Source organism: Prionailurus viverrinus, chromosome A3, assembly GCF_022837055.1.
Source record: "Prionailurus viverrinus isolate Anna chromosome A3, UM_Priviv_1.0, whole genome shotgun sequence".
NCBI lineage: Eukaryota > Metazoa > Chordata > Mammalia > Carnivora > Felidae > Prionailurus > Prionailurus viverrinus.
The window spans coordinates 101596808-101740986 of NC_062563.1; the positions used below are offsets into that span (position 1 = coordinate 101596808).

At 38.4% G+C, this 144179-nt stretch overlaps 1 protein-coding gene across 3 annotated transcripts; it reads right to left on the reverse strand.

The window, feature by feature from the left end:
- Window positions 1-10061: 10061 nt before the first annotated feature.
- On the reverse strand, window positions 10062-121057 carry LOC125161835 (E3 ubiquitin-protein ligase RNF103). 3 transcript variants are annotated; one of them, XM_047852012.1, is made up of 7 exons: window positions 119856-121044; window positions 117508-117647; window positions 43378-43438; window positions 25561-25740; window positions 15268-15389; window positions 12026-12140; window positions 10062-10652 (listed from the first exon to the last, which is right to left on the reverse strand). In XM_047852012.1, exons 1-7 carry the CDS (start codon window positions 120079-120081, stop codon window positions 10510-10512), a joined length of 987 nt encoding a protein of 328 aa, XP_047707968.1. In that variant the 5' UTR covers window positions 120082-121044; the 3' UTR covers window positions 10062-10509. The 3 variants fall into 3 exon arrangements, with proteins under 3 accessions (XP_047707968.1, XP_047707967.1, XP_047707966.1); XM_047852011.1 differs by lacking the exons at window positions 117508-117647; window positions 119856-121044 and adding an exon at window positions 67403-67580; XM_047852010.1 differs by lacking the exons at window positions 10062-10652; window positions 12026-12140; window positions 15268-15389; window positions 25561-25740; window positions 43378-43438 and adding exons at window positions 95918-99924; window positions 107181-107296 and having other exon boundaries at window positions 119856-121057.
- Window positions 121058-144179: the final 23122 nt, after the last annotated feature.

Consider the following 144179-nt stretch of genomic DNA (forward strand, 5'->3'; position numbering starts at 1 on the left):
TGATATATAGTGTCCATGTCCTCTATTTACATATTGATTGTATGCTTGGCTGCTTTCTTTATTACTGAAAGTTCTATTATTATAGAACTATTTCTTCAATTCTGGCAACCTTTACTTCATATATCTTGGGGCTCTATTGTTAGGTGCACATATAATTGTTATATCCTTTTTTTTTTTTTTAATGTTTATTTTTGAGAGAGAGAGAGATAGAGCATGAGCAGGAGAGGGGCAGAGAGGGAGACACAGAATCTGAAGCAGGCCCCAGCCTCTGAGCTGTCAGCACAGACCCTGATGTGGGGCTCGAACTCACAAACTGTGAGATCATGGCCTGAGCTGAAGTCGGACATTTAACTGACTGAGCTACCCAGGCGCCCCCTATAATGTTATATCTTCTTGATGGCTGACCCTTTTTCTTCAATATTTCATGTCCTTTATCTCTTATAATCTATTTTGACTTAAAATCTTTGATATACTCATTTTTCAAACTCTTCATCACCTGTTAGTATTTTTTTTATTGTTGTTATTGGATTTTTCTTCTGTAAGATCTATACCCAATGTGGGTCTCAAACTCACAACCCCAAGATAGAGTCACATGCTCCACTGACTGAGCCAGCTAGGCACCCCAACTTAAAATCTGTTTTAGTCTCATAATAATATAGGTGCCCCATATGTGTGTAACATATGAGTACTATTCATATGCATTATCTTTTTCCATTTTTTTTTTCCATTTGTACTATTTAAGTCACTGAGTTTTGGTTTTTTTTTTTTTTAATTCCACTCTAGTTAACATACAGTATTATATTAATTTCAGGTGTACATTATAGTGGCTCAGTAATTGCATCCATCACCCAGTGCTCATCATGACAAGTGCAGTTCTTAATCCTCATCACCTCTTTCATCCATCCCCAACCCACTCCCCTCTGGTAACCATCAGTTCTCAATAGCTAAGAATCTGATTCTTGGTTTGTCTCTTTTTTCCTTTGTACACTTTTTTGTTCTTAAATTCCACATCCGGGTGAAATCATATAGTATTTGTCTTCCTCTGACTTATTTCACTTAGCATTATACTCTCTAGCTCCACCCATGTTGGTACCAATGCCAAGATTTCATTCTTTTTGATAGTGAATAATATTCCAATGTATATGTATACCACATCTTCTTTATCCATTCATCTATCTCGATGGACACTTGGGCTGCTTCCATAATTTGGCTATTGTAAATAATGCTGCTATACACATAGGGGTGCATGTATCCTTTTGAATTCATGTTTTTGTATTTTGGGGGTAAATACCTAGTAGTGCAACTAACTACTGGATAAAGTAGTCCTATTTTTAACTTTCTGAGGAAAGTCCATGCTGTTTTCCAGAATGGCTGCATTGGTTTGCATTGCCACCAACAGTGCAAGAGGGGTCTTTTTCTCCATATCTTCATCAACACTTGTTGTCTCTCATGTTCTTTTTTATTTTAGCCATTGTGACAGGTATGAGTGATAACTCATAGTTTTGATTTGCATTTCCCTGATGATAAGTGATGTTGAGCATCTTTTCATGTTTTGCTTGGCCATCTGCATGGTTGTCTTCTTTGGAGAAATGTCTGTTCATGTCTTCCCATTCTTTAATTGGATTGTTTTTTGAGTATTGAGTTGCATAAGCTCTTTATATATTTTGGATACTAACCCTTTATTACATATGTCATTTGCAAATATCTTCTCCCATTCAGTAGGTTGCTTTTGGTTCTGTTGATTTGTTTCCTTCACTATGCAGAAGCTTTTTATCTTGATATTATCCCAACAGTTTATTTTTTGCTTTTATTTCCCTTCCCTCAGGAGATACATCTAGAAAAATGTTATGTCTGATGTCAGAGAAATTACTGCCTATACTCTCTTCTAGGATTTTTATGGTTTCACATTTAGTTCTTTAATCAATTTTGAGTTTATTTTTGTGTATAATAAAAGAAAGTGATCCAGTTTCATTGTTTTGCATGTAGCTGTCCAGTTTTCCCAAAACCATTTGTTGAAGAGATTGTCTTTTCCCCATTGGATATTCTTTCCTCCTTTGTTGAAGACTGATCATATAATTGTGGGTTTATTTCTGGGTTTTCTATTCAGTTCCATTGATCTCTGTGTCTGTTTTTGTGCCCGCACCATACTGTTCTGATTACTACAGCTTTGTAATATAACTTGAAGTCTGGAATTGTGATACCTCCAGCTTTGCTTTGGCTATTTATGGTCTTTTGTTGTTCCATGTAAATTTTAGGATTTTTTGTTATGGTTCTCTGAAAAATACTGGTAGTATTTCTATCTTACTTTTAGAGAGAAAGAGAGAGAGGGAGGGGTGGGGAAGAGGACTGGAGGGAGAGAATCTTAAGCAGTCTCCATGCTCAGCACAGAGCCTGATGCAAAATCAAATCCCATGACCCTGAGATCATGACCTGAGTCAAGAGTCAGATGCATAGGGGCGCCTGAGTGGCGCAGTCGGTTAAGCGTCCGACTTCAGCCAGGTCACGATCTTGCGGTCTGTGAGTTCGAGCCCCGCGTCAGGCTCTGGGCTGATGGCTCAGAGCCTGGAGCCTGTTTCCGATTCTGTGTCTCCCTCTCTCTCTGCCCTTCCCCCGTTCATGTTCTGTCTCTCTCTGTCCCAAAAATAAATAAACGTTGAAAAAAAAAAAAAAAGAGTCAGATGCACAACTGACTGAGCCACCCAGTGTCCCACTGTTGGTATTTTGATAGGATTGCATTAAATCTGTAGATTGCTTTCAGTAGTATAGACATTTTAACAATATTTGTTCTTCCAATTCCATAAGCATGGACTGTCTTTCTATTTCTTTGTGTCATCTTCAGTTTCTTTCATCAGTGTTTTATCATTTTCAGAGTACAAGTCTTTCACCCATTTGGTGCAATTATAAATGGGATTGTTTTCTCAATTTCTTTTTCTGCTGCCTCATTGTTATAGAAATGCAACAGACTTCTGCACATTAATTTTATATTCTGTGACTTTACTAAATTCATTTATCAGTTCTAGTAGTTTTTTTTGTGGAGCCTTTAGGTTTTACTATATATAGTATCATGTCATTTGCAAATAGTGGAAATTTTACTTTTTCCTTACCACTTAGACACCTTTTACTGCTTTTTGTTGTCTAATTGCTGTGGCTTGGACTTCCAGCACTATCTTCAGTAAAAGTGGTGAGGGTGGACATTCTTGTCTTGTACCTGACCTTAGGGGGAAAGCTCTGTTTGTCCCCATTGAGTATGATGTTTGCTGTGGGTTTTTCATACCCCACTGTGTTGAGGGCTTTTATCATGAATGGATGTTATACTTTGTCAAATTGTTTTTCTCCAACTATTGAAATGATCATATGGTTTTTATCCTCTTAATGACATCATGTATCACATTGATTTGCAAATATTGAACCATTCTTGCATCCTGAGAATAAATCCCACTTGATGGTGGTGAAATGTTTTGCTGGATTTGGTTTGCTAGCATTTTACAGAGAATTTTCACATTCGTGTTCATAAGGGTTATTGGCCTGTAGTTCTCCTTTTCTGTGGGGTCTTCATCTGGTTTTAGTATCAGGGCAATACTTGCCTCATAGAGTGAGGCAATTTTGGGGAATAGTTTGAGTAGAATAGGTATTAATTCTTCTTTAAATGTTTGGTACTATTTGCCTATGAAGCTGTCTGGTCCTGGCTTTGTTTGTTGGGAGTTTTTTGATTACTGAATCAACTTCATTGTTTGTAACTGATCTGTTTGAATCGTCTATTTCTTCCTGTTTCTGTTTTGGGAGGTTTTATGTTTGTAGAAATTTATCCATTCCTTCAAGGTTGTCTAATTTGTTGGCATATAGGTTTTCATAATATTCTTTTACAATTGTTTGTATTTCTGTAGTGTTGGTTGTTATTTCTCCTCTTTCATTGGTGATTTTGTTCATTCGAGTCTCCTTTCTTTTTGTTTGGATGAATCTGGCTTCAGGTTTATCATTTTTTGTTGATCTTTTCAAATAACCAGCTCCTGGTTTCATTGATCTTGTCTTTTTAGTTTCTGTATCACTTATTTCTGCTCTAATCTTTATTATTTCCTTCTTTCTGCTGATTTGGGGTTTTGTTTATTCTTTGTTCTTGTTTATTCTTTGTTTATTCTTTTCTAGCTCCTTTGGGTGCAAGGTAAGGTTGTTTACTTGAGCTTTGTTCCTGCTTTTGAGGTAGTCCTGTATTACTATAAACTTCCCTCTAAAACCACTTTTGCAGCATCCCAAAGGTTTTGGACCATTGTATTTTCACTTTTGTTTCCATGTACTTTCTGATTTCTTCTTCAATTTCTCAGGTGATCCAGTCATTGTTTAGTAGCATGTTATTCAATATCCATGTATTTGTGGTTTTTCTAGATTCTTTCTTGTGGTGATTTCTAATTTCATAGCATTGTGGTCAGAAAAGATGCATGGTATGACTCCTTGCTGAGCATGGAGCCTGATGTGGGGCTTGATCCCACAACTGTGAGATCATGACCTGAGCCAAAATCTAGAGTCATACACTTAATACACTTAACCAAATGAGTCACCAGGTGCCTTTCATCTTTTTAAAGTCTATTTTGTCAAATATAACACACTCCAAAATCAATATAAAAGAGCTCACTCTTCATTGTGTAACCTATTGCTTCTCTGTTGCCTCTTGTCAGGCTGTTCTGTCTTTAAGGGCTGGTACCCAACTATTATTTGCTCTCCCAGCTTGCCCCAGGCTGAGTTGGCTGACTTTTAAAGTTCCAAGTCACACTCCAAACGCATGGAATTCAGTCCCTCTGGTTTTCAAGGCCGGATGTTATGGGGATTTGTTTTCCTTGTGTGGGCTCACTGGTGCTTTCTCCTCTCCATGACTATAGTTTCCTCTGCACTGGCGGCAACTCCCAACCATTTCTGCCCTCCCTAGCCTAATGCAGCTTCTTCTCTACATTTAGTTATGGAGTTTGTTCTGCCACTCTTCGAATTGCTGTCTGGTTTACTGACTTGGATAGGTTGCACTTAGAATCCTCCATCTTCTTGGCACCTCCTCCATTTCTTACTTCCAACATTTTGTGCCTTTGTATCTAAAACGAGTCAGCATACAGGTGATGTTTTTTATCTGTCCTCCCAATCTCTGCCTTTTAGTTGGAGAATTTACATTTAATTACTCATAATGGACTTCTCCTGTTTATATGTTTTCTATATATGTAGTTCAATTCCTTTTTTCATAACTGAAATTTTGTACTGTACGATTTTTATTTCCTTTATATTTTTCTGTATTAGGTATATTCTTAGTAGTTATTTTTGCAATCACAGTATAACAATTGTGATTAAAACTAGATTGAAAAACTAGATTATAACAATCTAGCTTGAATAATACCTATTACATTTCAATAGTATACAAAAACTGCACTTCTGAATAATTTGTCCCTGTTTATATTGTTATTGTCACAGCTTACATCTCTATACATTGTGTGCCCATTAATATGGATTTATAATTACTTTGTACGTATTTGCCTTTAACTCATGCAAAAAAAGAAGAGTTACAAACCAAAAGTATAATGCTGGCTTTTATTTTGAATGTGGTTACCTTTACTGGTGTTCTTTATTCATATGGCTTTAAGTTATTGTCTATTGTCCTTTCATTTCAGCCTGAAGGACTCCCATTATCAGGGAATACCTTACTTTCTCTTTCATTCTCAAGGGATAGTTTTGCTGGATATATAATTCTTCATTGAGTTTTTTCTTTCAGTACCTTAAATAGGTCATCCCACTGCCTCTCACTTCCATGGTCTGTGATGAGAAATTAGCTGTTAATTTTATTGAAGCGCCCCTTTTACATGAGGAGTTGCTTCTTTTCTGCTTTCATTATTATTGTCTCTACTGTTAAACAACTTGACTATGTGTCTCAGTGTGAATCCCTTTATTGTGTTTGGAATTTGTTGAGCTTCTTGGATGTGTAGATTCATATATTTCAGATATGGAAGGAGTTTAGCCATTATTCCTTAAATATCAATTCTGTTCCTTTCTTTTTCTCTTCTTCTGGAACTCCCATAATCCATATGTTGGTGAGCTTGATGGTCTCACAAGTCATTTAGGCTGTTCACTTTTCTTTCTGCTCTTCAAACTAGATTTCAACTATTCTATCTTCAAGTTCACCTTTTTTTCCCCCTGCCTACTCAAATCTGTTGAATCCCTCTGGTGTATTTTTGCACTTCAGTTACTATAATCTTCAGCTCCAGAATTTTTATGTGGTTCCTTTTTAATAATATCTTCTGATATTTTTGTTTTATTCATTGTCTTACTGGTTTGCTTTACCTCGAGTATATTTAAGGCAGCTGGTTTAGAGTCTCTAAGAAGTGCAGTGTCTGGACTTTCTTGGGATGGTTTCTATAAATTTAACTTTCTTTTGAATGGGCCATACTTTGCACTTTCTTTGTATGCTTTGTGATTTTTGTTGTTGAAAACTAAGCATTTGAATATTCCAGCATAAATCTGGAAATCAGAATCTCCCTCTTCCCCAAGGTTTGTACTTCTTAATTATTGAAGACTTAGCTGTTTTCAGCCACTATTTTAACAAAGATTTCTTTGAATGCCAGGATCTTTAAAAAACAAACAAAAAACACCTGTCCCAGTCTTTACAGACTGGCTCTGTGCTGGGACACTCTTAACACTTAGACTATTGACAATTCTGTCTCAGCCTTCACTTCCTGCTTGCACCCAAGTCTACAGATCAGCGAGTGGCGAAAGTGTGGGGTCTTCTCAGATCTTTTCTGATATTTCCTGTGCATGCATGTAGCTTTCCACATGCTTTTGAATGCCCTAATATCCCAAAGAAACCCTCTCCCTCACTTTTCTTCCCAGGTTTTAAGCGATCTATTGTAGGTCTCAAGTGTAATCTGTTGCCCCAGGTGGTCTCACTTTTTAAAAATTATTTCCTTAACATGTTTTCAAGCAATGCCTGCTGCTTCTCCACCCTAAGTTACAAAATAGGCAAACCAGAGATAAGCACCTTACATTAGTCCTTCAGGATGGCCCACAGACAGGTAAGGGCAGACAGACAAACAGATAATTTGTGACTAAGTCTACTCTGTTCTCCCCCTGGAACTAGGGACCAGGGTCACACACAGAATGTGAGTTCCTGTCTTTAAGACTGCTACCAAGTTAGGAGAAGGATTTGGCAAGGGCAAGTAAAATGCCACAATGCTTTCTTACTGTTTTTACATTTCTTTTTTCTTAATACAGTGTTCACTTGGTTGCTGTAAACTCTCGTTTCCCAGTTCTGACAAAGTTAGTTCTGACAGTTTCTGGTACTTCTGAAAATCTGGAGGTGTGAGTGTATGGAGCTGTCTACTCCACCATTTTCCTGATGTCACTCTACATTTTTTAAAACTATCATTAATTATATGTAGAAGAGGAATTCCTTAGCTTTAAAAAAGGCATTTCCATGCTGTGATTTAGACCTGCATTTCTGAAAAGATTTCAGTGATAAGGAAATGTTAATTCTGGCATCTCAAAAGAAAACTGTCTTGGTCAAATAAATTTGGGAAAAGTATATGAAAAGCTCTGAAAAGTTGGAAAAGACCTTGCTTTTTATTTGAACCAAATATTTCCAGTTTTACTTAAGAGCCTTTCTTACTGATACTACAGATTAGCATTTGAAGAGCAGCTGTGTCACTATGGTAGGACAAGAAAAGTGGTCATACTTCTTCAACTAGGTGTTGGGTGTCAGGAAGAGGTGCAGAGAAAGGCATGACTAGTACTCTTTGGGAACAAATATGAGTCAAAACCCCTTCTCTCCAGGAGTCCTGAGATAGATGAGGAAATACACGACAAGGAGGCCCCAGGTGATGTGAGCTGTATGAGTGGTAAGTGCTCAGGAAGGCATGAAAGGCAACATGGGGAGTGTGGGGAGGGACAGAGTAAATGAGGTTACAACCTGTCTAGAGTGAAATGCTGGGTGATCACCACAAGCTGGATGGTGGTTTTTAGTGTGAGCTATATTTCCAAACAAAACAAATGGGTCAGTGTTGTGGGATGCTACTCTTGACTTTGTTTGTTTGTTTGTTTGTTTGTTTAGGGCACCAAGTAGATTCAGTCTATGGTTGGGGTGGAGAATGTGAGCTGGTGCTGCTAGTGCTGGACCTAAGCTGACAAGCTGAGGAAAGAGGAAAACTTTTATTGCAGGTATTTACACCATCATTTCCCTTCCCAGATTGTGGACCCTTACAGAGCCAGTGTAGTAACTGACTCTCCTTATTTCCAATGATGCCCAGAAGAATACTGAGGGAAAATGGACTATATAACATGATAAGACAACAATGATATTTCCTTAACCTGAAAACAGGAATGGAGAAAAGAGGACCTCTTCAAACAATGAAAACAAACCAACCCTACATTTACATCATTTTATTTGAATGGCTGGAAGAGTGGTTGTAATTATTCTGTCCATCCATCCACCTGGATAAACTCTGATTATCCATATAAGACAAAAATGCTCAGGGATTCTGAGCATCCCTTAATTCCATTATCATTCTGTGAATAAACTAGCCAGATAAATGCAATCATGAAAATATATCCTGTTAATGTCAGTTCTTCTCAAGTTAATTTATAGATTCAAAGTAATCCCAATCAAAATCACAGCTAGTTTGTAGATATTGACAAATGAGTTCTAAAGTTTATGTGGAGAGGCAAAAGGCCCAGAATAGCCAACACAACAGTGAAGAACAAAGCTTGATGGTATTATCTGACTTCAAGACTTACTATAAAGGTACAGCAATAAGACAGGGTGGTAACTAGTGAAGGAAAAGGCAAATACATCAATATAACATCAGTGAAACAGAACCGAGGGCCTGAAACAGACCCACACAAAAATGGCCAACTGATCTTTGAAAATGGAGTAAGGACAATATAATGCAGCAGAAATTGTCTTTTCAGCAAATCGTGCCAAAACTGGACATCAACATGCAAAAAAATAAATCTAGACACAAACCTTACACACGTCGCAAAAATTAAATCAAAATGGATCAAAACCTAAATGTAAAACATTAAATTCCTGGAAGAATTTTGGAGAAAATCTAGGTGATCATGGGTATGATCATGACTTAAAATCTAACACCAAAGGCATGATCATGAAAGAAATCATTGGAAAGCTGGACTTAAGACTGAAAACCACTCCGTGAAAGACAATGTGAAGGAGTGAGAAGACCAGCCTTAGACTGGGAGAAAATATCTATAAAAGACATATCTGAGATAGGACTGTTATGCAAAGAACTCTTCAAACTCAACAATGACAACCCAATTGAAAATGAGCAAAGACCTAAACACCTCACCCAAAAAGATATACAAATGGCAGAAAAGCACATGGAAAAATGTTTAACATCATAAATCACTAGGGAATTGCAAATTAAAACAACAGTGAGATAATACTACATACCTGATAGAATGGTCAAAATCCAAAACACTGACAACATCAACTACTCACGAGGATGTGGAGCACTAGGAGCTCTCAGTCATGGCTGGTGGGAATGCAAAATGGTACAGCCAACTTTGGAAGACAGTTTGGCAGTTTCTTACAAAACCAGATATGGTCTTACCAGTGATCCAGCAATTGTGTTCCTTGGTATTTACCCAAATGAGTTGAACAACAAACAGCAGCAGCAGCAGCAGCAGCAGCAGAGAAAAGCAGCAGAGAAAAGCAGCTGGATGGTGAAAGTCCTAATCTCACAGCTGTCTGCTCTGGGTCCAACGTGCATTGGGAAGGAAGGGAAGCAAACTACATATGCACACCTGTCAGGACATAATACAGCCATCCGGCCAACAGGACAAGGAGTCACAATTCTTGAGGATCCTTTTGGTTAAACAGATGACAAAGCAGAAACGTCGCTCCCACACCACATCTGTGAAAGCTGGGGAACAGCATCCACGGAGCAGAAGCCTCTTCTGCTGGGCTTCCAAGTCCCATATGACTGGCTATAGCACCTTCTCTCTTTCCAAGGCCAACATATAATCTGAGACCGCAAACACCTTGAAAATTCACTGCACATGACAATCTACAATGAGACCAAGTGTTAAAGCAAAAATTTATTAAAATCCATTTTATATAGTGTTTTAGAGACAAAAAAATGGAGAGTCCTCAACATTCAGGCCAACTCTATCCTCAGAAGTGCTTCGGGAGAAGACAGATTCCTTTGCCCTTCCCTCCAAAAGATACTTCTGTTTATGCTCCTGAAAATGATGCATCGCATGAAGTCAGATTCCTTTGCCCTCCCCCCCAAAGGATGCTTCTATTTATACCCCTGTAAATGATGCATTTATAACCCCAACTCTCAAGGACAATCCCATTGAGATCCCCAAACCTCTGCAAAGTGAAGAGATATGAGCAGAGAACCTTCTCAGAATAAAAGTGCCTCAGAGGCGTAGTGCAAGAGATACATAACATGGTGACTGCTTCAGAGGAGTGTGCCCACTCCCAGTAGGTGGGCTGTGAAAGAGCCTGAGGGCCCAGCTGGGCAGCCACTAGCTGCGGAGTGTGGCCAGACGGGACTGCATGGCCTCCAGGGCCTCTTCTTCCTCCTCATCTTCTGATGCGGCCATGGCTCCTGAAGGTTCAGGCTCCGGAAGGGCGTCGGTCACTTTACTAGGTGCTTTGCCCAAGGCCCCTGAAAAGAAACAGCAAACAAATGAACAAATTATCATTTTAAAGAAGTGGTCCCCTATCCTCTCTGCCTTTCGTACCTGAAGAGCCTAACAAGAAACAGAAAAGGGGCAATAAAACAAGCTGTTCGAGGGCGGATTTGCTCACTGTGACAAAAGTGCAAACGCCAACTTGTGATGATACCAAGGTCATAATAACGGAGGATTCGGGTTTTAAGAAATTTGGTACTGCCACTCTTGTTCTAAATTCCTAAACACTATTGAATACTTAAGTTTCAAGATTCATGAAGATGTTACACGTCTCTCAGTAAAACTAAACGGTTTTTAAACTTCCACAAAAGGTTTTCCTGGAGGAACTAGTCTTTCCCAACAATTTAAAAACAAATAATTAAACAAATAATTTTAAAACAGATAAAAATTAAATCTCACGAATTTTTTTGTTAAACATAAAACCCAAACTCCAGAAGTAAAAATAAAGCTTAAAACTTCATTAACCATTTTTCAGAGAGGACTGTTTTTGTTCATCCTCTTTCCAGTCTTTTCTTATAGACATGTTTTTTACACACGAGCATGTATTTCAATAACAAGGCTCTTCTCACACATTATATTGTGAATGTCTTTCCATGTCAATGAACGTATTTCCACACAATCACAGCTATAAAGTATTCCATTAAAACAGATATAATTCAACCAGTATTCTATTAGTATCCATTTAGGTTATTTCAAACTTTTCAATGTGATAAATAATGCTACAACAGACTTCCTTGAGTTAAATCTTTCAGCACATCCTTAATTACTAGTTTAAAATAAATTCCCAGAAATCAGTCTGACAGGTTGATGGCTTTTGACAGCTACTGCCTAATTGCTTTCAAGAAAGTCTATAGAAATTTAAGCTCCCCTGAGGCGCCTGGGTGGCTTAGTCGGTTGAGCGTCCGACTTCGGCTCAGGTCATGATCTCGCGGTCTGTGAGTTCGAGCCCCGCATCGGGCTCTGTGTTAATGGCTCAGAGCCTGGAGCCTGCTTCGGATTCTGTGTCTCCCTCTCTCTCTGCCCTTCCCCCGCTCATGCTCTGTCTCTCTCTCTGTCAAAAATAAATAAAACATTTAAAAAAAATTTAAAAAAAAAAAAAAAAATTTAAGCTCACAACAGCAGTGTTGTGAGAGCAGTTTCTCCTCACCATTCTGAAAACTTTAGGAATTTTTAAAACTCTTTGCATTTTTAAAAGATCTTGAAAAATAACACAATATATAGCTAACTTGCATAAAGAGTCACTGCATTGCATTTACAGTCATAAAGAAAAAGGTACTAGGTAATTTAGTGAATGCAAGAAGAATGACCATAAACGGAGGAGAGAAAGTTGAAGAGTCTCAGGACATACCTGCTGTGATTTCAAACAGAATTTTGTCAATTTCCATTTCTGCTGCTTCTTCCATTTCTTCCTGATCATCCATGCTTTCAAAAGTATCCTCTAACATTTCTTCTATGATGCCAGCCTAAACACAGAAAAAATCACGTCACGTCCCTCAACTGGTAAAAATGTTCCTCACAGAAACATCTGTGGGTCCAGTTCCACCTGAGCTCTAGTGTCTGTAAGTCCAGACCACCCTTTTGACGGTGAACACTCAAGACAGATGGTCATGAGAAACGAGGATGCTGTCTGTCCTCTCTGAAGAAAGGCAACGGCCATAGGGAAACTTCCCAGACTCAGCACCAAGGTTGGACGGGGGCCTCTGTCAATGGAGCCTCTCACAGTAACCCAGACAGTAATGATGGCACTTGGGGAACAACTTGTTGAAAGTGAGTGTGCCCTGAGCTGTCTTGGGAAGCATGAGCCCTAACGTTGCAAGCAGAGTCCGTGAGCACCGGACTTGAAACACAGTGTGAAAGCTGAGTGGAGTCTTAGTGGGCACTATGATAATAAGTACCAAGAGCAGAGTGGGGCTCCACGGAACCCTAAAAAGGCCTGAAGAGTACTTCAGCACGTCCAGGTCACAGCTGCTGGTGTAGGGCCAGTCCAGGGGGTCTGGCAAGGATCAATCAATTCACCAGAGCCTCATCCTCCATTCCTGACAGAATTGATCAGACAGCATTTCTGGACCCAACAAGGTAATGCCCAGACTCTACTGGAAGCCTTGTGCCTGGAAGCCTGAAGCCAGCCACTCAGCCTCCTTTCTCCTCGAGGTAGCAGGGCTCCAGTATGGCACACAAGAAAACTGTTCTCAGGGCGCCCGGCTGGCTTAGTTGGAAGAGCGTGCGACCCTTGATCTCTGGGTCATGAGTTCTAGCCCCACACTTACATAGATAAAACATTAAAAAAAAAAAAAGGAAACTGTTCTTGAACACTTGCCAACACAGGCCAGACCCGCAGTCTTCCTTGCCAAGCACTGTCCTCAGCTCCCAACTAGGACCCTACTGACTGTTTTTTGTTTGGTTTTGAAGTAAAAGGTCAGAACAGCATCCTCCAATGTCAGAAAGAGGCCCCCTGGGGAGAAGAGGTGGGAAGGGACGGAGAGGCAGAAAGAAAGCAAGGGTTCGGGCTTCTGAGAAGCTGCCAATAGCGAAAAATCCTCACTGCTTTGCCACTTGCAACAGCTGAGCCCCTTGCTTTGTACCTAATCCAGTGATTCAAGGAGCAGGTCACCTGTGACAGCTCCAGCCCTGGTTCCCTGCACTCGGCAGAGCATGACTCTCACTACCTACGCTGATGCTATCAGATGTAAAAGCAAGCCCTCTCTCCTGCCCGCCTTTGTGCTGCCAGAACACTCAAGTGACTCCTAATAACATGAATCAGAATAACCATATTCTACCCATTCTCAGATCCTTTCCTCTCAACCAAAATGAATAAACAGATTCAATTCAGATTCAATTCAATGGCCTGAATGAATGGATGTCATCTCAGTGCTAGAGGCTACTGAAAAGAGGTGCAGTACATGCTGGTTAACTAGTTACGCCAGCCTCCTGGAATCCTGGCTGTAACAGCCTTCCACATCCTGGAGGCAGAAACTGTTATTCATTCATTTATCCACCTATTCAATCAGCAACTATTCATCAAATGCCTACTCTGTGCCACACAAAGGACAGGGGGTGGGACAAATGGAATGACTAATATCATGTCCCTGCCCTCGAGGAGCTGGGCCCCTACCACAGGCTTCAGTTTGTACTTGGGGATGTATATCCTGGAGTGACCTCAGTAACTATTATCTACTACATGCAGGCCTTCCTCCAAATCTATACTCCTTTCACTATTCAGAAACCACTGTGGCAAAGACCCCAGGTTCTTAAAGGGGCTTCCCCTCAGATCCTAGTGGTCACAAATTTAGAATTTAGCGGGCCTAAAGTCATTCCAAGAATTACCCTGTTATCCTGTTCTACATGGACAGTCATCACAACTTGGGAGAAAAGATCCACGTACCACTTTTAAAGGACACACACTCCTGACCCTGGTCCCTCCTTCCTACTACTGCCCAAGGATTTCTCATCCCAAAGACCTAGGTTCTGAGCTTTATATGTTGCTACTGGTTTTCTCCAGTTCTTCTCCCCCATGCCTCACAGTCCCGCATATAATTCAAGTTCATAAATGAAATTCCCTAGGAAGAAGAAACACAATTTCTATGCACAAGCTGAAGTATACAATGTTGGCTCTTAGGTCACAAGTCAAAAGTGTGAAACACACCTGTCTGAGATACTTCCTACCACCATTTCTGAGGCAGCTCAAGCAATAAGGTCAGACATCTGTGCTCCAAGCCCAGATCTGTCACGACCAAGGCCACTTAGGTAAATTACCTGGCAACTTGAAGACTCAATTTCCTCCTGTGTAAAATGGGGTAAAAAAAATATCTCCCCCACAGGGTCACTGGGAGGACTCTATAGGACAGCACGTGTGACGTACCACTGGCTGGCAGGGAACTCAGTAACCGTGCTCTTCTGAGCCTTGTCCCTCCCTGTCTGAAGGCCACCGGTATAGGTCCTCTCCAGGCCCTGATCCTGGGGGTGGCAGGTACTTACTGCTTTCGGTTCTCAGTCTCTCCTCTTCTGGCCTAAAATAGGGGACATTAAACTCCACAGAGTGTGGGCCAAATCCAGTCCACTGCCTGTTTTTGTAAAGTTTTACTTTGATACAGTCATGCTCATTTGTTTATATTATCTATGGCTGCTTTTGTGCTACAAAGCAGAGTTGAGTAGTTACAACAGAAATGTATGGCCCATAAAATATAAAATACATTTTATTATCTAGCCCTTTACAGAAAAGGTTTGCCAATTCCTGGTCTGGAACGACTTCCCTCCCCAGCGTCACTAATACTCCCCTGAGGAAGACCCTGGTTTCTTTCTGTCTCCCTGCTCATGTTGGAGCCTGGAAACTCTAGCTCCCTGAATCTTCCACCTCCCCTTGAGCCTTGGGTATACTTTCACTTCTTCTAAGGAACACTGGCAATCTGACCCATCCTCTGCCATGCTCAGTTCAGACAGTTTCAACCAGTGCTAACAGCTGCTCCTCGGTCTTCAAAATCATCTCTGTCTGGCACCAGTGGTCCGTCCATTCCCACCCAGCCCCAGCCCCCTGCTCTGCTGGAAGTGACTGCTAACTGTTTGGAATAGGATGCAGAGTTGGCCCCAGGTCACCTTCATCATCTCTTTGGATAGTTCCCTCATGGTGGCCTGGATTTCTGGGATCTTCACAAGGCTCTGCATGGCCTTCATCACTTCTGTGCTCTTCTGTAGGGAACCGGCCACTCGCAAAACCGCTGAAAAGGAAAAGGAACAGGATCGTTCAAGAGAATGTGACACAGGATTGGGAATAAAGCATGACAGTCAGGTGCGCCTAGGTAGCTCAGGTGGTTAAACATCTGAGTCTTGATCTCAGCTCAGGTCTTGATCTCAGGGTCATGAGTTCAAGCCTTGCCCTGCGCTCTGTGGCAGTTGTGAAGCCTAATTAACAACAACAAAGAAAGAGTGATAGTCAAATTATAAGCTATTCTAATAAAAGAGAACAGTAGTAGGTAGACTCCCAAAACTATCTGTGAACCTACATTACTATGCAAGTTGACCAAGAGACTGACTTTTCTAAACCGTACACTTTAGCTACAACAGGTACAAACTCTGAGCATGCACACCATCCGGCTGATGTGGAAAGCAGCCTGAAGGCGTGCATCTGAGCTTTAGGGAAGGAAGCCCGCTAGGAATGACTGTGATACCAGGACAAGTCACACGGGAGGAACAGCTCTAGATCTTGCCAGGGCCACACTGGAAAATACAACACTTTAGGCTATACACAACTAGTGTTCCCCATACACCAGCCTATGGATGGCTGCTGCTCTCTGCGGGTCCTGTCACTAGTCCTCAGGAAAATGAGATAAATCAGGATGAGATATATAGTGAGTCTACGTGTTGTTGTATGGCAGTTACAGTTCCTTGCTACGGAAACATTTTCTGTAGTTCGATCATATACACACTTCTATATAAGAAATCACGGTAATAGCAAATGATCATCCCTCTGCCCTGCACCCTACCCACCACCACACACACATCTTTAACATGTCAAAGATATGGCAGCCTTCCAAATCTGTTTTGCAATATCATAAGACTTAAAGTTCTGAGCTGTCCAACAAAACTGGCACAGAGACTGCCTGAACACTGCAGTGCCTGGCTAAGCTACGAGTTACTAAAAATTTACCCATCTGAATCCAGACTCTAGGCAGCTCTCACATGTAAGGGAAAACAAGAGGCAAGGAAACAAGAGTGACCAGGGAAATATCTGGGTGACATACACACCATTTTGCGATTTTTCTAAAGGAGTAAGGAAGTTTGTTAGTTGCAGAGAATTCTTCATTTCTCCTTAACATGGGAATGGGGAAGTGAAATACTGATCTATTAAGATTAAGATTAGTATATATTACAGCAGAAATATCAAGAATCTGTATGGCTGAAATAACAAATTATATATGCCATTATAATGATACAAAAAAGTTTTAAAATATTAAAGTTACTATTGGTTATTGTAAAAAGGTAAGTGAGGGAAAGAAGGGCAAAAATAAAGTTTATTCCATATATTTCTTTTTGAACTATAAAGTTTGATGTCTACACAGGCCCATGATTTATCCTAATTTACATGCTGAGTTTCCCACAGAGAGTGCTTGAACATGACATGTGTTCAATAAACTTTTTTGAGTTGAATTAGTAAAAAAATAAAAATAAAAAGATGGGAGCTAAAGAAAAAAACTGGTGTGATAAGTATTAAATACTAAAACATTTGTACTTTGAAAAGGGTATGAGTTTCTGATAAAAGAAACAAGAGAGGTGCCTGGGTGGCTCAGTTGGTTGGGCATCTTGACTCTTGATTTTGGCTTAGGTCATTATCTAATGGTTTGGGAGTTTGAGCCCTGCGTCTCCCTCTCTCTCTGCCCCTCTCCTGCTCTCTCTCTCTCTCTCTCTCTCTCAAAATAAACAAAAAAAAAAAAAAAAAAGAAGAAGAAGAAGAAGAAGAAAAGGAAGAGTACAGTGGGAAAAGAAGAAACAAAAATAAACTCAGAAATAAAACTAATCCCAAAAGACTTTACTTTGATTGCCAATCAGGATTGGGGGAAGCAGATTTTTAAAAGGCCAATGCTACAATGGAAACTCAAAACAAAGAAAGATGAATATACAAAGAAAAATAAAAGACTAAAAACTAAAATGTACTTTCTATGTTCCACAAGGAAAGAAGCATGTGAGGAAGATAAAAACTGTTTTATAATAATAAGTCACCCCTACAGCAGAATGAGAAGTAGGCCATAAGCTGGAAGAAAATATTTGCAAAAAACAAATGAGAAAGGAATGTTTATCCAACGTATGCAAAGAACTCTTAAAACTCAGTAAGAAAATGAACAATCCAATTAAAAATGGGCAAAGACCTAAACAGATACCTCACCAAAAAAGATGGCAAAAACCCCGCAAACCCCACACGAAAAGATGATCAACATATCATTAGGGAATTGCAAACTAAAACAAGGAGATACCACTACACATCTATTAAAATGTCAAAATCCAAAACACTGACAACACCCAATGCTGGTGAGGATGTGGAGCAACAGCAACTGCTGGTGGGAATGCAAAATGGTACAGCCACTTTGGAAGACAATTTGGCAGTTTCTTACAAAATTAAACCTACTCTTATATATGAGCTCCTTGGTATTTACCCAAATGAGCTGAAACGTACGTCTACACAAAAACCTGCAGATTGACAGCTTTCTTCATTATTGCCCAAACTTAGAAGCAACCAAGATGTTGCTTGCAAAAGAACAACAATAATGGAGCAGATAAAGCGTGGTATATACAAGGGAATATTCAATGTTAAAAAAAGCTCTCAAGCCATTAAAAAAATGGAGGTAACTGGGGCACCTGCGTGCTTCAGTCAGTTGGGCATCCGACTTTGGCTCAGGTCATGATCTCACAGTTTTTGAGTTTGAGCCCTGCATGGGGCTCTGTGCTGACAGCTCGAAGCCTAGAGCCTGCTTTGGATTCTGCGTCTCCCTCTTTCTCTGCCTCTCCCCCACCGTGCTCTCTCTCTCTCTCTCTCTCAAATAAGTAAACCTTAAAAAAAAATGAAGGAAATTTACTTACATGCATATTACTAAATGAAAGAAACAAATCTAAAAGGCTTACTTAACACATTGTATCAGTCCAACTATATGACATTCTGGAAAAGGCAAACACTATGGAGACAGTAAAAAGATCAATGGTTGCTTGGGGTGGGAGGGAGGAGTGAACAGGCAGAGCACAGAAGATTTTTTAGCTATACATATTTCACAATAAAAAAAGAATCTCCAAAAAGGTTAGAATGATACAGAAAACAAGAGGTTAGCATTATAAAAACTACCTGACATTTAAAATTAGAAAGAGCAAAGTCACACGGGAAGGGATCATGACATGAGCCTCATTGCCTGGTTATAGCTCTTTCTGCTAGTCCCTCCCCAGCCCACTGCCAGATCTTCCTGCTGTTTTTCCAGCATTCCAGGCTCCTCCAAGTGCAAGGTCTCTGTATGCTCCTCCCTCAATATGCAGGGCAGGGCCCCACTAACAGCTCTAGAGAGTGGAGACCTAATGGATGGATTTCTTTTTTTAACAGTATGCTTCATGAATTTGCATACCATCCTTCTGCACAGACCATCTTCTCATTAAAGTCACCATTCTGGTAATATGTGCTGCCCAAGTCATTTAATGAATCTTCTCATTAAAGTCACCATTCTGGTAATATGTGCTGCCCAAGAGAGGACAAGATATCTTTTTTATTTGGAGGTGGACTCATGATTTTATTTCCAGTGCCTTCCATTGTGCCTGACACAGCTGACTCTCAAATGTTGAATAAACCAATGAATGCATTTAGAAGACAACAAGCAAAACTATGATATTCAAACTGGATTTTAAAAAATGTTAAACATATTCACGTCTTAACAGCAAGCAACACTGAGGTGGTTAATAAAGACTCAAATGCCTCTACATATAATGACATATTTAGATCAGAAATGTGTTATTCCTTTCTTGTACTGACCATAAAAATTCCAGAGCGTTTCTTTATGGAAATAAATAAAATCAACAAATTTCATATGGCAAAAAGAAGGGGAGGGACTTTAACAAATAGAAACTAGTTCTCCCCAAATTTTCAATTACATAGAATGATGGCACCTGGGGAACAACTTGTTGAAACTCTCAACTTCTCACTTCCCCTCCTTCCAACTCCTGGCAACCACCAATGTACTTTCTGTGTCCGTGGATCTGACTATTCTAGGCACCTCATGTAAGTGGAATCATAGTTATCTGTCCTTCTGGGACAGGCCTGTTTCACTTAGCATAATGCCTTCAAGGTTTATCCACATTGTAACAAAGTGTCAGCATTTCCTTCCTTCCTTCCTTTTTTTTTTTTTTTTTTTTTAAAGTTTGAGAGTGAGAGAGTGCGAGCAGGGGAGGAGCAAAGAGAGGGGGAGAGAGAATCCCAAGCTGGCTCTGCATTAACAGCACAGAGCCTGACTTAGGGCTCGATCCCACGAACCATGAGTTCATGACCTGATCAAAAATCAAGAGTTGCACACTCAACCAACTCAGCCACCCAGGCGCCCCATTATTTTTTTCCTTTTAAGGCTGAATAATATTGTGTGTATATATACCACATTTTGTTTATCTATTCATCCTTCAATGGATACTTGGGTTACCTTTACCTTTTGTCTATTGTCAATAATGTGACTATGAACATGGATGTACAAATATCTGTTTGAGTCCCTATTTTCAATTATTTTGGGTATATACCCAGAGACATTATTTCTGAATCATATGGTAATTCTATTTCCTGTCTCACCTTTGAAACTTTCTCTTAACTTACTCCCCCTTTTAAAGCATACTCATCATCTGTCTTATTCTGCAAGAAGCTGCTGTCAGAAAGCTATCACTTGGAAAGCATCTAATAATAATGTATTAATAGCTGACAAGGCTTAACATGTTACCCTTCCCAGGGATATCTGCATTTTAGCTGAAGATCTTGAGGAAAGTGACTTCATCAAATGGTGGCTTTTCAAAGCAACAACAGGCTAGGATAGAAGGGGGGCAGACATTGAGGGCAAGACCCTAATCTTAGGAACTCTCATTATAGTATTTCTAGTTTTCTCTTCTCTCATTCCAAAATATAGACTCCTCCCTCCTGCTCTGTCCTCGGTGCCACCCTTCTCTGCTGTATTTAATTTGCCAGCAGGAACATCCTACTATAAGGCCTCTCAACAACCTCCCCAGGGCTTCCTCCCACCAGCCTGGTGCTTAAGTACTTAGAAGCAGGGTGATGATCCTCCTGGAGTCAGTCTGGACAGCCCCAAATAGAAGCTCTGTTCTCTCTTTAGGGCCGCTTCCCTTCTCTCAGTTTCCAGTGTCTTTTAATGGCCCTGCATTCTTTTCAGGTTCAAGGTCTTAAAGCATTTCCAGCTTATTTGTACCCTGACTACATCCATTTACTCTGCATCCAGACTAAAACTTCCCAGTGTCCTCTCTTCCGTGCATCTCATTTGACTAAGCTACTCAGGTCCTGCCCATGGCCACTCAGGTCCCCCGCCTGCCATCCTGCTGTGCCAGTCCCTTGCTGCACCTACAGTCTGTGCTCACAATGTGCACGGCACTCTACTGCCTACAAAATGGAATGATAAGTCCTTGCTTAACTTACAAAACTGACTCCAAATTACCTTTGGAGCTCTACCTCCCACTGCCCCACTTAATGTGCTCTTGTCAAACTGAAACACGTACTGTTTGCTGAACACAGCCTGAAGTATTTCATCTGTGCCTTTGTGCACCCTAATCCATGAACTGAGATGCCTCTGATTCGCCTCAGAATACTTTTCCTCTGAACTCGTCCTGCAGTTTATCTGTGCCACCCCTACAGCGATCTCAATCTGAGCTTGTCTCTGAAAACCCTTGCTCTCCTGACGGCTGTAAAAACTGTCTTCCTCACCTCCCTGCTCAGCCTCTCCGGCCATCCCTCCTCCATGTTCTCCTGTACCCCAACCTCCCGGAACTTCCTAAATGTGCAGTTTTTCTTGGCCCCAGGGCTCTCCTATGAGCTGCCTGGCACTCAGGTTGGAGTACCCATGTCGTCCTTCAGTATTGTTGGTCCCTGAAAGGAGCCATTCTCCACTCCGGTTCCCTTTTCCAGTCTCCTGGTGCTTATCACAGTTTGCAAGAGAAGTACCACTTATTTGACTATTAAATTTATTATTTTTTAGGTATTTTTATTAAATTTACAGATTAGCTGCTTTCATCCCATACTTAGAGGGCAATGACTGTGCCTATAATGTTGACTATCCCTGGTGCCCAGCAATACATCTGCCACATAATAGGGGCTAAAAAATGGATTTATTAAAGAATTATCATTTCACTCTTGGTAGCTTTGTCTGCCTGAGAAGACTGGGGAAGTTTCTCATGCTGCCTACACTTAATCCAGCCTCCCCACCATCCCCACCCTCTCCTTTTCTTTCTTAAAAAAGAAGAGAGATAGAGAAAAAGAGGGTGGTGAGAAGGAGCTCTGACAAACAGTTCAAGGAACACTAGAACATTTCAGAAAGAAGTGTTCATGAAATAAGAACAGGATGATTTCAAAAAAAATCAGAGAACTCTTCTGTAAATTAAAATTCAGATAGCCAAAATGAAGAATTTGAGAGAAGAAATGGGAAATAAAGTTAAGGAAATTTCTCAGAAAGTGAAACCCAACAACAAAATTGGTGACAGTGATCATATTTTGAGCTATATATAGAGCAATCACCACACACCAGGCGTTGGTTGATAAGCCTCACAACTACTCTATGAGGAAGGTGCTATTATTATTTTCAAAATGGAAAACAGGAAAGGTAAGAAAATTAAAGGATCAGTCTGGGAAGTCTAACAAAATCTTCTGCTTCCAGAAAGAAAGGGAAAATACAGTGGAAAGGAAATGATCTCATGAACACATCCAAGAACTAAAAGACCAGGGAACTGAAGGGACAGCACCCTTGTCTTTTAGGAATCCATGTGGAAATATTTACAGATGAAACTGTGTGGGGTCTTAGGTTCCCCAGGGGGAAATACAAGGGAGTAGATGCAGATACAGATGAAGTAGGACCAGATAAGATTTCTGTGCAGGTGTAGTAATTCTGACATAACCATTAAGACATAAGTGGAGATAACCACTTAACATAACCATTAGGATATAAGTGGAGTCACCACACCCTAGGTGACAAAGTCAGGCGTGAAGATAAAAATGTGGAAAGCAGTATTTTGAGGCACGACATTAGATAAGGCCACCTGGGGGAAGAGAGTGAATATGGAAAACAGCGGAGGATCTAGAACGGAGTCTTAGGGCACTCTGACTCATTTAAAGGCCAAACAGGGAGCCTGGCTAGCGTGGTTGGTTGAGCATCCAACTCTTGATTTCAGCTCAGATCATGATCCTGGGGTCATGGGACAGAGCTCCAAGTTGGGCTGTGCATGGAATGCAGAGCTTGCTAGGATTCTCTCTACCTCTGCCCCTCTCCCCACTTGTGCACGTGTGCTCTAATTTAAAAAAAAAAAAAAAAAAAAAAAACAACCAGCAAATATTTTACTTTCCAGTTGTGAGAAAACCACAAATAATATGTATCTGAAACAAACAATAAAATATATTGTTATGGGTGTATATTTAAAGGATAACAAGCTCTGACTTCTGTGCAGTACATTCAAGAGCTTCTGTTTACTACTGAAAGTACATGCTACAGGAGAAGAGATTTTTCATGTGGATGATTACCTATGAGCTCTACCTGCTTGAAAAGGTCTTTAGGAATCAGTACACCAGAAAGAAAAGCTAAACAGAAGACAGTGATCAAGTACACGAGTTCCCAGAGAAATGTTATCTGCTGTAATAAGGTAACATTTCTCAAAAATTACGAAGTCTGACAAGGGTTGGTGAAAAGGTATGGAAAAAGGAACTCTCATCCACTGCTTGTGGGAATGTAAATTAGTAAAGCCTCTTTGGAGAACAATTTTGCAATTGTAGCAAATTTCAGCCCACTTATTTTTAACCCAGCAATTCTACTTCTGAGTATAAAATTGTTCTAGAGAAACCTTTACACATGGGCAAAAGAGAAAAGACATTCACAGCAGCACTGTAATAGCAAAATATTGAAAAGAGCCTAAATGTCCATCAGTGGAGGAAAAGTAAAATGTGATACATCCATCTGATGAAACAACATCCACTAGTTAAAAAAAATATGTCATTATGGGTATGCTTCAAAAACACAATGATAAATGAAAAACAACAAGGCAGAATGGTATATACAGAATACCATTTCTACCAACATCAAGATTCATAACAGTGATTACTTATGGGGTGGTTGAGAGAGAAGGGAACTGGGAAGACATATTAAAGGAGCTTCAACTTTAGTAGTACTGTTTCTTCTAGAATATAAAACTGAAGCAAATACAACAAAATGTCAAATTGTATTCATTCCAGGTGACAGGTACTCAAACATCTACTATATTATCCTGCGTACTTTCATCTCTGCAACTGGGGAAACAAAAATGGCTGTGCATACAGAGCTTTATGGGGGGGTGTGGGGAGAATAAGCCAGATGTTTTCTAAATTTTTTTTTCAACGTTTACTTATTTTGGGGACAGAGAGAGACAGAGCATGAACGGGGGCGGGGAGGGGGGGCAGAGAGAGAGGGAGACACAGAATCGGAAACAGGCTCCAGGCTCTGAGCCATCAGCCCAGAGCCTGACGCGGGGCTCAAACTCACGGACCGCGAGATCGTGACCTGGCTGAAGTCGGACGCTTAACCGACTGCACCACCCAGGCGCCCCTGCCAGATGTTTTCTAATGTTCACTCAGAAGAGGAAATACCAAAAAAATTTTAAATAAACTCATCAGGGTCACAGCACAGAGCCCGACGCGGGCCTCGAACCCACAAACCGTGAGATCATGACCTGAGCCGAAGTCGATCACTTAACTGACTGAGCCACCCAGGCGCCCCTGAAAATGTTCGTTAGTGTAAAATTTCTCTGTAATTTCTGAGTCCACACTCAAGTCTAAATATCTAACAGTCATTTGGTGCCATTCTCAAGGAACTATAATTCTGAGTTAGGACTTCTTAATTTAACAGAAATTAAGTTAAAAAACAGAAACTAGGGGTACTTGAGTGGCTCAGATGGTTAAGCGTCTGACTTTGGCCCAAGTGATGATCTTGTGGTCCATGAGTTTGAGCCCAGAATAGAGCTCTGTGCTTGACAGTTTGGAGCCTGGAGCCTGCTTCAGATTCTGTGTCTCCCTCTCTCCCCCTCCCTCACTCACACTGACTCTGTCTCCCTCAAAAATGAATAAACATAAAAAAAATTTAAAAAACAAACAGAAAACAACTGGATGTAAATTTAACCTATGACTCAAGCTGTCACTGGCCTAGAGACAGATGCATGTGAAAGATCACAACAGTATTACACTGGACAATAAAAGAAAACTAAATTATGTTTATTTTTATTTTAAATATTATAATACATTTTTAGAAATTAAACTGATAGCTCACATGTGTGAATACCCATTACAAGTTTGCAGATTCCTAAGATGTAAGGAAGCATTAGGTAGAGAGCCAGAGACAAGACAGAAAAGGAGGTGGGGTTAAAGCCAAAGATAAACTTGGATTGAGTGATTATCTATCTATCTATCTATCTATCTATCTATCTATCTATCTATCTATTTAAAGTAGGCTTCATACCCAGTGCAGGGCTTGAACTCACGACCCTGAGATCAAGAACTGAGCTGGGATCAAGAATTAGATGCTTAGGGGTGCCTGGGTGGCTCAGTCAGTTATTAAGCATCTGACTCTTGATCTCAGCTCAGGTCATGATCTCATGGTTTATGAGTTCGAGCCCTGGAATTCTGTTTCTCCCTCTCTCTGATCCTCCCCTACTCATGCTTTCCCTCTCTCTGTCTCAAAATAAACAAATAAACTTGAAAAAAAAAAAGAACTGAATACTTAACTAACTGAGCCACTCAGGAGCCCCAGACCTGGACTATTTTAGCATTCTGCCTTGGGTGACTCTGCTCTCGGAACAGAGGAAATTCTCTTCTTATTCCTCCAATGCACAGGCTCACTTCTTACTCCTCTGACTCAACTCTCAGGTCACTTTATAACACTGTTCACATGAGGCAGAATATTCTAAGCAAAGCAGATTTATATGCTTATTTTGCCATTATTGCAACAACACTGCAAAAGAAAATGAATCATAAAATAATGATAGTAATAATTATATTTTGCATTTGTGTAACACTCCAACCAAGACAATATAAAGAATAAAAACCAGAGTGGAGTCTGTTCTTCCCATTCAAGAAATCCAGCCAGGACTAATAAAAGTAGCAAGAGCCATCAGCATTAATGAGGAGGCTGCAGATAATGGCCATCTTACCCAGCTGGTTCTTCATCCCCATGAGCACAGAGTTCATGTGAGCTTTGGAAGCATAGAGCTTGCTCACAGCCTTCCTTGACCTGATCATCTCCTTGGCCAAAACTACACAGACGTCTTTCTGGCCCTTCTTGGCAGCATCTTTCACTGACCGTTTTACTTTTTCTTCTTCTCTTTGGATATCTAAATTTAGAACATAAGACAAAACACCAAAAAATTAAGGGTAAACCAGATTTATTGGCATTCAAATCCATTCTTATGGTGATCTAAATGGGTCTATTAAAAGGAAAACAGAAGGGCGCCTGGGTGGCGCAGTCGGTTAAGCATCCGACTTCAGCCAGGTCACGATCTCGCGGTCCGTGAGTTCGAGCCCCGCGTCAGGCTCTGGGCTGACGGCTCAGAGCCTGGAGCCTGTTTCCGATTCTGTGTCTCCCTCTCTCTCTGCCCCTCCCCCGTTCATGCTCTGTCTCTCTCTGTCCCAAAAATAAATAAACGTTGAAAAAAAAAATTAAAAAAAAAAAAAAAAAAGGAAAACAGAGGCGCCTGGGTAGCTCAGTCAGTGGAGGGTACAACTCTCAATTTTGAGGTTTTGAGTTCAAGCCCCATGTTGGGTGTAGAGATTACTTAAAAATAAACATTAAAAAAAATTTTTTTTTGAGAGAGAGACAGAGCACGAGTGGGGGAGGAGTAGACAGAGGAGACACAGAATCCGAAGCAGGCTCCAGGCTCTGGGCTGTCAGCACAGAGCCCAACATGGGCTTGAATACATTTACTATGAGATCATGACCTAAGCCAAAGTCAGACACTTAACTGAGTCAACCAGGTGCCCCTTAAAAATAAAATCTTAAAAAAAAACTAAAAAGAAAAACAGAGAGGATGATTTAAACAAAATTAAAATAATTAATGTGATAGGTTTTCATTATTTCCAGAAACAACATTAAAGTAACTTAGGAGTAAACAGGTAAGTAAATCCTATTACATTAGGCAAAATTTCAAAACTGCCTTTCCAAGGCCATTCTAACATTCATTGGTACTGTACTAAGGAACTTTAACCATACTATAAATGAGCTTTCTCTAATAATCAATAATGTTTCTGCAATTATGGGAGTATAATCTCTGTACATTTATTAATGATTTATAAAAACCTGCAACTTGAGGAAAACCCAAACATATTAAAGTATCAAAACATCATCAACCAGAGGTAAGATACATCTGTATTATATGCTTTATGAACAGCAGAAATACTTTTATTGTGGTAAAACACACATAACATAAATTTGCCATCTTAACCATTATTTTAAGTGTACAGCTAAGTGGTATTAAGCACATTCATTTTGGGTTTTTTTTTTGGTTTTTTTTTTAATTTTTTTTTCAACGTTTATTTATTTTTGGGACAGAGAGAGACAGAGCATGAACGGGGGAGGGGCAGAGAGAGAGGGAGACACAGAATCGGAAGCAGGCTCCAGGCTCTGAGCCATCAGCCCAGAGCCCGACGCGGGGCTCGAACTCACGGACCGCGAGATCGTGACCTGGCCGAAGTCAGACGCTTAACCGACTGCACCACCCAGGCGCCCCAAGCACATTCATTTTGTTGTTAACCATCACCACCATCCATCTCCAAAATTCTTTACAACTTTCAAAACTGAAACTCAGGCTGTGTGCCTGAGTCATGGGGATCTGTCTCTTGCTTTAACAATGTATGTAGACAGAAAGGCCCCATACCATTTTTCTAGTTGCAATTGTTGGAATCATCTTCTCTGCCACCCTCCACCTGTGGGATCAGCCAACACCACATTTCCAGCTTAACTCCTTACTGCTACTAAACACAAGTGCCCAGATTCATCTGAAGTATTTCACTGAGGTTCTGAGATTCCTAAGAATTATTCCACCTTCAACTTCCTGGTCAACATTTACCTGTGTACTTCCTATACCTGCCTCTCCTGGGCTTCTATTTCAACTGTTAGAATGTGACTCAGCAGGGCCTGGGCCACTTCCTTCATAAGTGGGCACCTCGCATCTCTTGAAGATGAAAAATCAGCTCCCTCTTCCAGGAGGTGCAGAAGCCGCCTCAAGATCAGTGGGGCAAAAACTCCAGGGTTCTAGACAAGAACCTGAAGCAGGCCCCTTGGGATCTGAAAGCCAGGGGTTCTGCCCACACAGACCCCCCCATGTCTGAGACTTTTTGAGGAACCATTTCCTGGATGAGGAGGGGAAACTCAGGAGGATGGTGACCACCTGGCTTGCCTGGGCAGGCTGGCCAGCCACTAGGCTGGGCAAAGATCTCTTCGAAAGGCTCACTCCCCAAGCAAGACGGAGTCTGCATAGCCCGGCAGCCTCTGAAGGGATCCCTCTGGCACCCCCTTGGTGTCTGGGCTTCTGCCTGAGCCTCCCCGTGCAGCCACGAGGCAGCTTTCAACCACCCAGGAGCCCCACCCTGACCATGTACCAAATGGAAACAATAATGTTTTTTGCAGCAAAAACAACAAAAAACCTCAAACTCAAACCCATTAAACAATGACATCCCATTCCCTCCTCCCATCACCCCCCCAGTAACCATCATTCAACTTTCTGCCTTTACGAATTTGACTACTCTAAGCACCTTATATAAATGGAATCATAGAGTATTTGTCTTTTTGTGGACTAGCTTATTTCACTTAGCATAACATCCTTAAAGTTCATCTGTGTTGTAGCATGTATCAGAATTTCTTTTTAAGGCTTTCCACTGCATGTATATGCCAATTTTGTTCATTCATGTATCAACAGGCATCTGGGTTGCTTTTAACTCTTAGCTATTGTGAATAATGACACTATGAACATATCTCTACAAGACCCGTTTCAAATTTTTTGTGTATATACCTATATTACCATAGACTGGGTGGCTTAAAAATCATAGGTTTATTTCTCACAATTCTGGATGCTGGAAAGTCCAAGATCAAGGTGCCAACAACCAATTTGGTTCCTGCTGAGAGCCTACTTCCTGGTTTGCAGACAGTTAGCTTTTTGCTGTATCCTGACATGGCTAAGAGACACAAAAATTCAGTCCACAGCATTCTGCTCTGCCCCCACCCCCCGCCCCAAATTTATGTCCTTCTCACATGCAAAATGCACTCATTCCATCCCAACCACCTCAAGTGTCTTAACTTGTTCCAGCATCAACTTTAACTTCTCAAGTCCAAAGTCTCATCTAATGCCTGAAACTAATGTAACATGTGAGCCAACTATATTAAAAAATAAATTATATATAAAATATACAATCTAAATTTTTTTTAACGTTTATTCATCTTTGAGAGAGAGACAAACAGAGCATGAGCAGGGAGGGGCAGACAGAGAGGAAGACACAAAATTCAAAGCAGGCTCCAGACTCTGAGCTGTCAGCACAGAGCCTGATGCGGGACTCGAATTCATGAACCATGAGATCGCATGACCTGAGCCAAAGCCGGATGTCACCCAAGTGCCATATATATACGTAATCTAAATCAGATATGGGTGAGACTCAAGGTATGATTGATCCTGAGGCAAAATTATTCTCCAGTTATGAACATGCAACAGGCATTCCAAAAGGGAGAAATAGGGAAGGAAGGGGTGACAGTCCCAAGCAATTCCAAAACCTAGCAAGGCAAACTCTAGAAGACCTTAAAAGTCAAGAATAATCTTCTTTGACTGAGTGCTCTGACTTCCAGACCCACTGAGGTGGCAATATCACCCTCATACTTTAGTGGGGTACCACCATGCTGTGACTTTCTGTAAAGGCTCCATCCAACCTAAGGCTCTGCTGGGTGCGGGGGGGGGAGGGGGGGGGAGGCATACCACCAGGGGTCTACTAGAAGTCCTTCCCTACAGCTTTGATTAAAAGCAGTGTGGGTTCCTAGAACCAAGATGGTAGCTCTGATGATCTCTGAATCAGCTTTTGAGACATTCTTTCCTTGAAGAACAGTGCAAGTTTGAAGCCTAATGGTCTGTTTTATTGTCCTGTCCTGCAGAATCTAAGTCTGACAGCCTTCGTTCATTCTGACCTGTATCCATCTCCTTCAGTCCAAATTGGCAGTAATCTTGCTGGGGTCACTGAAGAAGTCCATGGTTAACACACATTCTAATCTCTTTATCAAATGGTTGGTCAGTCATACCCTTGTGTCTTCTTCTAAACATACTTTCTCATTTTTTACAATATGTACAGATTGAGACTATTCTAAAACTTTAAGTTCTGTTTCCTTTTTGTTTAACGATTCCTTCTTTGAAATAATAAGTGAAGTCAGCAAGGTTGCCTGATAAAATACACAGAAATCAGCTACATTTATATACATTGATAACGAAGTGGCAGAAAGATGAATTAGGGAAACAATTCCATTTACAACTGCACCAAAAAGAATAAAACTCCTAGGAATGAACTTAACCCAGGAAGTGGAAGACCTGTACTCTGAAAACTATTAAAACAATGATAAAAACAATGAAGATGATACAAACAAATGAAAATATATTCATTCCATGCTTGTGGACTGGAAGAATATTAAAATGTCTATACCATACAAAGCAATCTGCAGATTCAATGCAATCCTTATTAAAGTACCAACAGCATTTTTCACAAAACTAGAACACATAATACTAAAATTTGTATGCAACCACATAAGACCCTAAAAAGCCAAAGCAACCCTGAGAAAAAAGAATAAAGCTGGAAGTATCATAATCCCAGGTTTCAAGATATATTACAAAGCTATAGTAATCAAAACCCTATGCTACTGGCATGCGCACACACACACACACACACACACACACACACACACACACGACATATAAACAAATGGAACAGAATACAGAGCTGAGAAATAAACCCAAACTTATATGGTCAATATATGACAAAGGAGGCAAGAATATACAATGGGGAAAAGACACTGTTTTTAGTAAATGGTGCTGGGAAAATTGGACAGCTACTTGCAAAAAAATGAGACGATACCACTTTCTAACATCATACACAAAAATAAAGTGGACTAAAGAACTAAACATGAGACCTGAAACCATAAAATTCCTAGAAGAAAACATAGATAGTAATTTTTTTTACCATGGCCTTAGCAATATTTTTCTAGATAAGACTACTCAGGCAAGGGAAACAAAAGCAAAAATAAATTATTAAGGCTACGTCAAAATGAGAGCTTTTGCAAAGGAAGGAAATTGTCAACAAAAAGGCAACCTGCTAAATGGGAGAAGATCTTTGCAAATAATATATCTGATAGGGGTGAATATCCAAAGTATATAAAGAACTTAAACAACATATCAACACTAAAAACACCCCAAAAAACAAAAAACCCACCCCAAACAAATCAATTAAAAAATGGGCAGTAGACCTGAATAGACATTTCTCTGAAGATCACCAACAAACACACAAAAAGATGCTCAACATTACTAATCATCAGGGAAATGCCAACCAAAACCACAATGAGATATCACCTTACACCTGTCAGAATGGCTAGAATCAAAACAACAAGAAATAACAAGTGTTGAAGAGGATGTGGAGAAAAGAGAACCTTCATGCACTGTTAGTGGCAATGTAAATTGGTGCAGCCACTGTGGAAAAGAGTATGGTGGTTCCTCAAAAAATTAAAAACAGAAATACTATTTGATCTAGTAATTCCACTACTGGGTATTTACCCAAAAACAACAAAAATACTAATGTGAAAAGACATATGCACCCCTCTGTTTATTGCAGCATTTACACTAGCCAAGATAAAGACAGAATAGAAAGATGTAGATAATAGGAAGATAAAGATAATAGAAAGAGATCTCTTCTGATAAAGACACTAAATCCCATTCATAAAGGATCCACCTTCATGGCCTAATTACTTCCCAAAGCCCCACTTCCTCCAAATACTATCACACTGGGGATGAGGGCTTGAACATATGAATTTTGGGAGCAAAACAAACATTGAGTCCATAGTAATACTCAAAAGCAGAATTGTGGAATCACATGGTAATTCTATTTTTAACTTTTTTAGGAATAGTCATACTGTTTTCCACAGCTGTTGTGCCATTTTACATTCCCACCAAGAGTGACCACTGGCTTAAATTTCTCTACATCGTTGCCAACACTTGTTTTCCATTTTGTTTTAATTGATAGCAGCCATCCTAATGGATGTGAGGTGTTATCTCTTTGCGGTTTTGATGTGCATTTCCCTAATGATCTGTGATTTTGAACATTTTTTCATGTGCTTATTGACCACTTGTATACTTTCTTTGGAGAAATATTCTAAAAGCCTGAAAGTCTATTCAAAACCTTTACAAATTTTTGGATAGGGCTATTTTTTAGTTGTTGAGTTTTAAGGGCTTTATATATATATTCTGGATATTAATCCCTTATCAGATACATGATTTATAAATATTTTCTACCATTTGGTGGGTTACCTTTTTACTGTTACTGTTTCTACTATGTATTTTGAGTCACAAAAATCTTTGATCTCCATAAAGTCCAGTTTGTTATATTTTTTTTGTTGCCTGTAGTTTTGGGGTCAAATCCAAAAAATCACTGCCAAATCCAGTATCGTGACGCTTTTGCCCTATGTTTTCTTCTAGGGATTTCAGTTTTAGCTTTTACATTTAGGTCTTAATTTTGAGTTAATTTTTGTATATGGTATTAAGTAGGGGTCCAACTTCATTATTTTGCATGTGGATGTCTAGTTCTCCCAGCCCCATCTGCTGAAAAGACTCTTTTCCCCAGTGAATGGTCTTGGCACCCTTGTCAAAAATCATTTGGCCATATATGGAAGGATTTATTTCTGGGCTTTCAATTCTATTTCGTTGGTCTTTATGACTGTCTTCATGCAGGTACTACACTGTTTATTTATAATTTTGTAGTAAGTTTTGAAATGAGAGAGTGTGAGTCCTCCAAATTTGTTCTTTTTCAAGACTGTTTTAGCTCTTCCCTGGGATTCTATATGAATTTTAAAGTGGATTTTTCTATTTCCGAAAAAATGTCTTTGGGATTTTGAAAGGGTTTACATTGAATCTGTAGATCACATTGGGTGCTATTGATATCTTAACAATGCTAAGTATTCCAGTCCATGGACACAGAATGTCTTTCCATTTACTCAGATATTTAATTTCTTTCAGTAATGTTTTTATAGTTTTCTTTGTACAAGTTTTCCACCTCCTTGGCTAATTCCTAAGTATTTCACTCTTTTTGTTGCTACTGTAAACAGGACTGGTTAAAAAAAAATTTTTTTTTAATGTTTATTTATTTTTGAGACAGAGAGAGACAGAGCATGAACGGGGGAAGGTCAGAGAGAGAGGGAGACACAGAATCTGAAGCAGGCTCCAGGCTTTGAGCTGTCAGCACAGAGCCCGACGCGGGGCTTGAACTCACGGACTGTGAGATCATGACCTGAGATGAAGTCGGACGCTTAACCAACTGAGCCACCCAGGCACCCCAATAGGACTGTTTTCTTAATTTCTTTTTCAGACTATTCACTGTTAGTGTATAGAAATGCAGTTAATTTTTGTATGTTTTATATCCTAATTTGCTGAATTAACTTATTAGTTCTAACAGTTTTGTTGTAGAATCTTTATACACATTATGTTTTATACACATTAAGATTGTATTATCTGAAAAGAGATAATTTTACTTCTTCCTTTTCAATTTGGATGCCTTTTCTTTCTTTTACTTAATTGCTCTGTTTAGAGATTCCAGTACTCTGTTGAGGAGAGGTAGCAAAGTCAGGCAATTGTTGTGGTGTTTCTAATGGTACAGAAAAAGCTTTCTTTCACCACTGAGTGTAATGTTTGCTGTGGATTTTTCACATATGGCTTTTATTATGTTGAGGTAATTTCCTTCTATTCCTATCAATGTTACCATAAAAGGGTGTCAAATTCTGTCAAATGTTTTTTCCATCAACTGAGATGATCATGTATTTTTTCCTTTATTTTATTGATGTGCTATATTACATTGGTTGATTTACATATATTAAACTATCCTTGCATTCCAGGAATCCAATTTTGCCATGGTGAATAATCCTCTTGAATTTTGTCTGCTAGTTTGTTTTTTTTCTTTTCTTTTTTGGTTATTTCTGCATCAGTGTCCATAAGAGATATTGGTCTGTAGTTTTCTTTTCCTGTAGTGTCATCTGGCTTTGGTATCAGGGAAATGATGGCCTTATAAAAGAACTTAAGTGTTTTCTTCTCAATGTTTTGGAAAAGTTTGATAAGAGCTGGGGTTAGTTCTTACAATGTTTGGTAGAAATCACCAGGGAATATATCAGATCTAGGACTTTTCTTTCTCAGGAGATTTTTGCTTACAGATTCAATCTCCTTACTAGTTACACCTGTTCAGATTTTCTCTTCATGTTTCAGTCTTGGTAGGTTTTGTGATTCTAGGAATTTGTCCATTTCATCTATATTATCCAATTCATTGGTATACAACTGTTCATAGTACCCCTATAATATATATTGTCAATTTTTTTAGAATCGTAGTAGCACTCCCACTTTCATTTCCAATTTTAGGCATTTGAGTCTTCTTTCTTTCTCTTTTGTCCTTTTAGTCAGTGTAGCCAAAGATTTGTCAATTTTATTGGTGTTTTCGAAGAACTCACTTTTGATTTCTTATTCTCTATTGTTTTTCTATTCTCCATTTTATTTATCTCTGCTCTAATCCTATTACTTCTTTCATTCTGCTAGTTTTAGGTTAAGTTTCTTCTTTTTCTAATTCTGCAAGATGTAAAGTTAGGTTGTTGATTTGAGTTCTCCTTTTTTAATGTAAGCATTTTTACAGCTATAATTTCCCTCTGAGTACTGCTTTTGCTACATACCATAAGTTTTGATATACTGTATTGTGATTTTCACTGATCTATAAATACTTTCTAGTTTCCTTTATGGTGTGTATCTATCTATCTATCTATCTATCTATCTATCTATCTATCTATGATATCTATCTATCTATCTATCTATCTATCTATCTATCTATCTATGATACAGATATAGATGTACATATCGCATATATACATATAGGCCCATATACTGTTTTGAGTGTGTTGGGGTACCTGGGTGACTCGGTCAGTTAAGCATCTGACTTTGGCTCAAGTCATGATCTCACTGTTTGTGAGTTCAAGCCCCACATCAGGCTCTGTGCTGACAGCTCAGAGCCTGGAGCCAGCTTCAGATTGTGTGTCTCCCTCTCTCTCTGCCCCTCCCTCATTCACACTCTCTCTCTCTCTCAAAAATAAACATTAAAAAAAGAGTGTGTTAATTTCCCAATATTTGTGAATTTTCCAGTGTTCCATCTTCTGACTTCTAATCAACCTTGTGATCAGAGAAGACACATTATATAACTATATTTTAAATTGATTGAGACTTGATTTTTGAACTAACATATAGTCTATTCTGAATGTCCCATGAGCACTTGAGAAAAATATGTATCCTGTTGTTGGGTATTCTATATAGGTCTATTAGATCTAGTTGATTTATTATGTTATTCAAGTATTCTTATTTCTTTATTATTTTTTTAAGTTTATTTATTTATTTTGAGAGAGACAGAGACAGCACAAGCAGGGGAGGAGCAGAGAGAGGGGGAGACAGAGAATCCCAAGCAGGCTCCACACTGCCAGCATAGAGCCCAACATGGGGCTCAAACTCACGAAACTACAAGATCATGACCTGAGCAGAAACCAAGAGTCAGATGCTCAACTGACTGAGCCACCCAGGCACCCCCCTTATTTACCTTATCTGGTTGTTCTATTCACTTTTGAGAGTAGGTTATTAAAGTCTCCAACTATTATTGTAGAATTACTTCCCCTTTTAGTTTTGTCAATTTTTGCTTCATATATTTTGACAATCTTTTCAGGGGCATAGATGTGTATAATTAATTGTTATATCCTCTTATTCTACTGAAACTGTTAATAACATATAATGTCCTTGTTTGACTCTTCTAATCTTTTTGATTTAAAGTTTGTTTTGTGTAAATATAGCAACCTCCACTCTCTTTTGGTTACCGTTTCCATGGATTATCTTTTTTTGTCCTTTCACTTTCAACCTATTTGTACTTTTGGATCTAAAGTGATTAAGTCTCAGGGTCACCTAAGTGGCTCACTCAGTTAAGCATCTCTTGATTTTGGCTCAGGTCATGATTCCAGGTTCATGGGCTCCAGTCCCCTGTTGGGTTCCATATTGAGTGTGGAGCCTGCTTAAAATTCTGTCTCTCCCTCTGCCCCTCTCCCCTATTTGCACTCTCTCTCTAAAGTAAAAGAAAATAAAATAAGTCTTTTGCAGACAGCATAGAGTAGAATCATTTTTTAAAAAATCCATTCTGCCAGGGTGCCTGGGTGGCTCAGTCAGTTAAGTGTCCGACTTCAGCTCAGGTCATGATCTCGCAGCCCATGAGTTCAAGCCCCGCGTCTGGCTCTGTGCTGACAGCTCAGAACCTGGAGCCTGATTTGGATTCTGAGTCTCCCTCTCTTTCTGTCCCTTCCCTCCTCTTGCTCTCTCTCTCAAAAATAAAAATAAATAAACATTAAAAAAAAATACATTCTGCCAAGCTCTGTCTTTCAACTAAAGAATTTAATCCATTTACATTTAACTACTGATATGAAGAGGGGCCTACTTTTGCCATTTGTTGTATTTTTCTGTAGGCCTTACAGCCTTTTCTTTCATTTCCTGCATTAATGTCTTCTTTTGTGTTTACTCATTTCTTTTTTCATAATGGAACTTTTCAAATCCCTTTTCGTTGGCTTTTTGGTATAATGTATAGCTATTTTCTTTGTGATTACCATGGATATTACACTTAATATCCTAAAGTTATAACACTAACTTGAATTCATATGAGCTTAACTTCAATAGTACACAAAAACATTACTTGTATACAGCTCTGTCCCTACGCCCATTCAGTTACTGATGTCACTGAAGTACTTTTTCTGTACTGTGAGTTCAAACACATGTTTTTTTTTAATGCTCAAGTCTCCTAAATCATGTAGAAAACAAAAACGGATATACAACCAAAGTTACAAAAATGCTAGCTTTTATAATTGTCCATGTATTTACCTTTAACAGAAATATCTATTTTTTGGGGGCGCCTGGGTGGCTCAGTCGGTTGAGTGGCCGACTTCGGCTCAGGTCACAATCTCGCGGTCCATGAGTTCGAGCCCCGCATCGGGCTCTGTGCTGACAGCTCGGAGCCTGGAGCCTGTTTTGGATTCTGTGTCTCCCTCTCTCTGACCCTCCCCCGTTCATGCTCTGTCTCTCTCTGTCTCAAAAATAAATAAACGTTAAAAAAAAAAATTAAAAAAAAAAAATCTATTTTTTCACATGGCTTCAAGTTACTGTCCTATTTTAATTTCAACCGAAAGGACACCCTATAGCACTTACTGCTAGGCAGTAACTAACACTAGGCTGGTCTAGTGGTTAACAAATTCCCTCAGTTTTTGTTTATCTACGAATATCTTGATTTCTCCCTCATTTTGCTGGATATAGGATTCTTGGCTGATAGTTCTTTCAGCATTTGAATATATCGACCCACTGCCTTCTGGGCCTCAACACTTCTGGTGAGAAATCTGCTGAAAATCTCACTGAGGATCCCTTCTATATGGTGAGTCATTTCTCCCTACTTTAAACACTATCTTTCTAAAATTTGATTATAATGTGCTTTGGCATGAGTCTGTTTGAATATACATCATTTGGAGTATGTGGCACTTATTGGATTATATTCATGTCTTTCATAAAATTGGGGAAGTTTTTGTCAATATTTCTTTAAATCATCTCCCTGCCCCTTTTCTCTACTTTGCTTCTGGGACTCCCACAGGGTGTATGCTGGCCTACTTCATGGTGTCCTACAGATCCCTTGGGCTCAGTTTACTTCAATTTTTTTTCCCTTCTTCTCAGACTTGATAATTCCAACTATACTATTTTCAAGTTCACTGATTCTTCTGCCTGCTCATATCTGCTTTCAAATAATGCTGGCAAATTTTTCATTTCAGTTATTGTACTTTTCAGCAGAATTTCTTGTTTTTCATGCTTTCTCTTTACTGATGTTTCCATTTTGTTCATGAACATTGGTTCATGTTTCTGTCATTTTCTTGACCTTGTCCACATCTTACCTTAGCTCTCTGCACACCTTTAAAACAACTGTTTGAAAATATTTGTTGAGTAAATCAGTCATCTGGTCTTTCTCAGGGACATTTTTTGTTCATTTCTTTTCTTTTGGATGGACCATATTTTCCTGTTTGTACATCTTGTGATTTTTTTGTTATTGTTGAAAATGAATCTTTGAATCTTATAACTCTGGTATTCAGACTCTCCCACTTCCCCAGGGTTTGCTGTTTTTTATTGATGTAGGGTATTTCTGTGCTGGGCACCAACCTGCTGCACTATAAAGTTAAAAGTCTTCTCAGATCTTTTCAGAGCTGCATTCTCCCCTCAGTGTGCATGATGACCTTTTATATTCCCTCATATATATGGTTGTTTTTGGATGTCTTAGCTGTTGATATTAGGAATATAAAATAGTGGAGTGCTTTGGAAAGCACTATGGTGTTTCCTCAAAAATTAAATATAGAATTACCATTTGATCCAGCAATTCTACTATAGGGTATATACATACCAAAAAAAAAAAAAAATGACATCAGGACTTTGATGAGATATTTGTACACTCATGTTCATAACAGCATGATTCACAATAGCCCAAAGGTGGAAACAACCCAAATGTCTATCACAAGATGAATATAATGAAGTACCACTCAGTCTTAAAAAGGAAGTTAAATCGGTAGGGTTAGGAAAAGGAAAAAAAAAAAAAAGGAAGCTAATTCTGATTCATGCTATATAACATGGATGAATGTTGAAAACATTATTATGATAAGTAAAATAAGTCGGGCAAAAAGGGACAGATATTGTTTGATTCCACTTATATGAGGTACCTAGAATAGTCAAATTATACATAGAAACAGAAAGTAGAACAATGGTTACTAGGGAATTTGGTATCCATTGTGGGGGAAAGAAAGTTATTGTTTAATGTGTACAGAGTTTCAGTATGGGATAAAGGAAACGTTCTGAAAATGGATAGTGGTAATGGTTACACAGCAGTGTGAAAGTACTTAATGTCACTGAACGGTATACTTAAAACTAGTTTTGTATTAGGTATACTTGACTTTATAAGAAATAAATCAAAACATCAACAGGAAAAGTATGATCCATTCATAAATATTTTTGTACAAATACAAGTACAGATATAAGTTTGAGATATATCTGAAAGGATGATCACCAAAATATTTGTGGTATTATGTGTGGGTGGTAGAATTTCAGGGTGATTTTAACTTTCCTATTTATACTTTTCTGCATCGATATGTATATTATTACTTTTATACTCATGGGGAGAGATATAGAAACCAAACTATTTTCATTTGAGAAGGGGGCAATGTATATGGTCTAAATTCATTCTAGTATTGTCTATGATGAGTACTCTAAGTGTATTACACATCTAACTGAAAGCTAAAACTCTGGACTACATGAGTTCTCCATAAGAAGATGAGAATTACTTGTACTTATACTTTGCTTTATTGAGGTTACTATTGTTTTTCTCTTTAAACTTTTTTTTCAAGTAGATCATACACACAGAAAAGCATACATTACTGTAGAGATATACAAATTTTCACAAATTAAACACACCCATGTAACCACCATATCAAGAAATAAAGTATTACAAAAGTCTCTCTATGTCTGCCTTAATGCACCATGCCCCCCCAAGGGTAACCAGTACTCTGACTTCAAGATCATAGGTTAATTTTGCAGATTCTAGGTTTTGCACTGGTATTTTTTACAAAATCTATTCACCTTGACTGCTAATATAAAACCAAATGAAAGACAAGTCTTTCTATGATAAATTTTTATAAGCAAGTAACATTTATTTTATTAATGTTTATTTTGAGGGGTGCGGGTGGAGAGAATCCCAAGCAGGCTCCTGGCTCAGTGCAGAGCCTGACTTGGGGCTTGATCTCCATCCCATGAACTCTGAGATCATGACCTGAGGCCAAAATCAAGAGTTAAGCATAACAAACTGAGCCATTCAGGCACGAAAATTCAGTAATTTTTAAAAGAAATTTTAAAAAGAAAAAACTTATATTTACTTACATATTTAATATTTCCAGCATGCTTCATGCCTCTGGGTAGATCCCAGTTTGTATCTGGTATAATTTTCCTTCAGCTCACAATTTCCTTTAACATTGCTTGTACTGTAGATTTCCTGGCAGCAAATTCTCTTGGCTTTTGTATAAAAATAGCTTTGTTTCACCTCCACTTCAGAATGCTATTTTCACTGGATATAGAATTCTAGGATAATGTTGAGTTCTTTTCTTTCTTTCAGCACATTAAAGATGTTTTGGTTTGAGGTGCCTGGGTACCTCAGTTGGTTGAGCATCTGACTCCTGATTTCATTTCAGTTCAGGTCACGATCCCAGAGCCTGGGATTGAGCCCTGAGTTGGGCTCCAAACTCAGTGTGGGGCCTGCTTAAGAATTTCTCCCTCTCTCTGCCCCTCTCCCCTGCTCGTTCTCTGTTTCTAAAAATAATTAAAATAATTTAAGAAACAGGAAAAAAAGATGTTTTGGTTTGCACTGCTTCTGAAAGAAAATTTTAATCATCCTTATCGTTTTGTTTTTTAATGTGATTTTTTTCTCGGACTGTCTTCTCTCTTGATTGTTAACTTTCAGTAATTTGAATGACATGCTGTGGTATGTTTTTGTTTGTATTATCCTTGACACATGACACCACTTGATATTGTTCCACAGGTCACTGATGCTGTGTTCACACATATTTTCCTTTACTTTTTTTCCCTCTGTATTATAGTTTAGATAGTTTGCACTACTTTCACTGATCTTATTTTTTATACTGTCTTATGTGCTTCTTTAACTCATGCAGTGAAGTTTTCATTTTATTTCAATTTATTTCTAAATCCTAGAAGTTCCATTTTATTCTTTTCTGTATCTTCTATTTATCCCATTATATCCATGTTTTCCTTTAAATTCCTTAACATATTTATAATAGCTGTTTAAATGCTTGTCTGCTTTTTCAACCACCCCTTTTTTTCTGGGTCTATTTGTATCACCTGATTTTTTTTCCTGATTCTGAATCACACTTTACTGCTTCTTTCTAGTCATTTTTCATGGGATGTTGGGCACTCTAAATGTTTCATTTTAAGTGTCTGAATTTTTTGGTCTTTCTTTAAAGAGCATTCACCTTTATTGGCATTTAAGCTGTCTGCAGATCAGCTTTCAAGAACTTTTTTTCTGGCTTACTTTTGAGAGAAAGAGAGAGCGAGAGAGAGAGCAAGCGCACACATGAGTGGGGGAGGGCCCCAGAGAGAGGGAGACAGAGAATCCAAAACAGGCACTGCGCCATCAGCGCAAAACCTGACATAGGGGATGAACCCATGAACCAAGAGTTCATGAGATCATGCCCTGAGCCAAAGTCGGATGCTCAACCAACTGAGCCACTCAGGTTTAGGCCCCAAGAGCTGTTTTTAAGCTTTGCTGGTGAGGGCTTATAGTTGCCTTTAATCTAGGCCTGCCTTAGCCTTAATATTAAGACGTGATCTTTCTGGGTTCTCTACTGAATGTCCAAGATGTTCAACAAAGTCTCTTTCCTGTGTCTTATCAGAACTCTACCATCTCTCAATTTTGTTAGCTCTAACAATTGTTTAGCTTATAGTGTATTTGTTTTGTCCCCAGTAATTGTTCTTTGCCTAGCCTCTTGAAATCTCATTCTAAGTATGCAGAGCTTAGAATTCAGCCAAAGACTCCATGGTACACTGTGTAGGCATTTAGAGCTTTCTCTGGGTACTGCCCCTCTCTCTGATATTTTGCCCCACAAATTCCAGTCACTACAGCCTCCCTGAACCCTGACCTCTGCCTCCTCAACCCCAAGACCACCATGCTCTGCTTAGAATTTCCTCCCATATGCTACAATCAGAAAGTTTCTCCAGGCTGAAAATCAGGACCATATTAAGACTCTCTTTGTGGGGCACCTGGGTGGCTCAGTCAGTTGAGCATCTGACTCTTGATTTCAACTCAAGTTATGATCTCATGGTTCGTGCTATTGAGCCCCATGTTGGACTCTATGCTGACAGCATGGAGCCTACTTAGGATTTTCTCTCTCCCTCTGTCTCTCCCCCCCGACCCAACTCTCTCTCAAAATAAATAAACAAACTTAAAAAAAAAAAAAAAAAGACTCTCTTTGTTTCCCTCTTCCTGGAAAAAAAAAAAAAAATCCTTTGCTGTCAGTTGTCCAAGGTTTGAAAACCGAAGTTTCACAGAATTTGTCCAGTTTTTTTCTTTATTTACGATGGAAGTGCAAATCTAAAATCATTACTCCATCATGCCTGGGAATAGAATTTCCTGTTCCAATTCCTTTCTTGAGGGAGTGATACTGGAATACACTGCTGGTATTTTCTCTAATTATGAAAGTGTTAAATATCATAAAAGTTTTAAACATTACTATCTCTTTGTAAGTCACTTTAATTTTAAGCTGTACTTTACAACAACATTTAGAAATATACTTTCCTTGCGGGGCACCTGGGTGGCTTAGTAGGTTAAGTGTCTAACTTGGGCTCAGGTCACGATCTTGTGGTTCAGGAATTCAAGCCCCACATCAGGCTCTCTGCTGTCAGCACAGAGCCTGCTTCAGATCCTCTGTCCCCCTCTAACTCTCCCCTGCTGGTTCTCTCTCTCTCTTTCAAAATAAATAAGTACACTTAAAAAATATATTTAAAAAAAGAAAGAAATATATTTTCCTCGGGGTGCCCAAGCCTGGGTTGTTTGGTCAGGTGAGCATCTGACTCTTGATTTTGGCTCAGGTCAAACTCACAGTTTGTGAGTTCGAGCCCCACATCTGGCTCTCTGGTGTCAGCACAGAGCCTGCTTCAGATACTGTCTCCTGCTCTCTCTGCCCCTCCACTCCCACCCTGCCCCCTCAAAAATAAACAAACATTAAAAAAACTTTTTTTAATGTATTTTCCTCAATTTATAGCTATGCTGAGATAAACAAAAGAGTGATGAAAATGGAATTGCACTGCATTCCTTACCCAAAATTTAACATGAATTTCATAAGATCATTTCTTCATAGGTAAGATGAAGTTTCTTTACTTCCTTTTTACAATGGCTTAAAACACAACTGTTTCTTTTACAATTCTAGTGGCCAAAATTCTAAAATTAAAGTGTTGGAAGGACTGTGTTCTTCTGGAAGCTTCAAGGAATAATCAATTTCCTTGCCTTCTCTAGCTTCTAGAGGACAACTGCATGGCTCATGACCTCCTTCTCCATCTTCAAAGGACATTACCTTAACATCTGGTTCCATGGCCACATCTCCTTTTTTCTCACTTTTTCTCAACATCATATTTCCTTTTTGTAAGGCTCCTTGTGATTACACTGGACCCACCCAGACACCCAGGATAATCTCTCCACCTGGTGATCCCTAATTTGATCACATCTGCAAAGTCCCTTTTGTCACATAAGTGACATATTTACAGATTCTTGAGATTCGAAAGTGGACATCTTTGGAAGGTCATTATTCTATCCATCACAGTATGTGAGCACCAGCTTTATTTCCAACACTAACCTAATCTCTAGGAAGTCAGAGATAATGAACATAGCCCCTTGAATAGCTGAATTGAAGGCCAGAGGAAAGACTTAGCTCTTATAAAATGTATATGCTTTTCTTACAATGATTAGAAAGCAAAATGATTAGGACAGCTATAAACAATTCATATAAGAATAAACTATGTCTTACAATAGGTAGATGCAGTTTATTTTTATGAACTAATACAAAATACACCAAAAGGGTAAGGAATAGGAGACATAAAATTATAATTTACCTCGTATTTGCCTGTCAACAACTCTCATTTCCTTTCTTATCTTCAATGACCATTCATTGACCTGGGAAAAATTTTAGAAAAGGAATTAAAACAAAAGCCAAAACTCCTAATTCACCAAATTTTAAAGAATTTTGTGTTAACTCTACATTTATTCCAGACACAAAATCAGTAAATCCGTTTTCAAACAAAAGCTTTAGGGCCAAATTCTATTTTTCTTCCATGTTTTTATTCACAGTACATAGAAGTCACAAGCTATTTAAAGATTCTTATCTGAATGCAGGCAGTAAGAAGCACTTTACAGAAGACCTCAGAGAGAGTTCAACACCCTGCAGGTACATCAACATTTTTCAGGAGGTGCACAGGCATAAATAGATAGGTTTTAAGGGCATCAGATTTTCAACATCTAAACGTAACTATTTCAAAACTTGCTCTGCCTGTGTCACCTTTTCCTTCCCCTTTTTAACAATGTTTTTTTTCATTTTACAAACAACAGAAATTCCTCTGACCTATGTCTCTTATTACCATGATATATTTCCCTCAGAGGCAAAAACCTCTAAAGCACTAAACATAGGGCCAGCTGGAAATACTAGTGTAGGTATTGAGGAAACACTAAACTACTCTAATGACTATCAAATTCTTAAGCAACTGAAGTGTTTTCTAATTCTTCAGTTGCAAAAAAAATACGAAGGAAAGTCTGAGTTGTCAGCTGATGAACCATTAAAACTAAATTTACATTACATCACTTTACGCTCTTTGGCATACGATAATTTCAAAGAACTCGGGAACAATGAAATAATAAAACTTCCATTACCATCTATTTATATTAACAATGTTTCTCAACATTAGAGTCTAATGAAACATAAAATAGGGCTTTCTTCCGGTTGTGGCACCTTGTGATGAGGCTCTCTTGTCCATACCCCTAGCCAGTGCCGTCCAAAGGCTCTCTGCAGTTGGCACAGGTCTTTGGAGGCAGGAGGATGGTCACAGGTGTGGCACACTGCAATTGGGGCACCAGCCTCATTAGGTGAATGGGCGATCCCTGGAGATGGTCCAACTAGGCATGCTGCAACACAAGCTACTGAAACCTGCCCTGCTTCTGGGCAAGGAGCAACTCGCTGGCATGCACCTCTGTGTCTGTACAGAGGGTGGTGGTCACATGGCACAGATTCACACGTTCGGTCCACCTCCAAGCTATGGTGGCCTAGTACTAAAAATAGGTGATTAGGCTTCCAAGGAAAGACATCCTCATCTGGTGTGACTGGCCCCTACTGGTAGCTGACCTCCATCTCTGCCAATCCAAAATGTTTACCTGTGATCACTACCAGAAATCCAACCAATAAGCCCATGATAAGCATCAGGGTTCACCTTTATAATAAACAATGGCTGTGGGATTTTAAATTAAAAATAATAAATAAAATGGGAATAGAAATGATGCTGAACCTTGCAGTATTCATCCATGGGCACATGAACTAAATGGCATTAAAAAAATCTATACAATTAAAAGAAGATGTAGTTCCAATAAATTTCACTTTTTAATGATTTCATGAAAATCATTATTTAACAAAATATGTACAAAATTTATTTTGCAACAACTATAATAACTCCAACCAAGAAGAAGAAAGTAAACAGTAAAGGACTTAAAACCATATGGATATAAACTTTTAAAAATTTTAACAGGTTTATAGGCATTTTTTAGGTAAAATTCACATTACAATTAGTCATTTCAAAATACACAATTCAGGGACACTTAGTGCCTTCACAATGTTTTGCAATCAACTCTCTCCAGTTTCAAAACTTTTTTAACATGTCAGAAGAATACACCATACCCTTTAAATGATCTCTCCCTATGTCCTCCTTCCCCATTCCCTGGCAACCACTAATTTGCTCTCTTTTGATCTGCTTATTTTTACTATTTCATATAAAAGGGATCACACAATATGTAGTCCTTTGTGCCTGGCTTCTTTCATTTAGTACAGTGTTTGGGGGTTTGAAGTATCAATACTTCAGTACTTTTCATGGCTGAGTAATATTCATCGTATGTATACACCACAACTTGTTCACTCATACATCCTTTGATGGATATCTGGGTTGTTTCTGTCTTTTAGTTACTGTGCTGCCATGAACATTCGTATACAAGTATTTATTAGAATTCCTATTTTCAGTTCTTTGGAATATAGATCTAGGAGTAGAATTGCTGCATCATATGGTGATTCTATGTTTATCGTTTTTAGAAACTCCCCAACTATTTTAGAAAGAAGCTTCACCATTTTACATTCACTCCAGCAATGTTCAAGGGTTATTTCTCCACGTCCTTACCAACACTTGTTACCCTCCATTTTTTTTTTATTACCACCAATCTGTTGGACCTGCAGAAACAGTATCTCATTGTGGTTTTGATTTGCATTTCCTTAATGACCAGTGAAGTTAAATATCTTTTCATGTGCTTGTTGGCCATTGGCGTATCTTCTTTGGAGAAACACCTATTCATGTCTTCTTTCCATTTTTTTAAGTTTAGCTGTCTTGTTGTTGCTGGTTGTATGAGTTCTTTTACATTCTGACAGTAGAACCTTATCAGATATGTCATTTACAAATATATTCTCCCATCCTATAGCTTACCTTTTCACTTTCTTGATAATGTCCTTTGATGCATGAAAGCTTTTAATTTTGATGAATTTCAATTTGTCTATTTTTGCTTTTGGTGCTTGTGCTTCTGGTGTCATAGCTGAAAATCCATTGCCAGATATAAGGTCATGAAGATTTATCCCTATGTTTTTATCTAAGAATTTTATGGTTTTCTAAGAGCTTTAACTTAATTTCTGTATACGGAATGATGTATGAGTCCAGCTTCATTTCTCTACTTGTGAATATCCATTTGTCCCAGCACCATTTGTTGAAAAGACTACCCACTATTAAATGGTCTTAGCACCCTTGCAGAAAATCAACTGGCCATACATGTATGGGCCTATGTGTCTATCCTTATACCAATACCACCCTGTTTACATTACTATAGCTTCATAGTAACTTCTGAAATCAGAAACTGTGAATTCTCCAAATTTGTTTTTCTTTTTCAGTATTGTTTTGGCTATTCAGGGCCTGTTATATTACATATGAAATTTGAGAATCAACTTTTCCTTTTGAAATTTTGATAGGCATTGTATTGAATCTGCAGATTGCTTTGGGTGGTACCGCCATCTTAACAGCATTAAGTCTTGCAATCCATGATTCTGAAATTTCTTCCAGCAATATTGCAATATTTTATAGTTCTCAGTGTATAAATATTTTGCTTCATTGGTTAAACTTATTCCTCAATATTTTGTTCTTTTAGATACCTTTGTAAACAAATGTTTTTCTGTATTTCCTTTTAAGAGTTTTCATTGCAGGTGTAAAAACTACAACTAATTATTTTATAACTGTCTTGAAACCTGAAAATTTGCTGAATTCACTTAATAAGTATCTTGTACATGAGGATTCTTTGGGAGTTTTCTATGTATGGAACCATGCCATCTGCAAATATAGTTTTATTTCTTCCTTTTCAATGTGGATAGCTTTTATTTATTTTTCTTGCCTAAGTACTCTAGCTAAAATTTCTAGTACAATATTGAACAGTAGTGGCAAAAGCAGGTATCTTTGTCTTGCTCCTAATCTTAGAAAAAAAGCTTTCAGTCTTTCACAATACTACATAGTTAGCTGTAGTTTTCCATAAATGCCCTTTATTTATCATGTTAAGAGAGCTCTCTTCTATTCCTAGTTTGCTGAGCATTTTTCTCATAAGAGGTATGTATGTATTTTGTTACAAGTATAATAGGATGACTGTTAAATTATTTCAAGCATAGAAGTATCACATTAGGAGAAATTCATGTGGTAAAAGTAGAATGGAAACAAATGGCAATTCTCTTTTGAAGAAGAAAGAGAATAATGAAAAAATGCCTGACTATAAATAAGAATGTGTGCATGTATGTTTCAAATGAATACTGATGGGGATCAAATTGCCGTGATGCTTTTAAAAGAGTGATGTAACAATTTTACGGTATTTCAATATGCCAAAAATTACATCCTGTGCAACTTTACTTAAAATTGTAACAAATATTAAATATTGATTTATAACTGTCCAAAAGGGTACACAAGTTGTCAAAATTATTTTAAGAGATATAGGAAGAAATTTGAAGACACTCTTATAATCTAACCAGAACTTCAGAACCAGCAGGAATGGAAACCCAAGACTCACACATTCATTCAAACATTTACTGAGTACCTGCTCAATGTGCTAGCGATATAGCAGGAGACAAGGACTCCACCTTATGAACTTACATTCTAATAAGGAAAAAGACAGTAAGCAAATAAACAAGTAAATACTCTGTCACAAAACGAGTGCTACAGAGAAAATGAAGCAAGGAAAATAGGATGAGAGCAGTGGCGGGGGAGGTTTGCTATTTTTTATAGGGTGATGGAAGAAAGCTCAACTACTAAGGTGACTTTTGAGCAGAGACCTCAAAAAGTTTGTAAGGGAACCATGTGAGTATCCACTATGGTGGACTGGGGAGGAGGGGAGGAGAAAGGGGCTGTAACATTTTACTCAGCAAAAACAAAAACCACTAAAGGACCTAGGCAAAACAGTGTCCTTTTCTATAGACTAAGGGGACGGAGTACAAAAATAAATGTGGTTAAATAATGTTTGTCTGAACTGGCAACATTGATGGGTAAAGCTATTTGATTCAAGTTGCGAGAAAAAAACATTTACGTCTATTATATTATAGCAATGAGTTTTGTAAGGCAGCAAGTTATTCCTGATCTGGTGCTAAACATAAATTTTAGATTTTTATTTTCATGGGTCAAATATTGATTAGTTCCTATTATTTCTGCTTTCAACTGCTAATCCCTGAGGATAGCCAATCAAGTGGAAGCAATGCACCCATGAAGAGTACCAACTTGTAGCAGTTACTAAAATTCCAGGAACCACAACTACGATAGGTTTCACAATTCAAATTTAAGCCTTAAAATGAGGCAGAATGGGGGCGCCTGGGTGGCGCAGTCGGCTGGGCGTCCGACTTCAGCCAGGTCACGATCTTGCGGTCCGTGAGTTCGAGCCCCGCGTCAGGCTCTGGGCTGATGGCTCAGAGCCTGGAGCCTGTTTCCGATTCTGTGTCTCCCTCCCTCTCTCTCTGCCCCTCCCCCGTTCATGCTCTGTCTCTCTCTGTCCCAAAAATAAATAAACGTTGAAAAAAAAAAATGAGGCAGAATGAACCAGTGCAGTGATTTTTAAACTTATTTTTAGAGCAAAATCTTTCAAATAAATCTAACATATAACTTCACAAATACAAGAAGTATGGCAACACACACTTATCATATAGGATCACATTCAAAATTTGTACTACTATTTGTACATTTACTAAGTAAATGAGAACAGCTTATCTGTATTGATGAAAGACAAAACTTTAAATTAGTTGTTACAGTGTTATAACAACCTTAGCATCCAATTTATTTCCAGATTTTGCTTACATGTCCAGTATCGAGAAAAAAATTTTTTTAATGTTTACTTATTTTTGACACACACACACACACACACACACACACACACACACACACACAGAGTGTGAGCAGGGGAGGGGCAGAGAGAGAGAGGAAGACAAAATCCGACGCAGGCTCCAGGCTTTGAGCTGTCAGCACAGAGCCCAACATGGGACTTGAACCCACGAACCATGAGATCATGACCTGAGCCAAACTTGGGCACTTAAACCACTGAGCCACCCAGGTGTCCCAGAGAAAATTCTAATTCAAAAAGATAAGAAGCTATCAACTTATTACTACAGCTATTTACAGTTTATCTTTCAACTGAAGCTTATCCAATGCTTAAATAAATCCAGAAGCTTAAAATAAAAGTCATTAAAAACTGGTTGTTTCAAACTTTCTCATTATATAAATGTTTAACTGCTCATATTCCTTAAGGGGTGAGTTCTCAAATCTAATACAATACATGGCAATGGTGAAATATCTTTTGTAAAAATCCATTGTTACATTGTTTATAGTAGCAAAAGACTAGAAATAACTAAATGTATATCAAAAGAACACTAGTTAGTTCTATTAGTTAAAGAATTTCCACGAATGGATATTATGTTCTAACTAAACAGAAAAAGGCAATGCAATGAGGACTACCCATGCAATTAATTCTCAAAATATAAATGAAAACGGAAAAGCAAAGGACATTTATAGTATGACATTATATACGTTAGAGAGAGAAATAAGGGTAAAGAGAGGGAGAGGAGAAAGGAGAGAATGAAGGAACAGAGAAAGGGGAGAAAAGAGAGAGAGAAAAGGAGAGGATAGAAATATTTATATGTCCAAACATTACAGAATAGCAATGGGAGAATCCATAAGAAATTAAACTGCTGTTTCAAAGATGGAAACCGAACAATTTGCTGCCTTTTGAATTTTTTATTATGTACAAATATAACCTATTTCAAGAAATATTTTTTAAAAACAAAAGGTAAAAAAAAGAATTGTGAAAAACATCGAGTTCCAGGGCGCCTGGGTGGCGCAGTCGGTTAAGCGTCCGACTTCAGCCAGGTCACGATCTCGCGGTCCGTGAGTTCGAGCCCCGTGTCAGGCTCTGGGCTGATGGCTCGGAGCCTGGAGCCTGTTTCCGATTCTGTGTCTCCCTCTCTCTCTGCCCCTCCCCCGTTTATGCTCTGTCTCTCTCTGTCCCAAAAAAATAAATAAAAATGTTAAAAACAAAAACAAAAAAAACCACAAAAAACAAAAAACATCAAGTTCTGAATGGGAAGAATACTGTTAAAATGTCCATACTACCCAAAGCAATCTGCACATTCAGTGCAATCCCTATAGAAATACCAACAGCATTTTTCACAGAACTAGAACAACTAATACTAAAATTTGTATGCAACCACAAAAGACCCTGAACAGCCAAAGCAAACTTGAGACAGAAGAAAGCTGGAAGTATCATGATCCCAGATTTCATGACATACCACAAAGCTATAGTAACAAAACAGTTTGGGAACTGGTAGAAAAACAGACACACAGATCAGGAGAACAAAAGTGAGAGACCAAAAACAAACCCATACATGTATCATCAGTTAATCTATGACAAAGGAGACAAGAATAGACAATGGAGAAAAGACAGTCTCTTCAATAAATGGTGTTGGGGAAAACAGACAGCTACACGCCGAAGAACGAAGCCAGACCACTTCTTTACACCTTACACAAAAATAAACCCAAAATGGATTCAAGACCTAAATGTGAGACCTAAAGCCATAAAACTCCTAAAAGAAAATTTTAAGCAGTAATCTGTTGAACATCAAATATCACAATATTTTTCTCAGGCAAGTGAAACAGGAGCAAAAATAAACAATTAGGACTATATGGAACTAAAAAGCTTTTGCACGATGAAGGAAACCATCAATAAAACAGAAAGGCAACAAACAGAGGGAGAAAATATTTGCAAAAGATATATCCAATAAGGGGTTAGTATTCAAAATATATAAGGAACTCCCATAACTCAACACCAGAAAATCAATCTGATTAACAGATGGGCAGATGACCTAAATATCTTCCAAAGAAGATACACAGACATCCAACAGACACATGAAAAGATGCTCAACATGACTAATCATTAGGGAAATGCAAATCAAAAACCACAGTAAGCTATCACCTCACACTAGTCAGACTGGCTAACATCAAAAAGACAAGAAATAAGTGTTGGTGAGGATGTGGAGAAAAGGAAGTCCTCATGCATTCTGGTGGGAATGTAAATTGGTGCAACCCCTAGGGAAAACAGTATGGAGGTTCCTCAAAAATTAAAAATTAAGCTACCATACAATCCAGTAATTCTACTTCCGGATATTTACACAAAGAAAACAAAAACCCTAATTCAGAAAGATATATACACCCCATGTTTATTGCAGCTCTCTTTACAACAGTGAAAACATGGAAGCAACCTAAGTGTCCATCTATAGATAAACGGATAAAGGTGGGGCACATATACACAAATGGACTGTTACTCAGCTGTAAAGAGGAATGAAATCTTGCCATTTGTGGCCACATGGATGGACCTAGAGCATATTCTGCTAAATAAAATAAGCCAAAGAAAAGCAAACATCACAAGATTTCATTTCTATGCAGAATCTAAAAACTGAAACAAACAAAAAAAGACAGAAACAGACTCATAGAGTATTGGTGGTTGCCAAACAGGAGAGGAATGGAAGAAGGATGGGCAAATTAGGTGAAGGGGATTAAGAGGTACGTACTTCTGGTTATAAAATAAATCATGGAGATGAAAAGTTTGACATAGACAATTTAGTCAATAGTACTGTAATACATTTATCATGGATATTCATAATGTATATGATCACTGAATCTTTATATTGTATACCTGAAATTAATTTAATATTCTATGTCAACTTTATTTCAATTAAAATTTTAAAATGTAAGACTATTTTATGAATTTTTTTAAAAACCCAGTTTATAAATGCTTTAAATCATCTTTGGAAGAAGTATTTTTAAATCCTTTTTATTTTTTAATTTTAGAGACAGAGCACACAAGTGGGAGAGGTGGACAGAGGGAGAGAGACAGAGTCTTTAAGCAGGCTCCACACTCAGTGCAGAGCCCAACACGGGGCTCCAATCCCACAACCCTGGGATCATGACCTGAAATCTAGACTTGGATGCTCAAGTAACTGAGCCACACAGGCACCCCAGAAATACTTTTAAATTCTATCCCATAATTTTAGGAACACTTATTGAGTATTTTTTTAAATTGTTTTATTTTATTTTTTTAAAGATTTTATTTTTAGGTAATCTCTACACCCAATGTGGGACTCAAACTTACAACCCCAAGATCAAGAGTCTCATGCTCCATTGACTGAGCCAGTCGGCACCCCTTTTTAATTGTTTTAGATGCCACACTCCCTTCTCTGTTATACAATCACCCAAAACTTCAAAATAGTTACAAAAACCCAGATTTTGTTTCAGTTTCATAACTGACATTTAATCAGCATCTTCTAAAATAAATGAAAAATGTATGGCAAATGATTACTGAAAACTAAAGTCAATCTGTCTTCATTATAGGAAAAATAGTAACTAATGAATTACCTATACTTATTTCCAAACCAGAGTAAATTAAAGTCACAAGTTTTCTAACAGCAAAAATACATATTCATCTCTCAAAAAGGCTTCAATAAGTCATACATTCCACTGTAAGGACCAATATATGGCATATTTAGGGTAGTAACAGGAAAACAATATCACGAAAGAAAAATGTGCAAATGGATGCAAAATAGAGAAGGATATAATACACAGTGGTTGAAAAAAAATGTAAACAAAGGCACTTAAGAAATGGGTCTAATTTAATGGGGGCACTTTCCAAAAAGAATTTGAGACTTCCATCTCTGCTGAGATACTGAAAGCTGGGAAGACTCTCAATAAGACAGTAAGACAAAGCTGGACGAACTACAAAATAACTTTTCCTGAACTTGCCAAAAAATAGGTTACAAGGTAACGAAGTAATATGAAATATAAACAAACTCACTTCCAAGAAGAGAGGGAACACTGAACACTAAACCAGCTGTGACACAGCATGGGATGGCAGGTACTTTACGAGCAATTAAGGAAAACCTGGTTAAAGTTTTTAATAAATTGATGAAGTCCAAGAATGGGTTAGTGGAGAGCACAGAACCTCAGGAACCACAGGCACAATGGGCACTCACATCCACTTTCAGTCTCAATTAAATATGGTAGAAAAATGTTGAAACATATACAAAGAATGTCTTAACTGGCTCATCAAACACAGCTGAGGAAAGAATCAACAAACCTAAAGTCAATAAAAGTTACCCAAACTAAAAAACAGAATAAAATAAGACAAAGTATTCAGGAACTACGAGACATAACAAATGGTCTAACAGATGTATAATTGGTATTCCAGCAGGAAGTGAGAAGGAAAACAAAGTATTTAAGGACAGAATGGCTGAAATTTTTCCAAAAATAATGAAAAGTATCAAACCACAGATCTAAGAAGCTTAGAGAATCCAAAGCCATGGAGACACCAAAAATAAACAAAATAACAGAACGTAACACTACACCACACACCTAAACACGTTATATTTAAAATTTTTGTTTATTTATTCTTGAGAGATAGAGACACAGCATGAGCAGGGGAGAGGGAGAGGGAGGGGGAGACACAGAATTCGAAGCAGGCTCCAGGCTCTAAGCTGTCAGCACAGAGCCTGACGCAGGGCTCAAACCCATGAACCATGGGATCATGACCTGAGCCGAAGCTGGACACATGACCGATTGAGCCACCCAGGTGCCCCTACACACATTATACTTAAAATGCTGAAAATCAGGGGCGCCTGGGTGGCTCAGTCGGTTAAGCGTCCGACTTCAGCTCAGGTCACAATCTCGTGGTCCGTGAGTTCCAGCCCCGCGTCGGGCTCTGGGCTGATGGCTCAGAGCCTGGAGCCTGCTTCCGATTCTGTGTCTCCCTCTCTCTCTGCCCCTCCCCAGTTCATGCTCTGTCTCTCTCTGTCTCAAAAATAAATAAACATTAAAAAAAAATTTTTTTTTAATTAAAAAAAATAATAAAATGCTGAAAATCAGAGATAAATATCTTAAAACCAGCTATGGAGAAAAAATACACATTAATCATAATCACAAAGGACCAAAAATAACAATTACACCAGACTTCTCAAAAGAAACTATGCAAATCAGAAGACAATGGAGCATCTTTAAAATGCCGAAAGAAAAAATTATCTCAATCCCAAATTCTATGAGTGAAAAGTAGCACTTAAAAGTGGAGAAAAATTTCAGATTCAGCTCTGACTGAATATATAAAGAGCTCAGAAGCCATCTTGTCCTATAACAAAAAAAAAAAAAAAAGAGTGAAAAGAAAAGAAAATTAAAGAAAAGAAAAAAGAAGAAAAAAAAATTTACAGGGCAAACTATTAACCAAACTACAGGGCAAATGTGGAAAGAGAGAGGTGAATACAGAAAATCACAGTTGAGACACGCTTACCTGGAACACTGGAAGGAACATTTAAATGGTAATTTTGACTAGTTGCTGCAGGATGGGTATAAAGTATCATGAGAATGAAACTCCTAGGGGACACCACTATTGCATGGGTTTTACCTCCAGAAGCTTTTCATTTTGAAAAGGCAAGAAAGATCCCCCTTGTGTTTCTGACAGAGGGAGGAGGAAAGTAACCACTCTGAAATATGCACAGACTGTCTTCCATAACAAAGGCCTATTCTTCGATAAGATAAACCTTACTAGAGCCTTGTTCCACTTTGGAAAAGGGCATGTACCAGATTGCTCTTTTTTAAATCTTCTTTTGTCACCAGAAGTGGGCAAAAAATTAAGAAATACTTGCAAATGTCATAGTCCAGGGACACAGGCCACAAAAACACTTAATAAGATTATAGAATGCTCCAGTCCCCCACATCTTACCATCACACCAATAGTAGAACAATAAACTAGAGCTAAAAGAGATGCAAGGTAAGTTTTATCCGTCTATCTAAGGAGGAGTTTTTTTGGATGTCCAAGATAACAAGGAGATAAAAACAGGCACACTAGAATAACTTTAAGCCTATGGCACCTATAGCTCCAGAAAAATATTAACAAAGCCAAACTCCTAGCCTAATTAGCATAAAACCTCATACTGAAGACCAATTCACCCTAGTTCTTAATGCTTCATGTATCATGTCCAGTTTTCAACATAAAATTACAAGGCATTCTAAACGGCAAGAAAAAGCAGTCTGAAGAGACCAAGCAAGAATCAGAACCAGGACTAGATGTGACATAAAGATTGACATGTTTGTTGGGGCTCCTGGGTGGCTTAGTCAGTTAAGCGTCCGACTTCGGCTCAGGTCATGATCTCACAGTTCGTGAGTTCGAGCCCCGCGTCGGGCTTTGTGCTGACAGCTCAGAGCCTGGAGCCTGCTTCACATTCTGTGTCTCCCTCTCTCTCTGCCCCTTCCCTGCTCATGCTCTGTCTCTCTCTGTCTCAAAAATAAATAAACATTTTTAAAAAAATTAAAAAAAAAAAAGATTGACATGTTTTGGCTCTTGTAAAAAAAAAAAAGAAAAAAAGTAGACATTATCCAAGAAGAGATGAATAATGTAAGCAAGTACAGGGAATGGAAACACTAAGAATCAAAAGGAAATGCTAGAAATATAAAACATAATATTCTAACAGAATGAAAAATACCTTTGATAGGTCTATCAGTAGACAGGACACAGCCAAGGAATGAATGAATGAATTTGAGTCACTGAATAGAAACTTCCCAAATTGAAATTTAAAAAGAAAAAGATGAAAACAAAAAGAAAAAAAATGACTAAGAACTATGGGATGGTTTCAAAAGATGTTAACATACACATAACTGGAATACCTGAAAGAGATAAAAGAGGAAACCGAACAGAAAAAATACTGGAAATAATTATTATTGAGAACTTTCCAAAATTAATGACAGACACCAAACCAAAGATCCAGGAAGTAAAGGGAACAAAAAGTAGAATAACAATCCAAAAAATGACAACTAGTGATATCATATTCAAACTGAGACACCAAAGCAAAGAGAAAATCTTGGAAGAAGATAGAGGAAAAAAGCACTTTACCTATAGGGGAACAAGGGTATGAATTACAAATGACTTCTTGTTAGAAACTATGCAAGCACTAAGAGAGTGGACATATTTAAGGTGTTGGGGAAGAAAAATCACCAACCTAGAATTCTATGTCCAACAAAATTATCTATCAAAAGAGGAGAAATAAAGACTCTCAAACAAAATTGAGGGAATTCATCACAGCAGATCTGGCCTACCAGAAATGTTTAAACAAAGTTCCTCAGGGAGAATAAAAATTATATACTTGGAAACTTGCATCTATATAAAGAGTATCAGAGAAAAAAAATAAGTGAAGCCAAAATTTTTACTTTTCTTATTCTTAAATGATTTAAAAGATAACTGTTCAATAACAGCAAATGTGGGGGCGCCTGGGTGGCTCGGTTGGTTAAGTGTCCAACTCCAGCTCAGGTCATGATCTCGCGGTTTGTGAGTTCAGGCCCCACATCAGGCTCTGTGCTGACAGCTCAGAGCCTGGAGCCTGCTTCAGATTCTGTGTCTCCCTCTCTCTCTGCCCCTCCTCTGCTCATGCTCTATTTCTCTGTCAAAAATAAGTAAACATTTAAAAATTAAAAACAATAATAGCAAATGTGTATTGGATGAAGATAGCATATGGATAAGTGAAATGAGTGAGAACAACGTCATATTGGACAGGAGAGAGGAACTGGGAATACACTGCTAGAAAGTTACCTGCATTACATGTGAAACAGTTTGTTATTAGAAGTTAAGTTAGTTTGGGGCGTCTGGGTGGCTCAGTGAGTTAAGCATCCCACTTCAGCTCAGGTCATCATCTCACAGTTTGTGAGTTCGAGGCCCATGTCAGGCTCTGTGCTGACAGCTCAGAGCCTGGAGCCTGCTTCAGATTCTGTGTTTCCCTCTCTCTCTCTGCCTGTGCCCTGTTCACACTCTGTATGTCTCTCTCTCAAAAATAAATAAACATTAAAAAAAAAAAAAAGGTAAGCTAGTTAATTACAAATGTATATTTCAAATCTGGGATAACCACTAAAATGTTTTTAAAAATTTGTAATTGATATGCAAAAATATGAGATAAAATGAATCATATAAAATCCCCAATTAAAATCACACAAGACAGGGGCGCCTGGGTGGCGCAGTCAGTTAAGCGTCCGACTTCAGCCAGGTCACGATCTCGCGGTCCGTGAGTTTGAGCCCCGCGTCAGGCTCTGGGCTGATGGCTCAGAGCCTGGAGCCTGTTTCCGATTCTGTGTCTCCCTCTCTCTCTGCCCCTCCCCTGTTCATGCTCTGTTTCTCTCTGTCCCAAAAATAAATAAACGTTGAAAAAAATAATAATAAAAAATAAAATCACACAAGACAAAAAAAAATTTTTTTAAGATGGGAAAAAAATAACAAAGAAGTATGACAGACACCAGTTACAACACTGTAGACATTAATGCAGCTATATCAATCATTATTTTAAATGTGAATGGTCAAGGGGCACCAATGGTCTAGGTGGCTCAGTCAGTTAAAAACACCTGACTCTTGATCTCAGCTTAAGTCTTGATCTCAGGGTTGTGAGTTCAAGCCCTGCAATGGGCTTCATTAAAAAAAAAAAAAAATGCGAATGGTCTAAAAAACCAACTAAAAGACAGCATGTGGTGGTGGGGTGGGGGGAGATAAAAAGCAAGACTCAACTGGGGCACCTGGGTGGCTCAATTGGTTAAGCAGCCAACTTTGGCTCAGGTCATGGTCTCACAGTTCCTGAGTTCAAGCCTCACATCAGGCTCTGTGCTGACAGCTCAGAGCCTGGAGCCTGCTTTGGATTATGTATCTCCCTCTCTCCCTGCCTCTCTCCTTCTCACACTCTGTCTCTTTCTCTAAAATAAATAAATATTAAAAAAAAAAAAAGGAAGACTCAACTATATGTTGCCTACCAAAAACCCACTTAAATATAAAGACTAAGAGTAAAGGTAAAGGCATACAGAGATATATCATGCAAACATGATTTCTTCTTTCAAAAGCAAGCTCTGCTCCTACCTCCAGCATATAACACAAATCAAAGACTTAGCTATAGGTTATAAATCTGTTAAAACTCTTGAAAGTATCAGATTTGGCAATGGATAATTAGAAATGTCCTAAAAGAATGAACAAATAGAGAAAAATACATAAACTGAACCTCATCAAAATTAAAAACAACTGTGCATCAAAGGATATTATCAAGAAAGTAAAAAAAAATAACCTATAAAATGAGAAAAAATATTTGCAAATCCTGTACCTGATAAGAGCTTACTATAAGTATATAATGAACTCATACAACTCAACAACAAAAAGTCAGCCCAATTAAAAATGTGCAAAGGACATAAAAAGGCATTTCTCCAAAGGAGATACACAAATGGCCAACAAGCACATGAAAAGACATTCAACTTCATTGGTCATTAAGGCAATGCAAATCAAAACAATGAGGTACCACTTTGCACCCAGCAGATTGGCTATCAAAAAATTTTTTTTAATTGTTGGGAAGGATGCAGAGAAACAGTACACTTGTACATTGCTGATGGGAACATAAAATGGTGAAGCCACCGTAAAAACAAAAACAAAAAAAACAGTTTTGGAGTTTCTCAAAAAGGTAAATAAAGAATTACCATATGACCCAACAATTCTACTCCTAGGTATATAGCCCCCTCCCAAAACAAACCCCTGAAAATAGGTACTCAAACATTTAAGGAAGAAATGAAAACAATTTTCAAGAATAAAATCTTCAAGAAAACATATGAGGGAACACTTCTTAACTCATTCTATGACAGCATTAATCTAATAGCAAACCCAGATAAAGACATTACTAGGAAGGAAAACTACAGAGCAGTAGCTGTCATGAACACAGATGCAAAAGCCCTGTATAAAATGTTAGCAAATTGAATGCAAAAATATGTGAAAAGAATTATAAACCATGACCAACTGGAATTTATTCCAGATATGGAAGGCTGGTTCAAGATTCAACAATCGATTACTGTAACCCACATCAGTAAGCTAAATAAGAAAAATCATGTGAATCGACACAGAAAACACATTTGACAAGATGCAACACCTACTCACCATAAAAACTCTCAGCAAACCTGAATAAAGAAAGGGAAACTCTTAACATTTTTTAAAAAATCTGCAACCTCCCCCCCCAACTATACCTAAAATCATAATTAATGGTAAGAATTTAGAAGCTTTCATGCGAAGATTGGGAACACAGCAAGGATATTTCTCTCTACTCCTACTCAATACTGTAATGAAGTCCTAGCTAATACGACATGAAAAAAGGTATACAGAATGGGAAGAAAGCAATTAAACTGTGTGTGTGTGCACGCACACGCGCACAGAAGACATGATTTTTTTCTATGTTAAAAACAAAAAAATCCCAAAGAATCAATTAAAAAAATCTCCTGGTACTAATAAGCAAGTATAGCAAAGTTGTAAGACAGAATGTTAACATACAAAAGTTAACTGCTTTCTCATATACCAGTAATAACTGGAATCTGAAATTTGAAAAAAAAAAAAACTTTTACAGTAGCACCAAAAAAAAAAAACAAAAAAACCCACTCAAGTATAAATCAAATAATATGTTATATCTACTGGAAAACTACAAACCACCGATGAAAGAAATAAAAGAAGATATAAATAAATGGAGAGATAGTCCAAGTTCATGGATTGGAAGATAACATTAAAAGACATCAATTCTTTACCCAAGGGATACAGCAGTACTGATGCATAGGGGCACTTGTACCCCAATGTTTATAGCAACACTCTTAATAATAGCCAAATTGTGGAAAGAGCCTAAATGTCCATCAACTGATGAATGGATAAAGAAATTGTGGTTTATATACACAATGGAGTACTACGTGGCAATGAGAAAGAATGAAATATGGCCCTTTGTAGCAACGTGGATGGAACTGGGGAGTGTGATGCTAAGTGAAATAAACCATACAGAGAAAGACAGATACCATATGTGTTCACTCGTATGTGGATCCTGAGAAACTTAACAGAAACCCATGGGGAAGGGGAAGGAAAAAAAAAAAAAAAGAGGTTAGAGTGGGAGAGAGCCAAAGCATAAGAGCATAAGCATAAGCAAAGCATAAGAGACTCTTAAAAACTGAGAACAAACTGAGGGTTGATGGGGGGTGGGAGGGAGGGGAGGATAGGTGATGGGCATTGAAGAGGGCATCTTTTGGGATGAGCACTGGGTGTTGTATGGAAACCAATTTAACAATAAATTTCATATATTAAAAAAAAAGTTAAAAAATAAAATAAAATAAAATATAGTTTAAAACTGAAAAGACAAAACAAAACAAAAACAACAACAAAAAAAGACATCTATTCTTTTTAACTTCTTCTGTAGATTCAATGCAACCCAATCAAAATCACCAAAATCTATAATTGTAGATATCAACAACCTGAATCTAAAATGTGTATGTAGGAACACCTGGGTGACTCAGTCAGCTGAGCGTCCAACTCTTGATTTTGGCTCTGCTCATGATCTCACAGTTCATGAATTCAAGCCCCACATCTGACAGTACAGAGCTTGCTTGGGATTCTTTCTCTCTCTCTCTCTCTCTCTCTCTCTCTCTCTCTCTCTGCCTCTCCCGTGACTGCTCTTTCTCTCTCTCTCTCAAAATAAATAAGCTTAAAAATATAAATAAATAAATAAATAAATAAATAAATAAATAAATAAATAAATAAAAATGTATATGTGAAGGCAAATGCCCCAGAATAGCCAACATAACAGTGAAGAAAAACAGGGCTGGGAGATTCCCCACTATCCAATTTCAAGACAATATAAAGCTACAGTACTCAAGACAGAGTAGTATCAACCAAAGAACAGACACATAAATCAATGGAACCGAAAACAGAACCTAGAATTTGGCCCACACAAGTATACTCAACTTTATATATGAAAATAGATATTTTTCCTATAATTAATTGAAGCAAACTAGTTTTCAAAAGGCCTCACTTCAAATCTTCAGGATAATTCTGACTAAGCTCAATATCCATTTATTAACATCTTAAAATGACAAATTATACCTTATGTTTATACTTGTTAAAGTATTTCTATAATTAGAAGCACTGAGACATGAATTGGAAAAATTTAATAACTATGTAGAAGGTGGCAACTGATAGAACACTTTCTCATGACTACCAGAAAGTATTTCTTTCCCCCAAATGTTAGCAGTAGTCAAGAAAATAGTTAAAGAACATGTTTTCTGAACTTGTTCAAGTCTCAGCTTTAAGGTTACTTTGAGGAGGTCTTGCTTGACCCCAAGGACAGGTTAAACCCCTTGCAGCATAATTACACACAATGCTATACCTCCTTCCTTTTGTAAACCACATTGTACTTATAATTACTTATAGACTGTCCACTCCAGAAGGTTAAAGATCTTTTATTTATTCACTTAGCCCATATACAACATCTGGCACGAAACAGATGCTCAATAACTTATGTTGAATTCAACTGCACAGAATATGTGCTCCTTGGAGAAATGGCTGATTCCAGGACTCAGGTTGGGATACACTAATCACACTGCTATAGACAGTTTGTATGTCTAAATGTTTGTGCCACCCCACCAAATTTATATTTTAAACATAATCCTCAATGGGACAGTATTTGGATGTGGTGCCTTGGTCATGAGTGCAGAGCCCTCATGAATGAGTTTAGTGACCTTACAAAAGAGACCCCAGAAAGCTTGATTCCCCCTTCTGCCATGTGAGGACACAGTGAAAAGATAGCCATCTATACCTAGGAATAAGGTCCTCACCACTGAGGACACTGAATCTGTGGGTGCGCTGATCTTAGACTTCCCAGCCTCCAAAACTGTGAGAAATAAATTTCTGTTATGTATAAGATACCTAGTCTATAGTATTTTGTTACAGCAGCCTGAGCAGACTAAAACAGGGATATAGTGAAAACTAAGCTCCCTTCCCACTTTTGACCCTCAGCTACTTAGCACCTTTCCCTAATTATAAAATTATTTATTCCCTAAATAAGTCATATCTCTGTAAACTTGTATCCTTCAAGATTTAAAACATACATATAAGTAGAAATTTACCAAAAGGAACAAATATAACTTAACTTAGGTCAAATTTTGCATACTGTGATCACTGTCAGATGGATATACAAGAGACAAGTAGGCTGTTCTCTCAAATGTGGAGCTGTTCTCTCACCATCTCTACTTTTGTTCATCAAGCAAATATTTGATAAGCACCTTACTCTTGCTAAGGGAGTTCAACACTATGCTGATCCAGTGAATGATAAAGAAAAACATGATCCTTGCTCTCAAGAAGCTTAGATTTTGGTTGAGGAGACAAGGTAGAAAAATATTCTCCTGGGATAAGCTTTTCTCTATTGTCTTCCCTGATTTACGGACTTCTGTCCAAAACTGAACTCTGTGGTTCCTTCTCCTCCACTATTACTACTTCATCAAACTTGTTCTTTTCCTTAATTCTCTCAATTTCAGTTCATGGTACCACACTGAGGGGAATGATGGGTTTGACTGGAGGTGAGGTTAAACAGAAACCTAAGAATCAGTTCTGCACTCTTATTCCACATCCACTAGATTAGCAAATTCTGAACACATATCCTAAATATTTCTAAAATTCACCTTATCCTATCTCCATATTTCCAAGCTTAGTTAAGACTAGCATCATCTCTCACCTGGACCACTAACTGGCCTCCAAACCCACGTCCCTTCCCTTCAATTCTTGCTCCAAACCACTATTCTAAAAGCTCCCATCCTTAGTAGGCATGACACACAAGCCTTTGCTAATCTGCCCTCTATCTATGCCTCCAATTTTATATCTGACACTGCCATCACTCCCCCTGCATCCCACTCAGATTTCACAGTATTTCATCTTCTGACCACTCTTCAGTTTTTTCTGGTTTCTCCAACCTATGTTCCACACTTCCACACCTTGTATATGCAGTTTACTTTGCTTGGGATTCCCCCTTTCGTAATTCTATACCAAATCATCCACATGACTGTATCTTGTGACAAGACCCAGATATCCTCCCTGACCGGGTCTTCTTCCTCACTTGAACTGTTAATCACTCCCTCCACTGTGACATCACAAATCTTGCATATACTTATTTCACTGCCCCTATTTACACTAAAATATAAGTATTTGTTCACATGCCAGTCTGCCCTAGGAACATTGGTATTCTTTGATGTTGTCATCCAGTGTCTTATTTTTAAAAAACCACATATCCAACCCAATGAACACTAAAATATCTCAATAAATGTTTATTGTATGAACTAAAAGTAAATGAAGCTTTCTCTTTTCCTCCATCTCCCCATCTCATTTTTTTCTCTTTTCTGATAGCAACCCACAACCATGAGACATGACTCAGTAGACTAAGTTAGGATGTAAGTTAGTCATATGATTTAGGAATTCTGCTGCCATGATTATAACTACTCTACCCAGAGGCTAAATCGGCAAAATCCCTAACAAGGGCAGCATAATTTTCCAGCAGAACCTCAAGTCCAAGAGAAGAATCTCCTTCCAGCACAATTACATGACCTCTTGATTCCCATCACAATGCAATCACAAGTTCCTAAATAAATTATAAGCCTCCTTCATCCTTAGCAGGCCCAATCTGCTCTCCACTCAGCCACTTTAAGACAGAACAAGTTTCACCACTAAAACGTCTCCATTAAAGCCTCTGAGATGCCTGAGGGTGACGACTTTAGTCTGTAAGGTTCCTTAAATAGCTAAAATGTTTCCCGGGAGTAACCCCTGAAACACTGTTCATCTTAGGACTATTTGACTTTAAACCTTGATCTTATTCCAACCATTATTTATTTATCATTATTCATTTGTACTCAACACATATTTAGCACACACTCTGTGCTTCATACTATACCAGAGTTGTGTGAACACCACCCATATCTTACTTGCCTGACTTGTGACCATGGCCTAAATGACAATCATGATGGTGTGACACAGCTGCACCTGGCCCCTGCTTATCCTGTGCTGGGACCAGGACCCACATGCCCTCATCTTCCAGCCCCCAGTGGAAGACATACTATAAATCTATCCTAACTCAAGAGTTGCCCAGCTGAGACTATGGCATTTGTCAACTCTCTCCTTCTTTCTCTCTTCCTCTCTCTCTGCCAACATCATCTTTAGCTTTAATTACCTTTAGTTCTTTTATAAAGCTGACCATTTTTCTCTTTCTCCCTCTTAAAAAATGCCAAACTAAAACTAAAATGCCTGATATTAAATGTTTTCTTAATCATATATAACTCCCAATACTTTATCTGTGTGTCAGTAGCTCCACAGAGGGGAAAAAAAAAAGTAGTTCTCATTCCTGCTTCATTGGCACTTTTTGGAATGACAAACTCAATGCTAAAGAACTGTGGCAGGTGACAAAACACTTTCCTTGGTCATAAGTCACAAGTTATACAGAGAACTTGGTAGAAGCTGAACCTAAAGCAAACAGAAACATTGTCTGACAAATTAGAAGATACAATCAGAACTCAAATGTTAGCTTGAAGTACTTTGAAGAAAAACTTGAAGAAAATCTTGAGCAGGGTGTCTCTTGCACCAGTTAAAGTAAATCTAATACTAAAAATCCTACCAACTAGTCAAGAACCAATTCACAATATAGCCAATATACCAGGAGATGTGTTGAAAACATGATAGTAAAGGGCCAAACCACTTCTGATCACCCCAGCCTAAGAGTGATGACTCCAACGTCTTCCTTCCTATAATGTGTATATAGTACCCAATCCAGACTTATTTTTGTTTTTTAAAAAAAAAAAATTTTTTTTTAATGTTTATTTCTGAGACAGAGAGAGACAGAGCAAGAGTGGGGGAGGGGCAGAGAGAGAGGGAGACACAGAATCTGAAGCAGGCTCCAGGCTCTGAGCTGTCAGCACAGAGCCCGACGTGGGGCCCGAACTCACAAACTGCGAGATCACGACCTGAGCTGATGTCGGTCGCTCAACCAACCGAGCCACCCAGGCACCCCCCAGACTTGTTTTTGAAATGCTTATCTTACTTGCTAGATGATACATTCCTTGGCTGTTTATTTCATCTTTCTTTTTAATTAAAAAAATTTTTGTCTTAAGTTTATTTTTGAGAGAGAGAGACAGAGCATGAGCAGGGGAGGGATAGAGAGGGAGACACAGAATCCGAAGCAGGCTCCAGGCTCAGAGCTGTCAGCACAGAGCCCGACATGGAGCTCGAACTCATGAACTGTGAGATCATGACCTGAGCCAAAGTCAGACGCTTAACTGACTGAACCACCCAGGCACCCCTCTTTAGTTCATCTTTATGATACTCCACTGGTTTAAAAACCAATCTCATGCATTAGCTCTAAAATTTTCTGGCATGAATTTACCTTCCTAGGTAGGTTACCCTACTCGAAAGAGTACCTTGACATCATGTTCTTAGCAATTATATTTATCATTTTAAAATACTGTGTTAAACAAGTAACACATATACAAGAGATCAGTTTAAATAGTATGAAACTATTTTCCCAGAATCTTATCTTATGAATGGCAAAGCTGAGGCCAAACACTGAAAGAAATAATCTTTCTCTAACAACAAAAATATACTTCTACAATGACAAGCATCTTTGAATACATACATGCCACCAAACATGCATGTTTACAATGCTCTACAGCTTACACATACAAAAGTGTGTAATGTCACACACTCTTAACTCATTTAAGCACCACAATTTTTATTTTACAGAGTTAAGTTGCCTAAAGAAACTAATATTTATAAAGTATTGTTCTAGGATGTATGATTAACAAATACAACCAACATAAACACAGACATTATGTCCCAGCAACTTCATGCTGTAGGACACTGGTTCTAAAAACATGCCTGTAGGGGCCCCTGGGTGGCTCAGTCATTGAGCGGCTCTTGGTTTCGGCTCAGGTCATGAACTTACGGTTCGTGAGTTCAAGCTCCGAGACGGGTTCTCTGCTGACAGTTCAGAACCTGGAGTCTGCTTCAGATTCTGTGTCTCCCTCTCTCTCTGCCTCTCCCCCACTCACACTTTGTCCCTCTCTCTCTCAAAAATAAACTTAAAAAAATTTTTTTTTAAACTTGCCCACAAAAGCTGAACAGGTGAGATCATTTATTAAAGGATTTCGGGGGTTCTTTGTTTCCATTATGGATAAATCTGTACTGGATACTGTAAAGCAATGCTTCTCAAACCTTAATATTCACACAAATCCCTGATTAACCTGTTAGAATTCAAATTAGGATTAAATAGGTCTTGGGTAGGGCTACTGATTTCTAAAAACCTCCCAAGTGATGCTGACACTGGTCTGCACTTAAGTGTCAAGGTTGCAGAACATATAAGAAATTAACCCAGGGGTGTCTGGGTGGCTTAGTCGGGTAAGTGACCAACTCTCGATGTCGGTTCAGGTCATGATCTCATGGTTCATGGGATGGAGCCCAAGTCCAGCTCTGTGCTGACAGCACTGAGCCTGCTTGGGATTCTCTCTCTCCCTTTCTCTCTGCCTCTTCCCTACTTGAGCTTACTCTCTCTCTCTCTCTCTCTCAAAATAAATAAACTTAAAAAAAAAAACCATATATTTAAAAAAAAAGAATTAACCCTAACTAGCACTACTAGCCAAAACTTTACAGCCTTTCATCTTCCATGACTCTGAAGTGAAACTATTCTCATTCCCAGTTAATAGACAAGACTAAGGCACAGAGAAATGAACTTTCCCTAGATCACAATGCTTGGTCTGTGGAAAACCAGGGTTCAAATTTAGGAAGACGGACTCTGCAGGACCCTCTTAACCGCTACACATTATCCCGACATTATCTCCGTTAACAGGTAGACCCAGAATCCTAAGCCAGGTCCAGAGTTCTCCTCGGTACCATTCGCACGAGTCGGGTGCCTACTACAATTCATATGTCTGCAGTCAACATAACGCTGTAGGGCAGGGAAGGAGGAAACAGAGCCTCCCACTCAACGCAGCGGGACAGGTGGAAGGGGCGGCAGGTCCCTCCTCTTCCCGCAGCTGTGGCTGGGCTCCCGGAGGACCACTCTGCGGGTAACGGCAGGGCGGCCGATGGCCGGAGGCGGGCATTAGAGGCGGGGCGTCGGCAGGGAAAGGTTCCGGGCTGGATGTACCAACGCGGACAGGGGAAGGGGTTTCCAGGGGCCAGGACCGCCTTGCTACCTCCGAGCCCTGTACCGAGGCTGAGAAATTCTTTATCTAGTCCCAGGCTGCCTTGTGGAGTGTTGAGGTAGCAGGGCTCTTTTTAGCCACGTCCGCCTCCTTAGAGACTCTTCCTCTGGCACCTCGGTCGAGTGGAAGGCCCCGGAAATGGGAGCCGAGTGGCACCTGGCCAGTGCTGCGAGGGAGAGGGGCCAGTCGCTTACCAACTCCACTACGCCCCACGCAAATCCCCCGACTCTTCTGCCGCCGCCGTAGCCCTTACCAGCTCTTTGGGCGGCTTCTCCTGGGTTTTCCCAAACAGCCCCATGGCGAATTGAACTCGTCTTGCCCCTTCTGGCTTTCCGTTCCCCGCGCCCAGGCAGGTCACGGATAGCCGCCTGGGCGGGGCGGGCGTGAGGAAAGGAGCCCAGACTCCCAGAGAAGGCAGCGGCCGCGAGAAAGGTGATGCGCATGCGTCCGGCTCATGCGCAGAATTGGGCCAGGCGCAGTTTCGTCAGAGAGATTGTTGCAATTGCGCTCCTTCTGGGAGGGGATTTGTAGGTGGTAGTGACGAGTTAGGCGTGTTTTTGTGAGGTGTGGAAGTGATTCCTTTGGGAGATACGAACTTACTAACTACATGTGGTGATTACAGCTGCTTCTGATACTTCTCTTAAACCTGTATGTTGTGGCACCGGAAGTCTATCTCCACCTAGACGAGGTACATTTACAACCACTTTTCCCACGGCATCACTCTTGAGTCCCCTAAGCACGTAACTTGGGGCAAGCCAGAAACGACCCCTTCTTTCTCCCGCTAGACTTGTTCCTCCCTCCCCTCTGTTGTCGCCACCATCACCTAGTCACTCTAACCTGGGCATCACCTTCTCTACCCCCTTTACCAAGTACCAGTAATGGTAACTTTTCCATGTTTTTGAACTCCAGCACTCTCCTTTCCGCCCAAAGTGTCACAGCGTTTGTTCGGGCCATTGTTATTTCCAACGTGGATGATTTCTACCTGGCACTTGTGTGTCCGTCGTCTTATACTCCACATGGACCATGACCTTAATCAGATTCCCAAAGGTATCTGTGACTAAAATAGAGGCATTTTAGCCTAGCAATCTGATTGAACCTACACAGTGAGCTGATGGTTGTTATTACCTCACGTCATCGTGGAGAGCCATTCATTTAGTGCCACAACCTCATATTCCCATCTCTGGTGGTAAATGGTACAACCACTTGAAAACGTTTTGATAATTTCTTAAAATGCTAAACATACACCTATCTTACGCAATTCCACTGCTAGCGGGTTACCCAAGAGTAGAAAAAGCAAATGTCTTTACAAAGACTTGTAAATGGGTGTTCATAGCACCTTTATTTGTAATAGCCAAAAACTGGAAATAATCCAAATGTCCATCAAAAGATGAATGGATAAATCAGTTGCGATAGATCCATATAATGGAATGCTGCTCAGCAATAAAAATGAACAAACTATTGATACATGCAACAATGTGAATCTCAAAATAATTATGCTGAAAGAAGACAAAAAAAAAGTAAATACTACATGATTACATTTCTATAGCATTCCAAAAAAGGTGAACTAATCTGTAGTGACAGAAAGTGGCTCAGCGGTTGCTAGGGGACAGGGGTTGTTAGGAAAGAGGCAGGAAGGAGGGATTAGAGACACATAAGGAAGCTCTTGGAGGTGATGGATATTCTCTTGATTGTGGGGATGGTTTCACAGATGTATATAATGTCAAAACAAATGGGTACTTTAAATATGTGCAGTTTATGTCAATCATACTTAAGTAAAGTTCTTTTAAAATAGCAGTACAAATTCAGTGTAGAAACTAAAATCCCATTCTTACTTCCTCAGGGGAAAAGGTCTCAAAGAACCTTATAATTAAATTACTATAATTATAGATAGTATGAATTCTTTGAGATCTTCTCCTTTGGAGAATATGCTTTCACATATTTTTACTTAGTTGGGATCATATTATACATATTGTTTTCCGATCTTTTAAAAATTTTTTATATAAATTGTCATTGATATTAATATTTATAGCTGAGGACTGAGTGTTATACATAAGAGATGAATCACTGGTATGTACTCCTAATTCACTATTGCATTATATGCTAACTAACTTAGAAGTAAATTAAATAATTAATTAATTTTAAAAAAAGAAAAAATTTTAAATCATTAAAAAAAAAAAAAAAGAATGGTTTACCTGATGGTAGACATTAGCAAGTGGTGGTCCCAATGTATTAAAATGCATTATATTAAATTGGTTGATTTTCATAATAGGTAACTAAATAATAAATTCATAATAAATAAATATTAAAATAATAATTTTATTTTAAGTTACAGATGTCTTAATAGTTCAAATATATTTTGAAAATGAAATTCAGATCAAACATTTTATTCCACCCCTGAAGCACAGGGAACTTTTAAAACCATTCCACCAGACTCATAAAACCGAAGGCAGAAAACACCTTTTACTCATCTCTGTCTCTTCAATACCAAACACAATAGTTTGATGAATGAACATTGTTAATTGAAAGTATGGAAAAATTGATTTCTAAGCCCTAAAGTAATCTTATTAAAAATTCATCTGTGTTGATAAAAAAAATTATAGTTGAAGGATAATTTGGTGGGAATGGACTAAAATTTATTTAACCATTTTCCTATTGTATGAGATTAAGTGGTTTCTAATTTGTCCTTATTAAGTAATAAACATAGACAGCTTAAATTGTAAAAATACTACCATTGCTCTCTACACAGGTTGCACGGTTTTCAACTACCAACAGTGTATGAGAGCATCCTATTCCCTAAATCCTTGCTAACAATGAGTATTATCAATATTTTGCAATTTTGCCAATCTCATGGTATAAAATATTGTTCCTAATTTTCATTTGTATGATTACTAGTCTAGATGATCATCTTTTTGGTTTTTTATTGGATATTTGAATTTCTTCTGTAAATTACTTCTTGTATCCTTTGCCCATTTTCCATTGAATTGTTTTCCTCTTTTCCTTCCCTCCTTGTTTCAATGTGAGGGAAACCTTTGAAAATGAGAAATCTATGGAAATGTTTTTAAAGTTTCCTTTACCATATCCCTCCTCCTCTTTTTTTCATTTTTTTTTCTTTTTGAATGAACCATAAGGCAGAAATTTTTCACATAAGAGGACACTGAACTTCCAATTAGTCAACAATATTTATCAAATACCTACTATGGGTCAGGGATTCTGTAGGCTCTAGGGAAACTATAGTGAACAAAAAAGAACTTCATACAATCTGGTGAGAAGGACAGGTATTAAACAATGGTGATCCATAAAATTAAGTGAATTACTACAAATGTGCAAAATTCTGGCCATAAGAAGAATATGGTGATCAGTGAATCTTCCCTGAACAGGTTATACATAAGTGAGCCTTGCAGGGTGAACCAGCAGAAATATGAGGAGAACCCAGTACAAAAGAAACAGCATGTGCCTAAGAGCCTTCCCAGTTTCTGGGTGTAGGCTTGGGACCACAGACACTTCAGTTCCTAAAGCTGCACTTACCGGAAAATTGGTTATCAAGGGAAGAGAGGCCAAAGGGAGCATGGAGAAAGGTTCAATTGGGCATGTGGCATCCAACTAAAAGAGCCCATAGCTACAGACAGAGCCCTATAAACACGTTGATGCAGTTGTTCCTCAGTGACTAAAAGGGCACTGTGCATCTTCCACGCATGTTCCAGGCTCCAACGTCAGAGCAACATATACTCTATTTATGTCCTGATATTGCCATGGCACTGGACAAAACTGTGGCTGTAGGTTGTCCTTCATACATGGACCTCAGGAATTACGCACCAGATCCTCCCACCTGCTAAGAATCACATCTGAGGGGGTGGGAAGAACTAAGTGAGCAGGCATTCTAGCTCTTCGCTCCTGCCAAACACAGCAAGTGTTTAACAGGATCACACTCCCTTGCCATATGTTCACAAAGACGTTTATTCACACACAACTTCAAAGGTTTTGTGTGAATTCTCCTGATCCCTGAAAAATATTATAAATAGATGCATATCCTTGAATTGAAAGATACTGCAATGCCTGATGCTTTAAATATTTCCCTTGAATTTGAAATGAAAAATAGAAAGGACTGTTTTTCCTTCATTCTCCAGTTTGTCCTTGCTCATTTCTGTGATGTTTCCCATCTTAGGGAGCATTGTGGCTCAGAACTGTTCCCCATTCACTGGGTAGATTGTTAAATGAAATGCTCTGGGCAAGAAAATCACAACCCAATTCCTAGCAGGAATTTTGGCCTAATAAAACCAAGATATACCTTGTTTTATACAGCAGATGGATTCTGAAAATATTAGATATAAACTGGCTTCTGGAAAACTGAATTCCCTCCCATGACTTATCTAATAATTTTGGGATGGATTTATCTGAATTTCTGATGAATCTTCATCTCAGGGGCTCCTAGCCACAGCCTATGAGTTGAAAGAAGGTAAAGGAAAACCTTGAGTCATCTTTCCATTTCCAGCATTCCTCCGCCAACCTTACAAAAACCCTGTACCAGTTCCCTAGGACTGCTATAACAAAGTACAACAAACCAGGTGGTTTAAAACAACAGAAATGTATTCTCCCACTGTTCTGGTGTTTCAAAATCCAAAATCAAAGTGTCAGCAGGACTGTGCTTCCTCTGAGACTCTGGGTAGAATCCTTCCTTTCCTTTTCCTAGGTTCTACTGAGAGCTGTTGATCATGGGCATTCCTAGGCTTGCAACTGCATTACTCCAGTCTCTGCCTCTGTCATTAAGTAGTGGTTATTTGTCAGCTTGTGCTGCTATAACAAAATGCCATAAGTTGGGTGGCTTAAACAACAGAAATTTATTTTCTCACAGTTCTGGAGGCTGGAAATCTTAGATAAGTGCCAGCATGGTCAGGTGCTAGAGAGAGCCCTCTCCCTGGTTTGGACTTCTTGTTGTATCCTCACATGGTAGGCAGAGCAAGCTCTAGCGTCTCTTCTTTTATTAGGGCACTAATCCCATCATGAGGTCCCCACCCTCATAATCTCACCTAAACCTAATGATCTCCCAAAGGCTCCCTCTCCAAATACCAACACATTGGGGGCAGGGCTTCAACATATGCATTTTGGGGGTGACACACTTAAGTCAATAGCAATGTTCCCTCTGCATCACTCTTCCTTTTCTTGTAAGTACACCAGTCACATTAAGGGCCCACCCTAATCCACCACCACACTGTCCTAACTAATTATATCTATAATGATCCTATTTCCAAATAAGATCACATTCTGAGGTACTAGGGGTTAGGACTTCAATATATCTTTTGAAAGGGTACAATTTAACCTACAACAATCCTCATTTATACACAAGCCCCCACCCCCACTTTTGAGAAGAAAGAAGGTGATAGAGGGTGGAAGGAGACTGGATAGGTGAATCCTTTCAAAATAAACAAACTTCTGTCTTCTATGAGTGGCCCCAAAGTAGGGACAGTTTCCACTTGGGAAAGGTAAGTAAATATCTGAGGCCTGACTTGAACTTGGAGGATGTACTCTCCCTGCGGAATCACAGTAACCACTGCAGCCACTGCATATTGCCATCTAAAGCACCATTTCCACCATTAAAACTCCTGTCGTGGGAGATTCACATGCCTTTCCTTATTTCCTCACAGCACAGCAGAGACAAAGCCTGAACTTAAAGAAAAATCCAGCTGGAATATTTAAGCAATACTTCACTAAAATTGCCAAAAATTGTATCGGAATATCAGAATTGGAAAAATAGCATGTGACTCACACATTCAACATGATGTTAGACTGGATATTCTGGAAAAACTCACTACAAACACATAGGAAGTCTTTTTTTTTAATTTTTTTTAAACGTTTATTTATTTTTGAGACAGAGCATGAATGGGGGAGGGGCAGAGAGAGAGGGAGACACAGAATCGGAAGCAGGCTCCAGGCTCTGAGCCATCAGCCCAGAGCCCGACGTGGGGCTTGAACTCACGGACCGCAAGATCGTGACCTGAGACGAAGTCGGACGCTTAACCGACTGAGCCACCCAGGCGCCCCGCCTCACTAGAAAGTCTTGATACAATATAACCAGAATTATTTTATGTGCATGGTTGATCTCAAAAAAAAGAAAAATTAGTAATTTCCTCCAATAACAGAAACTTAGGACCTTGTTTGTGTGTTAAAAAAAAAAAAAAAAAACAGGGGTGCCTGGTGGCTCAGTCGGTTAAGTGTCTGACTTCAGCTTAGGTTATGACCTCATGGTTCATGGTTTGAACCCCACATTGGGTTCTGTGCTGACTGCTCAGAGCCTGGAGCCTGCTTCAGATTCTGTGTCTCCCTCTCTCTCCCTGCCCCTCCCCCATTTGTTCTTTCTCTTGCTCTCTCTCTCTTAAAAATAAACAAACATTAAAAAAAAGAAAAAACCAGGAGTTCCTGGGTGGCTCAGTCGGCTAAGCATCCAACTTCAGCTCAGCTCATGATCTCACAGTTCGTGAGTTCCAGCCCCACAATAGGTGAGCTCGAGCCCCACATCGAGTGAGCACGAGCCCTGCTTCAGGTGAACGCTGCTTCTCTCTCTCTCCTTCTCTGCCCTCGTGGGATTCTCTCTCTCTCCCTCTCTATCTCTGCCCCTCACTCACTTGCGCCCTCTCTCTCAAAAAAATAAATAAATAAAAATTTAAAAATGAAAAACAATATAGCTCATAGATGGCAAAGTGCATAGGTCTTAAGTGTATGATCTGATGAATTTTTACATATGTATATATATGAAACTATGTATATCAATATTTAAAACATTTCCAATATCTTAGAGGGCTCTATCATGCCTGTTTCCAGTCAATACCCACCAAAGAGAATCATTATTCTGACTTGTATCTCCATAGATTAGTTTTATCTCTTCTTGAACATCACATAAATGAAATCAAATTGTAGGCTCGGTTTTAATAATTGAGCAGAGGACAAGGAGACAAGGCTTTTAAAGGCTGGGGAAAATGCGGAAGCAAAATTAAGACCTCCTGAAGATGAGAGCCTTGAAGACTTCACCCTCAATGAAATTACAGGATAGTGGGGGAAAAATCTATCTGCTAGCGAAGGGGGCTAAGAAGAAATGTTTGTTTCAGGCCAAATGCCTGGTGAAAAAATAAAAGTAGAAGGCTTCCTTAAGGAACTGTAATTATAAGGCTGCCTTCCTGTGGGTTTAAATTTATACTACTTCCATAGTGTTGCAGATCCCAAGCCTGGATATTAATTTAAACAGTTCCTAATTTAAACTGTTGATAACTTCATGGTGACCTGTAAGGGAGAAAAAACCAAACTGTGAACTTGTAATTATATACCCTGTTAAATTATCCTTCCAAAATTAGGGCAAAATAAAAACATCTTCAGGAGGAAAAATAACAACAGATCAAAAAAATCCACCAACCAATAGATCAACACTAAACAAAATTCTAAAGAATGTGCTTTACAAATAACAATGGTCTCAAAAAGAAGGCGTTTTTTAGATACAAGAAGAAATGATCACAAATAATTTAGTGAACATGTGTTAATCTGAAAAGAGTTGACTCAATAAACAATAATAATATTGATTTTGGGGAAATTAAAAGAGTAAAACTAAAACATCCCATAATTGTAATATGAAAAACTGGGTAGTGGGGCATGTAGGTGGCTCAGATGTGTTAAGCATCTGACTCTTGATTTTGGCTCAGGTTAAGATCTTGGAGGTTCATGAGAATGAGTGCCTCATTGGGCTCTGCGCTGACAGTGTGGAACCTGCTTGGGATTCTCTCTCTCTCTCTCTCTCTCTGTCTTTCTCTCTGCCCCTCCCCTGCTTGCACTCTCTTTCTCTCTCTCTCAAAGTAAATAAATAAACTTAAAAAAAAAAAAGAGAAAGATAAAATGGGTGGGGTGGTTAAGTCATTGGATTTGAAAATGATCTCAGAGGATTCAAACATCTTCCCCTATTTCCCCACAGCAGTGAGGTACTGAAAACAAGATATACTTTATCTAATATTCTTTGGGAAGGAGTAAAGATATTGAATAATTTTAGATATTAAATAAGCTTGTTAGAATTTTAAGGATAATCACTAAAATAAAAGAGATATTTCCAAAATATTAGAGGGAAAATGGAATTAAGAATATTAATCTAAATAAGGTAGAAAAGGAAAAAGAAAAGTCGGGAAAAGTAGAAGGCACAAAATACAATGATAGAAATAAAGATATATCAGTATTAATAATGAAATGGACTAAACTCACCAGTGAAAAGAGATTCCCAACTAGGTTTTTAAACATTTAGTTTGAGGCCATTTTAAAGGAACACACTACAACATAGGGTATCAAAAAATTGGAAGAAAGACCTGGACAAACATATTTACCAGGCAATACAAAGCTTTTACAGCTATATTATTACCAGACAAAATAGATTTTACAGCAAAATAACTTTTTATGAATAATGAAGTTTATAATGTACAAATTTCAATCTATCAGGAGGCTAATCATATAGTCTCAAAAAAAAAAAAGGAAAAACTGACAGAATTTCAAGGAGAAATCCATAAACCCACCATCATAGAGGGAAATTTTAACTTTTCTTTTAGTAATTGGTAGATCAAGAAAACAAACATTTGGCAAAGACAAAGAAGACACAAAAATAAGACTCATTTAATCTAATTGTCACAACAAACAGAATAAGTTATCACATATCAAATGTTTACCAAAATTGAATATGTACTAGAATATAAAACAAGTGAAGAAATCATTTTGATTTACATCCCATTATATGACCACACATCAATTGAGTTAAAAAGCAATGACAAAAAAATTAAAAAATTTTTTTGAAATATAAAAACACATTTCCAAATAACTCATAAGTCAAAGAATAAATCTTAATGGGAACAGGGGAGTCACAGGCAACCCTCCCCCACCCAACTGGGGTGGTATCAGAGGAGACCTAGTAGAGACTTAGGACTTTCAACATCACCCAGTGATACTGTGACTACGCCCAACATAAGGTCAGTGGAGAACTGGATCTCTCACCTCTACCTAACATTAAAGGGGAACTTCTCTCGGGGTGCCTGCATGGCTCAGATGGAAAAGCATGCAACTTTTGATCTTGGGGGTCATGAGTTTGAGTCCACCTGCGGTGTAGAAATTACCTAAATAAATAAAAACTAAAAAAAAATAAAATAAATATAATAAATATATTTATTATATATTTTTTTAACATTTATTTTTTGAGACAGAGAGAGACAGGGCATGAGCTAGGGAGGGGCAGAGAGAAGAGACACAATTCAAAGCAGATCAAAGCAAATAAAAAAATAAAACAAAAATAAAATAAAATAAAAATAAAAACAAAAATAAAAAAACAAACAAAAAATAAATAAAATAAAAATAAAAACAAAAAAAATCAAAAATTTGGGGGGTGGTCTCCCCTCATATCTCACTGAAGGCCAAGTAGGGAACTTGGACTTCTACCTCACCTGTAAGTAATTAGGGGGCACCTCCACTTTTCTACCAAAGCAGTGTCAGGAAAAAAACAGCAGAAACAGGTTTAAATAAGATGCATAATCTCAGAACATAAACTGAAATGTCCAGATTTCAAATAAATGAAAATCACTCATCATACCAAGAACCAGGAAGATCTCAAACTGAATGAAAAAATATAACCATTATATGTCTTACTAGGGTAAACAGTGTCTCCCAAAAGTTCATGTCCACTGGAACCTGTGAATGTTACCTTATTTGAAAATAGAGTCATTGCACATAAATTAAGGTGAGATCATACAGGATTAAGGTGGGCCCTAAATCCAATGAAATTGTTGTCCATGTAAGAAGAGGGAAATTTGAAAGAAACACATAGTAGAGAGAACCATGTAGAGACAGAGGCAGAGATTGGAGTGGGTATTTAAAAGCCAAGAAACGCCAAATATTAACCTATCAAAAGATAAAAGAGCAAGGAAGGATTATTCCCTAGAGCCTTCAGAGAAAGTATGGCTCTGCCAAAACCTTGATTTCAGCTTAATTTCTAGCCTCAAGAACTGTGAGAGAATAAATGTCTGTTAGTTTAAGCCACCTAGTTTGTGGTCATTTGTTGTGGCAGTTCCACTAAACTTAATATAGATGCCAAGAATGAGATGACAAATATTAAAATCATCTAATAAAGATTTTTTAATTCCATGATTTTTAAAATTCAATAAGGAATTTAAAACATGATTGAAACAAATGAAAAAAAAAACTCATTAAAAAAAGGAACATACAAAGAAGAACAAAAGGGAAATTTTAGAGTTAAAAAAACACAACAACCAAAATAAAGAGCTCATTGGATAGGCTCAACAGTAAAATGGAGAAGACAGAAGAAAGAATCAGTGAAATGGAAAATAGAATAATAAGACAGTACCCAACCTGAATGACAGAGAATAGACTGAAAAAGAATGAACAGAATCTCAGAGACCTGTGGGACTATAACAAAAGATGTAGCATTTGTGTCATCAGAGTCATGGAAGGAGAAGAAAAATAGGGCAGGACTGAAAAAGTATTTAAATAATGGCCAGGGGCACCTGGGTGGCTCAGTTGGTTAAGCCTCTGACTTTGGCTCAGGTCATGATCTCACAGTGTGTGAGTTGGAGCCCCGCATTGGACTCTGTGCTGACAGCTCAGAGCCTGGAGCCTGCTTTGAATTGTGTCTCTTCTCTCTGCCCCTCCCCAGCTCACGCCCTGTCTCTCTCTGTCTCAAAAAATAAATGTTAAAAAAAAATAAATAACGGCCAAAGAAAAGAAATACTGACTGAAAACTTCTCCAAATTGGCAAGAGACATAAACCTGCAGATTCAACAGACTGAGAAAACCCAAAGAAGAAATAGCCAAAGAAATACAAAAAAATCTTGAAAGCAGCCAGAGAAAAATGACATCTTATCTATATGGGGAAAACAATTCAAACAGCAGTGGATCTCTTATCAAAACCATGGGACATAGAAGGAAGTAGCACAATATTTTTAGTGCTAGAAGAAAAGAATTGTCAACCCAGAATCTTACATCCCAAGATAATGTTCTTCAGGAATGAAAGGGAAACAAAGACATTTTCAGTTGAAGGAAAACTGAAGGAATGTGTCCCCAGAAGACTACCTTAAATGAAAAGATAGTTTCTAAATAGAAATTTCTCTAAACAGAAAGGAAACCACAAAAAGAAGGAATCTAGGACCACCAGGAAGCAAAAAAAGAACAGACTAGGCAAAAGTATGGATTAAATATAATGGGCTTTTGCTCTCCTTTGGAGTTTCCTAAACTGTGTTCAATGGATGAAACAAAAATTATAACACTAGCTAATGTGGTTCTAAATGTACGAAGAGGAAATACTTAAGATAATTATATTATAAATGGAGGAAGAAAATGAGACCTAAAGAGAGGTAGGGTTTCTATACTTCACTTGAACCAGTAGACTGTGATAAGTTATGTATATATAATATAATACCTAGAGCAACCACTAAAAATTTACAAAGAAGTATAATAAAAAATGGCATAGATATTAACCATCAGGGAAATGAAAATCAAAACCATGAGATACCACTTCACACATGCTAGGATGGCAATAATAAAAGAGACAGGTAATAAGTGTTACTGAGAATACAAAGAAATTGGAACTCTCACACACTGACAGTGGGAATGTAAAATAATGCAGTACCTTTGGCAAGCAGTTTGGCAGTTCCTAAAGAAGTTAAATACAATACCATATGATCCAGCAATTCCACTCTAGATATATACAAACCAAAATGAAAATATATGTCCACATAGGAACTTGTACACAGATATTCATAGCAACACTATTCATAATAGTCAAAAAGTAGAATTAACCCAAATGTCCATCAACTGATGAATGGATACATAAAATGTATTATCCATGTAATCGAATAGTATTTGGTCATTAAAAGGAATGAGGGGAGCCTGAGTGGCTCAGTCAGTTGAGCATCCGACACTCGGTTTCAGCTAAGGTCATGATCCCAGGGTTGTAGGATCAAGCCCTGTGTCAGGCTCCATGCTGAGTGTGGAGCCTGCTTAAGAGTCTCTCTCCCTCTCCCTCTGCCTGTCTCGACCACTCATGCATGCTTTTTCTCTTTCTCTAAAATAAAAAATTAAAAAATGAATAAAATATTGATTCATGCTACAATGTGGATGAAAAATTGAAAACATAATGCCAAGTAAAAGTAGCCAAATTCAAGGACACACGATTTTGTATAGAATAACCAAATCCATGGTGAGAGAACATAAACTAGTGGTTTCCAGGAGATGGGAAAAATGCAGAATGGAATGTGATTGCTAATAGGTATGGGCTTTCTTTTTGGGGTGATGAAAATGTTCTGGAATTAAATAGTAGTGATGGTTGCACAACTTTGTGAATATACTAAAATTCATTGAATTGTACATATGGAGATGAAAATATAGTCAACAATATTGTAATAATGTATGGTGACAAATGGTAACTACAGTTATTGTGGTGAGCATTAAGTAATGTATAGAATTGTTAAATCACTGTGTAGTACCCCTGGAACTAATATAATAAATTTCAACTATACTTCAATTATAAAATATTTTTAAATGAATGAATCCTATAGTATATGAATTATATTTCAATAAAGCAGTTTTAAAAACACTATAGATAAATCAAAATGGAATTCCAAAAAATGTTCGAGTAATTCACAAGAACAGAGGAAAAGAAGACAGAGAAAGGAAACAGAAAATAAAACATACAGTCAGACTTAATTTGAACATATCAATAATTGTATTTAATGTAAATGGTCTAGGGGCGCTTGGGTAGTTCAGTGGGTTAAGTATCTGATTTCAGCTCAAGTCATGATCTCACAGTTCATGGGTTTGAGCCCCACATTGGTCTCTCTGCTGTCAGCACCAAGCCCACTTTGGATTCTTTGTCCCCTCTCTCTCTGCCTCTCCCTCACTCACATTCTCTCTCTCAAAAATAAACAAACATTTAAAAAAATGTAAATGGTCTAAATACAACTTAAAGAGATTGATAGAAAGGGTTAAAAATATAACACCACTATATGTCATGTGCAATAAACTCACTTCAAATATAATGATATAGGCAGGATGAAGGTAAAAGGATGGGAAAAGTTACATCATGCAAAAAATCAAAGGCAAGCAGAAGTGGTTATATTATCAGATAATTTACACTTAAGAGCAAAGAAATTCACCAGGAAAAAGATGTACACTATATGATGATAAAAATATCAATCCACCAAGAAGACATAGCAGTCCAAATGTGTATACATCAACAACAGAACTGAAAATAATGGGAAATAAAAATTGATAGAACTGAAATTTAAAAAATAGACAAATACATAGTTACAATTTGAGATTTCAACACCACTCTCTCAACATCTGATAGAACAACTAAGAAAATCAGCAAGGATATAGAAGAACATCATCAACCATCAGGATCTAAAAGACATTTATAGAACACTCTACTCACAACAGAATACACATTCTTTTCAAGTGCCTACAGAACACACATCAAGAAAAACCATATCATGGGGCATAAAATAAACCTCAAGAAATTTAAAATAAGTTAAATCATACCAAGTATGTTCTCTAGCCACAGCGGAATCAAACTAGAAATCAATGACAGAAAAACCCTCCAAACACTCTGAAACTAAAAAACACACTTGTAAATAATTAATGGATCAAAGAGTAAGTTTCAAGAGAAATTTAAAAAATACACTGAACTAAGCAAAAATGAAAATTGTTATAACATATCGATGTTTGTGGAACACAGCTAAATCAATATTGAAAGGAAAATTTATTGAACTAAATGTACCATTAGAAAAAGAAGAAAAGTTTTAGGGGCGCCTGGGTGGCTCAGTGGGTTGAGCGCCCAACTTCAGCTCAGGTCACGATATCGCGGTCTGTGGGTTCAAGCCCCATGTAGGGCTCTGTGCTGACAGCTTGGAGCCTGGAACCTGCTTCAGATGCTGTCTTACTCTCTTTCTGCCCCTCCCCCGATCATGCTCTGTCTCTCTCTCTCTCAAAAGTGAATAAACGTTAAAAAAATTTAAAAAAAGAAAAAGAAGAAAAGTTTTAGGTCAGTAATCTAAGTTTCCACCCTGAGAACGTAAAAAAGAGAACGAAATAAACCTAAAGCAGGAGAGAGAAGACAAACCAATGAAATTGAAAACATAAAAGCAATTGAGAAAATTAATGAAACAAAGAGCCAGTTTCCAGAAATTCAAATAAAATTGACAGAGCCCTAGAAAAACAGACATAGAATAAAAGATTGAGAGAACACAAATGACCAATATCAGGAATGAAGCAGAGTATCACTATAGACTTTGCAGACACCAAAGAGATAATAAGGGATAAAATGGACCAATTTCCTGAAAAACAAAAACTACCACAACTTACCCGATATGAAATGGATAATAAGATAGATATTATTGATAATAATATTGATATTATTATATATCATATATATACTATATATACTATATATATACTATATATACTATATACTATACTATATACTATATATACTATATACTATATATACATATACTATATATATATATATATAGTATGATAGACAATATTCAATTAAGGATATTGAGTCATAATTTATTTTTTTAATTTTTAAAAGTTTATTCATTTACTTTGAGAAAGAGAGAGAAAGAGAGAACACATGCACAAGCATAGGAGGGGCAGAGAAAAGGAGAGGCAGAATCCCGAGAAAGCCCTGTGCCATCTGCACACAGTCGGATGTGGGGCTCAAAATCACAAACTGCAAGATTGTGACCTGAGCTGAGATCAAGAGCTGGACATTTAACTGACTATGTCACCCAGGTGCCCCTTGAGTCATAATTGAAAAACAATTAACAAATAAATACAAAAATATCTATGTAAAAAGACCCCCCCCCAAAAGTCTCTAGGCTCAGATGGTTAAACTGTAGAATTCTATCAAATGTTTAAAGAATAATTAATTCAGAGACAGACACAAAAATACAGAGAATAAACTGATGGTCGCCAGAGAGGTGGCAAAATGGGTGAAGGGGAGTGGGAGATACAGGCTTCAAATTATAGAATGAACAAGTCACAAGGATGAAAGGTAAAGCATAGGGAATATAGTCAGTGGTACTGTAATAGCGATGTAAGGTGACAGATGGTAGTTACACTTTATGCATAAGATAATGAATAGAGTTATAGAACCACTATGTAGTATGTCTGAAAGAAATGTAACATTGTGTGTCAACTATACTTCAATGAAAATGGAAACAAAAAAAGAACAATTAACACCAGCTATACAAAACTTCTCCTACAATTAAGAAGATGTGGTATATTGTTACAGTGGAACACTACTTGGTGATGAAAAAGAATGAAATCTTATCCATTTGCAACAATGTGGATGGAACTGGAGGGTATTATGCTAAGCAAAATAAGTCAGTCAGGGAAAGATAGACATCCCATGATTTCACTCATATGTGGAATCTGAGAAACTTAACAGATCATGGGGGGAGGGTAGGAAAAATAAGATAAAAACAGAGGGAGGCAAACCATAAGAGACTCTTAAATACAGAGAACAAACTGAGGGTTGTTCAGGGTGGGGAAAATGGTTGTTGGGCATTAAGGAGGGCACTTGCTGGGAGGAGTGCTGGGTGTTATATGTAAGTGATGAATCACTTCAATCTACTGCTGAAACCAAGACTACCATGTAACTTGAGAATAAATTTTAAAAATAATAAATAAATCTCTCCCAGAAAATAGAAGAGGAGAAAATATGTCCCAATTCATTTTATTCAGGTAGTATTACCCTAATACCAAAACCAGACCCCCCCCCAAACAGTATAAAATAAGAAAACTCCAGACCAATATCCCTCATGAATATAAACACAAAAATTCTTAACAAAATAAAGCAAAGAGAATTCAGTAATATGTAAAAAGAATTAAACACCATGACCAAGTGGGGTTTATTACAAGGATTTAGGGCTGTTCAATATATGAAAATTAGTCAGTGTAATCCACCATAACAGGCTAGAGAAGAAAATCACAGACCACATTACACAACACAGAAAACAATTTTGACAAAATTCAATACCATTTGTGATTAAATAAGTAACTCAAAAAATAGTAACAGGGAAAGTTCCTCAACTTGCTAAAAGTCATCAACAAAAACCCTGCAGCTAACATTGAATTTAAAGGTGAAAAACTGAATACTTTCCCCTAAGATTGTGATATCCACTTTCACCACTCGTAATTCAATTTAGTGCAGAAAGTTTTAGCCACTGCAACAAGAAAAGGAAATAAGAGACATACAAACCAGAAAGGAAAAAAATTAACTGTTATTTACAGATGACATGATTGTCTATGTAGAAATTTCAAAAAACCTACCAAAAATGGTAGAAATCTACTATTTCTAGCAATTAACATGTTGACACCAAAATTAAAAATACAGTGCCACTTACAATCACTCAAAAAATTAAATACTTAGCTATAAATCTGACAAAACATGTATAGTACTTGCATGCTGAAAATTACACAACACTGACAGAATCATGAAAGATCAAAGATCCAAATAAAATGGAGACATATACAATGTTCATGGATTGAAAGCACAACAGAGTAAAGATATCAGTGCTCTCCACAAAAAATATACAAGTTTGGTACAATTCTTGCTTTTAAAAAAGGCTAAATACAAAAACACATTCTTTCTATATATAATAAACAATTAAAAAAGAAAATCTGTTGCCTGTAGCAACTTTATATTATATAGGTCTCCTGAAGCAAGGGAAACAAAAGCAAAAATAAACTATTGGGATTACATCAAGATAAAAACCTTCTGCATAGCAAAGGAAACAATCAACAAAACTAAAAGGCAACCTACAGAATAGGAGAAGATCTAATAAAGGGTTAGTACTTAAAATATATAAAGTTATAATACTCAACACCTAAAATATGAATAATCCAATTAAACTGGGAAGAAAACATGAATAGACATTTTTTTCCAAAGAAGACATCCAGATGGCTAACAGACACATAAAAAGATGTTCAACATCACTCATCATCAGGGACATGCAAATCAAAACTACAATGAGATATTACCTCATACCTATTAAAATGGCTAAAATCAACAACACAAGAAACGACAGATGTTAGTGAGGATGTAGTGCATTCCCTGTACTGTTGGTGGGAATGCAAACTCATGCAGTCACTCTGGAAAACAGTGTGGAGTTTCCCCCAAAAGTTAAGAATGGAACTACCCTATGATCCAGCAATTACACTACTAGGTATTTACCCCCCAAAATACAAAAATACTAATTTAAAGGGATACATGCAACCCAATGTTTATAGCAGCATTATCAACAATAGCCAAATTATGGAAAGAGCCCAAATGTCCATCAACTGATGGATGGATGAAGAAGAATGGAATATTACTCAACCATCAAAAAGAATGAAATCTTGCCATTTGTGATACATTTGCATGGCATTTGCAATGCTGTGGATGGAGCTAGAGAGTATTATGCTAAGCAAAATAAGTCAGAGAAAGACAAATACCATGTAATTTCACTCATATGTAGAATTTAAGAAAAACAAATGAGCATAGGGAAAAAAGAGAGAGACAGGCAAACCAAGAAATAGACTCTTAACAATAGAGAGCATACTGATGGTTACCAGAGGGATGTTAGTGGGGGGATAGGTTAAAGAGGCGATGGGGATTAAAGAGTGCACTTGTTGTGATTAGCATTGAATGTTGTATGTAAGTGTTGAATCACTAAATTGTACACCTGAAACTAATATTACACTGTATGTTAACTGGAATTTAAATAAAAACCTCAAAAAAGTAAAATTTGTAAGACACTATTTTTTATGCCATAAAAAAATCATAAAATCATAAAAAAATCAACCAATTAAGAATAAATTGAATTGAATAAATTGAATACAAGGCCCTTTTACAGACAACTACAAAACACTGCTGATAGAAATTAAAGAATATCTAAATAAATGGAGAGATATATTCATGAAATGGAACTCAATATTGTAAAGACATCAGTTCACCCCCAAAGTTATCTATAGATTTAATGCAATTCCATTTACAATCACTCAAAAATCCCAATTAAAACCTAGAAGGGTTTTTTGTGTGTGTGTGTGTGGTAAATTTGATAAGCTAATTTGAAAATTTTCTATGGAAATGCAAAATACTAAAGTTGGTGGATTTATGCTACCTGATATCAACAGTATTATAAAATTCTAATAACTAAAATGGTGTGGTGTTGGTATGAAATTATTATACAGACTAATGGAAAAGAATAGAGAACCCAGTAGTAGAACCATATATAAACACTGTCACCTGGTTTATAACAAATACCACCACAATTCAGTGGGGGAAATGATATTCTTTCCATTAAATTCCACAAGGACAATTTAGATATCCATAAAAAAAAAGAACTTTGATCCCTACCTCACACCACACACAAAACTTCATTTGAGATGGAGCACAGACTGAAATATGAAAGGTAAAAAAGCAAAGCTCCTAGAACAAAACATAGGAAAATATTTTCAACACTTTGGGTAGGCAAAAATGAAACAGAACACAAATTAAAAGCTATACAAAATCATTAAATTGGACTTCTTTAACATTAAGAACTCATATTCATCAAAAGATGAGGGTGAAAAGGGAGGCCCAAAACTGCTCCATATTTCCAAAATAAAAACTCATATCCAGCGTATATAAAGGACTCTTACATATTAATAACAGTAGATTCACCCCAATTTTTAAATTAGCAATGTGAAGTATTATTTAATTTGCTATTGAGAGTATGAAAAGATGATCCATATCATCATTCAGAGACATAAAAATTAAAAACATAATTAAATTCTACTATATCCCCACAAGAATGGTTAATATTAAAATCATCGACAATATCAAGTGTTGGAAAAAATATGGGAACCCATATATACTGCCGGTTAGAGTATACATTGGTACAACTAGTTTGGAAACTTTAGCAGTGTATACTGAAGCTAAACATATATATAAACTTTATGATATAGCAATTCCATCCCTTGTTATATACTCAACATAAATGTTACTGTCCATTGAAAGACATGTATAATAATATTCAAGGCAGCTGTATTGATAATGGCAAAATCTGGAAATAAATGAACCATCAACAAATGAATATATAAATTGTTATATATTTATCACAATTAACATATATTATATATATCACAATTTATATATTCATATAATAATATACTAATCAATACAGCAATACAAAAAATGAACTATAGATACATACAATATCAATGGAATTTCAGTGGAACTTCTCACTGTGCTTTGCTTGGACTTGAGCTCTCTGCATCGCAGTCAAGAAATTGCCCTTTGCAGAGACCTGAGTAATCATGGGGTTTATCCTGTTAGTTTCCTGCTTCTCAGCAATCTTTTTTTTTTTTTAATATTTATTTATTTTTGAGAGAAAGCGAGAGAGAGCACACACAAGTGTGAGTGGGGAAGGGGCAGAAAGAGAGGGGGTCAGAGGATCCAAAGTGGGCTCTGTGCTGTTGACATGAAAGCAGAGAGCCCGATGTGGGGCTTGAACTCACAAACTGTGAAACCATGACCTGAGCCGAAGTCAGACACATTAACTGGCTGAGCCACCAAGGTGCCCCAGCAATCTCAGTCTATATTGCCTATTGTCCACTTTCTGAAAACAACCACTCGTATATTTTTGTCTGGGTTTATAGTTATGGCAAGAAGACTAGTCCAGTACCAGTTATTCCATCATGATCAGAGGTAGAAAACCAGAGTTATTTTATTATTTTTGTTATGTTTTATTTTTTTAATGTTTATTTATTTATTTTGAGAGAGAGAGAGAGAGAGCGAGCAGGGGAGGGGCAGAGAGAGAGGGAGAGAGAGAATCCCAAGCAGGCTTCGCCTGTTAGCACAGATCCCGACACGGGGCTCAAACCCACAAACTGTGAGATCATGACCTGAGCAGAAACCAAGAGTCAAGATGCTTAACCAACTGAGCCACCCAGGCGCCCCATAGAAATCCAGAGTTATTTTTTTTTTCAACGTTTATTTATTTTTGGGACAGAGAGAGACAGAGCATGAACGGGGGAGGGGCAGAGAGAGAAGGAGACACAGAATCGGAAACAGGCTCCAGGCTCTGAGCCATCAGCCCAGAGCCTGACTCGGGGCTCGAACTCACGGACCGCGAGATCGTGACCTGGCTGAAGTCGGACGCCTAACCGACTGTGCCACCCAGGCGCCCCCAGAGTTATTTTAAAGAAGTGGTATGAACCGCACTTAGGAAAATTGGTTGGGAGAGAAACACTGACTAGGTAACTACAGGAGCCTTTACTCATACTGGAACTATAGACATAGGATATTTAGATGAAAGGATGATTAGTAAATTTTGGATATGATGGGACTGAGATGTGGTCATAGTTAAAGGTTAATCTGGTATAACAGAGAGACCTCAAAACGCAATGACTTTAAATTAAATAGAAGTTTGTTTCCTGAAAGAGTCTAGTGATCTCCATGGTCAGGTAGCTCTGTTTGAGGTCATTCAGGGACCAAGGCTGGTGAAGCAGCTCTGTGCACTGGTTTCACCTGACTTTCAAGACTGCATCGATTATCACCATATCTTGCAGGGTAAAAGTAGAGAAGAGAAAGTGTTCATACATATACCTAATGTTTTAAGTCAAGATCCAGAAGTGGGATGCATCATTTTTGTTTACCTTGTACTTGTCAAGAATTAGTCACATTGGTCACACGTAACTACAACGTGGGCTGCAGTCTAAGACAGTTCAGCTAAAATTCTAGTAAAATGGAAGAATGGGAGAATAGATTAGTGGCAGGGTTGGGGGAGAACGATCAGCTTGGCCACCACGGATGCTTGTGAGTCATCCAAGCAAAATGCCCAGCAGATAGCTCCATACAGAGATCTAGTATCAAATACAGTGTTCTGGAGATGCAGATTCAGAAGCAATCAGCATATTTAGTTGGAGTCTAGAACATGAGTATTTTTTTTAAGTTTTTTATTTTGAGAGAGAGAGTGTGTGTGTGCATGCAAGCGGGAGGGGCAGAGAGAGAGAGGGAGGAGAGAATCTCAGGCAGACTGCGCACTGTCAGCTCAAGCAGACTGCGCACGGTCAGCCCAACCCGGAATGGTGAGATCATGACCGGAGCTGAAATCAAGAGTCAGACGCTTAATTGACTGAGTCACCCGGACATCCCGAACATGAGTATTGATGAAATCCCCCAAACGAATTGAGAACTGGAACAAAACTGTAGAGGAACAATAACTCTGAAGGAGCAAGGGAGGAAGATCCCAGAAAGGAAATTACTTTTATTTTTAAAGTTTATTTACTTATTTTGAGAGAGACAGAGACAGTGTGAGTGGGGAGGGGCAGAGAGAGAGGAAGAGAGATAGCGGTCCAAAAAATGAAGGTATTTTTTAAACTGCCACATTCACTCCAAAGCCCATTTATCTCCTTCAGCATCCCAAAGATGAAGCACGTGTTCTGCTCAGCTGTGTAATAAAGTGGCAAACACAACACGCAATGACATCACAGGACAGTTGCCTATGTTTAGTTTTGGTAGACACAGTTTTCTAAAGTAGTTATATCAATTTATATCCTCCCCAGCAGTATATGAGTCCCAGTTGTTCTACATTCTTGCTAAAATTTGATATTATAATTTACAATTGTCAGAGACTGGAAATAAGAAGCCTATTATGGTAGAATGGATAAATTGTGGTATGTTCAGACGATATAACACTATGCAGTAATGAAAATGAACAAAGCACTGCTACACATAATAGAGATGAACCTCATATGTAATTTTAAATGAAAGGAACTATACACAAAATACAACACACTATACGATTCTATTTATATAGCATTCAAAGAGAGGCAAAACTACCCTAGGATTTTAGAAGTTATCAATAGAGATTAAATTTGGGCAGAATGGTGGAAGTAGTGACCAGGAGGTAACCAGGGGAGGTTTCAGGGATGTGACAATTGTTCTGTTTCTTGATCTGGGTGATGGGTGTTGAGTTTGTGAGAAACTGATAACCTGCACATTTAATATTTATATACTTTTATGGAGATGTATTGCCTTTCAGTAAAAACTTCAAATGGAAAAAAGAATGTATTTTCCTTGGATAACTGGAAGTGATTAAAGAAGAAATAGATGGTGAAGGTATCTTCATTTTGTTCCATCCTTCTCTCGTCCTACTCCCCTCCCTTTTAGCTGATCAGTAATGTTATTATGAAGCATCAAAAGCCTTTTCTGATTCCTACCTATGGTTTACCCTATAGGAAAACATTAGTCCTACACTCAGACTATGTACTAATTCTCCGATAAACAAGCAACAAACACATTCGCCGGACTAAGAACTCCAAGCTGTTTCAACAAACGCTAGGTCTCTGATTACCAGATTCTAAATAAAATGCATATATTTGCCCAGAATGGGTTAATTAGATATATTCCTCCTTAAAGGAATGTAAGTGAATGAATTATTATAGTCTTTTTTTTAGCTCTCAGAAAACTTTGAAGTTTATTTGAGAGAGAGAGAGCGTGCACATTCAGGGTAGGGGCAGAGAGAGAGAGAGGGAGACAGAATCCCAAGTAGGCTCCACATTTAGCACGGAGCCTGAGGCAGGGTTGCTCTCACGACCCTAAAATCATGACTGAGCTGAAATCAAGAGTCAGAAGATTAACCTACTGAGCCACCCAGGCATCCCAGCTCTCAGAAAACTTTCAAATAAGTTTCCCCAGTTTCTATATAACCCAGTCTGGTGCGTATCATGCCATAAACCATCTTTTACCTCTCAACCTTTCCACAGCCATGAAAATACAGCAGAGTCTGTGTAGATATGCCTTGATTCAGTAACAGCAGAGTGGAGAATATGCTCAGCGGAAGCAGAAGAAAGCTGATCTCGTATCTCCTGTTCCCTGTTTCAGAGATAATTCAGGGTAACAGGATGAGCTGGTCACTGAACTCATGAGGTTGGGGTTTAAGAATTTACAGTTCACAGGTTTTCCTCTAAATAAAGATCCTGGTTAAATACGTGCCATTTTGATGAATAAATGTAGATAGCAGAATATGTTTCAGAGCAAGGAGGTTTTCCTAGGACTGGCTTTTCTAACAGATGAACTCCTGATTTCATTCTCCTTCCCATGGCGACATGGGAAGTATCCAAATCTGGGCATTCATCACCTGCTATTGCTATATTGCCAGTTAATGGCATGCTTTTCTGTGGATCCTGGCAGGTGGGTTGTTTATAGATTTTTGCAAATGTAGCATGCAAATGATGAGTGTGCCAGTTTATTTATGACTGGGATATCAACAACCTAAATTAAGGCAGAAGACTGGACAAAATGGCCTTTTTATTTGCTTCTGACACTCAGATTCTATTATTTGAAACAGGAAAACTGTAAGAATCACGTCCCTTTTCTTTTTTCCTTCTCATCAGACAAGTGTTTTTAAAGTAAAGCAATATACATCAAGATTTGTCACAGTCCGCCATGCTCAATACTAACAAACACTTTGAACAATATTGTTTTAAAGGCCCAAAATTTGCTGTGTTTGGCAAGAGGAGTCTCTTACCCAAGCCTCCTGCAACTCAGAGTCAGCTTGAGGCATTTGGTTCCAGAAACCTACTGTTTTAGCCACTTAACTCAGGAATCGAGTAAAGCTAAATGGGAAGCATTTAAACAATAACAACAAAAGCAGCCCTGAAAATACCAGAATTCTTCTAACTTCTCTTTTGCTGGTCTGAAACGCTACTACTTTGTTTTTGTAAAAGGACTTCCTTCATAAAGCCCCAAATAAGTTTCCATGTGGAAATATGTCACCAGACCCTGCTTTATCAACAGATGAAGATCTCAAAGTACATTCCCAAATGAAAAGAGCTCACAGAATTTCACCAACAGTAGTGACGGTGACTAAATATACATTGTATATGAACATCCTTTTTCTAGTATACAACTGGCAGCGTGCTATGGATAACTGGTGAGGGTGTGAGGAGTTAACCTTTTATAGGGATGCAAGGAACAAGATTTCTGTTTTCCCACCCTAGCCCACTGAATGGGTTTTCCAGGAAACAGAAACTTTCACTTTATTGAAACGTTTTAAAGTTTCAAAATATTTTAAAGTTTAATAGTTTTAAAACGATTTTGAATATAATAAAATGAATTTTCCTGACTTCTTGTGCAAATGGTACTGATAAAATGTTTTTTTGGATAACACAGAATCATTCTTGGCAAGATACTGATATTCTCTCGGGAAATTATTTGACACTATACTTCTGGCACAAACTACTGTTTTTTGTTTGGGTCTTTTACATTTAACTCTTACTATCAAAACTACTGTAACTATGACTTCCTTGCCTGCCCTGCCTCTATCAGATTCCACTCCCTGCTTCAAAGTCTCTATATGCGTAGCTTCTACCCTATAGACTGGGAGGCTAAATTACTAAGCTCATTTGAGTTCTATATAAAGCAAGAATAAATTCTGAGTAAGAATCTGTGTATGACTCCTCATTCATTCAGTAGATGCTTCTAAGAGAACACTGTCCATCGACAGATATATGGATAAAGATGTGGTATATATACTACCATATGTACATACCACATCTATACAACGGAATATTATTCAGCCACGAGAAACGAGGAAATCTTGACATTAGTGACAACATGGATGCGTCTTAAGGGTATTATGCTAAGTGAAATAAGTCAAAGACAAAAACTGTATGATATCACTTACATGTGGAATCTACAACAAACTCAACAGCAAAAAGCCAAACTCATAGAAACAGAAAACTTCCAGTTAGAAGATGAGTAAGTTTTTGGGATCTAATGCATAGCATTGTGATTATAGTTTAAAATATTGTATTTATATACTTGAAAGTTGCAAAGAGAGTAGATCTTAAATGTTCTTATTACAAATAAGTAATTATGGGATGTGTTGGAGGTGTTAACTAATGCTACCCTGGTAATCATACTGCAACGTATAAATTTATCAAGTCAAGTGTACATCATACACTTTAAACTTACACCATGATATATGTCAATTTTATCTCAATAAAGTTGGGAAATATAAATTTTAAAATGAACAAACAAACAAAAAAAGAAAACAGTACCTGAACTTTGACATGTTTGGGTGGCTACTTTTTTTTTTTTTTTTTAAGGTTTATTTATTTTTGAGAGAGAGAGAGAGAGAGCGAGGGGAGGGCAGAGAGACAGGGAGACGCAGAAATGGAAGCAGGGTCCAGGCTCTGAGCTGTCAGCACAGGGCCCATTATGGGGCACGGACCCAGGAACCACGAGATCATGACCTGAGCCGAAGTCAGACGCTTAACCGACTGAGCCACCCAAGCACCCCTCTTTTTTTTAAATGTTTATTTATTTTTGATAGGGAGCGTACACATGCGTGCAAGCAGGGGAGTGGCAGGGAAGGAGGGAGACAGAGGATCCTAAGTGGGCTCTGCACTGACAGCAGAGAGCCCGAGGCAGGGCTTGAATTTATGGAACTGTGAGATCATGACCTGAGCCAAAGTTGGACGCATAACCGTCTGAGCCACCCAGGTACCCCAGGTACCTGTCTACTTTTAAGCTTATATTTGTTCTTATTTGATAAATATGTTATCAAGTCAGTTAGGCAGTGTCAATACTAAGAGTGAATTTTAAAACAGACTGTAAATAAGAATATTCAAGCACCATTTAACATAGAACATAAAGAGCTTATTATCCCATCATGCCCATAAACTAAGTGAATTTGACAGTAACAAGTATGCAATTTAGCATCGGCATGAAGGAGAATATAATTTTGACAAGACAGTTTCCTATTGTCTTTTCCACAAATGCACTTATTTCTAAGTAAAAATGTGGTAGAAAGAGCCCTGAACAAGATAGAATCTCATCCAGAGGTTATAAAGAAGCCACCACCAGCTTTGACTGGCTGATGCAATCTTTAAAAACAATATTTAAGGGGCGTCTGGGTGGCGCAGTCGGTTAAGCGTCCGACTTCAGCCAGGTCACGATCTCGAGGTCCGGGAGTTCGAGCCCCGCGTCAGGCTCTGGGCTGCCGGCTCAGAGCCTGGAGCCTGTTTCCGATTCTGTGTCTCCCTCTCTCTCTGCCCCTCCCCCGTTCATGCTCTGTCTCTCTCTGTCCCAAAAATAAATAAACGTTGAAAAAAAAATTTAAAAAAACCCCAATATTTATTTATTTATTTATTTAGTCAGTATTACTCCTTTTTTTCATTTTAATGATTTGGAATATGTACAAGCTCAGTAAGAATTACAGTGTCATTCAGATTTCCTCTCTTTTCTGCTACGTGTTATTGAATGCTAAGGCATTGGGGCTATAGTGGTGAACACAACAAACCATGTCCCTCATCTCATGGAACTTAGCGGTTTTACTAGAGGGATAATAGACAAGTAAATGACTAAATAAAATACTTTTGATTGTGATAAATAAGTACAATGAGGGAGTAATAATAAGAGGTCTTGAGAGAAATAACTGGTGAGAATAGATTGTGAGAAGTTCATTGAACATGCACTTCTTCATGAAAAAAAATATTTAAATACCTTTAGATGGAGCAAGCACACTGTTGCCCTCACCACTCCCACTCAAACTGTTTCACTGGGCCCTAAAGACAATTCAAATTTGAAAGCTGTGTCCTTTGCTGAGTCACATCTTTAACTCAATTGACTATTAAGTGGGGATTCCTTCTGTTCTACCTATTGCACAGGGATATTAGGCAGTAAAATGATCTATTACATATTAAACAATAAAAACTTTGGGTGAGAAGATGGTACAAAAGATCAAGTAAAGAGATTGCCTAAATTAATCATTAATCAGAATACTTAAAATTTGGCACCAAGAACAAGAATACACTTGATCTTAGCCAAAAGGCAGAGAAGCAATGAGAACAAGAATAGAATGATTAAAACACAGATGATTCAAAATGTCATTTTCACAATTGAATTTGTTTTTTCTTCTCTAAATTTTAATCAAATCCAATAGCAAAAAGGACCCAACACTTATTTACTTCTGCCATCTTTTATCCCTTGGGTAGAGTTTTAAGTAACAATAAAATGGCCCAGGGGGAAAACATGGGAGCAAGGAGAAAGATTCCCAAATAATCTAAAGAAGAGCTGAAAAGAGGTTGTGACTACAAAAAAAAAAAAAAAAAAAAAAAAAAAAAAAAAAATTAAGATCTTTGTCTTGGAGCAGACCATAAGTATCGATTATCTTTGTCCCTACTAATGGGTACTAAAAATATAACTTCTTCTATCTTTTCTACCAATACTAGATGGGTGGTAAAAAGTTTGGTAAAGGATAAAATTAACATAGATTTTTAAAGTTCAAGCCAATAATTACTTACTGTATATCAACTCTGGGTCTAATACTGTAAGGATATAACAGTAGATTATAGCATTACACCTATCCTCAGGGATATTATCCTTAAAGAAAGACACAAAAAAATGAGAGACAGTAGAAAAACATTTGAGCAGAACACAATCATGTGTCCTACTATTGCAGTTAACTCCAGAGTTCAGTAACTACAAAGCCCACATACTTGGAATCTTTAGTTCATTAAATTCAATAGGTTGTTCTGTGAATCCATACTTTCTTTCTAAACACAGTTTAAGTCTAGAGTCTGTCAACCTTGAATATGTCTTTCAATTCTCCACCTCCAGGAAACTGACAAAAACATTATTTGCTGTGCTTAACATTTAAGGGATGAGTCAAGCTTTCCCTGGAGATCTGAACCTCTGGCAATGATTTCCTCCCCAACTTTATTGTATTATTTTTATTGCATGTGTAATATGCAAAATGTCTATATTATGCCCTGCACTGTGGATATTTAGGTGAATAATGCACAATTCCTACTACAAATTCACAAAAAAACCATGCATAGTTTTAATATAATACAGCTAAATATGACAGAAATGTGTGAGGTATCAGTAGGATATAAGAACATGTACGTATCAGGAATGGCAAGCTATCACTAAGATTAGAAGGGCACATATCAGTTTGCTCCATTGTTGGTGATGATAAGTTTGATCATTTGAGTAAGAGGACAGCTGCCTGAGTTTTCACTGTAAAGATATCTTTGTCTCTTTATAAACCTGGTGGAGAAGGAAAAGATGGGTAGGAGGGTGTAGAATTTCTGGAAAAAAATGGGATCTAGCCAGACAAAGCAGAGAACGGGTGAGAACACTAGGCAGAAGGGAGAGCAAAGCACCAAGCTGAGAAAAACTAGAGCATGGGCCTGGAGAGACAAGCAGGCCAGAGTCTGATGTGTCTAAGAAGTCAGCCAGGAAGATTATGAAGGGCCTTGAAAACTGGTTTTAAGGAGATTATTTTATCATCTAGGGTAGTATTCTCCAAAGTATGGTGTGCCCTGGGATACTGGAGAAATTTTAATTGTCTTTTAAAATGTCTACACTTTTGCGTACATTTCATAAGGTGACAATATTATATGTCTATGACCCATTAACTGAAATCAGGACCCTAAGAGAATGACTGGGGTGCGGGGGGTAGGGGACAGAATGAAAAGCTGTTTTACTTACTAAGCACTGAGAAGCACGCAGGAGAACCTGTTCAGCAGATGGCTGTACAAAAAACTGCAGATCTGGGGAGGGGACTTTGCCTGGACACGTAGACTGGGGACAACCACTGCAAACATGAAAGAAAAGAGCAGTGGACCAGTCGCAGAACTCTGGGAAACACTAACGTTTACAACAATGTGATTACTTTTTTTCAAAAGGAAAATAACACAAGGAGCAGTTTTTGCATTTTTTATTTAAAAACTTAAAAGAGCTCTCAAATACTAACAGCTGGTCCTTACAGTTTTTATTTGAGAGAGAGAGAAGGTGGGGGTGGGAGGAAAGAGAAGAGAGAGAATTCCAAGCAAGCTCTGCACTGTCAGCACAGAGTCCGAGTGGGGCTCAAACTCATGAACCATGAGATCATGACCTGAGCTGAAACCAAGAACCAGATGCTCAGCCAACTGAGCCACCCAGGCACCCCAGTAATAGCCGGTCCTTACTATTTTCATTGATGTATGAAAATAAGGCTCAAGTCTGCCATGAAGGCAGTGGGGGAAGGTGGGGGTGGGGGTGGGGGAGGAAGGCTTCTGCTAGTAACCAAGCAATAATTCAGAATGAAAAAATTGCATTTTGTTACCATGTGGGGTGGGACAGTCAAGAAAGATTTTTAAAGTGCACTATGAAACTCAGACATGATCACAGTGCTGGGACAGAAAAAATACAAAGTGAGCCTGGAATGCCTTGTGTCAAAAAGCAACCGTTTCAAGATTGAAAGGGACATATCAATAGCACAGAATGGAATTAGCCTAGAAGGGGGCTCTCCCTTATCAAATTTGGGATGACTTGGACGCCACAAAGAATAATGAACTTTAACACACCGAATATAAAAAGAAACTGAGTCCAGTAATATTCAAAGTATGACAGAAAGAAAAATGGAAAGTTGTTCTTCACAAAAAGTGTGAGCTAAAAAATGTAGAATGAAGGGTGCAATTAGAAAATCCCCATGTTACAACTCCTATTCAATAACTGACTCAGATTAATAACCATCAGTGAATGTTAAAACTGTTGGCTTACTAATATAACGCTCTATGCTAACTATACTGGAATTAAAATTAAAAACAAAAAAGACACCAAACCGTTGGGATATTCACATAGCCTCACAAGTTCCATCTTAAATGAAAAAGTATTTTATGATGGAAACAGAAGACAGCTATGACTTTAACCAAATTTAGCTTCACCAATGATGGGACAAACTGGTATCATGTGACTCCCAATGTTATACAAATGGGAGGTACATATCATCCAGGCAATATTGTTTAATTTAAATCTTATCGTGAGGAAACACTCAGAGAATTTCAGAATGTAGGACATTCTATAAGTTAACTAGCCTGTTCTCTTCCAAAATGTATCAGAAAAGATTTACAAGGGAAAAAAAAAAAGGCAGGGAACTGCTAGAAAAGAATGAAAGGAAGGACTCCAAACCCAGCACATGAACTGTGCCTAAGTTCACAATAAAAACAAAAACATCTAAAGATATAAAGGATATTTGGGGAGCAAGTAGGAAGTAGGGATTGTATGTTAAATATTACTGAATCAACGTGAATAAATTTATTCGGTGTAATCATAGTATTGTGGTTACGCAAAAAAAAAAAAAAAAAAAAAAAAAAAAAGTCCTTGTTCTTAGAAGATACATGGTGATACATCCAGTGGTAAAGAGGCATCAGGATGACTAAAATTTATTTCCAAAGGGATCAGTAAAAAACAAAAACAAACCAGAAAAAAAGAAAGAAAAAAAGATAAATACATATAGAGAAGATAAAGCAAAGGTAACAAAATACATACAGTTGGTGAATTAGAGAAACAGATGTTCACTGTACTGCTACCAGTTTTTCTGCAGTTTTGACATTTTTCAAAATAAAAGTCAGGAAAAACAAAGTAATCAATGTATGACTAATATGTTATAGTTGATTTTACTTAGACGAATATACTTCTCATAAATGACTTAATACTTTAAAAAAAGCCCACCATGAAATCCCTTCCCATCAAAGCTAACCAAGCTAAGAGGCTGACTAACATGACCTCTGGCTAGTGTCAGCAACATAATTTATTTTTGTTTTTCCTCATGAATCTAGGATCACTTACCTGTGAAATGAACAAACCAGCAAAACACCTATAACATTCAACCACCTCACTAAAAACAATTTGACATTGGAAAAGCTGTAATCTTCTGGTTTTAAAATAATTTATTTCATAGGTCCGTTTTAATTTCATGTCTCAGAGCATACATTATTTAATCAAGAGGTGCTGGACAGAGATTGTAAAAAGGGAGGAAACATTTAGGATAAGAAACTGCCTCAATTCCATTAGGATTTGATCCTACCTTGTAAAGTCTTGCTAGGATAAATTTCTATCATACTTCTTTTGTGCTTACAAAAAACATTAACTTCTGAATTTCCAATGTTGTAAATAAAAATTTTTACAATTAAGTATGCATTCAATTGACACACAAGGCAACCAAATAATTGTCATCAACATTAGCATAATGTGTATTTCCTGTCACTGCACTAACATTAAACTAAACTTCAAACCACAAAAACATTGTGACTAACATTAAAAAGGCAAGCTGTAAGATACTCAAAGCTTATAAAGGACAAATTGCACATGGTTAAGATGGGACATCATTTGACAAGGGCTGGTGTTGTGCATACGGCTGCTTTTTTTTATAAGAAGGCCACCGGCAAACAGGGCAACAGTGTCGGCCCCCAGCCAACCACATCACAATGCAATTCTGATGGAACACATGACCACAAGGCAACCCCATTAGCAAACATCCGTTTTCAAAATTCTCTAGGCAAACAACACATTCAGTACAGTGCAGCATATCAGCAGGCCAAGTTAACCAATCAGGTTCCATATCTTCATTAGCATTATATAATCCATATGACCTCCCCTTCTTTTCGTATGGGCTGGTCTGACAATATTTATTGGCACATGAACAAGCCTCAGCATCACAGTGACTTGCTCTTCCTGGAGAATTGTGAACTATGCTTTGTTTATCTTCAAATACTTCCTTTTCACTGCTAAAAGTGTCTGTGCTCTCGCTGTCTGAGTCATTTTCAATATCTTGAGAACCCTCCGACATTTCCTCTTCAGACTGGACTCCAAGACATTTAAATCGCCACATTGGCAAATTTTTAATGTAATCAGTTGGTATCAGAGGGTGAAGCCAAAGGTCAGGGAAAGCTAACCGCTCCAAGAATAAGTCAGGGTCTTCGTCCCAATCAGATTCTATAGGAAAGTTCTGAAAAGAAGCAATCGGGTGGAAGAGGTAGCTGGTGTACCAGTCCCACAGACTTGATAACCATTCTAAGTTATTGGCATTGACTTCATCATTGTTGCTGTTGCGCCGTCTCTTCTTCTCAAAGTAATCAATTAGTAAACCATGTCCAAGGTACGTACTGAGAAATAGGGCCGGGTGGGAAGAATAGAACATCCAGTCTGCCCTTACCCATGAAGCCAGTGTGGTTGTATTAGAATATCGCAACAATTTTAAGCTATATTCATAAAAGCTATCTAAGTAAGGGAGCTGTAAAAAGCCCAACACAGGTAGCCAGGAAATAATTAACAGAGAGTTGTATGTCCCTAAAGTGCTTATGAGAACCACAAATCGCTTTATGGTTGCTCCTTGTGTGATAAATAAGTCCATCCAAGCCATAAGATTAACTAGAACCAAGCTCAAAACAAACAGATCATTTACTTCAGGTTGTAATGAGCGCAAAAATGAATCCATGGCCTGAAGGGATATAAATTCACCTGTGTGATTTCCATATCTGTAAATTCCTTCAGGAGTTCTAAGAATGTATGATGGCATGTTATATACACCAATATCTGTCATAAAACTCTTATTGTCCCAATTTTCCACATTAACAAAAATAAACTCCACTCTTCCGGTAAACTTTATACTTAGTGCAGAGAAGAAAGCTGGGGGTTGGTCAAGGTTTGCAAATAGGTATATTTTTACCCAATATCGATCGCTTTTATTCCATTCTTCTTTCAAATGTTCAGCATTATAAATGGTTTTGATCCGAGAAGCTGCATGAGCAGTTATCCACTTAAAAATGTGCTCCACTTCAATCTTGCGTCCGCTGTATTCTTTAAGCATGACTTTCCCTTTAGAAGTGCTCGTTTGTGGGACAGACATAATGAGTGTAGATCGCAACCAGCCTCTTCTCCTGCAGTATCTGTAAGAGAGCAAACCAGAAGGAACAACTAGGCTGGTAGATCAGCTAGCTTGCTCATCTTCACTGTTGTGCACCTTGTTTCCCCCTAACAAATTTCTTTAGCACCTGAAAGATACGCTTTCCCCCAAACCAAATAACTTCCAAATAATCAAAGTAGTGCCAATACCTGGCAGTTGTACAAGAACAAAAGCAAGCTCTCTTTTTGTTGTTATTGTGCTTGTTTGTTTTTGCTTCATATCTCTGTATTTCTAGTCTTTTGAGGAATAGCCTTTAGTCAGGGAAATCAGAAAATACTTCAGCATCTATTATGTACCTACTACTGTATTATGTGCTTATAGGATCTAAAGATAATAGGAAAATAATTCCTGCTCACAGAAAATTGAAAATACTATTAAGGAAACAAAATAGAAGTATAAAGCTATATATATTCAATTACTAAATAATGTAAAAGTTCAAAAAAAAGGAATAAGGAGAGTTTGAGTTGGTGAAGATTTCATGAAAGGTTTGGGAATTGAATGAGGAGGTCTTGAAGGTGGTTAGATTCACATGGGCAGAGAAAGACTAGGTTACCCTACATGCCAAGTCCCTGACTCGAATGCAAGATGCTTGAGGGGAGGAGCCATGCTGTGCCCATGTATTAACCCAAGCCCTCACCAATACCTGCCCCACACAGGCACTGCTACAAAGTAATCCATATAAAAACTCACCTAGGAAAGACCAAGTCCCATACTTTTTTGTATTCTCTCATCTCTTTAATGAAAATCATGAGGATGAGCATTTAATACAGATGAAACAATGTTTTCAGATTAAGAAGAGATTCGGTCCAAGGATGAGTACACACAGAAGAATTTAACTAAAATTAAATCACTTGTTTAGATTTATCCAGTGTGGTCATGACTCCAATCCTTTGGAAATGGACAAGTTCTTGCTATACTACTTGTGACATCACTCTCTCCCTAAAAAACTAGATGAGGAATGAAAGGAAATGCTGGAAAATAAAAACAGCTGTTGTAGGACAGTGTAGAGATTATAAGTGAAACATTTTCCTTTTTTAAAAATAGTATTTTCTAAAAACCTACCATATGGAATTTTATGATATGTAAATTTACCTCAATAAGGTTGGAAAAAAGAAAATCTACCATGCAGATAATTTGTTCATTATAGATTTGTAATTGGATGGTTATAAATACTCAATTTCTTATTTTGCTATTCTAAATACTGATATAAAAATCATAAGTGTTATGCTTTACTTAGTAAGCATGGATTACATTTTATTTAAACAAGCACACTACACATTTACATGATCAGACTGAAAGTCTCGACATGTCAAAAAGTTTCATGATGACAATACAATTAATTGCATCTCAGGAATTTTGTGTATAACCTAAGGTAAGTGAAGACAGCATGTTATGTCATAAAGACAAGGTTAAGTAATGACTCTGAGAAACTATCTGGGTGACTCAGAATCACAGACCCCAATTCAGCTTCTTGTTGAGTTGATATACTTCCTTAACAAGATAGATTCCATTAATGTCAATATTGGTTTTTTCTTTTCTTTTTTTTTTTTTTAAAGTTTATTTTGAGAGAAAAGAGAGGAGGGCAGAGAGAGAGGAAGAGAGAGAGAATCCCAAGCAGCCTCTGCACTGTCAACGCAGAGTCCGATGCAGGGCTCAAACTCACATCAGCCGATTAACCAACTGAGCTACCCAGGTGCCCCAATATCAACATTGCTTTCAGTGAAATGGATTGAGAATTATGAATTCCTACAAAGAAAATATCTTCTATCCCTTAACACTGTATTTGTATAATGCAAGTAATTCATTGACATGAATTCTATTTTTCCCCTCTACTCCCAAAAGCAACAAGTCAAATAGGTACTTGCCTTATTTACATCTTAAAAAGCTTTAAGTAGCTTTAATTCTTAAATTTCATATGATACTTGTGATGACACATTTCTGCTCTTGGTCATCCTTTCTATCTTTCTATAACTACCTCAGGGAATATTGGCTTCTTAGTGCCATAAATTAAATGACAATTTTTGTGACAGAAAACCTTATTGTGCAAAACAGTCAAAGAAAGTCTTAGTGTACACATTTCTTCATGTAAGAAAACAAATGTATTCCGCGCTTTCAGTTCAGAATTAAGTGACAGCTTTAAGGTTTATCTTTCCAGATAGAATCTAAGAGTACCAAGGAAAAGAAAATGTCATATGGTCATCATATATCTTTTGAATTCAATCAGGTTTTCCTGACTTTAAAAAAAAACCTCTAATACTTATTTTTAAAAATTTTTTAAATGCTTATTCATTTCTGAGAGACAGAGAGAGACAGAGCATGAGTGGGGAAGGGGCAGAGAAGGGAGAGCATGAATGGGAAAGGGGCAGAGAAGTGAGACACAGAATCTGAAGCAGGCTCCAGGCTCTGAGCTGTCAGTACAGAGCCTGATGCGGGAGTCAAACCCACAAACCGTGAGATTATGACCTGAACTGAAGTCGGTGGCTTAACTGACTGAGCCACCTAGGTGCCCTAAAACTCTAATACTTATAAACACCAGGCTACTTATATTTACCTAAACACTGGTCTGAAGAAGTCTAATAAACAAAAGTATATCATATCAATTTTAAAATTCTACTGCTAAACAGAAATAAAGACTAATGTACATATTTTTAAAAATAATTTTACATTACCTTATACTGATATAAAAACTTTTACTGCCAATTCAAAAAAACACTTTTTTAAAAATTCAAATAAATTCAATGACAATACCATGAAAATAACTTCTAGTTCTTAAAGTAAACCTTTTGAGATCTCTTAGAGAATCTGAAGACTAAAAATGATAGAAAACAGTGAGTTTGCTACTCCAGTTTCTCGCGTGGGATGTGTACTTAAAAAGAAACGTTAGTGGGGTGCCTGGGTAGCTCAGTCAGTTAAGTGTTCAACTCCAGCTCAGGTCATGATCTCACGGTTCGTGGGTTCAAACCCCGCATCAGGTTCTGTGCTAACAGCTCAGAGCCTGGAGCCTATTTCAGATTCTGTGTCTCCCTCTCTCTCTGCCCCTCTCCCACTCGCGCTCTGTCTCTGTCTCAAACATTAAAAAAATATTTTTTTTTAAAGGAACATTATTATTTGTTTACATAATGTGGTTTCTTCAGACAAAGTCATTGCCCTCCCTGGCCGTCCAGGTTCACTGTCCAATCTCCCCGTTATTTTCCCTTCTCTGCTTATTCCACAGGCCCCCTGCCCTTCTACTCTCACCATAGGTCCTCCTGATCCCTGTTTGCCACTCAGCTCTTACAATTCCAATGTTCTCCATCTGCTCTTTACTATCCCCCATCTTTCCAGCCGCCCAAAGACACACCCCACCTTGTTTTCTACTTTAGAAGGGAAAGGGAAAGGAAAGAAAAGGAAAAGAAAGGAAAAGAAAAGGGGCACCTGGGTGGCTCAGTGGGTTGAGCATCGGACTCCTGATTTGGGCTCAGGTCATGATCTCACAGTTTGTGAGATCCAGCCCTGCGCTGGGCTCTGCACTAACAGTGCCCCTCCCTCTCTGTCTCTCTCTCAAAATAAGTAAATAAACATTTAAAAAACATCTAAAATATTAAACATTAAAAAACCATTTAAACATTTTAAAAAAAACGGAAAAGAGAACAGACCTAACAGAAGGCTTTTTAGCCCTCTATCCTATTTTGCTTGATTGAGGAATGAGAGGTATTAGGGCCAGGCAAGCAGGGCAAGAAATTAAAATTGCTGCCACGGGCAGAGTCAGGTGCTTCCCAGAGGTGGTGGTCCTGAACGTTCTTAAGAGGAGCTAACCAGGTCAGGAAAGTACTGCTGTGCAATGGGACCAGCACATCGGAGGCTGCCCTAGAAGCCACACCGGAGAAAAAACTCCGGTAAACAAAGCAAAATAAACATGGAGTAGAGAGTTTAGTGTTTATAAAAATCTGAAATTAAGATGACTCAATTATCCAACATATGATTAAAACACTTGCTAAATAACACTATTTCCTGCCCAGTTATACCCTGCATTGACATTCTTTATGTTGTTGTTGGTTATTTATTTATTTTGAAAGAGAGGGAGACAGAATGAGCAGGGGAGGGGCCAAGAGAGAGGGGGACAGAGGATCTGAAGTGGGCTCTGCACTGACAGCAGAGAGCCCAATGCAGGGCTCGAATTCACAAACCGTGAGATCATGAGCTGAGCCAAAACCAAGAGCTGGACGCTTAACCGACTGAGCCACCCCAGTGCCCCACCCGACATTGACACTCTGAACACACATTTCTGTATTTCCCCATTTGTTCTTCTAGATCTCCAAAATCCTCAAAAAAAGAAAAAAACAACCCTAAGCACAGCTTTTATGTCAATAGTTCTTACTCCAGTTATAAGATTTTCCCAATAAAAGTTAACATGAATATGATAATATCAAAACTAATGTAAGTAACTATGCATCAAGACCTTCATTTTGTGATGAAACTGAAGATGAAGTAAGTGCTTTTTTAATAACAAAAAATAATAGCTGCAATCAACAAAGAAAGCAAAATTTGCTCAAAAATGATCTGTTCCACCATAAATAAGAGGTGAGATTTTTTTTTTTTAATTTTTTTAAAGTTTACTTATTTTGAGAGAAAAAGAGAAAAGGAGTGGGGCAGGGGCAAAGAGAGAACGACACAGAGAATCCCAAGCAGGCTCTGTGCTTTCAGTGCAGAGTCCAATGCACGGCTCAAACCCACAAACTATGAGACCATGACCTGAGCTGAAATCAAGAGTCAGACACTCAAGTGACTGAGCCAACCAGGGGCCCAAAGAGGTGAGGTTATTTAAAGATGAAAAATTTAGGGGCACCTGGGTGGCGCAGTCGGTTAAGCGTCCGACTTCAGCCAGGTCACGATCTCGCGGTCCTTGAGTTCGAGCCCCGCGTCAGGCTCTGGGCTGATGGCTCAGAGCCTGGAGCCTGTTTCCGATTCTGTGTCTCCCTCTCTCTCTGCCCCTCCCCCATTCATGCTCTGTCTCTCTCTGTCCCAAAAATAAATAAATGTTGAAAAAAAACTAAAAAAAAAAAAAAAAAAAAGATGAAAAATTTAGAGGAAAATATACAAAGGTAGTTTATATGTATCTCTTCACCATTCCTCACCTAGTATAGAATCAAAGTTTTTCAAGAGAAAAGCTAGAAAAATTTGTATTAAAATCCGCTAGACTCAATTATCATTTGAAATGATAAAATGCATTTTGATGCATTTTGTTTCATAAGATTACACCAAAAGAAGTCAAACACTGCTATTTCCTTCAGTTTTTCATATTAATAGATTATATGTTTTCTGTTGTGCTTAGCTTACTTTTGAATTCTTTATTGTTATGTAACAATTTATATATAGCATGTGTTTAACCTTTATATTTTTGTAAATTTATTTTCACTTGATATTTTTTAGTATATTTGTAAGTTACAGTGTCAAAATACATTAATTAGTTCATTGATTTTTTAAAAAATCAATTCCGAATATTTTTCAATAAAATAGTAATGTTAATACTGACTTTTGGCATTATCTGAAAAAAAAAAAGAAAATATTGGCACTATCATTTGTTCTGGTATTACAATCACTAGTGAGGGTAAGAAAGATCTCTCACTCAGACTCTATTTGGGAATGATGGAATCAGACCAAATGCAACTGTCTTTGATAAACGAAGGACAAAAGTAACAACGATCTGCCTTTCATTAAAACATTAACACTAAGGCTGTTTTGGACATTTCAACAAAAGGCATTGTTAGAATATGATCAAGACTCTGTGGCAAAGATGAGAATGCAAGCTTTGTGGGAAGACGGGGAGACTGTGAGTTAGAAGATACAAGAACTTTCCTTCTTATCTCCAACTCCTAGGGGATCCTACACCCTACGGTGTGGATCACATCCTATAATACCAGTAAGCAAAACAATCTTGAGGCAAAATGAAGCAAACATGAGCCTAAAGGAGAAAAGGCAGGAAAATATGCGGTACAACAGTAGCACAGGAGGGTTTTCTACATACAGTTAATGGGCTTCCCACTGGGGCCATATGTAAGTAAGTAATACAGACAGTTATATTACTTACATTAGAAACTACCTAATGTTGTGGGGTTTTCTACATATACATCATACACCCCCTCCTCAGCACCAAACACAACATGCTATATATGCTAATCTTTTATTATTTACTGAATGGATAATTAAATAATGAATACTTGTAAGTGAAAATTTGATGGCACTAGAAGTTGAAATAAAAAGCACTTGAGGGGCGCCTGGGTGGCTCAGTCGGTTGAGCATCCAACATGGGCTCAGGTCACGGTCTCATGGTTCGTGAGTTCAAGCTCTGCATCGGGCTTGCTGCTGTCAGTGCAGAGCCCCCTTCAGATCCTCTGTCCGCCCCCCCCCCATCCCTCTCCCGCTCTCAAAAATAAAAATAAATAGAAATAAAAATTAAAAAAGCATTTCCAAGAAATAATGTAATAATGAAACAAGAAATAACATGACAGATGAAATAGTGGAGATGATGACAAAAGAACACAAAAATGCCTGCAAGGATTCTTATCTGAGAAAATGGGAAAAACAAAAGACAAAACAGTAAAGAACAGAAAAAGGACAGGTAGAAAGGGTACATGCCTGATTTAAAAAAATGAAATTGAAACTGAGAACAAACTGAGGGTTGATGCGGGGTGGGAGGGAGGGGAGGGTAGGTGATGGGTATTGAAGAGGGCATCTTTTGGGATGAGCACTGGGTGTTCTGTGGAAACCAATTTGACAATAAATTTCATATATTAAAAAAATAAATAAATAAATACAAAAATGAAACTGAATCTGAATTTGGACACTGGGATTAGGGAAAAGGGCACATCTAGGGGCAGCTGTACAGCAGATGGAAATGAGTGTCCACATGTAAACCAGAAGTCAGAATTATGACAAAAGATTTTGATCAGCACAAAGCTATAAATGTGCTGAAGTCTCTTTGGGAAGAAAACTGAAACAAAAGGACTGAAGACATACTCTTAAGAGTCACCCCCACTAGGAAGAATATGGAAGAATGGGATAGAGAGAGAAAGACATCTCAGAAAGGAAGTAAGTAACTGCCAGTTTATCAAAAACTATTTATCAAGTGCCTGTGTAACCCAAGCGTGCTAAACATTATGATTAGCTTTCAGTTCAAATAGGCTTCTAATATCATGGTCTTCATTGAGTGAGACAATTCTGGTCAGAACTCAAATTCTAAGAATTGCCTAACCAACTCACCTGGGGTCACTGGAACAATTAAAAGTGCCTGTACGTATTCCAAATCTTGACACCTTTTTCACCATTTTCTCCCAGTGGATTTTACCGACCAAGGGACTTCTGTCATTTGCTATGACCTATTCTCCAGAAACAAAAACAGAAACTTTAATTACCTAAAATGAAGTCAAACCAACCACTTATATCTATAATGCATCTTCACCTTTTGCAAAAAGATTCTGTTCTGTTCTATCATCATTGCAATTCTTGCAGAAGGAATAACTGTCCGACTGAAAAGGCTTAAAACATTGAATACAGTGCATTAAACTTCCACACTTTATGGCAGTTACATTGAGGGGAATCAAAATCATATTAAAAAGCTAGCCACATCCTCCACCCTGATTCTTTAGAAATAAGTTACAGAGGAAGAAAATGGCCTTTGGAGTCATTTCTCCACTATGAAAATTTTAAACAATACAAATAAAGCTTACTAGAAATGATCACATGTGAGTTCAAGGAGTTCAAATTTCACTTTTTAAAAGTATAATTATGGAGCCAAGAGTCAAACATTTGTTTTCTATTAAACTATGCTTTGACTAAATCAATACTACTACTTCTACAGCTTTTTCTTAACAATCACGAAAATGTTCTAATATATAAAAAGAATTACCACAATGAATTCTACACTCTTGAACGTCTACTTCAAATCTGCATATAGCTTTCAAACACAATTAAGATTGGGAGAAGTACAAGATTTAAAAAAAAAAAAAAAGAAAGAAAGAAAAAGGAAAAAACTGTAAATTAACCTTCAAAATGTGTAATGACATCTTTCTTGGCTTTTCTAATCGTTGACACCTTTTCCTTTTATTCCCTAATCTTCCTGCTTTGAATGAAGGCAGGACTTCAACACAGATACCAATAAAAAACGAATTATCTATTAAAAACAAAACCACAAAAACAACTAAACGGGAACTTAAAGGAAAGCCAAAAATGTCTAAAGTCTTCATGAACCATCTGTTTGATTTATTTTAAGCCCAGGGTATATAGGCCAAGTTTATTTTCACAAATGCTATGCAGCTGATGTTATCTAATTGAAAATTACAACACAATACTCTGGAGTCCTTCCTGGGAGGAAGGGCCAGTTTCATGGTCACAAAGCCTTCAGGAAGTGAAATCCCACGTTATGTGTGTGAAATAAGTGCCAATAGTCTACTCCCTAGGAGATGTAAGAGCGGTCCAGCTACCTCATGGTAGCCTTTCTGCTGGGAAGCCTAACAAATTTCAAGGGCAGCAGAAAGAGAGTACATGGTGGTGACAAGTGACTTGAAATTCACTTTATGTGCAGACAGAACACTGTCCACTAACCCCTGCCATATACCATTGCTACTATCATCCCCACATCTACAGAGACGTACATACACACCTAACATTTTGTAACAACTCTGATGCTTAATAAATACACAAACACATACACAATTTAGGGCACTAAACAAATGGTTTTGATAGTGCTTTTCAGTGAAAATAGGTGGTCTTATTGAGGGAGAGAGACACCAGTTATTATTTAAATGTTCAGATGGTGGAGGTAACCAGGGAAAGGGCAATATGAGGACATGAAAGCTTTTTCTGAGGTTTATATGTTACCCACTAAGTCTCTACTTTCACGTTTTTTTCATGGTCCAAAATGGCTGGATATATTTTACATGAATAACGAGGAAGATAAAGCAAGGCAGATATTTCTTTTCTTTTTTTTCCCTACTACTCAAGAGTCAATATGGTAGGTGCGTGTGGGTGGCTCAGTCGGCTGGGGCATCCAACTCTTGATCTCAGCTCAGGTCATGATCTCACAGATTCGTGAGTTCAAACCCCACATTGGGCTCTGTACGGACAGCGCAGAAACTGCTTGGGATTCTCTCTCTCCCCCTTTCTGCCCCCTCCCACGCTTGTGCATGCACACCCTCTTTCAAAATAAATAAATAAGCATTAAAAAAAAAAAAGGGTCAATAATGGTAGTTCATCTTTTCAACAAGTAATCAAAGAAATCTTGAACTTATTTTCCAGATTACTGAGAAGGATTGAGAAGTCTCTGTGCAACCATATCACCATACTCCCTACTTTTTAAAAGAACTCTTACCTAAAGAGCTTCCTTTTCATTCCCATTTCCCAATCAAGGCTGTAAATAACCCAAAATTTTCAGGTCTGTGTTTATAATGACATTGCATCAAGGGGTTAAGAGGTTGCTTTAGTCAATGTAAGGTATGGCCCTGAGTCTGGGGGGATCCTTCAGTGAAGATCTTATCCACCACACACATATCTTTTAGATTTACAAGAGCTCCAATTCTAGAAGAGGAAGTAAGAATGAGAGGCAGTTGTTGGCAGGCACTCCTGGTTATAGCACAGACAACACAAGTCTGTGATCAGAGGTGGGAACATCTAAGCAGGTATGTGACAATGTTTACCCCCAGGGCCTTATTTATTCAGCAAGCTGTTCTAATACCTGCTTTTGAAGAGTTTAATGATCCCTAACAGAGAAAGCCACACAAAAATGAAAACTCCCCTAGGCATTCATTGCATGAAAGCATTTTGTTTGACTCTGCAGTTATATTTATGTAGTTAGAAATTGCTCTGTCCAACATTCTATATAGTTATATTGCTCAACTAAAGGTCTAGCATAAATTAAACTTTGTAGAGGCTGAATGAAACCACCACTAAACATTTGAATATCTTCACAAAATAACTCATCTGGCTGAGTCACATGGCACAATCAAACATTCTGAGCCTATTACTACTGGGTCACACCAGTAGGAGTTCCCAACTTACAGCTCATATCCAAAAGTATGCACGATGATTCTGAGTGGCACTCACACTGCTGGTCTTATTAAAAGCAGAGACATACTCCTCGGCAGTTCAGGAAGGATGTTGTGTTCTCTGTGGGGAATATTTTCAGAGACTAGAAAAAAACTAGATGAAAGTACAGCCTGAGTTCCAAGTCTGGGACAGACTTGGCAGGATAGGCTGGAAGTGAAAGAATCTTTCCCTCCCCCTTCCCAGGGTATCTGCCTAACTGGCATCCCCACACTGGCTCACCATTGTATCTCCTGCAGCTAGTATAGTGCCTAACTCATTTGGGTACTCATTAAATATTCATGCTGAACTAAACTGTTCCCGCTTTTTACAGCTTAGTAACTTCATTCTTCAACTTTTGCCTATACAGATTCTCTAAAGCCACCAAGTTTTTGACATCTACTATAAGTCCCTTCCCCAGCAACCTGTCATTTGGAATATTTTCTGGACAAATGCTAGCATAAATAGTACTTTGCTATCCAATTACATATCAATGTTCTTGACCCCAGTGAGACATAAGGACTTCTAATTCAATGAATTTAGAAATATACTTTTTCCAGAAAAAAACTACCGTAATTTTCCCAGGTTCCACTTCACTGTCTAAAGAGTTCTTTATCTCTCAAGATGCTAGCACCAATATAGATGATCTAACTCAGCTGGGAAAGTTAATCATATACTGAGATTTTTACCGATCTACACATTTTAGTAAACCAAACTGTAAGCTGTTTTATGACACAGGCTATAGGTTATTCGTCTTTGTGCCCTCAGTGCTAATCACAAGGTTCAGCTGGCACACATTAGATTTCAATAAATATTTGTTAGATGGTTGGATGAACGGATGAAACCAGTGGGTTTGCTGGTACATGTTTAACAACCAGCCCTCCAGAAGAAAAAGGAAGCTCTGATTTCTATTACTTGCTGATTTCCTTGGTATAAATACTCCCATATGGCCAATTTCAAGTTACCAATGTGCTATCTCTAAACATGGAATTGGGAAGAGATCTTAACAGTCACTCTTCATGAAGCAGTATGAGCTAGCTCCAGCATACCATGCATGGAACTACGCTGGACAGTGTGTGATGCTAAGTGCACATATTTTCTGATGTCCACCTTGTGTAGTCCAGTTTAAAATTACAAAAAAAAAAAAACCCACCTGGGGCTCAGTTTACTGTCTATTTCCTTCCACATGTATTATAGGTATTACACTGGTATAATGAAAAAAAAAAGCCATATATTTTTGCCTAATGTTTACAGGTGGGTTTTATTAGTAATCAGAGTACCTGCCATAGATGCCATACAGCATCTAGACTAAATTAAGTAACACAACTCCCCAGAACAGGAGAGCTGTGCTGTGATATTTTCTGCATCTCTCAATATTTCATTTTATTTATTTATTTATTTATTTATTTATTTATTTATTTATTTTTTAACGTTTATTCATTTTTGAGACAGAGAGAGACAGAGCATGAATGGGGGAAGGTCAGAGAGAGAGGGAGACACAGAATCTGAAACAGGCTCCAGGCTCTGAGCTGTCAGCACAGAGCCCGACGCGGGGCTCGAACTCACGGACCGCGAGATCATGACCTGAGCCGAAGTCGGATGCCCAACTGACTGAGCCACCCAGGCGCCCCTCAATATTTCATTTTAATAAGGAGTTTCTACTTTCAAAATCATAGACCAACTTTTTTTTTTTTTTAATGTTTATTTATTTTTGAGAGACAGAAAGACAGAGCATGAGCTGGGGAGGGTCAGAGAGAGGGAGACACAGAATCTAAAGCAAGGTCCAGGCTCTAAGCTGTCAGCACAGATCCTGACACAGGGCTTGAACCCACAAACTGTGAGATCATGACCTGAGACAAAGTCAGCCACTAAATTGACCAAGCCACCCAGGCGCCTCAATCACAGACCAACTTAAGTAAATACATGCAACTTGTATAAAACCATTAAAAATGGAGACAAGTTGGGAATGCAAGCTGGTGCAGCCACTCTGGAAAACAGTATGGAGGTTCCTCAAAAAACTAAAAACAGAACTACCCTACGACCCAGCAATTACACTACTAGGTATTTATTCAAGGGATACAGGTGTGCTGTTTCAAAGGGACACATGCACCCCACTGTTTATAGCAGCACTATCAACAACAGCCAAAGTATGGAAAGAGCCCAAATGTCCATCGATGGATGAATGGATAAAGAAGATGTGGTGTAAATATACAATGGAGTATCACTCGGCAATCAAAAAGAATGAAATCTTGCCATTTGCAACTACTGGAGGGAGGGATGGAACTGGAGGGTGTTATGCTAAGCGTAATTAGTCAGAGAAAGACAAATATCATATGACTTCACTCATATGAGGACTTTAAGAGACAAAACAGATGAACATAAGGGAAGGGAAACAAAAATAATATAAAAACAGGGAGGGGGACAAAACATAAGAGACTCTTAAATATGGATTTACTGGAGGGTTGTGGAACAAACAGAGTTACTGGAGGGTTGTGGGAGGGGGGATGGGCTAAATGGGTAAGGGGCACTAAGGAATGTACTCCTGAAATCATTGTTGCACTATATGCTAATTAATTTGGATGTAAATTTAAAAAGAAATTAAAAAAAAAGAAATAATGGATGAATTCAAAAGCATAAAAAAAAATGGGGACAAGTGATTGACAAAAACAAAACTCAATAGCATTTAATTATTTCTTTGGTATCTTCACTAGCTTTCTTTATGAGTAAACAGAAATAAAAGTTTTTTACTAAACAGAAATAAAAGTTTTTCACCAGAACAAAATAAATGGCACAGTGGTTTGCCATGTATTCTACCTTTAGAGTAGAGTCAAGAAAGGAATAAAGGGGTTAGAATCTCCCTGAACAAAGCTTTGTCTAGAAACAAAGATAAACAAGTTTTGTAACAGCTATTAACTCTTTTTAGCCAAACAGGAAATAGAGTAACGTGATACTCTGGTAAATATTGACCCAAAGTTTTACTTTAAATCAGGTGATGCTTTCCACTGCTACCTCAATTCTAGTGACGTTAAATTCCTTATGATGGGGATAAAGCCAGTAGGGAACAAATAACACAGTCCTTCCTTGAACAAAGGTCAAAAAGAGAAATAGAAACGTTAAGATAAGGATAAACCCATAAGCCCCACAACGCATGCTAACTTTTCCATTTCAGGCTAGCCACTGTCCCATCTGCCTAAGAGTTTTCTGGGGTGGGAGCAGGGGAAGGAACTGTCTTCAATTTGTGATACTCAGATGACTGGGTGGTGGTAAAATCAAAGAATCACAATACTAGAAGATAAATAACTAATGAAAGATATGAGCAGAGGTTAGGAACAAAGCAGGGAAACTTAGATTGTTAGAACTGCTAGAAAAAAGAAGACTTAGTTGTTCCATGGGTTATATAGTGTGTTACATGTCCCATATGTGTTGCTGCCTGGAAAACTGCACTTCATATTACAGAGACTACAGGATAGATGTGGAAAAGCTTCACATGAAAAGGAGCATCCTACTATTCTGGTTTAATGTAAGGATAATTCATGAGCACTAACACATTTTAGAACAATTAAGAAGAGAAAGACATAAAGACCACTAACATGTATCATGCAGCAAATAAAAGCATGGGCTGCACAGAAGACAGATTCAAAAGGAATACAAATTAAGTAATTTATAGAAATTTATTCTTCTCGTGTAGTGTCATTCCACGTGTCATGTCACCAAAAAAGATAACCAACCTAGATTACCAATCCACTACAGAAAAATAATGAACTGACCAAGTGATGAAACAGGTAAGTAATATACCCATTTATTAAAGTCACATTTTCGGGGTGCCTGGGTAGCTTAGTTGGTTAAGCAACCAACTCTTGATTTCAGCTCAGGTCATGATCTCACAAATCTGTGAGATCAAACCCTATATTAGGCTCTGCACTGAGAGCGTGCAGTCCACTTAGGACTCTCCCTCTCTCTCTGCCCCTCCCCCACTCGTGTGCACTCTCTCTCTCAAAATAAACTTTAAAAAGTCATACTTTCCCTGAATAAATCCAGACATCCTTTCAATGACATACGAAGCCTAATGTCCTAATTATAGGTTTTATGATGCCTAACTACATTTTTTTCTCAATAAATACAAAAGGAAACCATAATTCATTGCAGTAAGGAAGGATATTAGAAAAATGGGAGGAAAAGAAAGAACTCTGATGTGTTTAAGTATTTCTTATACAGGATACCTACAATAAAGGCAATATGAAGAGGACTGAACTGGCTGGGATCTATGCACTCTCACAAATTAAAAAAAAAAAAAAGACAGAGCCAACTAAAATTGGTCAGCTTCTTTGAAAATAAATAGGAAAGAATAATTCAAATTATTAAAAACAGAATCTTTAAGTTATCCTTCACAAGAGATTAGATAAATATGATTTGAGCTGAAAGAATGACAAGCAACCAAGAGAATACTTGTTTCTAACAGACATTTTCAATTTAAAAAACAAAACAAAACAACAACAACAAAACTAAAAGCCCTCTTTTAAGAGTTTAAACCAATGTCTGTGCTGATGAGCTTAGCTTGGTGACTTGAGAATGAGGACAGGGTTTCAATCTCAATCTTCTCAGTTGTCCTGCCAGAGATTGTTCTTCTAAGCCCAGCCAGTTTGACAGATGTAAGCCACTGGCTCCAAGGGATATAAGCCAGACATTGGTGATCAGTGCAAATCCTGAAGGTCACTGGAAAAATTAAATGTGTGTCCTACTACCATTAACACACAGAAAACCATATAAACACATTCCACTTTTCTTAGAAGCCATTTTTCAATCACTAATACCTGTGAGGCTTAAAAAATATTTTCAGAGGAAAAGAATTTAGTGATTACAATTTAAATGCTAACATTCACTATCATTCATTATTTGTTCTTCATTTCATTCAAGTGTCACTTTATCAGAGAATTCTTTGCCATTCTCTGACTCCTTGCCTTGCTTATTTTTCTCCTTAGCATTTTCCACTAACTTGATGTTGTATTAAATATTTACTCCCTTATTGCCTACCTCTCCCAACTGGAATGTGAACTGCCTGAGAGAGCAAAGACTTAGCCTGCTGTATGTTCCTGGTATATCTCCAGGGCCTGGCATACAACTAACTGCTAAATAAACTATTTCATATTTTAAGGGAGTTTATATCTTTTTTTCTTTTTTATATTTGCGGGGGTTTTTTTGAGGTGGGGGAAGGGCAGAGACAGAAGGAGAGTGAAAATCTTAAGCAGGCTCCACACCCAGCTAAGAACCTGAGGCATAAAGCCCAATGTGGGGCTCGAACTCAAACACCATGAAATCATGACCTGAGCCAAAATCAAGAGGTGGACACTTAACTGACTGAGCCACCTAGGCAGCCCAATCCATGGTTATATTTAATAGAACACTAAAAAATAGGGCACTGGGTGGCTCAGTCGGTTAAGCATCTGACTCTTGATTCTGACTCAGGTATGATCTCAAGGTCATGAGATGGGGCTCCACACCGTGCTTCACACTGACAGTGCAGAACCTGCTTGGGATTCTCTCTCTCTTTCTCTCTCAAAAATAAACAAACTTAAAAAAGAAAATAGCAGATCGTTTGTAAGCCAGGAATACACGTTAGTGAACCAGAATGTGTTCATTTTTTATAGGCAGAATCCTATATACCAAAAGAATTTCTAGACTTTTGACATGGCTTTTCCAAGTTTGGAAGGTGTTCTGCATCTTTATTATTCATCTCTATGGGATCATTCAGTGTATGGACACTTAGAGAACATAGGGAAATGGGACAGGCTATTCAACTCAATCTCAGTAATAAAACTAAAATTATCAAAACCAACAAGTCTTTTTTTTTTTAATTTTTTAAATGTTTATTCATATTTGAGAGACAGAGAGAGACAGAGCGTGAGTAGGGGAGGGGCAGAGAGAGAGGGAGACAGAGAATATGAAGAAGGCTCCAGGCTCTGATCTGTCAGCACAGAGCCTGACGCAAGGCTCGAACCCTCAAACCGTGAGATCATGACCTGAGCCAAAGTTGGATACTCAACCGACTGAACCACCCAGGCACCCCCCAACAAGCCTTTCTTGATCAGACTATCAGATATGAATATCTGGGAAAGGAAATGGAATTAACTATTCACTTATAAATTAAAGCTTTAATGATGCTAGTTTATTTTTCAATACCAATTAATTCAGAGAAATAAACTAGAATTTGATGGATAACGTATAGACTATATCCATAATCTCCCAGGGTCTCCCTTTGCTAAATTTAAAAATTACTGAATTAGATAATCTGTTAGGTAAAAGGTCAGACACAACAGGAAGACTGCATGTAAAGGAAAGTCATGAATAGTCAACGTAATCACCTGAAGAATTCCCAAACCTCAACTCTTTAGCCCCATGGACCACAGTACTGTTACATCTTCCTTAGGTGTATATGTTTTATTTGAGGTCAGGTACAACAGAAAATCTATCTATAATCATATTGAAAATCTATGACAAGACCAGATCTGCATCTAACTGCATCTCAGCTCATAGCTTTTTCTACCATATTTTGACGTCATTGTTCTCAGAAATATGAAGAAGCAATTTTGATTTTTATACCCTGAATCAAACTTGGCCAACCCCAGTGTGAAATGACAAAAGTAGGTGACAAAAAATCAGGAGTCCTGAGATTTGATCCTGATTCAATAATCATAATTTTAGCCAAAATCATGCTGTTAATTTGGTTGATATTTTATTTTAAATGAACTTACATTTTTAAAAAAATTAAATAACTTTATCCTTGCCCTAAATACCTGTGAAATTAGATGTTCAATGCAATATTGATTTTCTAATTTGTATAAAAATCCATAAATGATGATGTGTGCCCATTCACTTACCATTAAGTGATACATAAACTGCACTTTGCGAAGCATAAAAGATGAATTTTTAGACCCTTCATAGCTCTACAACTCTAACATGCTAACTCAATTTCACAGTTTTGATATCACAAGAGCTAGGGTTTAAAATTATCATCTCATCAATTTCATAAGCAAAGTAATGGCACTCCCCACCAGTGTCCACAATATCTTTTCCTCTATTGTCACAAAGTTGGCTATTTCCCTAATAGCAGGATTTTCTTACTTTTACTTCAGGGTTTTTCCTCTAGATACAAAAATCCTTTGGATTACTGCATTACAAACTGGAGTTAATCAAAACTGTAACAGCGCAAATCACTCAACAAAAGGAATAGATGTGTGTTTCTTACTTTCATGAGGATCCAACAACCAAAATGGATTTGTTTCTGCTGATTCTAACCAGTCAACCCTCTTTCCCCAACACTTCCCCTCCCCACTCTTCAATCTTCATTTTCCATGGTCTGTAGACCTCTCATAGGAGGCTCCTCTCATAGGAGCCTACCTATGAGAATTGAGTTATGTTGAAGAAACACGACACAAATATATAGAAGTGTTACCAGCTGGTGAATACTATTTTGGTAAAAATAATTTTACTTCTATCACTTTACTTCTGATACCTGAACCAGCCAGATGCCATCTTTTGTGTCTTCTACAAGCTCATAGAAGTGCATTTCACCACTGAAATTGGTACTAGAAACAGATTCAGATGCTTCTTCTTCCTTGAGTGCAGAATAGAGCTCACCTTCCATCAAGTCACCTGAAGAAAGAAAAAAGTAACAGCGGTAAGATTTCAAAAATCCTACCTTCCCAACTTCAATGATTAATTCCATTACACAGTGTTAAAAATCATGTCATAGGACTTCCATTTCCCTCTATAGAAGAGTAGAACCTGAATACACCCATTTAAAATTCAGTCAGCCAGTATGTCATAAGAACCTAGTACGTGTCAGACAAAAGTGAACAGACAAAAATCCATCTTCTCATGGAACTTACATGCTAGTGAGGTCATCACATAATTTATTAGGAAATTACTTAATTTCCTGGTAAGCCCCAAAAGCCATCACAGTATTATTTAGTTTTGTGTGTGACATGCCCAGGCTTCAAATAATTTTTAAACAGTATGATTTACATACTTCAGACTTGTAAGATTTAGAAATGGGCTTACAGAATTTGCCATCACCACCTGCTTAAAATAGCAATAGGGCCTGTAAGACTTGAAGGTTAGATACAAAAGATTACCTGTAAGAAAAAACTCCATACTCAAACTTTCAGTGTAAGTTGAGAGCATATATGATCAAGTAAAAAGGAAAACACTAATGTCAAATTATTCTAATTTTGTCTTAAATGCGAAAACAAGCACTGTATCATGATAGCAGCAAAATCATTTACAACGAATACTTAAATTGTAAAGTTAAACTGCTATACCAAGACTTCTCTGCTATAAAAGGTGTGATCTGAGTCATATTTTTGTAGGCTGTGTGCATTCTTTAAATGATATGTGCATTCTTTGTACACTCAAAGTGACAAGTATTTTTAGGCCCAAAGGAAGCAACACAAATAAAAGTCAAAAGAAAAACGTGTTATTAAATTTTTTAGCATGAGAAGTGATTTGGCTGTGGCAGTGAAGATACTTCTCATTTCTGAACCTAGAGAATTCATTTATTAGGGATCTACTTTACTCCATTTCCCATTCCCCGCCCCCACGGTAGAAGTAAGTTACCATAAACCAGTCAGTAAACGAGAGGCAAGAAAAAAAAACCCGATTTTATGTTTTCTCTACAAAAAAGTATCACGTTTACATGCAAATATTACACCTTTATATCACTACCCCAGTACTGAAATACAAATTTGATAACCCTTAACCTGGAAATATGTGAGTGCTCAACTCCTCTGGAGTTAGTATTCTTGTCTATCACACTACACGGCTATACAGTACTAAATAAGGGGACAAAATGCCTTGTTAAAGACACAGCAGATCTACTTGAAACAACAAAAAAGATAACCATCAGTTTCAACTGCTTCCTCCAGCAACCCAGAATGCTTTTCTCTAGTTACAGTACATTCCCCTTCCAGGACGTTTACCTAAACAAAGATATATTTTCTTCAGGGGTGAAAAAAAATTAACTATATATCTTACTTAATCCTTCCCCAAACCTACAGTTACGGCCAACGCATTTTTCTTTAAAACGTTAAACAAATGTTCACTTAGTACTACTTCAATTCTATGTCTCAGAGCATTTACAGTGATGCAGCAGCGTCTGTGACTTCTACAAGAGAAAAGTTTACATCCAAGACATAAGGATTTTTTTTAAAAAACCCTGACAGTAATACAAACAGGGTAGGAATTCACAAAAAATAAACTCACTTCATTTTCACCAAACTTAAAGTATGAAAAGCCAATACTGTACAGTTCACCCTTTCTCGATATTTATCCTCATGATTTAAAAATTAAATCTTAGCCCTAAATGCCTCTTTGATAGTAAGTATTCCAATGATATTTTTCCCTCCTGTTATTATGCTATTATTGTTATTTATTATTATCGTGACAAACACTGCTATCTACAGACAGCGTTTTGGGGTTTTCCTTCTCTTATATCCTTAGGAATTTCGACTGACAAATAATGTTTTCCAGTTTGTCTGCAACCGGCTGACATTCCCTAATTTTAAGAAAATGGTTTCTTACTAAACATTGCTAAGAAGCTGCACTTAAATCTGTTATTTAAAAAAAAAAAAAAAAAACAGCTTAAAAAGACACAGCAACACCCCCCCAAATAATTCCAGGCCCCTTCTCAAAACTGGGATTTACTTTTTTTTTTTTTTCCCGCAGAAAGCCTGGACAGCTCTCGAAGTTGTCTGCGTAACCCACCCAGGTAATGCCCCATTCTGAGGGAACCACTAGGCACGAGGAAGTACAAGTCGCCCCTCCACCGGGTGGAGGGGGACCCCACGGGAGCCCGATACTCGCCTGACTTTTCCACCAGCTCCCGGACATCCTTCTTCTCGGGCAGCCCCGAGTACCCCAGCCCCCGGCACTCCAGAATGGTCTTCAGCTTCTTGAAGCTCAGCGCCACCGGATCCACCAGCTGGGTGGCAAAGATGCCAGTTTCATACCACACAATGGCCTCAAAAAACCTGGCCAGGACGAACAGGACCAGAAAATAGAGGAGTAGGAAAAACAGCTTCAGCCACATCTTTCCCTGCGTCTTCTCTCTTCTCAGAGAGCTCAGGAGACGAAAAAGAGGGGCGCGGAGCGGGGGAGTGTGTGCTCACGCCCGCCGGGGCGCGGGCACTATCCCAGCGTGGTCCGGCCTCGCCGCCCTCACTGTCGCGCCATTGCCGGCCCGGGGGCAGGGGGTTCGGCTATTTGTGCGGGGTTGAGGAAGAGACGGGGAGGGGCAGAGGCGCAGAGCCTCGCGCGGGGCCTTCCCGTCGAGAGGCGAGAGACATAAAGGGGGGGGGGGGGAAACACTAAAAAAACCCCATCAGTCAAACACCGAAAGGAGCGGGGCGCGGGTGGGCCCTCGGGGAACAAAACGAGGGACGTGTCCCCCGGCGGGGGGCTCTGACCGAGGTGGCGGGGTCGGTCTTCCAGCACCGTAATCTCAAGGGGGAAGGAGGAGGCCCCCCAAATCATTCAGATCCACAAAGGAAGGCTGGGCGGGAGGCCGGGGCCGGAGGGGCGGCGGGCCGGGGAGGCGGTTGGGGCCGGCGGGCGGCGGCCGGGCTCCCGCGGCGGCTGGTCAGGAGGGCGCGGCGCTCGGCTCCGCCAGGCCCCGGGCCCAGCTCGGGGAGGAGCGGCCCGCCGCCAGGCCCCAGGCCCCGCCGGCCGCCCAGGCTCCGCGAGAGGCGCGGCGGGCACGGCGGCGGCGGCTCCAGATTCGCTCGGGCCGGCGGGCGGCGCCTTTCAGGCGGGCGGGCACCGCGGCCCGGCCCGGGAGGGGGCGTCGCGGTCTCTGCAGAGATAAATGGGGCGCGCGGGCCGACGGTCCTGGAGGAGAAAGGCAAAAACAGGCCCCGACGGCTCCCTGAGCAGCTCTGGGGCGGCTTCCTGGCCACGCAGCGCCCGCCCCGCTCAGATGGGCGGCGCGGGTCTCGGCCGCCGTCCCTGACGCCCCCGCCACCTCGCGAGGCCGCGGCACTCGCCTCGGGAGCAGAGGATCAGCTGGGGCCGCGGCCCGAGCCGAGACATAACAACTGACGTCGGCGGCGGGGCGGGGCCTCGGGCGGCGGGGCGGGGCCTCGGGCGGGGCCACGATGAAGCGCTGGCCATGCCAGCGTTGGGGCAAAGTGGGTGTGGGGGGGAGGGGGCGGTCACACCTGGGGGCTGGAAAGCATTTCGGGGCCGCAGCTTTAGCCCCCGTAACTTACCTCTCTGGTGTCTTCTCCGCTCTCTTTCATTTTGCCCTGCAGATGTTTAGTAAATGATTTTGGCTAAGGGTTGGACTTTGGACTGTCACTTTGTGTATTTTTTGTACAAATAGGACAGTTAATGATCCTCTTAAAATCAGTAAAACCAGATGACTACGTTTATGCAAGGTCCTGGTGAATTGGGAAACTTTGGGCACTGTTGATTTGAGGTGGTAGAAGGTGAAACCCAGAAAACAATGATTTTCCGTTTCTAAGGAGAGAATGTAGTTTGCGCACCACGTGTATTAGAGGAGGTTTGGCAGAAACAGGGAGTTAGAACGAGGCCCACTTGTCCCGCCTGTTGCAATTTTCCCTCTCCCTCTTCAATGTTAGGGGTGTTAAAAGCCAGGTATTGAGGCGGGTATTGGGTTCCCAGGACAAAGGTTGCTGAGTGTTAATATGTCCCTGTGCAAAGTTTACAAGTCTTTTCTTTTGTTACCCTCCCTGAGTGTGGCCACTGCTAGCAAGATGAATGTATATAAAGTGAGTAATGTGGGTGACTATGCATTATCAGTTTCTGTATTTAACCTCCGTGGAGCATACTCTTTATGTCAAACTCTGTGTCAGTCTTGAGGGAGAAAAGGGTTGCATGGTTAAACCAACAAGGCTGGCTTCTACCAACTCCCTTGATTAGGAAGGGCAAGACCCAGGAATTACAAGAGAACCCTTAGCCATTGTGCAAAGCTGTCAAGTGTCCTGAACTGGGGAGGGGGGGGGGGGCGGGGGGGGCGGGGGGAGGGGAGGGTATGTTTTAGAAAGAATAGAGGTGTGATCCTCAATCATGAAGCAAAGGAGGAATGGAAAGCAAAGAATGGATGGTGAGAACATAGCCAGAATGGCACCCCTTTAGAATAAAGCGCATACACTAAATTCTATTCCTGAAATTATTATTACACTGTATGTTAACTAACTTGGATTTAAATTTTAAAAATACAAAAGGTAAATAAAATAAAATAAAATAAAATAAAATAAAATAAAATAAAGCACACAAATGAATTTCAGTGGCCAACTAGTGAAGGAGGACTTATGAGGGAGTGGGCCCAGGGAGTAGGGAGAAAGAATCAGAGGAGGAGGTGTAGGAATGTACAACCAGCTCTTGGCTTCTGCTCCTTGTGTTAGCGAGCTTCAATGTGGCTTTGTTTCCATGGCTGGCAGATCAATGCGGGAGACTGTATTAAACAGTTCATTCTAACAAGCTTGTTTTGGGAATTTGGGGATCCTTAGGCATGTCAAGGTGACCTTTTATGGGGTGATAATGCTGTCCAAAACTTGACATATAAGGTGAACCTTCATCTCAAAGGACTGTACTTGCTAGTAAAGAGAGACTCCAAATCAAATAACATAAAAGAGGGACAAGTGGGGAAAGTTGGGCTGTTAGCTGAGGATGAAACCAGCCAGGCCAGAGTTTCAAACTGGAAAAATACTAGTGTGTGGGAGGGACTTCAAAGAAGGAACTAAAGACCTCTTTTGGCATTTCTTGTTTGTTTCAACTGCTTCTCATCTCAGCTCCTTTGCCTGTTCCCTCCTGGTTAAACTCTTAGAAAAGATGACAGCACTGATCAAAGAACACACAGAGTTGGGATACAGTGGTACAGGCATTTGCATCTGTTACTGATAGGAGGTACAACCTTTCAGGAGGGCATTTACAATATCAGTTAGAAGGCTCCCTGAAATACATGCTCTCTTACCTAGTAATCTCACTTCAGGGAAGTTATCCTGAGGAAACAATTGGACATGTGCACAGAGATGTGTGTGCAGAGTTTTGTTGTTGCTGTAGAAAAAGAATAGAATAAAAAATAGAAATAATAGAAAAAACAATTATTATTAATCATTAATAATAGAAAAAAAGAGAAAGAATGAGCGTATAGTAATCTAAGTGGTGAACTAGGAGGTAGCTACTAAAAACCGTATTAGACAACTGGTTACAGACATGAAACTGTGTCTGAAAGAGAGCGTTTGGGGGAGAAAAGCAGGTTACTGAGAAGTTTGCATCATATGATCCTATTTTTTGTGTTAGTGTTAGAAAAAGGCAGAGATATATAAACTAAAATGTAAACCATGTTCATTTTTAGGAAATGGGATTTAGATAATTGAAATGTTTTTATTTTGTGTTTTATCTCTATTTGATTATTTTTCTGAAATAATCATGCATTGTTTTTGTCATTTTAAGATATGTTCTAAAAACTTCACCGTTAGGACTGCTTCCTTGGTCTGAAGGTTTGCAGCAGGGATTTATCCACTCCAAGGGAGGTGTGGGAGGTCCTTCCCTGAGGGTGATTTCAGCTTCCACTATGCCTAACTGGGTGGACTAATTACGATTTCTGTTCAGAAACCAGTCTGACAAAAGGATGTTTGAATTATTCATTGGTTTTCATCATCTGTTTCTCTAACAGCCAGGCTGTTAACCTGAGTTCTTGATTTTACATATCAGATTCTGTTTATTGGTGGGATGACTTAATATCCTTATTACTTGATATTGTGGCAAGAGCATAGGAACCATCATTCGTGGGCCTGGTCCAGTGTGGCCTCGTATTCTCTGGTCGTATCACCTTGTTAGAAAGTCACACGATCTGTCTAAATCTCATTTTTGTCATCTATAAAATGGGAGAGTATGTTTACCCCATGAAGCAGTTGTAAGGATTAAATGAGGCAGTGAATGTAAAAAGTGCTTTGAAAGAGACATATTACTTGTATGTATGTATGCATGCATGTATTTTGTATGTATGTATTTTGTATTCATTCCTTTAAGCAATATTTATGAGCAAGTCACTGAGTTTACTACTGAGAAATGTACATGGATGAAGTCAAACAAGACCTTGCTGTCAGGTTATTTGAAATCTAGTAGGGATACTTTCCAAAATTGAATATTTTTTAAAAGTTAAAAAAAAAATGTAGGCCTCTTGTAGACTTAATAGTACAAACACAAGAAAAATAAAGATAGGAGTTATCTAAAGCAATATAAAGTACAGACTATTCAGAAGTACAAATGAAAAGATACGAAAGAAATAGAAGCTAGGTCCTGCCTTTAAGGGTTTCAATTCGTTATATTTAATCATTTTTTCTTTTATAACTTCCATTTATTTTTAAAAAAAATTTTATTTGAGCATAGGTGACACACAATGTTACATTAGTTTGCGGTAGTCAACATAGTAATTCAACGTCTCTATATGTTATGTTATGCTCACCATAAGTGTAGCTATCATCGGTCACCATACAACACTATTATAATATCACTGACTATATTCCCCCTACTGTGCCTTTTATTCTCATGACTTCATTTGATAACTGAAAGCCTGCTTGTATTTAATTTTAAATGAATAATTAATTTTAGAGAAAAGAAAATGAAAGTCTTTGGCTCAGCTGGATGGACTATGGTTATTTTATTTAGGATCCAAAGAGTTCTCTTTTTATTTTATTTTTTATCAAAGCATTACCTAAATATAGTTTAAAAAGTCAAGTACCAACAACAAAAAATCAAATAACACTTTAAGATTTCATCCAAATTGGAACAATTTTGAGAGTGAAAGGGGAAAAGCTAATAAAATTATGCCTGACTAACAAGGATAAACTGGGACTATGCCAGACAAACTATGAAAAACAGATCCTCTGCCCATCCCTACCCACTCCAAGAAAACCATCATTTCTCAGAGAAAAACTATCTTCAAATTCTTTGAAGCATTTTTCTCATGTTTGTCTTTGTATTTCCAAATTAGAGTTTTCTACTGCTTTTCTTGATCTTTTCATTTTATACATTATCTATTGATTTCTTGCCACAGAAAATGAAGAATGATCTCTTTTATACCCTCTACTCACTCACCATTTCCCTCCCTCATTCCCAAAGTGATTATATTATATATTCATTTCTATATTAATGTGACCATATAAATCTTGTTGATGGCTGAACCACATCATTTATATTTCCTTGTGCAATTGTTCATTTTCCCTGGAGTTAATAATTAACTCAGATTTGGGGTTGTTCTGTCTTCTATAGCCCTGTCCACTTATTCATCTCCAAATTCTCTGTCTGAACTGTAAAACTATTCAAATGGTTAACGTATCAATTCCGTATTTTGTTGGAAATCTATCCTGGCTCTCCTGCTCCAGGCTCGACTGGCTCTTCTCCAGATCATTATGCAGCTGTCATCCCAGGGCTACCCTTTGCTCCTATGTTGGATTCTAGTTTCTTGATCCCATGGTGCATGTTTGTTCTTTCACTTCCTTGTTTGCATAGAACACATCTCATCCTGAAGTGACAGGATTAAAAAAGCGGACACCGAGGTAAACTTTGGAGACCTTACACATCTAAAATTCCTTTACTCTCTCCTCATTCTTTTCTTTTTTTCAAATTTAAAGAAGACTTGCAAGAACAGTACCAAAACCCCCTTTGTACCCTTCACCAATTCAATGATTCATGTTTTTACCATATTTACTTTACATGTCTTTTCTCTATACTGTAATGCATTTTTTTTTTTTCTTGAACCATTTAAGAATTAGTTGTAGTTACCCTGTTTAAATGATAGTTTGGTCAAATACAGAATTCTAAATTGGAAATCCCTTCCCCTCAGAATTTTGAAGGCATCGATCCATTACCTTCTGGCTTCTGTTGTGACTTATTTGTTCTCTCTGTAAGCTCTCAATTCTTCTTTTCCTCCTTGGTATTCTGAACTTTTATGATGATGTGCCTGAGGGCAAGATTCCTTTCCTCATTGTGTTGAGTGCCCAGTGGGCCTTTTTAATATGGCAGCTCATGACCTTTGGTTCTAGAAGATTCTTTGATAATTTCCCAGTCCATTTCTCACTTTTCTGGAACTCCTGTTAATGAGATGTTGAATCTCCTAAATTGATCCTGTAATTTATTCTCTTCTTTCTCCAGTTTTCGTCTTTTGGACTTTTGTTCTACTTTTTTTTCAATTTCGTTTGTCATCCCTTCTGCTGAATTCTTAATTTTGTCTATCTTATTTTTAATTTTCAAAAGCTCTTTATTGTCACAGGGATATGCCTTTTCTGTAACACTCTGTTCTTTTTGTTTTATGCATGCAATACATTCACATAGCTCTCTGAAAATATTATTTAATAGTAGTTTTCCCCCTAAGTTTTCTTTTGCTCTAAGAGGCCTTAGACCTGAGTTCACTTTCAATTTGTTTATTTTGGACTTGGTCTTTCATGTTAGAGGCTGTCTTTAATTACTTGATGATTCCTGGCTCTCTCCTTGTTCATAGTTTCATAAATGTGAGGTACTGAAAAGTTCTCTGAGAGTTAGTGGGGCTCACTGCAGGATAAATGGTCAGGACCCAGACATTTTACTAGGAAGATCTAGAAGTTTTTCTCCTCGGCTGTTTGCTTTCTTCAGAAAGGAATCCTGCCTGGAAAGTTCAAGTACAGTTATCAGCATCCTGAGACTGAGTGGGAGAAGGAGGCTGGGAATATCAAGTCTCAATCATTAGAGCTCCTCATCTGCCTTACATAACCATGCCAGGAATTTCTAAGTCCAGAACCAATCTCTTAATTTCAGAGGACAAACCCCCCATCTTCCTCTGGGATCAGAAAGGGGCAAGTGCCTGGCCGCACAGGGTCAAACTGTACCTCATGAAACTTTTAGCAAATCCTCCAGTTTTTAGTCCCACCCACCACCTTGGGCTTCCAAAGTGTCAGTCTTCCAATTTCTGAACCTTTCCTGGATTCTGTGACACCAATTGTTTCACGTAGTAGAAATAGTGCCACAGGTCCCCCGCTCTGACCAGCAGTCTAGACAGAGCACAGCTTTTGGCCTTTCTTGCAATTAGGTTGGGTAAATGATGGACTTGTGACCAGTGGGAGGCAAGTAGTGATGTGCACCCCTTTCAAGCGTGGCCCTCATAAACAGCTTCCAGCCCTCTCCAGATTAGGTAGTTAGGGAGAAAGGTGGACCCAGAGAACAGCCCGGACACCTTTGCACCATAGCAGGCCCTGGGCACCCTCAGATTTGCTCTTGTCTGTATTTTTTGTCTCTCTGTCTCTCTGTCTCTCTGTCTCTCTGTCTCTCTCTCTCTCTTTTTTTTTTTTTTTTGTCAATACATCTCTAAGTCCAAGATGCGATCAGTTCCACTGAGCCAGAGCAGCAAGAGTGGGGCTTGCAGAAATCTCAGAATGGTAGACAGGGAGCATAGGAAAAGGGATGTCAGCACTTACTGCCTTGCCTTTCTAGTGAGGACAGGAAGTGTGGCTGATGAAAAGGAAATAACCCTATTTTTCTTCACTTTGATTTTTAATCCCATTATGAAGAACACATTTTGGTTAAAAAAAAGTGGGGGGGGGGGGGTAAAAATGGCTAGCAATGGTTTAAAGAAAAAGTCTAGAAATCTAAGTTCTTTGTAGGTAGGTTAGGTGTTTAGCATTATATCTAATTGATATATCCCACTGAGCACAGATTTGAGGCAGGTAAGGGAACCATTTTAAGTCTGTCTCCAGCATATAAACATATTTGATATTTCCAATTTTGGCACTTAAATGTTAATTTCATTCATAACTGGTAATAAATTGATGATATGGGTAGCCCTTGACTTAGGGCAGCTCACCCTTCAGCTATGTCTTCTGGGAGCTCTTTTTTTTTTAATTTTATTTTCGTTTTATTTATTTTTGAGAGAGAGACAGAGAGAGCGAGTGGGAGAGGGGCAGAGAGAGAGGGAGATAGAGAATCCTAAGCAGGCTCTGCACTCTCAGTGTGGAGCCCAATGTGTGGCTCGAACCCACGAACTGAGATCATGACCTGAGCTGAAACCAAGAGTTGAACGTTTCACTGACTGAGCCACCCACGTACCCAAAAAGGGAACTCTTTGCTACAGACACACTGTTATGAGGTGATGCCAGGCAGTGTGTACGTACCTCCCCCTGAAGCTACCATCCCCGGGCTTTCCCCCTCTCTGACCATAGCAAACAACTGTTAAACAACTAAACAAAGATAACTGAAATGATCAATTTCTTTATTACCAGACTAATTGATTCACATTCTGAAAGCTTACTAACGGACAGCATACAATTACGTACTTTATAGCCGACTTGAATACGACATTTATGTTCATTAAAAGAGAAGAATTGAGAGTAAAAAGGCCTTAGGCATGTAGCTAGTACAGTGTTTCCACGGGAAAAGCAGAGTGCCCAAGTGTCTTCTCCAGGAACATCCCTGCTGTGATTGTGAGAACTGTACATCCTACCCTTTCTGTGTGGAGATGACCCTATTGACTACCACCACAGCATTGGTACCAAGTTGCTTTTTCCAGTGCATTAAGGCCATTATTTGCTGGAGTAAAAGGTGTCCCAAAGCAATATTCGGAGACCTATTTGGCATTCAAGCTGGAATCTTCAAAAAGAGGAACCTCTTTTCACCAGACAGATACCTGCAGAAAGTGGCTTTCAATAAAGTTGAAATGAAAGTACCCTGGAGAAGCTCTGCTCTGTACACTGCCATCCATTTGATAAACAGCCCTTCTCCCACGGCCAGCCAGCAAGCCGGCCAGCGAGTCTCACCAGTGCTCTCCTCTTCCAGCCCAGGAAGAGCAAGCCTAGGTTACTCTGTGTATAAACACTCTGAAGACCAAGTTAAACAAGGGTGGAGTAAGCAAATAAAAAGTCACCTTTCCTCCTGGAGTAAACTGTTCCCTCCTCTGATCACCTGAAGCTACATGACACATGGTCTGACCCTAGGACAGCAGGGCTGTCTACATAATTTTCTGTGCCCCAGACAAAATGAAAATGCACGCCCCTTGTTCAAAATGCAGGAAAAGGTGCCGTTAAAAGGCACTATCTAAAGGTTTTCCTTTCTTTTCCAGTGGCTTTCTTGAGCCGTCATGGTGTTTGTAATTTGCCATTTAATATAACTCTCCCTCGGTCAGGGGATACTCCCAGGGTAAGTGCAGGTCCTCACACATGCCCCGAAACTCTCCCTCCAGCCGCAGGTCCTCCACCTCCTCCCACCCCACCCCACTCAGGCCGCGGTGGGCCCGGAAAGGATTGCAACATCTGTGCCAAGACATGCTCAGTACCTGGGCTAGAGGTAGGCAAGAGGCCTGTCCCCAGAGGTTCACCCTCCAAACATTTGTGGTGCTACCAGCCCTGGGTGAGGACAGCTGCTGCCCAGCCTTGCCGCGAAGGGCCAACGTGGGGAGGGTAAGAGTGGGCAGGGCCCCAGGTACCAGGTGATAGAAAGCAGGCTGCCGAGGAGATGGGGAGCTGACAGCAGGCAGACCGAATGTGAGCTGAAGTCTCCAAGGTCATGGCACATGCTCCGATGTTCATCAGATTTCACTTACAAAACACAAATTCAAAGAAAAATTTACTTAGAATTTCAAGAGGGCAACTAAGGAGCATTGAACTCCAAGTGTTCAGAGTCCTTCTGAACTTGGGGTCCTATGCAACTGCTCTGTTCACACACCCATGAAGCCGATTGTGTGGGACAGACTTATTGAACTCAATGAAGGTCCAGAAAATTCTATATTTTTTTTATCACATTTGTGGCATTTCTCATAGGCTGCTTGTACATAGTTTTATTTCTGTACATAAACTGCTTCCCTTCCTGGATGTCGTCTTCAAGGCTTAGCTTACCAGCTATTCTCTAACATATTATAGCCCCTCTCTAAGCCTTATTTGTTAAATAGAAATAACAGTAATCTCATAAGATTATTATGAGTACTTAGTGAAGCAAAGCTTATAAAGCACTAAGTCCAGTGACTGGCGCATGTTTTATACAAACGGACATACACATATACATGTATTTACCTACATACGATGATACCTGTACATCTGCTATAACAGTAACAGAGTACCTAGAAGGTACACAGTAAGTCTATTTTTTGGATAAAAGAACACGTTATAACACGTTTTCAAATGTCAATCTGGCTAATGGATGCTTTATGTGAAATGCAATGCAAATATAACTCTATTATTTAAAAGAGAAGCCAGGGTGCATGGGTGGCTCAGTCTATTAAGCATACAACTTTTTATTTCAGCTCAGATCATGATTTCATAGTTCCTGAGATCCAGCCCTACATTGGGTCCTACACTGACAGCACAGGGTCTCCTTGGGATTCTCTCTCTCCCTCTCTCTCTGCCCTTTCCTCTCTCTCTCAAAATAAATAAATAAACATTAAGTAAATAAAAAAATGAGAAACCAGAAAGCATTTTCAAAAATTCAAACCAATTGTAGTAGAATAATTTAGAGAGTAAGCTCAACTGAATTAAAGACAGAAAAAATGAAGAAAGTTGTGAAAATCTTGAGAAATACAATTTCAGAAGGAAAATAGAGCTTGTACAAAAAGATGATAGAAATGGAATTGGTTAGCATGGTGAAGGATAAGAAATAACTTTGAAATTGCAATCTTGCTTTCAATTAAAAGTGTTTATTTTGTTACTAAAGTGGTATGCAGCTTTATAGAAAACCTACAAGATGCATATTAGCAAAAAGAAGAAAATTGAAAATAGGCCCAATCCCACCGCTCTCACACAAAGAACAAGTGTGTGCTGATTGATTTTCCTACTATGAAAATAGGTTGGATACCCTCCATGAAACTGGATGTTTTCATTTAAAAAAAAAATTTTGCAAGTTTTACATCTGAAGCAGCGTCTAATTTCTATTTTGGCTTAATTACTTCTTTTGAATAATAAATTACTTTTCTTCTTATGATTATTGTCTGTATACATTTTTTTATTTTGTGAATTACCTTGTATCCTTAGGCCATTTTTAATTAGGCTGTTTGTTTTTAATCAGGACGTTTGTTTTTCATTTAAAACATTAGAAATATTAAAAGTACACATAAAAAGTACAGAAGATATTAGAGCAGACACAGCATTTTAGTGTGTTTTTCAGAAAGAAGGTGTACTGGGGTAAGGTAGGGGCTATATTAACACAATCTGCCATGTTGCTAGAAAAATAAGAAAAATGTTTGTCTTTTTTGCATGCTGATTTACAAGAGTTTTTAGTACATTAAGGATGTTAACCTTTTTCTATGCCATAGAACTTTTACTTTAATATGTCTGACTAATACACGAAAGTGACTGATAAGAGCAGAACAAAAGGAAATTAGTTTAAATTAAAAAAAACTTTTTAGGTGGACATAAGAAACAATTTCTTAACTATGAAGAGAATAAATTCAAGAAAAGGAATTTGTCATTATGGGCTCTCTGACCCTTCACCTCTCTTCTAGGTTTTATATTACACTTAATTGGCTAGGCAACACAAGGTAGACTAAATGGTTTTTCATGTTTTCTCCTACTTCTATTTATTTTCTTTTCTTTTTTTTTTTTTTTTAAAACCTCCAATGCATTTTTTTATTTATTTATTTTTTTTTTTTCTGAAATTTATTTCTATTTATTTTCTTAGATTATAAGAAGAACTAATTTCAGAACTAGTAGTGAAAGTTCTGAGTTATTTGATTCAAGTTGTGTTCCTCACCATTATAAACAAACCAGCTGAATCTCTGCAGGACTTTTGAGTAAGGCCTCTAAGTCTACTATTGTTTGGTGGTTCTGCAAATGAATGTGAATTCTATTATGTAACAACTGGGACAAGTGTTCTATTTATAAAAAAAAACAAAAACAAAAAACTGCTTGCTTAGGCAGCACACATACTATTTATAAAAAAAACACAGCATGCTTACTACTGAGTATGGCAGTCATTAGGACTATACACAAATAGTCAACTCTCTCCTAGGCACATGGTAAGATGCACTTTCCCGGTCCCTTGGAGTTGGGAGGGGACGTATGACTTTCACTGGCCAGTGAAACACTTCATGCCAGTGACATTTTCATTTTGGGGCCTAAGTTTGAAAAAGGTTTGATATATAATTCATGTCAGGTATACTCAATAAAGAGGTATAATTTTATACACAAAGTTTATACATATGTATTTTTTTTACTAAAGTTTATATATAAAGTTTATAATAAACTACATGTTTAAAGTATATAATTTTTATATGTATGTAAACCTATAAAATCATTACTACAACCAAGATAATGAAGATATTGAGGCGCCTGGATAGCTCAGTCAGTTCAGCTCAGGTCACGATCCCAGGGTCATGGGATCGAGTCCCATGTGCGGCTCCCTGCTCAGCGAGGATCCTGCATAGGATTCCCTCTCTCTCTCTGTCTCTTTCTCTCTCCTCTGCCCTTCCCCTACACTCTCTCTCTCTCAAAAAAAAATATAGTGAAGATATCTATCAGCTCCAAAAGTTTTTGCTTGTACTTTTGTAATTCCTCCCTCCCATACCACTTTGTCCCCTATCTCTAAGCAGCCAGCAATCTCTTTTCTGCTTAATTTTAAATTTTCTATAGTTTAATCCATATAATAAGTACATTTTTTTTGGTCTGGCTTCTTTCACTCTGCATGATAATTTTAAGAATCATCCATGGTGTAATATGTAGCAGTAGTTCATTCCTTTTTATTGCTAAATAGTATTCCATTTCATGGTATGTCACAGTTGGATTACTTGTTTACCTACTGGTAAGTGGTTGAGCTGTATCATCTATATCTATGTCTTTATATCTAAATTTAAATGATGGCTCACTTTGCATTCTCACCAGCTGCTTATGCAAGTAGTCCGTTTCTTCATGCTCTTTTTTAAAAATTTTGTTTAAATACAAGTTAGTTAACATATAGTGTAATAATGATTTCAGGAGTAGAATTTAGTGATTCATCACTTACATATAACACTCAGTGCTCATCCCAATAAGTGCCCTTTGAATGCCCATCACCCCTTTAGCCCATTCCCCCACCCAACACCCCTCCAGCAGCCCTCAGTTTGTTCTCTGTATTTAAGAGTCTTTTATGGTTTGTCTCCCCATCTGTTTTTATCTTAATTTTCCTTCCCTTACCTTATGTTTTTTTTTCTTTCTTAAATTCCACATGTGAGTGAGATCATATATTTATCTTTCTCCAGCTGACTTATTTCGCTTAGCATAATACATTCTAGTTCCATCCACATTGTTGCAAATGGAAAGATTTCATTCTTTTTGATCGCTGAGTAATCTTCCACTGTGTGTATATACATCTGCTTAATCCATTCATCAGTCAATGGACATTTGGGCTCTTTCCACATTGTTGATAGTGCTGCTATAAACATTGGGGTGCATGTGCCCCTTCGAATCAGCATTTTTGTATCCTTTGGATAAACACCTAGTAATGCAACTGCTGGGTCATAGGGTAGTTCTATTTTTAATTTTTTGAGAAACTTCCATACTGTTTTCCAGAATGGCTACTTCAATTTACATTCCCACCAGCAGTGCAAAAGTGTTCCCCTTTCTCTGCATCCTCAACAACATCTGTTGTTTCCTGAGTTGTTAATTTTAGCCATTCTGACACTTGTGAGGTGGTATCTCATTGTGGTTTTGATTTGTATTTTCCTGATATTGAACATCTTTTCATGTGTCTGTTGGCCATCTGAATGTCTTCCTTGGAAAAGTGTCTGTTCATGTCTTTTGCCCATGTCTTCACTGGATTATTTATTTTTTTGGGTGTTGAGTTTGGTAAGTTCTTTATAGACTTTGTATACTAACCCTTTATCTGACATGTCATTTGCAAATATCTTCTCCCATTCTGAAGGTGGCCTTTTAGTTTTATTGATTGTTTCCTTTGTTGTGCTAAAGCTTTTTATCTTGATGAAGTCCCTGGTGGTGGTGGTCACATGATTGTATGCATTTGTCAAAATTCATAAAACTGTACACCTAAAAAGAGAACTTTTATTATATGTAAATTTTACCTTGGTAAATCTAACCAAAAAAAAACAACAAACAAACCAAAAAACCTCTCAGAACTTACCAGTAAAATAATAAACAATCCAATTGGGAAACAGGCAAAAGACATGAAGAGATGTTTCACCAAAAAAGACATACAGATGGACAATAAGCACATGAAACAATGTTCAACATTAGCCATCAGGGAAATACAAATTAAATCTACAATGAGGTATCACTAGACACCTATAAGAAGGGCTAACATAAAAATGGTGGCAGTGCCAAATGCTAATGAAGATGCAAAGCAAACTAGATTACTCATTCACTGCTGGTGGCAATGTAAGATGGCTCAGCCACTCTGGAAAACAGTTTGGCAATTTCTTTCAATAAACTAAATCTACAACTACCATATGACTCAGTTATCTTGATGAAGTCCCAATAGTTCATGTTTGCTTTTTTCCCCTTGCCTTTGGAGATATGTCTAGTAAGAAGCGGCTGTCAAGGTCAAAGTGGTGGTTGCCAGTTTTCTCCTCTGGGGTTTTGACCGTTTCCTGTCTTACATTTAGGTCTTTCACCCATTTGAGTTTATTTTCATGTATGGTGTAAGAAAGTGGTCCATTTTCATTCTTCTGCATGTTGCTGTCCAGTTTTCCCAAGACCATTTGCTGAAGAGACTGTCTTTTTTCCATTGCATATTCTTTCCTGCTTTGTCAAAGATTAGTTGGCCATACATTCATGCGTCCATTTTGGGGTTCTCTATTCTGTTCCACTGATCTGTCTGTTTTTGTGCCAGTACCACACTGTCTTGATGATTACAACTTTGTAATACACCTTGAAATCTGGAATTGTGATGCCTCTAGCTTTGTTTCGTTTTGGTTTTGGTTTTGGTTTTTCAACATTACTTTTGCTATTCAGGATCTTTTGTGGTTCCATACAAATTTTAGAATTGTTTGTTCTAGCTCTGTGAAGAATGTTGGTGTTATTTTGATAGGGATTGCAGTGGATATGTAGACTGCTTTGGGTGGTATCAACATTTTAACAATATTTGTTCTTCTGATTCATGATCATGAAATGTTTTTCCATGTCTTTGTGTCTTCTTCAATTTCTTTCAGAAGCTTTCTATAGTTTTCAGCATATAGATCTTTTACCTCTTTGGTTTATTCCTAGGTATTTTATGGTTTTCAGTGCAGTTGTAAATGGGATCAATTCTTTGATTTCTCTTTCTGCTGCTTCATTATTGGTGTATAGAAATGCCACAGATTTCTGAATGTTGATTTTATATCCTACAAATTTCCTGAATTCATGTATCAGTTCTAGCAGGTTTTTTGGTGGAGTCTTCTGGGTTTTCCATATAGAGTATCATGTCATCTGTGGTGAGTGAAAGTTTGGCTTCTACCTGGCCAGTTTGAATGCCTTTTATTTCTTTTTGTTGTCTGATTTCTGAGGCTAGGACTTCCAACACTATGTTAAATAACAGTGGTGAGAGTGTACATTCTTGTTGTGTTCCTGATCTGAGGGGAAAGCTCTCAGTTTTTCCCCATTGAGGGTGATGTTAGCTGTGGGCTTTTCATATATGACTTTCATGACATCAAGGTATGTTCCTTCAATCCCGACTTTCTTGAGGGTTTTTATCAAGAAAGGATGCTGTATTTTGTCAAATGCTTTTCCTGCATCTATTGAGAGGATCATGTGGTTCTCATCCTTTCTTTTATTAATGTGATGTATCATCTTGATTGATTTGTGGATATTGATCCAGGCTTTTTGGATATTGAACCGGTCCTGCAGCCCAGGAATAAATCCTGCTTGATCGTGGTGAATAATTCTTTTAATGTATTGTTGTATTTGGTTAGCTAGTATCTTGTTAAGAACTTTTGCATCCATGTTCATTAGGGAAATTGGTCTGTAGTTCACCTTTTTAGTGGGTGAACCAGTCTTTGTCTGGTTTTGGAATCAAAGTAATGCTGGCCTTGGAGAATGAGTTTGGAAATTTTCCTTCCATTTCTATTTTTCGGAACAGGTTCAAAAGAGTAGGTGTTAACTCTTCTTTAAATGTTTGGTAGAATTCCCCCGGAAAACCATCCAGCCCTGGACTCTAAGTTGTTGGGAGATTTTTGATTACTGATTCAATTTCTTTAATGGTTACGGGCCTGTTCAAATTTTCTATTTTTTCCTGTTTTGGTTTTGGTAGTTTATATGTTTCTAGGAATTTGTCCATTTCTTCCAGATTGCCCAATTTGTTGGTGTATAATTGCTCATAATATTGTTTTATTACTTTTTGTATTTCTGTGGTGTTGGTTGTATTATCTCCTCTCTCATTTGTTCTTTTAATTATTTGGGTCCTTTCCTTTTACTTTTTGGTAAATCTGGCTAAGGGTTTATCAATTTTGTTAATTCTTTCAAAGAACCAGCTCCTGGTTTTGTTGATCTGTTCTATTGTTTTTCTGATTTTGATATCATTGATTTCTGTTCTAATCTGCATTATTTCCCTTTTGCTGGTTTTGGGCTTTATTTGCTGTTCTTTTTCCAGCTCTTTGAAGTGTAAAGTTAGGTGGTATATTTGAGACATTTCTTCCTTCTTTAAGAAGGGCTGGATTGTTATATACTTCCCTCTTATGACTGCCTTTGCTGCATCCCAGAGGTTTTGGACTGTTGCGTTTTCATTTTTATTGGCTTCCATGTACTTTTTAATTTCTTCTTTAATTTCTTGGTTAACCCACTCATTCTTGAGGAGGATGTTCTTTTTTTTTTTTAATTTTTTTTTCAACGTTTATTTATTTTGGGGACAGAGAGAGACAGAGCATGAACGGGGGAGGGTCAGAGAGAGAGGGAGACACAGAATCGGAAACAGGCTCCAGGCTCCGAGCCATCAGCCCAGAGCCCGACGTGGGGCTCGAACTCATGGACCGCGAGATCATGACCTGGCTGAAGTCGGACGCTTAACCGACTGCGCCACCCAGGCGCCCCAAGGAGGATGTTCTTTAATCTCCAAGTATTCATGGTCTTTCCAATTTTTTCTTGTGGTTGATTTCAAGTTTCACAGTGTTGTGCTCTGGAAATATGTATGGTATGATCTCAATCTTTTTGTACTTGTTGAGGGCTGATTTATGACCCAGTATGTGATCTATTCTGGAGAATGTTCCATGTGCACTCGAGAAGAAGGTGTATTCTGCTGCTTTAGGATGAAATGTTCTGAATATATCTGTTAAGTCCATCTGGTCCAGTGTGTCATTCAAAGCCATTGTTTCCATGTTGATTTTATGCTTAGATGATCTGCCCATTATTGGGCTGTTGAAGTCCCCTACTATTATGGTACTATTATCAATGAGTTTCTTTATGTTTGTGATTAATTGATTTATGTATTTGGGAACTTTCAATTTGGGGGCATAAATATTTACTGTTGTTAGATCTTGTTGGATAGACCCCTTAATTATTATATAATGCCCTTCTTCATCTCTTGTTACAGTGTGGTTTAAAATCTAGTTTATCTGATATAAGTATGGCCACTCTATCTTTCTTTTGATGTCCGTTAGCATGATAGATCGTTCTCCATCCCCTTACTTTCAATCTGCAGGTATCTTTGGGTCTAAAATGAGTCTCTTGTAGGCAGCATATAGATGGATATTGTTTTTTATCCATCCTGATATCCTATGTCTTTTTTTTGGAGCATTTAGTCCATTTAAATTTAGAGTGATTATTGAAAGATATGGATTTAGTGCTTTTGTGTCATGTGTAGCATTGGTATTTCTGGTGATGTTCTCTGGTCCTTTCTAGTCTTTGTTACTTTTGTTTTGTTTTCTTCTCCATGCAGAGAGTCCCCCTTAAAATTTCTTGCAGGGCTGGTTTAGTGGTCATGAACTCCTTTAGTTTTTGTTTGTCTGGAAAACTTTATCTTTCATTCTATTTTGAATGACAGACAGTATTGCTAGATAAAGAATTCATGCCTGTGGGGCACCTGGGTGGCTAAGTCAGTTAAGCATCTGAATTTGGCTCAGGTCATGATCCCACAGTTTGTGAGTTTGAGCCCCGCATTCGACTCTGTTGTCAACAGTGTGGAGCCTACTTCAGATCCTCTGTCCCCTCTCTCTTTGCCCCTCCTCCCTTTCAAAAATACATAAATATTAAAAAAAATTCTTGGCTGCATATTTTATGATTCAGCACATTGAATATATTCTGCCACTCCCTTCTGGGCTGCCATGTTTCTGTGGACATATCTGCTGTGAACCTGATCTGTTTTCCCTTGTAGGTTAAGGACTTTTTTTCCTTGCTGCTTTCAGGATTCTTTCCTTGTCTGTGTATTTTGTGAATTTGACTATGATATGTCTTGGTGTTAGTCAGTTTTTGTTGAATCTAATGGGAGTTCTCTGTGCTTCTTGGATTTTGATGTCTGTGTCCTTCCCCAGATTAGGAAGGTTTTGAGCTATAATTTGCTCACACAAAACTTCTGCCCCCTTTTCTCTCTCTTCATCTTCTGTGACTCCTATGATTTGAATGATATGAACCCTAACCCTAACTCCTTTTTCATAAGTCACTTAGTTCTCTACATCTTGTATCATGATTTTTGCCTTTGTTTTCCTCTTTTTTCTGCTTCATTATTTTCCATAATTTTATCTTTATCTCATTGATTCGCTGCTCTGCTTCGCCCATCCTTACCATTATGGCATCTATTTGAGATTGCATCTTGGTTATAGCATTTTTAATTTTGGCCTGACTAGATTTTAGCTCTTTTATCTCCACATAAAAGGATTCTCTGATGTTTCTGATGTTTTCTGGAAAACCCCAGCTAGTATTCTTTTAATAATGGTTTTAAATTCTGGTACAGACATCTTAATAAAATCTGTGATGATTGAGTCCCTGAACATCATTTCTTCTTGTTCTTTCTCTTGGGTGAATTCTTCTGTCTTGTCATTTTGGAGGAAGAAAAAACAATGAAATTAAAAATTAAAATTAAAAATCAAACAAAAAAATCAAACAAAGGAAGCTATATCCTAGGTGTGTTTTAGTCTGATTGTTAAAAAAAGCTTGATAGAATAGAGAAAAGAGAGAAAAGAAACAAAACATTTAAAACAATTTAAAACTTAAAAAATAAAATAGTAAAATGGAATAAAATAAAGAAAATAAAATAGAATAAAAAATTTTAAATAAGAAAATAAAGAATAATTTGGTCTTTCTGTATCCAAGAAAGAGGAAAAAAAAAAAGAAGAAAGAGAGAGAGAAAAAAAAGAAAACGATTTAAGCAATACAGAAGCAAAGGAAATGAACAAATAAACAAACCAGCAAACACAATGAAACCCAAATGAAGTTACATCCATCCCCTAGAAGTGAAACTTTGAGGCACACTATAGTCTGTAGACTAAACAGGTGGAGGGATTTGTGCTCATCTTCTGGGGGATGTGCCTGGATGGTACAGTTGGGTGGGTCTTTGTGTAATGGCTCCGTTCTCCACTTGGTGGTGCTGCTTAGCTTACTGGGGTGGATCTGTGGGCGTGTGCATATGCATGCATGTGCCTATGCACAGTACGTACACAGTAGGGGTGAAAATGGCCTCACCCAGCTCCCTAGTCTTTAGTAGAGGAACTGCCTGCTCTCATGGACTGGCTATCAAGCATCCCTCCTTTGTCTCAAGCCTCCGTCTACTCACCACCTCTACCCTGTCCATGTGCAAGCTGTCTGCCTGCCAGGTGACACCTCCCTCCAGAGTTTTAGCTCAGATGGGACTGTGTTTCAAAATCCCATGCTTCAAAGACCCCCACAGCTTGGACCCACACTGATTCCCTGGAGAAGGGTTTCATCAAGCAATGGCCAGGTGCTGGCTTGTCCCAGAAAATGTTTGCAGTGGTAGAGGTTCAGAGTTTATGGTAAATCACAACACACAGTACATGCTAGGTTTCACCATACTCTGGTCTTTGTCCTAATACCAGCAAATGTGGATGCTTTTTAAGGTCCTCCAGGACCTTTGCCCACAGGGAAACTCTATGTATGTCCTCTACCAAATGCACTCCAAGCAGGGAAACTGCTTCTACACCATGTGGTACATGGACCCCTTAAACCACATGGCCTGCCTTCTGGGGATTCACCTTACTTCTTCATCGCCAGATGAAGCTTACAGAGTATCGCCAGGCACTGAGCTCCAGACCTTCAGACTCTGTACTCTGTTGTTTATATATTAGTATTATTTATATACTAATTTATATACTGGTGGTATTGAAACCTTCTCTTCTTCTCCCTGTCCATGGTTTTGGGCAACAGATTTCTTGTCCAGTCCCCTGTGAACGTTTTCACCTTCTCTCTCTCTCTTTCTCTCCAGCTACTTTTGAGGGGAGTGCTTTTCTTGTGTGATCCCAATGGGCCGCACTCTCCCCCTTTTTCTTTCTCCCTCTGTCATCTCTCCACGAAAATGGCTCTCTACTTTCTGCAGCTCCGTGGCTTTTCTCTCCCCCATTTCACCTGTCCACACCATGTACCTGCAAAATTCTGTGGCTCAAATTATGCAGATTGTTGAGTTAATACTTAGATCAATTTCCTAGGTGTTCAAAATGGCTTGATGTTGATTTAGCTGCATTTCAGGGATGAGACAAGCTCTGGGTCCCCATACTGCTCTGCCATCTTAACTCTAAGATAAATTTCTGTTATTAGTATCTAATTTCATTATGGTCAAAGAACATATCATGTAGGACTTGTGAGTTGTAGTAGGAAAATTATAACTTAATATCAACCAAAGAGGAATTCTTATTTCTCAGGAAGCCCTCCCAACCAACTAAAGGTGCTATAACCATCTAGGTACCAGTTTAATTCAAGTTGACAAATATTTGCTGAACACAGATTATATATGCTAAAACTCCAGGCAGTGCACAGGTTACAGAAATAAAGAAAGCAGAGTGCTTCATCTCAAGGAACTTACAATTTAGACATTAACTACTGATACTAGGAAAGCCATGGTAAAATCCCAAAACAGATTAAACAAAGAACAGAGGGGGTTCAAAAAAGAAAAGAATCAGGAAAGGTTTCACAAAGGAGGTGGCCCTTAAGAAGGGTCTTGACAAAGAGGGCTTCATTTTGACAGGTAGAGATGGTAGAGACAGCCCTCCAGGAAGAGGAAACCGAATAAGCTCAAGACAGGAAAACATAGTGCATGCTCAGGAAACTTCACTTGGACTGGAGGTTTGGGGAGTGGTGGGAGATAAGGCTGGAAGGGTAGCTTGAGAATATTTTATTAGGACCTTTATACTTAGCTGAATAGGCATTTAGGTGGCACTGAGATTTTTTTTTTTTTTTAGCAGAAGAGACCCTTTCCTTAACCCACCACATTTTCTCCATCAAATCTGGTTGGGGCTACATCCACCATAGAGCTCTAGAAAATGTTGAGTGGTTGGAATACATCACTGACTCCTTTGCTCCCTCCCTATAGCTGTTAGATAAAATCCCAAAATTTCTTTTCAGCCCTGCATGGTCTGCTTTTGACTACCTAATCTACCACTACTTTTTTTTTTTTTTAGCTTGATTTAGTACATTCTATCTCCGTCAGCTTCCTCAAACATAGCTAGGATTCTCCCCAGTCAGGACCTTTGCATTTTCTCTTTTTTCTGCCTGAACACTCTTTTCCCAGCTCTTTGCATGGTGCAGTAGGCAGCCTCTAAGATGGTACTGACCATTCCTGCCTCCTAGTATTCATACCTTTGTGTAAGTCCCTCCTCTAGAATACAGGTTGGATTTAGTGACTTGCTTTTGGCAAGTAGAATGCAGTAGAGGTGATGAGTTACAAAAAGAAGGTGGTTCCCATTGGGGTGCCTCTTTCTTTCTCATTCTGTCATTGGCTTGCTCTGAGGGAAGCCAGATGACTACTGTGAGCTACTCTACCGACAGGCCTATGTGTGGCAAGGCACTGATGTTTCAGGCCAATAGCCAGCAAAGACCTAAGGCCTGCCAACAGCTGTGTGGGTGAGGTTGTAAGCTGATCTTCCCCCAGTGGAGCCTTAAATTGACTACACTGCCCAGCTATTTTCTGGATTTTAGTCTTGTGAGAGGTCAAGCCAGAGACACCTAGCCAAGCCACACCTCAATCATCAACCCAAAGAAATAATGAGATAATAAACATTTGTTGTTTTAAGTTGCTAACCTATGAGGTAGTTTGTTATGCAGCAATAGGTAACTAATACATATAGTTGGCTCAGTCTCATCCTTCATGGCTCAGCTCAAGTGTTACCTCCTCAGAGAGGCCTTTCCTAACCAGCCTGGCTAAAGTAACTTCCTGCTCTGCTTCTTTCCCAAGTCACTTTTTAATATAGTGCCCTATTTTCTTTCTACCACAGCACTTACTATCATCTTTAATTTATTCATTTACTAATGTATTACCTGACATCTCACAACTAGAATGTAAACTCTTAAAGGGTAGAGTTATTATTATTATTGCCTAATCTGTTCACTTCTCTATCTCCAACAGCTGGAATGATACCTGGTTCAAATACTTGTTGAATAAATGTAAGGGGTTAATAGCGCTCTATTATTTGCTCCAGAAATTTCCTGGTGCTTAACAGAGCCAAATACTATGAACTGAGCATAATCTGTGCTTTGATAAGAACTTTGATAGCCAATAAGGGCTGGGGCTGTTTTCAGTTTTTATTTTTATTTATTTATTTTTTTCATTTTATTTCTTTTTGGGACAGGGAGAGACAGAGCATGAACAGGGGAGGGTCAGGGAGAGGGAGACACAGAATCTGAAACAGGCTCCAGACTCTGAGCTGTCAGCACAGAGCCCGACACGGGGCTTGAACTCACGGACCATGAGATCATGACCTGAGCCAAAGTCGGCCGCTTAACCGACTGAGCCACCCAGGCGCCCCTGTTTTCAGTTTTTAGAACAAGATCTGCTTTTATTTCAGAGATCAGGAAAGAAACTTGCCAGAGTCACAGAGGTAGTAAGACGTAGAACTGGGATTCAAATAATGATCTATCTAAGTTCAAAGCCAATGCTGCTGCAAAAAATTAAAATTATTTAATACAAAATAGAAGACAAGAGGCAATAATGAAGGGGGTAGGAGAGGAAGTGGAATACTTTATTGGAAACCATGCACTAGTCCATGAGCAGTTAAAGCGAAAGACATCATAGGAACCTGGGCTTACTTAGAAACCTCCTGTGTATTGAAAGGATCAAATAGGGAAACAGACTAACCATGAGGAATGTACGGGCAAAAATCATTTGTCAGGATAAAAGTACCCACACTACCACACTGCTTGCTGTCCACCCTCCCACCTCAGGTGGCTTTGTAGGTGCAGGTAGGTATCTGACCCTCTTCCAGAGGACTTTGGTTCTGCAGTAGATTTGTGTGAGCCTTGCAGATCTTACCACTCTGACAACTCAAGATGCAATGCCTAGCAGGGACTACAAGATGTAGTACACTTGTAGTACATTATAAAATGAATAGAGCCACAAAACCATTGCCCATGCCTCATTTACCTCCCCTCACCTGCCCTCAGTCTCCACAGCAATAGTAAGAATGAAACAAGAATGCCATCTTGCTGGCAAGGGCTCTCATAGGGCTTTGTATTCACATCCCAGCTCTGTCATGTTCCAACACATACTAGTGTTTGGGCCTTGAGCAGAATACCTATTGTGCACTTCAAAAGCCCTTGGCCTCACTTCTTAATTTGGCCATTGATGAGGTGACCAGTACTATGCAAGCCTAGATGGTGTAATCTGATAGTGTCTAAGCCACATGACTCTTGATTTTAGTCCCAGGGCTTTTCTGACATGCCTTGTGGTGATTCTACAATACTCCTCTCAGCAATCACTCATATGCAGCTTGGAAGTATGGCACTTGATGTACTATAGGGCAAACTTTGACCAATGGAGTGTGGGCTGGGTTAGCTAATGGATAGTTTGTCTTCTGTCTTCCTTGGGTGGAAAATTCTCAGAAAATCCCATGAGATGAGGCAACCAGTTTTCCACCATGCTCGTCAACTCAGTATGCAATATTGTGTTGGTTTCCTTCCCTTCTCATTTCACTCCCTTTCTCCCTCACTCCTGTCCCTAGAATCCCATTTCCCCATTTAAGCTACTCACCCAGAATCATTTGTCTTGGGCTTTGCTTTATGTGAAACGTAGATTATTTAATCTCTGTGTCTCAACTCATCTATAAAATAAGGAATATGTGTGTCTATTTCACAAGGTTTGTATGAGTCCCAAGTA

Excerpts from the sequence above, each read along its gene's own strand:
- LOC125161835 (XM_047852010.1), bottom strand. The coding sequence starts at position 120,081 with ATGTGGCTGAAGCTGTTTTTCCTACTCCTCTATTTTCTGGTCCTGTTC. Across the intron at positions 117,648-119,855 it reads GGAGCTGGTGGAAAAGTCAG|GTGACTTGATGGAAGGTGAG; the intron begins GCGAGTATCGGG and ends TTCTTTCTTCAG. Across the intron at positions 99,925-107,180 it reads AATTGTTCCAGTGACCCCAG|ATACTGCAGGAGAAGAGGCT; the intron begins GTGAGTTGGTTA and ends GCTCTCTTACAG.